The sequence below is a fragment of the Pipistrellus kuhlii genome, unplaced genomic scaffold, assembly GCF_014108245.1.
Source record: "Pipistrellus kuhlii isolate mPipKuh1 unplaced genomic scaffold, mPipKuh1.p scaffold_m20_p_14, whole genome shotgun sequence".
NCBI classification, from domain to species: Eukaryota; Metazoa; Chordata; class Mammalia; order Chiroptera; family Vespertilionidae; genus Pipistrellus; species Pipistrellus kuhlii.
In genome coordinates, this window is record NW_023425449.1 from 35,328,891 (window position 1) to 35,473,069 (window position 144,179).

At 41.2% G+C, this 144,179-nt stretch overlaps 4 protein-coding genes, 1 long non-coding RNA gene, 1 other non-coding gene and 1 pseudogene across 7 annotated transcripts; 2 read left to right on the forward strand and 5 right to left on the reverse strand.

The window, feature by feature from the left end:
* Window positions 1–11,355: 11,355 nt before the first annotated feature.
* UBE2W (ubiquitin conjugating enzyme E2 W) lies at window positions 11,356–63,214 on the reverse strand. The gene is made up of 6 exons (XM_036437154.1): window positions 63,107–63,214; window positions 49,090–49,181; window positions 42,632–42,734; window positions 30,944–31,099; window positions 26,519–26,594; window positions 11,356–16,458 (listed from the first exon to the last, which is right to left on the reverse strand). The coding sequence occupies exons 1-6, from the start codon at window positions 63,119–63,121 to the stop codon at window positions 16,445–16,447; spliced, it is 456 nt and encodes a 151-aa protein (XP_036293047.1). The 5' UTR covers window positions 63,122–63,214; the 3' UTR covers window positions 11,356–16,444.
* A 15,648-nt stretch (window positions 63,215–78,862) lies between these two features.
* LOC118718370 lies at window positions 78,863–88,535 on the reverse strand. Its single transcript, XR_004987784.2, has 3 exons — window positions 88,526–88,535; window positions 88,026–88,028; window positions 78,863–80,242 (listed from the first exon to the last, which is right to left on the reverse strand). It is a non-coding gene; the product is annotated as an uncharacterized LOC118718370 (long non-coding RNA).
* ELOC (elongin C) lies at window positions 80,419–93,320 on the reverse strand. The gene is made up of 4 exons (XM_036437155.2): window positions 93,247–93,320; window positions 83,983–84,036; window positions 82,567–82,710; window positions 80,419–80,653 (listed from the first exon to the last, which is right to left on the reverse strand). Exons 2-4 carry the CDS (start codon window positions 83,984–83,986, stop codon window positions 80,463–80,465), a joined length of 339 nt encoding a protein of 112 aa, XP_036293048.1. The 5' UTR covers window positions 83,987–84,036; window positions 93,247–93,320; the 3' UTR covers window positions 80,419–80,462.
* LOC118718724 lies at window positions 80,810–80,904 on the reverse strand (annotated as a pseudogene).
* A 5,380-nt stretch (window positions 93,321–98,700) lies between the features above and the next one.
* On the forward strand, window positions 98,701–102,514 carry TMEM70 (transmembrane protein 70). The gene is made up of 3 exons (XM_036437151.2): window positions 98,701–99,005; window positions 100,839–100,944; window positions 101,982–102,514. The coding sequence occupies exons 1-3, from the start codon at window positions 98,808–98,810 to the stop codon at window positions 102,437–102,439; spliced, it is 762 nt and encodes a 253-aa protein (XP_036293044.1). The 5' UTR covers window positions 98,701–98,807; the 3' UTR covers window positions 102,440–102,514.
* Window positions 102,515–105,405: 2,891 nt separating this feature from the next.
* Window positions 105,406–113,236, forward strand: LY96 (lymphocyte antigen 96). 2 transcript variants are annotated; one of them, XM_036437152.2, is made up of 5 exons: window positions 105,410–105,687; window positions 108,018–108,107; window positions 110,467–110,595; window positions 112,368–112,420; window positions 113,113–113,236. In XM_036437152.2, exons 1-5 carry the CDS (start codon window positions 105,576–105,578, stop codon window positions 113,209–113,211), a joined length of 483 nt encoding a protein of 160 aa, XP_036293045.1. In that variant the 5' UTR covers window positions 105,410–105,575; the 3' UTR covers window positions 113,212–113,236. The 2 variants fall into 2 exon arrangements, with proteins under 2 accessions (XP_036293046.1, XP_036293045.1); XM_036437153.2 differs by lacking the exon at window positions 108,018–108,107 and having other exon boundaries at window positions 105,406–105,687.
* A 4,378-nt stretch (window positions 113,237–117,614) lies between these two features.
* On the reverse strand, window positions 117,615–117,744 carry LOC118718733. The gene has a single exon (XR_004987910.1). It is a non-coding gene; the product is annotated as a small nucleolar RNA SNORA65 (small nucleolar RNA).
* Between the last annotated feature and the right edge of the window lie 26,435 nt (window positions 117,745–144,179).

A 144,179-nucleotide genomic window follows, 5' to 3' on the forward strand; every position in this document is an offset into this window, starting at 1 on the left:
GCCAAGGGTGCCGTGAGTGGCCACTGGTAGTTCAGCCAACCTCTGGCCCCTCTCCTTCCCAGAGGTGGGGGTTGGCAGTGTGAGGCTGAGAGTGCAACCCTCAGGCCATGTCTTGGCTTTTTCTGTGAACAGCCTCCACCCGAAGCTATCTATGGGCCCCAGCTACCAGCCATCTCCTCATCCCCCCAAAGACACTCATCGCTCTGGAGTTTCTAAGGGTCTTAGAAGCTTGCGTGTAAATGTTAGAACAAAAGCCCTAGCTGGTTTGGTTCAGTGGATTGCGTGTCGGCCTGTGGACTGAAGGGTCCCATGTTGTAGACTCAATCCCCAGCAGGGAGCATGCAGGAGGCAGCCAGTCAATGATTCCCTTTCGTCATTGATGTTTCTATCTCTCTCTTTCTCCCTCTCTCTTCCACTCTTAAATCAATAAAAACATATTTAAAAATTTTAGAATAACCCTGGTTGGTTTGGCTCAGCGGCTAGACGCAGGCGTCTTCAAACTACGGCCCACGGGCCACATGCGGCCCGCAGAGGAGTCTGATCCGGCCCGCCAGGTTTTTTGGGCAGTGAGCGCAGCCGAGGTGTTACAGTAGGAATTAGTAGTTCATATAGTCCGGCCCTCCAGCTCTCTGAGGGACCATGATCTGGCCCCCACTTTAAAAAGTTTGAGGACCCCTGCTAGAGCATCAACCTATAGACGAAGGGTCCCAGGTTCGATTTCAGTCAAGGGCACATCCCCAGTAGGGGCATGCAGGAGGCAGCCAATCAATGATTCTTTCTTATCATTGATGTTTCTATCTTTCTCTCCCTTCCCCTTCCTCTCTGATATCAACAAAAATATCTTAAAAAAACAAACACACACGCTCATCACTAGACCCTGACAGGTTGCAATTTCCCAATGCTTCCTTTAGCAGCAGTTTCAGTCAATATTGCCAGAACGACCCCTAAATTCAGAACACAAAGCCAGAAGCCATCAGAAACAGGATTACCAGTTATCAAGGATGGAAACCTTGACCGATGGATTCTCAAATTCCAGACCAGAAAGAGAACCGATTCAGAATATCCTGTGCTGTAACCCCATGGAGTTATTTCAACTGACATTAATAGATGTGAAGTGAGGAATGGGTTATTTTGTCAGATACGGTTAAGAAGCTGTGAGTTCCACCAACTTCCTTCACTGCCGAATCCCGCAGACCCTTTCTCTGCCACCACAGATGGAGTTTTCAAGAAGGGATCCGGTATGCTCTGGTTCCCACACTCATTTGGCCACCGGAACTTTTGGGCAGGGAGCACGCCCAGGAGAACATTTGGGGAAACGGTAAGGCACCATGGGAGATCCTGCAGAGGGACTCCGCCTGCAGATGGAGCTAAAGGCTCCCTTAGAGCCGCAGCTGGGAGCTGGAACAGAACGTCCCTCCCTCCCCCATCTCTACTCATCCCCTGATCATTTCTTTTAATAAACTATTTTTTAGAGTAGTTTTAGGTTCACAGCAACATTGCATGAAAAGTACAGAGATTTCTGCCCTAGCTGGTTTGGCTCAGTGGATAGACCGTCCGCCTGCGAACTGAAGGGCCCCAGGTTCGATTCAGGTCAAGGGCACAGGCCTGGGTTGTGGGCTCAATCCCCAATGGGGGACTTGCAGGAGGCAGCCGATCCATGATTCTCTCTCATCGTGGATGTTTCTCTCTTCCTCTTCCTTCCTCTCTGAAATCAATAAAAATATATATTTTTTAAAAGTACAGAGATTTCTTAGACACACTCTGCCCCCACACAAGCATGGCCTCCCTCCTCCCAACAGAGTGGCACATTTGTGACAACTGATAGACCTACCCTGACAAGGGACACATTAGGGCTCACGGTTTGTGTTGATCTTTGTATGGGTTTGGCCAAATGTGTGACGACATGTATTTGTCACCAACTGATAACATTTTTTTTTTTTTTATTTTTTTATTTTATTGATTTTGTACAGAGAGGAAGGGAGAGAGATAGAGAGTTAGAAACATCGATGAGAGAGAGTCATCGATCAGCTGCCTCTTGCACACCCCCTACTGGGGATATGCCCGCAACCAAGGTACATGCCCTTGACCGGAATCGAACCCGGGACCCCCCAGTCCCCAAGCCGACGCTCTATCCATTGAGCCAAACCGGTCCCGGCTGAGCCAAACCGGTCCCGGCTGATAACATTTTTATAGGTCTTGATCTCATTCTCTAATAGTTAAATTTCCTAAATCTAAGATCTAAAATGTCATTTTGAAAAAACCACTGGTGGCCCAATGTCTAAAAGGATAGATTTCAATGCTTTAAAGCACTGATCAGCAAATTACGGCTCACGAGCCACATGCGGCTCTTTGGCCCCTTGAGTGTGGCTCTTCCACAAAATACCACGGCCTGGGCGAGTCTATTTCGAAAAAGTGGTGTTAGAAGTTTCAGTTTAAAATATTTGACTCTCAAAAGAAATTTCAATCTCTGTACTGTTGATATTTGGCTCTGTTGACTCATGAGTTTACCGACCACTGCTTTAAAGAATTAGCAAACTACAGTCTAGGGGTCAAAAATGACCTGCCGCCTGTTTTCGTAAATAAGTGTATAGTGAATGCAGCCACGCCCTTTCATTAGGGATTGTCCACGGCTGCTTCTATTACCCATCTGCTGAGTTGAGACTGTAGGGTCCTCCCCAAACCCCCAAATCTGGCTTTTTATAGAAATAGTTTGCCAGTGGCTATTAGTTAAAAGAGAAATGAACGGTTATGTTAGCTCAGCACTCAAATACTATATGTATATGCCTTTTTCAAAGACAGATTTCAATGAATTTTGCTAATCTTTTTGAAACAAAGCAATTAGCTATATTTTGTGTCTTTTAACCATCTCTGTGTACAGGCATGCCTTTTCTATTGCACTTTGCCTTACTTCACTTCACAGACACGGTGTGTTTAAACAATTGAATGTTTGTGGCAACCCTGCAATCCGGCAAGTCTATTGGCGCCGTTTTTCCAACGTAATTTGTTCACTTTGCGTCTCTGTGTCACATTTTGGAAGTTCCTGGCTATTTGTCAAACTTTTTCATCATCATTATTTTATATATATACATATATATACATATGTATACATATATATATATATTTCATTTGTGTCATATATATATATATATATATATATATATATATATTTCATTGGCCTTTTACAGAGAGGAAGGGAGAGGGATAGAGAGTTAGAAACATCCATCAGCTGCCTCCTGCACACTCCCTACTAGGGATGCATCCACAACCAAGGTACATGCCTTTGACTGGAATCCAACCTGGTACCCTGCAGTCTGCAGGCTGACGCTCTATCCACTGAGCCAAACGGGTCAGGGCTCATCATCATCATTATTATTATACTTGCCTGACAACCAGGAAAGAAACGAAAGATTTTTTGGGAGGACCTGGTAACCTGACCGCCTGCAAGAGAAACAATATGTAGACCCTGTTGGAGTCACCAGACAACAGCAACGACAATCAGGCTCCCCTATGACTCTACAGAATGTCCTGGCGGAGAAGCACGTCCAGGCCTGGAGACCAGTCAGCTACTAGTGCCCCAGGCGAAGAGAAAGCCTCTGAGGTGGAAGACAGAGACCAAAAATGCTGTAAATTTAAAGAGGACAAAAGTGAAAGGAAAAGGAAGTAGCGATAAGAGAGAGACAATGCCGGACCCAGCAGAGTCTGCTCTGAGAAGGCCAGCCAGACACTGCACTGGTGGGGCTGGGAAGCCAGAGCTGTCAGGACCCTCCCAGGCCCACCATTAGGAGAGAATCTGCTGGTAAAATAAAGCCAAGCAGAGCAGAGAGGGTCTCAACTACCCTTTGAACCCTGCCTCCTGCTAACCCGAAGCCAGTGCCAACCTTAACTCTCCAGTTCCATAAAACAACACGCCTTCAGCTTTAGGTAGTTTACGTGCAAACAAACAAACATAACCCTAATGCAAGACCAAGGCCAGTGTGCAACGTGCAGAAGGGAGAGTGTCTACAAACATTAAAAGGTCTCCAATCTGAAAAATACGCAAACTCTAATCTGAAGCTCCTTGTGGATGACTGGGGAGATCTGACACTGGTCTTAAAACAGTTCTCTCAATTAAAATCCTGTTTCAAGCTGAAACAGAAATTGTATTTCCTCTTAATTTTCAGTTAGTGGTGTACATTATTTCTCCTTTTTTTGCAAGAGAATTAAAATGTAGAGTCGTAAGCCGGTTTTGCTCAGTGGATAGAACATCAACCCTCACACTGAAGGGTGTCAGGTTGGATTCCAGTCAATGGCACATACCTAGGTTATAGGCTTGATCCCCAGCTCCCACTGGGGCGTCTGTGGGAGGCAGCCAATCCATGTGTCTCTCTCACATTGATGTTTCTCTCTCTGTCTCTACCCCTCTCTCTAAAAGTCAATGGAAAAATATCCTCAGGTGAGGATTAACAACAAAAACAATTTTTTTTTGTTTTTGGTACATTTTGCTCTCATTCCCTGGCTGCATTCTCCCCTCCGAGTATTTTCACTCCTGATGCTGAGTTGAAGCTGAAAATTACTTTGTCTTCCACCCTAGATTGATCGGTGAAAGGAAAGTCACACTGCTTGTGACCGAAGGAACTTGGAAGCGAGTTAAAACTGTCATCCTTGAAGCTGTCTTGGTGTCAGAATCATCTGGGGGAGCATTAGTCCCCCCAAATATAATTCTGGCTCCATTCCAAATCGTACCACCAGGAGATTGAGTTGACTTAACACTCAACAATGCTACACTCCCTTTTTTTTTTTTTTTTTTTTTTTTCTTGACAAGACAGGATATAAAACATTATCTCTTCACTCTCTGGCACTGGCAGGCATGGATGAGCTCATGAGAGTCTCTTTAGCTCTGTGAACAGAGGAACACTTTGGCCAGGTCCACGTTTGCTCTAAGATGTGATTTCAAGAACATCAAGATGGGAATGATGGGAAATTCTGTTTGAAAAGTGCAGGACTTTTGTTAGTCATGAACGTTTGTTGAATTTCTGATCTACAGCAGGCAATATGCAGGCAAGTGGGATAAAGAAATAAAAAGAGCCGAAACCGGTTTGGCTCAGTGGTAGAGCGTCGGTCTGAGGACTGAGGGGTCCCAGGTTCGATTCCGGTCAAGGGCATGTATGTTGGTTGCGGGCACATCCCCGGTAGGGGGTGTGCAAGAGGCAGCTGGTCGATGTTTCTCTCTCATCGATATTTCTGGCTCTCTATCTCTCTCCCTTCCTCTCTGTAGAAAATCAATAAAGTATATTAAAAAAAAGAAAAAAAGAAAAAGAAGTAAAAAGAGCCCTGGCTGGTGTGGCTCAGTGGTTGAGCATCATTCCCTGCACTAAGGGGTCACTGGTTTGATTCCCAGTCAGGGCACATGCCCAGGTTTTGGGTTCAATTCCCAGTAAGATGTGTGCAGGAGGCAACTGACCCATGTTTCTTTCTTATTATCCTTCTCTCTCTCTCCCCCTTTCTCTCTCTCTAAAAATCAATAAAATCTTTTTTAAAAAAGAAGTAAAAACTCATTATTTTTTACGTCAAGTTCAAAGCAAATAAATTTCCATGACTTAAGTCAAATTTCCAGGGGTACTGTTATTTTTATTCCTATTAAATTGTATGTATCGATACTCAATTCTTAGGTACTACAGAAGGCTATGTTCTCCAAAAATTCTCTTCTGATATAGAAACTACATTAAGATCTACAAACTGTCACTATAGAACTTTAATAGTACTTCTTGGGAAAAATTATGCTCAAGCAAAGTTACAATGTCTTCTCCCAGTCTAAATCTGTAAGAGATTGCCTTGCGTCTATTCAGATTCCTGAGCTGGCCATCAGGGACAATGACCCATGTCAAACTGGCCTTATCGCTGCCTGCCCCCAGACACAAGAAATCCAAAGTGGCCCGGCAGGTGGGCGTGGCTCAGAGGTTGAGTATGGACCTCTGAACCAGGAGGTCCGGGTTCGATGCCCAATTGGGGCACATGTCTGGGTTGTGGGCTCCATCTCCAGTGTGGGGCATGCAAGAGGCAGCCAATCGATGATTCTCTCTCATCAATGATGTTTCTCTCTCTACTTCTCTGAAATCAATAAAAATATATTAAAAAGAAAAAGAAATCCAAAGTGCTAAAACAGTAGCTATAACTTGGACTTACATAAAACAATGGGACTGGTGCTATGTCTTCTGGCAGGAATGGGTATGTAGTGTTCAGGACCCATCTATTCTTCCTACTGGAGACGAAGCCCCATAGAGAGGTCTCGGATTCCAGTGCATGTACAGCGACCTGGAAGATGGCATGCACCTTCGAAAACGATTGCCTGCAAGCTGACACACCATTGTCCCTCAGCAGGCTATTCTAAAGATCTCTCAGGCCCATCACTTCCTGATGATGCATATATGGTAAGGCCAGCTGACCCCATGGCCACGAGCCCACTCCCGCACCTCCTCTGCTGTGAAGTGAGGCTCCTGGTCAGACGGCACGTTGTGGGGACTCCATGCCTGTGGATCAGGCACTCCCATGAGAGGCCCCGGACAGTGATGCTGGCTGACTCACTCGACTGGCAGAAAAGGGAAACCGTTACCCTTTGCATTAGATTGCTAGTAAACATGTTCACAAACTGGGAAGCCTGAACATCAGAAATGTATCCTCAGAGTTCTGGAGCTGAAAGTCCACGTTCAGGTGTTAGCACAGCCGTGTTCTCCAAGGGCTCTGAGCAAGGATCCTTCCTTGACTTTCCCACAGTCCTCGGTGTTCCTTCGCTTGTAGATGATACATCACTCATTGTTCCATGGTGTTCTCCCCTCAGGTGTCTGTGTCTTCTCCAGTTCTTTTATTAAAATTTTTTTAAAATATATTTTGAGTTTTTTCAGGGAGGAATAGAAATCTAGAAACATCGATGAGAGAGAAACATCGATTAGCTGCCTCCTGCACACCTCCTACTGGGGATGTGCCTGCAACCAAGGTACAAGCCCTTGACCGGAATCGAACCTGGGACCTTTCAGTCCGTAGACCAATGCTCTATCCACTGAGCCAAACTGGTTTCGGCTCTTCTCCAGTTCTTAAAAGGACTCCACTCTATTAAGGTCCACCCTATTCCACTGTGACCTCACCTTAACTAACCACATCTTCAATGACCCCGTTTCCAATTACATTCTGAGGCAATGGGTGTTAGGGCCTCAACAGACCTCGGTAAGGGACACAAGTTAACCCACGACAGATGGTAATAGTTGGGAGGCAGATTGCAGTTTGGAAGAAGTAACTTTCTAGGAATAAGATTTATTCAGAAGTGTAATAACTTTCTGAGGTTAATTCTCATCAGAGAAGGTAGTCAGCGGTGACCCTTCAAAGATGTTGAAGAATGACTAATTCAATGTTAGGCTACTGAACTAGAAGCTATTAAATTTCTTTCCAGCTGTTAGTCAATAAGCTCATGAACTGAGTAAAATTACAGCACACTACATGTTTCGTTGGCACTGCCACCTAAAAACTTCAGTTCACATCTCCACTAACTGACTAGATAAGCTACTATACTTGGTGCTATGGGGAATACCAACGTATCTCCTCCACCAAATTGGTTTCTCCTTTTGTGGAAGTCATCATTTCTTACTCAGTTGTCCAACTAAAAAGTATAGCGTCCTACTAAGTATAAAACTATTGACTTAGAGCATGGATTTTGGAATAAGTCAGACTCGGACTGAAATTTCAGCACCATCACTTTCAAGCAAGTTGTTCATTTTCTCATTCTCCACTTCAGGTCATCATCATCATCATCATCATCGTCTGCTGTTTTTATTGCTGAAAGCCCAATTCTGCTCAATTTAAGCACAATGTTCAATAAATTACAAATAGTTAAAGTAGGCAATTTAATAAGTTCTGATATGTATCTGTGAAACCAAGATAATCAAGACGAAGAATATGTCCATCAAGTTAATTCATGCCCCTTCCCACCACCCCTATCCTCACACAAACTCTTACCTAATTTTTGTGTCTGTAAGTTTTGCATTTTCTAAAATTTTAGACCATATAATATGTACTCTTTTCACCTGGGTGTTTTCACTCAGAATAATAGAAAGTTATCAATGTTGCATGCTTCAAGTTTGTTCCTTTTTTGGCGGGGGGGAGGAGGATGATTCCTTTTTATTTTATTGCTGAGCAGTACTCCATTGTATAGATATATCAGGATGCCACAATTCAATCACCTATTGAGATTGACATTTGGGATAAACTTGAGATTTGTAATTAAGTCTTTGTGTGGACATGTGCTTTCTTTTCTCTTGGGTAAGTACATGGGTGAAATGGCTGATTTGTATAGTAGGTACATGTTTTACTTTTTCCCAACTGGTTGTACAATTCTATGTTCCATTCTCATTGCTCCCCATCCTTGCCAAAACTTGGTATGGTCAATGCAGTGGGTCTCTCATGTTATTAATACGTATCCCCTAATGACTAATGATGTTGGGTAGCTTTTCATGTACTTATTTGCAATCCCTGTTTGTTTGTTTTTTCAGTTAAGTAGCAGTTCAAGTCAAAATATTAAATTTGCCCATAAACTGGGTTTTCTTCGTTATTAAGCTTTGTTTTAAAATATAGCCTAAATATAAGTCCTTTATTAGATATATTTTACAAATATATTGCCTTGCCTTTTCAGACTCTTTTGAAAAGTCTAAGTTTTTTTGTTTTTTTTTAAATATATTTTATTGATTTTTTTACAGAGAGGAAGGGAGAGAGATAGAGAGCTAGAAACATCGATGAGATAAATATCGACCAGCTGCCTCTTGCACACCCCCTACTGGGGATGTGCCCGCAACCAATGTACATGTCCCTGACCGGAATCGAACCTGGGACCATTCAGTATGCAGACCGACGCTCTACCACTGAGCCAAACCGGTTTCGACGAAAAGTCTAAGTTTTAAATTTTGATGAGCCAATTTAGCAATTGATTTTTTAAAAAATATATTTCATTGATTGATTACAGAGATAAAGGGAAGATAGAGTTAGAAACATCGATCAGCTGCCTCCTGCACATCCCTTACTGGGGATATGCCTGCAACCAAGGTACATGCCCTTCACCGGAATCAAATGCGGGACCTTTCAGTCCACAAGCCAACCCTCTATCCGCTGAGCCAAACCGGCTAGGACAGCAATTGTTTTTGTATCACAAAGCACATCCTGGGCTTTTATGGGCAACCTTCCCTGTGCTATTGCCCACACCGTGGCTCAGCTTCCTAATTTCCTCCCTATTGATAAATGTCTGAGGACAACAGGAACTCTGCTAGTTCATCTGTTGAGTGGAAACTGAAAGCCCAAAGTTGGTTTTTACTGAATGTGTATCACTTTCACACCATTAAGTTGAAAAATTGTAAGTTGGGAACTCTCTGTACCTATTTAATGTCCATTTTTAACCTTGAGTGTGAGGTTTACCTTTATGATCTCAGGGCTCCTCAGATGTACTCAGTTTATTGCAAGTTCTTAACTTATTAATATATTAAAGACAACCAATTTATCTCAGAGATATGAGAAACATTTTTTTAAAAAATAAAAGAAAGCAAACCCAGTTTATTTACTTAAGAGTGATAATTTTCTGAAGAGTAATTTTTTTTCTAACTCTGGGATGGGAAAGGTAGCATGTTCCATGTAACATTTCATAGATAGTGATTTAGATGTATGTATGTTTCGAAACTGCTGGTGCTTGCCTAAGTTTCTTGGAAACAACTATGATAAAAGACCAAGTACAATCAAGTGAATACAAAAAACATTTATTAAAAGCTTGTATGATAGGATATGTGCTGGGGACACACACCCAGTTGGGACATTGTTCCTATAGAGTTCGGGACAGAAGACCGGCAGGTGGAGCGAGAAGGACAGAGGGAACATTTTAACTGGTGCTTTCAGGTAGGAAAGCAGATGAACACGCCAGGGACTGCAGAGACCATCAGCAAAGGACAGGCACTCATGCTGTTCCTAAGGAACGAGGTGTGTGGGCAGCTGCAGAGCAGCCTAGGACACCAGGACCAGTAGTGAAAGGCCAAGGGGACTGCGAAAAGGGAGAAATGTCAGTGATGTCTTAAAGACAGGCTCACCAGAGCTTACTGATGTCAGAGGTAACTAGCGAGTAGCATTAAACTCCCCGGTTGGATAACTAGGTTGGACAGAATGCTATTATGACAGGAAAGATAAATGTTGTGGGGTGTGAGGGTAAAAAAAATTTTCATGTCAAGTTGAATACCTTTTCTGTAGGACATAGACATCCATATTAGGTTCTCGCCCGATATGAATCTACCCACATTATGTCCTTGAAGGCAAACACATATAAAAGATATTTTCTACCTTAGTTTATTTTACTTTCCTATTAAAATACCCCACTGGACTGGAAAGGGCACACAAGTATTCCCACTTGTACACTCTGCCTCAAGCAAACATTAAAAGAAATCTCATATGCGATTTAAAAGACTTGTTGACAGGGATTACCAAAAGGACAGAGACACTGTGGCCTTGGGCCATGTTCTTAGCTGTGTCACCTGACCCTTCAATTCAGCTCAGTCTGATTGTGCTGTGCTATATGAGTGTGAAAGTACTAAAGAATACAGGAAGGGCTTTAGCAACTTACACTGGTGGAAATTAATTCTGAAGATGACAGTAAAAGGAAGAGAGTGGCATCAGAGTCCAGAGGAGACGGATCTTGGGTTTATCTAAGGAGCTGCTCATCGAGCTGTTAGGGCTGCAGACGCTGCCGGCTGAGATGACATCCCACAGGATGGCCGCCCCGGGTAGGAGTGAGGTGCTCCTCGGGCCATAGATGCCGGTGAAAAGAAAAACACTCAGACACCAGCAGAGCACACGGAGTTTCCTCCTGCAAGGAGGAGCTGAGGTGCAGAGACGGCCTTCTGCTGCTTGCTTCCTTCTCTCTTCTCAGCTTCAGGAGGCCCTCATTTAACTTAGGTGATGGGTCTGTATACTCAGGAAAATATCCAGAAGTTCTTTAGAGTATGCCCTTATTAATCACTCAACTTGAAGTTCAACAGCACCAGTCTCCTGTTAACTCTTAAGTGCCCAGGTCTCTATTTCCATCTTTTCTGAAAACGCCCAGCCTTTCACCAGGACTTACTTAAAGCACAAAGAAGCAATAAGAGGCACCAGGCTACCCTGCCGGGTAAAGGCGACCTGTGACAGATACAAACAAGCCGCTTCAGTGGCTGTCTTCTCTGTTGCCCTCATTTGGAAACGGACATTACTGTTTCCATAATCTTTTAAAGATCAGTCTTTGTAAAGAAGAGCTACCATAGAAATAAATTTTTACATTATTATCTATAAAGAGTTTTAATGTCTCTGCAATTTAGTATTCAAGTCTACAGGAAAATAACAATGACAACTGCTTTATTATTAAAAGTTACTGAATTCCATGAAGCACACAATGTAACTTATATTCAACTAACAAAAGTTTGATACATGTATTTAAAAATATATAATATATAGGCTTTATCTGTCTTTTAACATTTATATTCTATTTAAAAAGCAATAGCTTTACATATTTTACAACTTGGATTTATAAAATATACACATTCACCCTCTTCAAATCTTCAAGCACAAGTTTCCATTCCTATTAATAAAATGCACAATGTGTATTTCTGAATATTGAGAGGAACTTGATACCAAGTAAGAACAAAAAATCCATTTTGACTTATAAACATGCAATCAACTCTAGATAATTTAATAATCTATTCAAATAATTATTTTACTTCAAGTGTGACAATCCATTCCATTCATGTGAACAATCTGTGACTAATTATGAAGAGGTTTGTATTTTCATGGTAACTGACACAATACCAAACTGCTCAGCAGTCTTGCTTCAGGCTTTATAATTAAAGAGGCAGGATTATTTCATCTTTCCCTTTACCAGGAAATGTGACAAGTGATGTCATGTTGAACAAGCCAAAGCCCATGCTTCTGCCTTTGAGCTTGGAAGTAATGTAGGAACAGTTTCCTCAAGAACCTGCCAGCGTCTGCGCCAAGACTCAGACCGAGAACCGTTTCCTTTTCTCATTACCTGCACTCGGCTCACAAAGCTGGTGTTCCTTTGGTGTGTTAGACAGGCCAGCTTCTAGTCCGGCATTCCTTCCACACATTCAAATGACTTCAGATGTTGTTATTTTTTAACCAACAAAGTACCTTTCATAAAAAAATATATTCTTGTAAACATTCTGAGGATTCATCCCCAAATCTATGTTCCAATACTAACATTTTAGAATTAAATCACAGTCAGTACCATAGAACCAGAACTTTTGACTTCGGGGAAGAGATTTAGTTTCAAAACGTGTTTAAATTCTGTGGGCCTCTAATGATGATAAACAACTGCACAGTTCATGCTGAGAAAGCAAAGGGCTCCCACAAATTATTGTTTAAAAAAAGTTCCAAATCTCTAATTGACTTAGAAACTTAAACAGAAATATACTTTTACCAAAACAAGTAATTTAAAAGAAAGGAAAAAGGAAGTAAAGAAAAAAAGGAAAGGAGGAAGGAAGGAAGGAGGAGGGAGAAAACATATAAGTCAGAAAGAGAAACTGAAGAACAAAACACTACACACACATCTGCAAGGATATAGTGAGGAAAAAAAGAGAAATAAAAAACAACAAAACAAAAAACAACCAACTGCGAAGAGGACTGGGGCCAGTTGGTGCAGATGGAAAGACACCTCTTCACAGATCTTACTCATGCACAGGGATTAGCCCAACACAGAATACCAGGGCAGCTGATTCTGGTAACAAGGAAGCCTCAGAAGAGAAACATATGGTTAAGGCTGAGTAATTTATAAAAATTAACTCACACCATTATAAACCTAAAGCACTCAGCAAAATATGCACACACAAAAACTTAAAAGAAGTGAGAGTGAGAAATATAAGCAGGAGTAATCATAAAGCCTTAGAACTAGTGACACTGAATTCTTTATTTTAAAAAGTTAACACACAATACCTCCTCTTCTATTTTTAGGGAGAAGCTTTAACAAGGCTTAAATATCTCAATTCTCGAAAACAATGGTTTTTTTAAAAAAAATAAGACTTGATTATTAGAAACAAGTCATATGTGGTTACATACCATTTTCACATCACTACTCATTTCCATTATCTGTCAACTCATCTTTGATGCAATCTGGGAATGATCAAGCAGCCATTAGATACCTGTTTTAGAATCTGACAAAATTATTATTCACCACAGGAATCTAATGATATGTTGCAAATATTTAAAATTTCAGAAGGGATAAAATAATAAACTATTCTAGTAATTTTATAGCAAATATAGGTATACCTCGTCAAAACAATAAAGATTAAGATCTTTCTCCAGGTCAACTGTTTAGAAAAGCGATTTTTAGCATTTGCCCCTGGAAATTAAAAAAAAGTTTTATTTCCCTGCTAGCTAAAAGGAAGAATTTACACATTATAAGTAAAGTCCTTATAGAGGTGAGTATCGAATTCCTTGAGAGACATCCATAAAATTTACTTTTAAAAAATGTATCTTAAAAAACTGAAATCCGTTTCTCTCTTTAAAGTCTACGGCAAATACCTATAATAATAGTATTTTTTTTTTTTTTTAAAGGGCCATGTTCCAGACCTAAGCATGCAAAATAGGAATTGAATGCATCACTGTCTTAACAGAATTTGGCAAACCAGAAGAATGGCCTTCAAATAAATAAATAAAGAAAGAAAGAAGAAAGTGCACATTGTCTGGATATGAGAGTAGGATCTGTAGGCCTCCGCAGCAGACAATGCCCCAGAGGGAAGCAGGGAGGAGGGAAGACGCAGGTTCCTATGTACATTTTCTTGGCATTGTGGTTGTCTTTCAACAACGTATCAAAGAGAAATAGTCATTTAATTATTACAAAGCCATTAATTGCCCTTTCCAGAGCAATGACTCGGTAAACATCTTATGTCTTTCAATAATGTAACTTACATTTAAAATTAACCCATTAAATCTAAGTGCAAAGGACTTTTCAATGATTCCTAAGTTCAAGGGAGAAATAAAGTGTCATCTGATTGCAAATTTTGAATGGTTGTTGTTTGTTTCTATATTTAAGGATATTGCATCTTCATTTCTTCTCTTTAAGCCATAAAATGTACTGAAATTATTTGGTTTCCCTTTACTTTCCTCTGCTTCACTTTAAATTTTATGGTGTCTCCATGTAGAGAGAGAGGTATGTTAAAACACTACTATTCATATTTTAAAAACTGAACTGAGGTTATATATATTGTATAATATGGCATTGTTAACCTTTGACCTGGTATATCAATTCTTTTGGTAAATAAATGTCACAGGTCATTTTTTTTTTTAACAAAGGGATTTTAGGAAGAGGACCACAGAATAAAGAGAATTTCCCCCATCCTTACCCCCGAAAATGATCAGGTTAATCAGTTTATGTAAAATATGAAAAATATATAATTTACAGCTGTGATTTTCATGTTAAAAAGCAATTAAAAACTAAAAGTAGTTCAAAGCATCCCCAAAAACAATTTCTGTCTTGGTTAAATAGGCCATCTAATAAGACAGATAAAGACTACTGTGGGAACTTATTTATGCCTAGTCAAGAGAGAACAAAAATGTTTTTAATTTTAGAAAGTGGTAGTTGCTAACTAGCAGTATAAACAGTGTCCACAATTTGGTGGCTGGCTATAGTTTTAATTTTTTTTTTCAAGTTATTTCTAAAGCAGACGTATTTTTGAAGTCTACCCACCCCTGAGTTCAGCAATTATACTTTAGAGTGTAAAATTATATGCCCTTACTTAACAACATGTACAAAGCTACAAAATGTTGTCTATACAGAGATTAAAAACAAATTTTAAAATATTATTTGCCAATTATTGATTGGACAGTTTTGCTGGGGTATATATTTCAAATCTTTCAGCCAATTGGCTTTTATTTTTAAGCCCAAATTGATTCATAAATTCAATGCAGGATATGTTAAAAGAGTGCAACAATATGCATTAGTAAAAAATAACATTGTAGTAGAAAGAGATTTTGCATATGTGAAAAGGTAATTTATAAAATACATTAATCACTTTTTAAAAAGAGAACCTAGCTGCAGTATCATTAACTTACACAGTACTACTGAGAACTGGACCTTTCAACAATTTTTTTCCTATAGAAAATTTTTTACTGTAAAGCAAAGACTGTAAGCAAGTCTTTTAAAAAGAAAACAAAAGAAATCTCTCTGGGAATTACTGTATGGTTGTGTGAGATAAATAAAATAAGTAAACATACCATTGTATAGTGTACTTCTGCCTAAATTTTAAAATAAAAATGTCCACACTCTTTTGATAAAACATTAAGCCTCTGTCAAAAATGTATTTCTTATTTTAGGGTACAGGATTGAAGGACAAGATGATAGTTACAAGTAAAGAAAATTTACAAGAAAAAAATTGACAAAAGTTTTTCAATTAAAATATTGTAACATTCAAACTTGACTTGAAACATAACAAAAGAAACAAAATGGCAAACAAAAAATGTTTTGGGGTTTTCCAAACAAATAAATGAAATAGTGTTTAGGCAGTAGGGCTCATGCTGATGGCTAGCAGGAAGTAACAGAGTGTACTCTACTTGGAAAAATCATTAATGTACAAACAAGCCCACATTACGGACTGCAGTAATTTAATCATCACTGCCATTTATCTTCCAAAATAAAGCCTTGATTAAACCATTCATACCCTATTATTACTCATACCCTTTACTTCAAAGATAAGGAACTATATACAACAAATGAATTTATTTTCACCATAGGGATAACATATTGTACCTCTCTGCCAATGTTACTTGAAACCTTCCATGTCAAAACAACTTGACAGTAGATATAAACAATTCAATAAATACGCAATGATCTTTCATTACAGTCCTTTGAAGATGCATGTTAATTCATGCTGTTAACCTTAGAATCACAGTGCATAGAATCCAAACAGAAACAAGTTGGGGTGACTTTCAAAGTAATGTTGGATCCCTCACTTTATTTAGAACCGTTAACGTTAATTTCATAGGCCCTATCATGCATTAATCACTGGGTGGCAGGAGCTAATGAAGATTTTTCCTGTTATGACGTCCATTGCCGGCAATGAACGTCCCAAAACCGTCAAGGAAGTCATTGTTATTGCACAATACATGAGGACCTGGAACTTTTCCAAAAGCTTAAAAAAATAAAAATAAAAAATGGAATTATATTTGACATTTCCTGACACCTGCATTAATACTGTATGACTAATAAAAGCATGTCAGTTGCCTGGACTGAACCAGCGATCAACATGCGCCCAGAATGCACACGAGTAAAAATGCAGTAAAAGGAAGTAGTCTTCATTGCCTATAGGTCACTTCCAGTCAAAGGTTAAAGTTCAAAGACTGAATGATCAAAGTGCTCATTTTCTCAGTAGGACTATCTTCTGCTAGGAGGATGATAATAGTGGCATCAACAAGTATCATCTTGAAGAAAAGGAGAAAAAATATAATTAAAAAAGTCAAGCATGTGTTAGTAAAATCTATAAGTTAGTCTAACATAGAAATAATTTCAAGTATCAAGAACACTTAGGTTTACATGTCTGACTTGCTTCCCCCAATCCCTGCAAATAAAAAAGTCCAACTTGTGTTCATTTATATAGTGACAAAGTCCTATTTTTTCAGGGAAATGGTAGTTCATACAATTTTTTTTTTTTTTTTTAGTTCATACAAATCTTAAAAGGATGTATATTAGCACATATTCAGAATTTATTAGTCTTAATAGAATTTCTTTATGGTAACAATTTAAAACGGTAACGAGTTAAGAAGTACACCCCTGAGCAATACTGCCATGCTGTTTAACACAGAACAAACAAGTCATGTCTTCAGTCTGTTAAAGGAAATAACTTCATAAATCTCCACATCAATCAAATAATGTCATTTAAAAAAAACACGCAGAATTATTTAGTAACGCCTTCTCGTAGCCTCAACACATATTTCTGTAATACGTAGCATTCTGGGTTCATGACTTGTTTTACAAGATTTATTTCACAAAACATTTCTGAAGAATTTATTTTGAGGACTGGTTATTCTTCAGAAAGAAGCTAGACTAGTAGCAACTACTAAAGTTGTTAAAGCTTTCTAACAGAAAATCCTGAAAAATTGGCCAAAATATTTTACAAACCATTCCATATTCGGATCAATATATTGTTATTAACATTCCTATTCATAAAGATTCAATGAGAGCCGAAACCGGTTTGGCTCAGTGGATAGAGCGTCTGCCTGCGGACTGAAGGGTCCCAGGTTCGATTCAGGTCAGGGGCATGTATCTTGGTTGCGGGCACATGCCCAGTAGGGAGTGTGCAGGAGGCGGCTAATTGATGATTCTCTCTCATCGGTGTTTCTAACTCTCTATCACTCTCCCTTCCTCTCTGTAAAAAAAATCAATAAAATATATATTTTTTTAAAAAGATTCAACGAGAACTAAAAACCAGTAAACTGACTTCTATCCTAGACAAACTAATGGAATAATCTGTGATTCTACAATTTCTTTTAGAAAATATTTTTATTGTTTTCAGAGAGGAAGGGAGAGGGAGAGTAAAATAGAAATATCAATAATGAGAAACATTGATAGGCTGCTTCCTGCACACCCACGAACGGGGATTGAGCCTGCACCTCAGGCATATACACTTGACTGGAATTGAACCTGGGACCAGTAAGTCCGCAGGCCAACGCTCTATCCACTGAGCCAAACCAGCTATGGCTGTATTCCTACACCTTAAGGGTAATCAAAAAGGTGAAATAGACTAGATTTAAAAAATAAATCACATCTAATTTATTAGAATCCTTTAAAAAAATAACATCTTTAAGAAGCTGATGTGGCTCAATGGTTGAGTGTCCACCTAAGAACCAGGTGGTCAAGGTTCAATTCTCAATCAGGGCACATGCCTGGGTTGCAGGACCAATCCATCATGTGGGTTGTTCACGAGGCAGCCAATCAATGATTCTCTCTCATTGTTGATGTTTCTACCTCACTCTCTCTTCCATCCTCTCAGAAATCAATCAATATATATATGACAAGTGGATAGTTTATAGCCTCTCAGTGTCACAACTTGGAACTATCTGTTTCTTAAATTACTGTGGAAATGGGGAAAAGAGGACACATTAGTGTACAAACTTAAGAATATGAGTAAGTTCTTTAAAATATCACTTCTCCAGTAGTGCATTTTATACTACTAGAAATTAATACTAAAACTAATCACACTTAAATCTCTAAGCTAAGAGATAGCACTAAACTCTAATATGTCAAACTACTGAGGATATAACTTTAGCATCATGTCATGTGACAAAGTATGCATTAAGTGACAGACAAAATCAACTCAAAGTTACCCAGCAATAAGTTTTTATCTCCAAAGACATGTCATCTTTGATAGGTGGTACCATAAATGTACCTTCATCAGGTTGTTCATTCTGGAAGTTTTCCAGGACAATAGGCTGATGTAGAATGTGCTACCAACATCCAAAATGACTGGGAGAACCATGTGAAGCTATTATTCCTATCTTGATTCCAATGTTGGGTCAGATGTTAAAAGAAATTTAAAATTAATACGACGTTATCTGCTTGAATACTGTATCCCTGGAGGAATAAACTTCCTAAATAAGTTCTGAAAATGGAGTTGATTAAACATTACAACTCCACGATGACTGTATGGCATCAAGAGCCTATGAGCAAACACTGAAGTATAGAGACAGGTACAAGCCAAAGCCATGGCCACCGTCTCTTTTAAAAAGAAGGCCGGCGGAAACTGGTTTCGCTCAGTAGATAGAGCATCAGCCTACAGACTGAAAGGTCCCAGGTTCAATTCAGGTCAGGGGCAAGTACCTTGGTTGCGGGCACATGCCCAGTAGGCAGTGTGCAAGAGGCAGCTGATCGATGATTCTCTCTCATTGATGTTTCTAACTCTCAATCCCTCTCTCTTCCTCTCTGTAAAAAATCAATAAAATTTATTTATTTTTTTTTAAAAAGAAGAAGAAGAAGAAGAAGACTGGCAGCTAAGAAGCAAAAAACTCATTGTTATAAGGAACCCTGACTAAATGAAAGGGTTCTGGTACACCATAACTGGCTTACAAAAAATAGTTGTTATAGTGAACCCATCTTGGATCAAAACAAATATAGGGCCGAAGCCAGTTTGGCTCAATGGATAGAGCGTCGGCTTGGGAACTGAAGGGTCTCGGGTTCGATTCTGGCAAGGGCATGTACATTGGTTGCAGGCACATCCCCAGTAGGGGGTGTGCAAGAGGCAGCTGATCGATGATTCTCTCTCATCGATGTTTCTCTCTATCCCTCTCTCTTCCTCTCTGTAAAAAATCAATAAAATATATTTTAAAATAAATAAATAAAATAAAACAAACAAAAAAACAAATATAGGTACTGAAAGAACATAATGTATTTAACCTCCTGACTAATGCATTAGAGGCAAGATGATGTCCTAAAAAAAAAAATAATAATCTATTAATCATTTCATTTTTTTTTGGAACTGCAGAAGCCCCTGCTAAAATTATATTCTCAAATAGAATATACAAATTACCAGTTCCAAACAGGGGACACCTACCATGGCTAACTTCATCGGATTCTGGGAAACATGACTGAGAGAGAACTATATTAGAAGAAGGTCATTTGGTTTCCCCCAGAGTACAATTACCATCACATTATACTGGAAACCGTCTCCCTGAATATTTCCAGGAACTGAAGATTAGAAGAAAGGGGACACAGGATAAGATCAGTGGATATAAAGTGGTATGCTATCTCCAAGAAAGACAAAAATCAATCTTTACAGTTAGAGTCTCTCAACAGTTTAGGGAAATGAAGTTTTCCTTTGATAAACCAATTCAAGAAAGATTTCAGATTAGTCAATAAAACTGTTATAAAGGGCAAAAGACTGTTAAAATTAGTATAAAGTTTAGACTCATCAATTTAGAGTTCAAAAAGGTAGCACAAATAAAAAGCTTCCCTACTAATGTAGATAAATCTATGAAGTTATAAGGCAAAGAAAAGAGTTTGTTATACTAGTTTGAGATTAATTTTATGTTCTTATTCCCTTATAATCCTGCAGGAAATGTTTCAGCTGAATGGAACCAGAATGTAGTCTATAGTTTTGCAAAAGACATTCTTCTGTTCCTTATTAGTTTACTGAATAAAACATATAAACATTATGCCAATTTATTTCCTATAAGCCTAGTTTTCTGGAGCCAATTCAAAAGCAGTCTTAAGCTATTTTGTTCAATAATCTACAACTTTAAGAAAAATGCTTCAGTAACCACACATCAGTACTGCTATCTATAGAAAGCAGTAATTTAAGAAACTAAGTTGTAAATGTTTTATATTAATTCCAGAAAGCAAATGTATATTATTAATGGATTCTAGTTGAATGCTAGCTCACTGAAAGTTTTTATAACTCATAAAAATATTCTTATCTTTTTCAAGAACATTTGTGTCTGCTTTATAATATAAAAAGTTGAGGCTCAATCATTCGTTCTCTTGTACACTGAACTGGATACAGACTTGTCATTTAAGAAGATTCTAGCTCTGAACCACAGGTAAATCCCAGAGATTCAGTATGCTAAGATAAACGTCCATTCTAATACATATTTTTGTTAGGTCCCTTTTTTTTTTTTTAACCCTATTCTCTCAACTCAATTGATTTTTCAAAGCATATGGATCCCAGCTTTAATTAGCAACACAGAATATTTGCATCCCAATGCAGATATGACCTTAGTCAACTTCAAGTAAGCAATAATAAAGGATATGTATTCACATATTAATGACTTTTATAATACATATATATACCTAGGCCATTGGTATAGCCTACTGCCTCAGCTACCAACCAGTACAGCATGCTATTGTACTGAATACTTTAGCAACTGTAATGCAGTGGTAAATATCTAAACATATCTAAACATAGAAAAGGGGGGGGGGGGAGGAGAATCCAAGATGGCTGCACAGGTAAACACCTAGCCGCAGCCGCACACAACAATTTCAATAAAATACAACTAAAATATATTATAAAATGGACATTACCCAGAACTACAGGAAAGTCGACTGACTGGAAATTCTACAACAAGAAGCAAGGAGAAAACCAGAAGGAAGAGCAGAGGAGCTGGAAAAGCCTAAGGTATGGTGACACGCGGCGCGCGCGGAGAGGACAGAGCCGGAGAGGAGGGGCGGCTGAGTGCCTGGCTGGTGTTCCCTAGCGGGAAGGAGATAAAAGCTCTGACTGTGCTGGGCCCCAGTTCCCACTGCTCTGTACCCTAGTTCTAGGCCAGACCCCAGGGACCCAGGCTCATTCCGGCTGTAAGGCGGAACCCTGGGGGAGCGGCAAAAGGAGGTCCCGAAGGCGCACACATTGCGCACAGAGACGGGACGGTTGGCTGTGCTGTGGGATTACCCTGGCAGGAAGGAGACAAAAGCTCCGGTCTGCTCTGAACGCCACCTCCAACTCCACTTCCACTGAACTGAACCTGTTTCAGGCTCATTGGGGGAGAGCCTAGACTGGTAGCAGAGGAAAATCAAGGGCACCTTTCTCTCAGAGGTGCTTGCAGCGAGTACTGAAGGACCCGCATAGGGCAGGACTGACGGAAGCCAAGCCTGTAGGCTCCACCCTGAAACCCCGCCCCAACAGGGAAGCTGGGAAAATGCCGAGACAATGAAATAGATCACAAACGAAAGAAATGGAGGACAAAAAGCGACTGGATATAGAGTTCAAATCTACACTTATAAGGTTTTTCAAGAATTTCCTAGAATAGGTCGATAAGACCTATGAGGAAATGAAAAGGGATCAACTAGAATTAATAAGGAATCAACAAGAAATGATAAGGGATCAACAAGAAATAAAGAATACATTGTCTGGAAAAAAAAATATTATACAGAGTCCTAAACACAGAATGGAAGATTGCAAGAATCAAGTAAAAGATTGGGAACATAAAAGAGCCAGAAGACACTCCTCCTCAGAAGATAGAAGGCAAGAGAATCCAGAAAGTTGAAGATAATGTAAGAAATCTCTGGGACAACTTCAAGCCAACCAACATCAGAATTATGGGGGTCCCAGAAGAAGAGAGAGAGCAAGATACTGAAAACATACTGGAAGAAATAGTGACAGAAAACTTCCCCCACCTGGTGAAAGAATTAGACTTACAAGTCCAGGAAGCGCATAGAACTCCAAACAAGAGGAATCCAAAGAAGACCACACCACGACAAATCATAATTAAAATTCCAAGAGCAAAAGACAAAGAGAGAATATTAAAAGCAGCAAGAGAAAAGCAGGTAGTTACCTATAAAGGAGCACCCATATGATTGTCAGCTGATTTCTCAACAGAAACCATGCAGGCCAGACCGGAATGGCAAGAAATATTCAAGGTGATGAATAGTAAGAACCTACAGCCAAAGATAATCTACCCAGCAAAGCTATCACTCAGAATTGAAGGCCAGATAAAGAGTTTCACTAATAAAAAAAAAGCTAAAGGAGTTCATCACCACCAAACCAGAATTATATGAATTGCTGAAGGGTGTTCTTTCGGAAGAGAAAGTAAATAAAGATAAAAATTATGAACAACAAATACATAACCATCAACAAGTGAATCTAAAAACCAAGGAAATTTAAAAAAAAAAATCTGATGAACAATATTAACTGTTCAGAGGTATGGAAGGGGAGTGGACTGATGATTCTTGGGGAAAAGGGGAGAGGGGGATGTGGGAAGAGACTGAACATAAACTGTGCACCTATGGATGAGGACAATGAGGGGTGGGGTGGGAACCTGGTAGAGGAGAGCAGTGGGGGGGAAAGGGGGGGAGGGAACATTTGTAATAATATGAACAATAAAAATTTATTTAAAAAATAAGGGATAGTAAAAATATGGTATTAAAGATTATGAGATTATATTTTTATGAAAACACTGTGGACAGAAACATCGTTCCGATTATATAAGATATAATGTATATAAAGACAATTAATAGTAGGATAGCAGTGACTAGGTTAATTTTCAAGGTATGCTAACTAATAATGCAGAAGATGACAAATTTAAGCTGAGAGGCTTTTTTGTTTTTTTCAAGAACCCAACATTGGTAATATCTGGCAGCTCAATTTTGGTGTCAGCTGAGTCCTCCTCCTCTAAAACCAGGAGATAAACTAAATTTCAGATTTTTTTCCCCATTAATTAGTGCCTTCATCCCGCATCCAGAAGCCCCTCTGAAGTACACATAAATCACCAGTCTAAATCCAAAACCTCTCCTGTCTCTTTGGCTACACTGGACACATATTCTGACCCATGCTGATCCAAGGACTGGAGAGCTCCATACCTGAGGCCTACCATTCTGCATGTTTTTAGAAACTGAAATGTTAAAGCTCACCCAATTCCAACCAAATCTTTGTTTAGTCTGATGTTTTTCTTTAGCTTTGCTGGCACACTTTGTAATCCTTTCAGAATTAGATGCTGCTAAGAAGTAACAAAAGACCATCTGTCTTGGTAACTTGGTTATAAAGAAAACATGGTCAATGAAGATCTTTTGGAACTAAAACAGCTAAGCAAAAACAAACATCTAAAACTTGATGTATTCTGCTTTATAAGTGAATAGGATTACCTTTTTTATAAGATTTTCCAAATTCAACTACAATGTCAAGGTAGGCTATTTTTACATCGTCCATAATTGTTAATTATTCTTAAGTGTAAAAAGAAGACATTACACGGTACCCAGTTGACACACTATCTTTTTAAAGATGAAGAAATGTTCATAGAAGATTCTCTGCACATATCCATCCACATTTATAACAGAGCAGCTGCTCTACCATCACAAAATATATACTAATATTACTCTTCCCTGATTTCACATCAGGCTCACTCCTGGAGAAAAATTGTTGATTTAAGAGTAATTGTGGGAAGGGAATGATTTAAACTTACAGGGTTCAAGAAAACACATTGAGGTAAGAATGGTCGATATAAGTTAATAAACTAAGGATGTTTGAAATAATTACCTGTGAATGAAAAAAGAACATGTGTTCTAGGGCTAGGATACTATCCCAGGACTGAAACTGGTCTAGAGTAGTCATGATTTGGTTGAATTAGAACCCAATGCCTTTAAAAAATGGCTTATTATTTGTATTTCAGGAGGAGGGATAGGAAGAGGAGATACTTTTAATCTGTTTATTGAGAAAATTAATTCTGATACAAACCCTGGACTATTTTACATTAAGAAGTAAATTTTGCTTAAAAAGTCTTGCTTGGCCTCGCTGAGATGGTTCAGTAGTTGAGCGTCAATCTATGGACCAGGAGTTCATAAATCCATTCCCGGACAGGGCACATGCCCAGGTTGCAGGCTGAACCCCCAGTAGGGGGCATGCAGGAGGTTGCCAATTGATGATTCTCTAATTCTCTAATATCTCTCTCCCTCTCTCTTCCTTTCTGAAATCAATAAAAAATATATTTAAAAAAAAAACAAACAACTCTGTCTTTTCTTGGCACTTTTTGGCTAACTTATAAATGATCCATCTCAAAATATTAAAAGACTTTTCTAGTTTAGTTATGGAAGTACAGATTTCTCAGAAAGTAATAGATAAAAACTATATAGAAATAACTTCTATTATAAGTGTATTTTATTTTAAAGAACTGATTTTTATATTTTTAGTATCACTGTGTGACTTTTCTCCATTTCTTATTAAAAAACAGGTAATAAGAAATTCTGGAAGTATCTATATATATAAAAGCCCAACAATCAGAATGGTGGAATGGCCAGAACGACTGGTGGCTGTGACACGCACTGCAGCAGCCAACCAGCCTGATGTGGGCCCTAATCAGCCCCACTCCTCCACCGGCCCAGCCCGATGGGTCCCCACTGGGGTGGGCTTGCTGGACCCCCACCTGTGCATGCATTCATGTACTAGGCCTCTAGTTCTTAAATAAAAGGCTTCTCATAAGTCCTTTCAACTATACAAAGGCAGCACTGGAAATCTTGAAATATGATTAAGTGGTAGAGAGGGTTATACTTTTTATTAATCCTCACCCAAGGACATATTTAGAAAGAGGAAGGGGGGGGGGGAGAAGAAGAGACAAGGAGGGAGAAGAGAGGAAAGGAGGGAGAGGGGGAGGGAGAAAGAGAAAGAAAAGGAGAGAAACATCAATGTGAGAAAAACTAATCAGTTGCTTTATGTTAGCACCCTGACTGGGATGAAGCCCACCACCCAGGTTATGTACAACCAGCAACAGACTGAGCCACTCCAGCAAGGCAAAGAGGGTTATACTATAAAAATAGATGTATTTTTAAAATTCACCACTGTAGGACGATTTCCTCTCACAAATACATACTTGGTTAAAAGCATTATAAAAGACAATGGAATTTTCCTATTATTAGTGAGGCTGAATCTGAAATAAAATGACCACTATCTTATTTAGAGGCACTTTGACACTTTAAAGGCACAGAAGAAAGCAGCAGCAAAGTGTTTGGTTGCAACAAGGCAAGAGGAAGTGAAAGAATGAATAGTCAGCACTGTGAATTGAAGTAAAGGGCCATTTAATTAAAGTAGGGTCTTTATGTTAAAGTTTAGTGGAACTTCAGTGCTCAGAAAGAATTCCTGAAATCTGACTCTTAATGCATCTTTTTTTTTTTTATAATATATATTTTATTGATTTTCTTACAGAGAGGAAGGGAGAGAGATAGAGAGCTAGAAACAGTGATGAGAGAGAAACATAGACCAGTTGCCTCTTGCACACCCCCTACCGAGGATGTGCCCGCAACCAAGGTACATGCCCTTGACCGGAATTGAACCTGGGACCTTTCAGTCCACACACCGACGCTCTACCACTGAGCCAAACCGGTTTCAGCTATTAATGCATTTTATTTGGAACGTTGTCCTTTATAGCTAAGAATCCCTGAATAACTATTAGAGGAGGAAGCATTTTCTTTAAATTGATGGGTCAGCTGGGACCAGTTTGGCTCAGTGGATAGAGCGTCGGCCTGCGGACTGAAAGGTCCTGGGTTCGATTCCGGTCAAGGGCATGTACCTTGGTTGCAGGCACTGGTCGGTGTTTCTCTCTCATAGACGTTTCTAACTCTCTCTCCCTCTCAGTTCCTCTCTGTGTAAAATCAATAAAATATATTTTAAAAAATAAAAAAATAAAAATAAATAAATCGATGGGTCAGCTCTAACAACATGGTTTCCCCTCCCAGAGAACAGCACCAAAACTGAAGGCGTACACAGGCATCAAACATCAGGTTTCTCAGTAACTAGCTCTAATTTGATCTAAACATTATTAAGGACTTTCTTTTTGTAATATAATGATAGTTTTCAAAATGTTAAAGCAATTTTAGATTTTACTTGTATAATGGTCATGATTTTACGTGCCCCATTAAGAAGCTAATTTAACTTACCCATAAAATATCTTTAAGTATTTTTAAAAATTTTCTCCATATTAGAAAAATTCAACATCTTTTTCTCAAGCAAAGAGGTATTTTTCAAATCAAAATGCCAAAAAGTTATTATTCTAAAATAAAACTGCTTACCATGATACCACCATTTTGTTTTCTTTGGATTCTTGTTACATGTTCGAACATAAAAAGAATTATCTGGTGGTCGTCTCTGAAACGAAAAAGTTTAAATAGATAAAAAGTTGTAAAATAGAAAAGCATAAGGGAGAGACAGATTTAATAAAAGCTTTAGAAAAACTATTATAGAATGCATAAAAAAACAATATAACTGCTGATGGCATAAATGAAAGAAAACCTAGGGAATGTAGATATTTGACACTAAAATTGCTTTAAAAAACCTAAAAGTGTGTGGTTTAGTTTGAGCTAGGCTCCTGTGGGATTACTAGAGAATGAATACCAACTAGTAGTGGCATCATTAGGTTGTAAAAAATTTTGATTTCATTTACCTTATCTCCCTAGAAATAAGTTAATAATTACTTTTGTGAGCTAATTAAAACAAAAGTCTACCTAATTAGATTTGAGAAAACTAACGCAACTTATACACCTCCACAAAGGATTTTACTTTTCTTTAAGATCACCAAGGAGAGACCACAGGATTCAGTTTCCAAATAACATGAGAAAAAAGGGGAAAAGATATATTGGCATTTCTGCTGTACATATACGTGCCTTACTAGAACGATACTATAAACATATGGCAGCTTTGCAAAGAATATACATCAGAAACAGTGATGTCAACAATGAAGATAGATTATAGAAGAGGGCTGCCCTGCAAACTTTTGTATATTGATCAGACACAAGGAATATGTGACACTAAAGATTTGGAAACAGAGCAAACTTGTACTAAAGTCACAGAGGATAGGTTTGTAGCTAATAGGATAGGCTCAAGCAAAATGCAATGGAGAGCAGGACTACCTAGAGATAGCAGGCAGGAAAATATCTAAAACTCACATATATGACTCTAATCTTAGTCGAGCCTCATAATGCCCCTAGGAGTTAATATTACTTTAACAAAAGGGAAGAGTAGAGCATAAGACGTACAACTATCCCAAGATTACCCTGTTAATACAGTCTGGGGAAATTCCTGAAAAATTAATATTATGACATTAGATGCCTGACTACTTCAAAGACTAGATGATCTGCTGTTGCTTGTCCTGCAAAGTCATAACCAGTGCTTACATGGAATAAATTGCTACTACTATGGCAAATAATTTCACAAATTACTTTTATGTATATTTATTAGAACCCAATTAAAAAAACACTCTATTTGTTTAAGTCAAGAATATAACCTAACTGGTATGTAACCAAGGAGATTGTGTTCTTGGAAAAATAAACTATTTATAAAGATGGATTACCAAATTGTTTTAGAAATGGAACATAGGCTGGGAAGTTTGGACTATCAGTATTATTAGGGCCGTGAGAAAAAAGGGTTGACTAGAATCTCAAATCTACTAAAAACTCCTGACATAACAGATTTACTAGTAAATGCCTCAGTTTAGGAAACCATTCTTGTCTATGAAAAGGGAAACTGGAACAAAACAATTATGACTAAATCTAAATTCTTAAAAGCCTATAGTAAATATTAAAATTTGTATTGAAAAAGAATCAACTAATAAAGTGAAACTTAGACAACCATGTCCACCACAGAATACAATTCACCTGCTTTACTAGAAGAGTTTTCGGTGGTTATTTAAAAGACATTTTAAAGCTTACTTGAAGCTAGAGCACCTCAATGACAAAGCAAGTTTCCTCTTTGTAATCTACTACTTAGCACAGTAAAAATAGCATAAAGTAGGTAACTAGTAAATGTTTGCTGAATTTCATTACAGAGTTAATGCTGCCAGAATGCTGACTTCCAGATTACCATTTTGTTGTTGAATACATTATAGTTTATACAATATTATATAGCTTAACAATAATTCAAATGGAGTGGCTAGTCTTATATACGAAATATCAAAGATATGGTAGCAAACAACTAAATATGAGGGGAATGGTAAAGCTTGGGAAAAGATGAAGAGGGTAAAGAATATAGTAATTTTCTAGTTTATAATAGTAAATCAATAAATTTAAATGAAAACAAAAGTTAATCATCAGGTATATCAAGAGCTATGTGCAGATATCAGCCAAAACCGGTTTGGCTCAGTGGATAGAGTGTCTGTCTGTGGACTGAAGGGTCCCGGATTCGATTCTGGTCAAGGGCAGGAACATTGGTTGCGGGCACATCCCCGGTAGGGGGTGTGCAGGAGGCAGCTGGTCGATATTTCTCTCAGCGATGTTTCTAGCTCTCTTTCCCTTACCCTTCCTCTCTGTAAAAATACAATAAATTAATTTATTTAAAGTAAAAATAAAAAAGCTATGTGCAGATATCACTAGTACCCATCTCTTAGCTTTTCTTATTCAATCCTGTTACTGCCTCACCTTTCTATAGACATTAAACATTAGCAAGGAAATAGAAACCCTAGTCATTGCAAACTGCTCTGTACTACTAAAAGCTTAAAATTGGTATGTGTCCCGGGGAAGAAAATATGGAATAAATGAGTAAGACGTATTTCCAAAGCCTCTGGGAGTTTACTAAAGCTCAAATATAGTGTTAAAATGCAGCTTAGAAAAGCCAACAGCAAAGAGGAAACTTGAGTTAAAAAGTGATACTAACATATGTACCCTACTTCATCTCTTCTAAGATGTAAATTTTCCCCTTACAGTCTAATATTTTTTTAAAAGTACTATTATCATCATCTTCAGAGAAGAAGGAAGAGGGAGAGAGAGATGGACACATCAACGATGAGAATCACTGATCGGCTGCCTCTTGCGCACCCCGTTGGGGATCGGATCCACAACCAGGCGTGTGCCCCGATCGGAATCGAGCCTGGGACCCTTCAGTCCGCAGGCCAACGCTCCATCTACCACGCCAAACCGGCCAGGGCTAATATTCTTAACTAATGGTGCGTCATAAGTTTAACTGCCCGAGTTAATTTTCTTTTTTTTAAAAATATATTTGATTGATTTTTTACAGAGAGGAAAGGAGAGGGAGAGAGAGCTAGAAACGTCGATGAGAGAGAAACATCGACCAGCTGTCTCCTGCACACCCCCCACCAGGGATGTGCCCGCAACCAATGCACATGCCCTTGACCGGAATTGAATCTGGGACCCTTTAGTCCACAGACCGACGCTCTATCCACTGAGCCAAACCGGTTTCGGCTAATTTCCTTTCTTATACGCTATTTAAAAGTGCATTTTAAGGGCTCTTAATGGTATAATTTGAAAAAACACAATTTTACCCATTATTTAACCATGCCCAGTTGAACAAACCCTTCTTTTATTCCTTTTTAAACCTAACATCAAAAAACTTGTTTTGGAACTAACATCCCAAGAAACTTACTTTGCAAACAGTGACTTAAATTGTTTTAGTCTAGATAACCTACTGTTTAAAAAAAAAGTGCCCTGCTAGCCAGTTTGGTTCAGTGAATAGAGCGATGGCCTCAGTGGACCAAAGGGTCCCGAATTCCATTCCGGTCAAGAGCATGTACCTCGGTTGCAGGCTCCTCCCTTGCTTGGGCCTTGTCAGGGACCATGCAGGAGGCAGCCAATTGATGTGTTTCTCTCACATTGATATTTCTCTCTGTTTTTCCCTCTCCCACTCTTTCTCTAAAAATCAATGGACAAATATCCTTGGGTGAGGATAAAAAAATTTTTAAATTAAGTACTATCTTAAAAGTTCTCTAAATACAAATTTAATAAAAACGACAGTTCATTTTGGAAACAGAAAAATAACCTCTCAGCTCTCTGATCTCAAGGAGAAGCTTGTTTCTTCTGTAAACAGAATACAAAGGGAAGCCCCATGGTAAGTAAGGCTTCAAAACCGTAGCACTTTATGAATATTGTGCCGCACTAACCCTCAAGTAGGAATGACAAAAGGACCAGAAGTGCAGAGGATTTAGGGTCTTTAAAAGGATATCTTAAATATTAACTCATGTGACTTTTGTTTTTTGTCTTATTCTCCTCAGCATCAGACAAAGAACCTGTGGATTTGTAGAGGAGAGTAAAAGTCCTAAAAATTCTCCTGATATCTAGTCTGCCACCTTCAACCTAATCATTATGATAGCTAAGCTCCGGTTCTTGGGAAATGCCTTCAAAGAGGCTGATCTGGTGAGAGCCAGCCCAGGGAAGAAAGCAAGGAGTAGGGAACTCCCTCATGATGTTTGTTCTTGGGGCTTTTCACTCTGGAATCTAGAAACAAGAACTTCTTGGACACATTTGCCCTGTGCATGTTTATGGAAATAAAATGCAGACTATTTAGAATATCTGCAAGTATTTTCTGTTTAAGAAATAAAAAACAATATCTAACTTCTATTTGGGATGGAAGATTATCAAAATATGCATTTCCTATTAACTTTATAATAAAAAACATTAAGTCCTTCCTTCAAGTAAGATGTATATTAAAATAGTTTCTCTACCTAAACTGAAAGGAGAGACATTACCGGGAATAATTCTGAAAAGTCCTACCTTTTCTTTGCAGCTGGAAAGCATGCTAATAATGCTAAGACAAACTGATTGGACTGAGAGCGCTGGGGACCAGTCTTCTGTTAGAATGGATAAACAGATATGACCATTGCTATAAACATGAGGATGAACAGGAATATTTTCACCAGTAAACATGACCTAAGAAAGAATAAAATTCCATTAACATGCAAATATTCTATATGACCAAAAAAATTAAAAAAAAATTAAAAAATCCCCCCACCCCCCTGCACAATATTTTTAAAACCAAATTAAAAACAAAAACAGTGCCAGGAATAAGATAAATAACTACTTTTTTATTCCCATGAATTCAGTAAATACTGGTTTCACTGTATGAATGCCCATGTCATTGGGAGAGGGAACCCCAAATAATCTATTTTGTATTTCAGCTATTTTTCAAATCCCCTATAAGAATTTCAAACTACCATGTATTTTTAGACTAGGAAAAGTCAACTCTCCATTTGTAAGAATGGTTTTTCATCTATTCATTGCTTTCCGCATATAGAAATCAAATACAATAAAATTCCGAACAGAAAGTATTCAGCTTTGAGACCACATGAGTTATAGTTGGGAGGAACACCCCTTCCACCTGTAACAATGTTACCACCTCAGGTGTGGATGGGATATGCAAAAGGAAATGGCTGCAATGTATTCCACCTCCTCTACACTCACACATCCATCATGATGGGCACAAATTGTTACTTATTAATCAGTAAATAACTATGTGCCTAGACCAAAATAAAAAACACAAAACTGGGGGTTGAATGAGTCTCCCAATTACTTGGTGTTTTTCTCCACCTTTTCTTTTACTCAATTCTTATAATAGTTTTTCCTTTCTTCATTTTGCTTATCCACTATTTTGAAAGGTAATAAATCTATTATTTCCTTCCTTTGCCCTAATAATTAAATAAATATCCTAACAGTAGAGTTTCTTTTACATATCTACCTAAGCATCTGAAAAGGAAGGAGAGTAGATTCATGTATCCTGAGGAATTTATAAGCATAGCCCAAAGGAGGTCAAAAGCAATAAAAGTTATTTTTAAGAATGTTTTATATCTTACTTTATATTAACTTATTTATTTTAACATATAAGTTAATTCACCAATCTTTAAATGAAGATTAATGTTTATATATTACTTTAAATTAAATTATTTATTTTAACGTATAAGTTAATTCATCAATCTTTAACTGATTTTTATTCTGCTGTTTAGTATTCATTCCTAATTCCTGAAATGGCCTTTAAAAAATTACCTGAAGATGTGGCTAAAAATACAAATTCAAGGACCCACTTTCACAGATTTTGAGTCAGTAGGTATAATGGGACTATTATAAAGTTCATCAAATATAAACCAGTAGTTTCCAAACAAGATTTACAGTATTTTTTTCAGTCCTGCAAACTGCCTCACACTTGAATATAGCAGAATCTTAGTATGGAGAAACTTTACCTTAACTTATGACAGAAACTGATGATGAAACATATATTGCTCTAGGCATACCTTTCCTTCCCTTTAGAGAGAAAAGAGAGCCAGTGAAATAAATGTGGCCAGCGTAATGTATATCATTATTTAATATAGGACACGTTGTAGAAGATTATCATAAGCTAGGCTTTTTCTTTTATTTTTACACAGCTAGCTACAAATCTAATTTTATAACAATCTCACAAATACTTACATTTAACAACGCACTCTTTCATACAAGTAGGAGTTCTCCAATATTTCAAATACTACTAACATATGGGACTCATTTCCTTGGCTAAAGCTAATATAAGACAGCAAATGGATTTTTTTCTCAAAGGAATGACTTTTCAAACATTATTCTTTTTTTCTCTCTTTAAAATCTGGCCATCCACCCTCCATTCACACTAAAGAGAGCTAAAATAAAGCTGAAAAATAAAAGTAAAGTCTCAAAATAAGAGACATCAAGTTACTTTCCCTGCCCAATTGCAGAAAACCCCTGAAAGACTGGCTCAGCCTGGTTAGAAGTATACCATTTACCTCAATTATATCTACCAATGCTAATGACTTTTTTGCTTAAAGAAAGTACTACTCTGTAAAAGGAAATGACTGCTTACATGGTCTTGCAATTCTTAAGTTAATCCTTGTTTCCACAGGCTATTTTAATTTAAATTTTTTAAATTAAATTTTCTTTTCTACCAATACAAATTATAGTTTATTATTACATGCATTTGATATTCCCACAACCTGTTGTAGATGTCTACAGTGGGTATTAATGAATCTCACAGAATATGCATCTGCTTTGGGGTACTATTCCTTTTGCCAGAAAATACCATTGGACCAGTAGGATATATTTATTAAGAATGCAAGCAATGCCCAAGAGCTTATTCCCTGACCACAACTATTATTTTTTTACAGGATATTTTTCAGAAACAAGTCTTTTTAAAGAAGTCAAGTAGAACAGTGCTTTGAAAGTGCCAATAAATGAATAACCACCAAGTTATCTTCTTTGGCAAAAAAAGAATCACTGTATCAGCAAACATCAAAGGAAAATACATAGACAAATACAAAGGTCAACACTGCATGCTGACTAGCCAATTCACAGGGCAGAAGAAAAGCAGCATTCTTGGGTAGAAATGATGGTATACTAAACCATTTGGCCTGGGAGCCAAGAAATATGCACGGCCAAAAGGAAACAAGGAGAAGCGAGGGGAAAGGGACACCTGCAGCACAGTCTGGAAGCAGGGAAGAACCAGAAATCAAGAGATCAGCTCTGAAGTATGAGGGGACTGAAATAAAAATCAAGTCTCAGTAAGCCTTAAAAATCAAACAAACAAACCGGGGCTTTTTAACATGCTGCATGCAGGGCAAATGCAGACAGTCCAAAACTTTTAGCCACGTTGCCGAAACCGGTTTAGCTCAATGGATAGAGCGTCGGCTTGGGGACTGAAGGGACCCGGGTTCGATTCCGGTCAAGGGCATGTACCTTGGTTGCGGGCCTATCCCCAGTAGGGGGTGTGCAAGAGGCAACTGATCGATGACTCTCTCTCATCGATGTTTCTAACTCTCTATCTCTCTCCCTTCTCTCTGTACAAAATCAATAAAATATATTTAAAAAAACAAACAAAACAAAAAACTTTTAGCCACCTAAAAACAGGGGAATGAATCAGCTGTACATAGCACAGGAACCCCTGAGGCCTAACCTGAGAAACAGATACAGAATTTACAAGTTCCAGGTCTAATCATGGAAAGGCTGAGTTTACATGCCATAGATGAATTGCTAAAATAAAAGGAAAAACTTTTGAGGAGTTTATCATGTAAAAAATTGGTCAGTGGTTTCCACAGGCTGTTTTTTTTAAAGTAAACTTTACTATTCTAGTCCTCTGAATGTGGTTGGGAGAGTAACCAAGGCTGAATTTCTTCAAGATCACTCTCTTAATCATCCTCATTTACTTAACACCAGTAGAAGCCAAAGGAGAAAATGTACATTTCAGTTATTTTAATGCAGCCAAGTAAGTTCTAAAACCTTAAGAGATAATTAAGCTATTTTCAGAGTTCAAAACTTTTTATTTGAAGTCCCAAGTAGTTGATAAAACTATCTAAAACAAATCTGGCAAGACAACTGAATACACATGAAATTGAAACCAAAGGAAATAAATAAGAATGTTGCTAATTTATTTATTTTTAAAATAATTTATTCATGCCTGGCTGGTGTGGCTCAACAGTTGAGCATTGACCCAGGAACCAGGAGATTGCTGGTTCAATTCCCAGTCAGGACACATGCCCAGGTTGCAGGCTTGATCCCCAATAGGGACCATGCATAAAGCAGCCAATAGATGGCTTTCTCTCTCAATGATTCTTCTATCTCTCTCTTTCCCTTCTTCTCTCTCTAAAAATCAATTAAGATATTTTTTAAGCCAAAACCGGTTTAGCTCAGTGGATAGAGTGTCAGTCTGCGGACTGAAAGGTCCCAGGTTCAATTCCGGTCAAGGGCATGTACATGGGTTGCGGGCACATCCCCGGTAGGGGGTGTGCAGGAGGCAGCTGGTCGATGTATCTCTCTCATTGATGTTTCTAGCTCTCTCTCCCTCTCCCTCCCTCTCTGTAAAATCAATAAAATATATTTTAAAAAAGGTATTTTTTAAAAAAGTAATAATTTATTCAGATACAAACATATAGATCCATGCATGTAAACCACACCTGAAGTTCTCAGTCTGCATTAGAAGCAGTCCTCAAATGTCTCTAAACTTCCAAACATCTCCCTATCAGTGTGGCTCATTTTCAAGAGCGGTGAGATCTGAGAAAGAACTGTGCTCAGGGTTCATATAATTTTATAAGTGTGCATATTACACACCCAACCTAAAATTTAAAACAAGCCAACCTCTGGGTACTTAATGTACGGTCATAAAAAACTACTAAAATTTGCCAAGACTGGTTTGGTTCAATGGATAGAGCGTCGGCTTGGGGACTGAAGGGCCCCGGGTTCGATTCCGTTCAAGGGCATGTACCTTGGTTGTGGGCACATCCCCAGTAGGGGGTGTGCAAGAGGCAGCTGATCGATGATTCTCTCTCATCAATGTTTCTAACTCTCTATCTCTCTCCCTTCCTCTTTGTATAAAAATCAATAAAATATATTTAAAAAAAAAAAAAACTACTAAAATTTAAACTGAAAGCCACCAATAGTGACAAAATAAAGGCTGGAGCTTAGCTGTTCCTAATTTGAAATTAATGGTACTCATATACAAGATTTTCAAGCATCAAGCTGAGGTCTTACCACAAGGAAGGCATACTACTGTGTTCAGACTAGTGCGCTAGAAGTAATTATAAAGTCAGATACCTAATCTGGCATTAGGTTACGTCAAAACACAGCATACACAGAATGAGTAGTAGAAAACAGGCTATAATTATAAAGGCCAATTGATAATATGGATACCAAGATTTCTTCAGGGACAATGCAAGAGAATACTTTCTTTCCTGATGAAAATTGTAAATAGATGAAATAATGTGTAACCATAAAACTGAACAAACAAGCAGAGAATTTACTGTAACAAACTAAATTGAGCCGTGACCGGTTTGGCTCAATGGATAGAGCGTCGGCTTGGGGACTGAAGGGTCCCGGGTTCGATTCCGGTCAAGGGCATGTGCCTTGGTTGCGGGCATATCCCCATTGGGGGGTGTGCAGGAGGCAGCTGATTGATGACTCTCTCTCATCGATGTTTCTAACTCTCTATCTCTCTCCCTTTCTCTCTGTACAAAATCAATAAAATATATTTTTTAAAAATAAATAAAAATAAATAAACTAAATTGAGTATTGAATTATGAATAATACATGATTATAGTGTAAATGGTGAATCTTTGACAAAAGTGACTGGGGATTAGATTTTAACATAGTTTTCAACTCAATTCCTCCCTTTGGTCATCTACTATGAATTGGCAGCATCAGCATTAACCGTTTTCCCGGTGTTTCAGAATTACATGACCATACAGCTATCACTTGTATTGCAAAGAGAAAATTGCTGGTTACAATTAAACTAAGATTGGGTTCCCTTGGATGGTAACCATTCTCTCCTTTATGCCCTGTGATCTTCTAGCCTACCAGTCTTTTCCTATGCCTTCCCTCCGATTTACTTCCAAGGCTTCAATGAACAGGGTTTATTGTCAGATATCCTAGGTAGTAGACAATTTAAGGCAATAAATTTTTTTTAATTGATTTTTTACAGAGAGGAAGAGAGAGGGATAGAGAGTTAGAAACATCGATGAGAGAAATATCGATCAGCTGCCTCCTGCACACCCCCTACTGGGGATGTGCCCACAACCAAGATACATGCCCCCGACCAGAATCGAACCCGGGACCCTGCAGTCCATAGGCTGATGCTCTATCCACTGAGCCAAACCGGTTTTGGCAAAGGCAATAGATATTGTTAGTAAGACTTTGGGAAGCTTTCCTGCCATCACATGACAGAGCAAGGGAAATCAGAGCACAGATAACAGGACGAGGACACTATGAAGACAGACTTGTGATCTCCACAGTTAGGGAGTTCTCAGCAACCAAATGAAAGGTCTATGTTTGGGGCATGCAAAGGAGGGGAATAAGGGTGAGGGGAAAATGACTACTCTTTTGCCCCAATGTTTCAAAAGCTTTGTAGCCAAGGCAAGTATATTTTTAGCACTGCTCTTAGCATTAATATGGTTTCAAAACAAAACAGTGTCCTCTTTCTCCTAAAAAAATATTTCCCCTCCTATTTCTAATATGCCTAAAATTTCTCTAACAAATACTGGTTGAAAGCTTAACATCTATAACTGGGACATTTATAACCTAATATAGGTGTGCTTCACATTTGTTTTATTTAAATAGGATGCTTTGCCTTAGCTGGTTTGGCTCAGTGGACAGAGTGTCAGCCTGAGGACTGAAGGGTCCCAGGTTCGATTCTGGTAAAAGGCACATACCCGGGTTGCAGTCTTGATCCCCAGTAAGGGGCATGCAGGAGGCAGCCCATCAATGATTCTCTCTCATCATTGATGTTTCAATCTCTGTCTCCCTCTCCCTTCCTCTCTGAAATCAATAAACAAACAAACATAAATCAACTAGGATGCTCAGGCAGGGGAATGGGGTCTAAGATAGTGGATATTTTCAGGAAGGAAGAGTTGTGAACGTGAAGGAGGTAGAAAAGAAAAGAAGCAAAACAAAGACATAAGCTTGAAGACTTCATAGTTTTGATGGAGACTGACCATACTTCCCAAGACCTTTGAGATAAACTTCAAACTCCTTCACTTTATTATTTTGACAGATTCCCAAATATCCATTCACTTTAATCTCTTGTTGTAGCCCTCCATGATCTACACACAAAACCACAACAACATAAGCTCACAGAACTCAGAAGAGGCCACATTTTCTCATGCCTTGCCTATTTGACATAAACTCTTCTTGTTCTTAAGTCCCAGTGAAAACAGGTTTTTCAACAAAAATTAGTTAAAAGCTTAAAGACATTCTACTCTAAATTAGGCACTGCTTTCTCTTTGCTCCCAAGCATACAATCACACTTCCAGTTGCGAGCCCAAAACTTGAGTTCTCCTCTACTCCCTTCATTCACATTCCACACTGATCCATCAGCAAATTCTGTTAGCTCAACTTTTAACATAGGTACAGCCCAGCTGGCATGGCATAGTGGCTGAGTATCAACTCAGGAACCAAGAGATCAGGGTTTGATTCCCAGTCAGGGCACATACCCAGGTTACCGGCTTGATCCCCAGTGGAGGCTGTGCAGGAGGCAGTGATTTGCCCTCATCACTGATACATGTTTCTCCCTCCCTCCCTCCCTCCCTCCCTTCTTTCCTTCCTTTCCTTTCCTTTCCTTTCCTTTCCTTCTTTCCTTCCCTCCCTCCCTCCCTCCCTCCTTCCTTCCCTCCCTCCCTCCCTCCCTCATTTCTTTCAGATTTCTGCTCCCTCCCTCTCCCTCCCTTTCTGAAATCAATAAAACATATATTTAAAAATAAAATAAGTACAAAATATGGCACCTTCCATGACCTCCATTGCTACCCTTCCTGAATTATTTCAACAGCTTATCTGACCCTAGCTAATTTGGCTCAGTGGATAGAGTGTTGGTCTATGGACTGAAAGGTCCCAGGTTCGATTCTGGTCAAGGGCATGTACCTGGGTTGCAGGCTCCATCCCCAGTAGTGGGTGTGCAGGAGGCAGCCGATCAATGATTCTCTCTCATCATTGATGTTTCTCTCTCTCCCTCTCCCTTCCTCACTGAAATCAATAATACACACACACACACACACACACACACACATATTTTTTAAAGCTTATCTGGTATCCCTGCACCCATGTCCCCAGTCAATTTGCTATGTAATAGCCAGCTTTTACCTTTTAATTTTAAGTAGGATCACGTCATTTCTCTACTCAAAATCTTCAAAGGTTTTCCATTTCATTCAGAGTTAAAGTTAGAATTCTTATCATGGGCTTTAAATGTCCTATCAGCCCAAATTACCTCTGCCCTATGCCCTACACTTCCCACCTTGTTTATATAGCACTCTAGAGACTACTACAGGCGCACTGGAGTCACCTGCTCTTCCCCTCACCTCTGTCACAGGGTTCGCTCACTCATTTCTTTCAGATTTCTGCTCCAATGCCACCTTTTCAGTGAAATCTTCCTTATTAACTCCTTCCAAAACCATAACACTCTCATTCCTCTTTTCTGTTTCCCCCGCATCATTTTCCATACTACCGGTATATGTGTTTTATTTACTGTCTGTCTCTTTCCACAAAAATACAAACTACATGTAAGCAGGATATTTTTTTCTTCTGTAGTTTTGTCTTTCACTGAATCACCAATACCTAGTCCAGGATCTGTCCTATGCTATGTGCTATATAAATACTTACAAAATTAATGAATAAATGTCTACCTATCCAAATATTTAACAGATTATAAGGCGGGACCAATGCCAATGCTTTTTAATTTCTGTACTCCTATCTCTAAAATACACAGGAGAGTATTTGGCGTACAATTCATGCTCAATACAAGGTAAATTAGCCATTTACCTGCATGCTAATACAGAAAAGTAGTATATTAAAAAATATTATATTTTCTGTATGCCTGGTTGTAAATGCACATTCGTAGAAACCAGTGATGAAAAGATGGCTCATCTTGGTTCTCACATTAACTGAAAAGGTTTTTTGTCACTGTTATTATTTTCTTTAAAGCAAATGGCTGGGCCAAACAGCATTATTTTAGATAGGTAGTCTTTTCACTATAAAGTGAAATAATGTGAGATAAATTATAACTAGTAGGGGGAAAAGCAAACTGTCATGTTTATGTATGGTCTTACAGATCTCACTCACAGATACAAAAGTAATAATTTCTCAATGAGATTGGTCTATTCTAGTGATATTTCCCCAAATTCTACTCTTGTAAATAGTGGTAAATTTAGTGTTGTTCATTGCACAGGAGAATGAGTGAATGATTAGCCAACCAGTGCCAGTGCTGCCAGGTCTCATCAAATATAATCTTTGCTTTGGAGAAATTTACTGCGTCAGAGCAATGGTCTTCTACAAAATCTTTTATTGCAAGCATCTTTATATCTATATGTATATCAAGTGTTTATTGTTTAGATTAGATCCATTATAATTACATTATAACCATACAGATAATGTGATTAAAATAATTTTAAACTATTACTGGACTCAGAGTAGCTCTGTCATGTTCTAAATCCTGGATATTAGAATATGCAACTTCTATGACATGGAAGAGACCACAGGATGAACTGATGTTAAAAACAGAATCCTCATATTATTCCAAAAGATTGGGAACAAGTGCCCAGGAGCTTACAAAGGTATCATTCTACAAATGATCTTTCTCTTCCAGATATAACATTACTGAATGGATAAATAGGCCTTTTCCCCCCATGCTGGTACTCACTCCTAATTGGCAGTATAAGGGAGAAGTAACTTGGGTTTAAGTTATGACTATTCTACTAGCTAGCTTTTGAACCATGAACAAGACATTTTACTCTATAAGTTTCAATTTCTTCAATAAAATGAGGATGAACCCATCTCCCCCTAAACTCTTCATTAAGAGCTATTACAATACAAAATGAGAATGGATGTTCATTACAAAGTATAATATAAATATTACTATATATTAGGATGCATGAAGGTAATGTGTAGCTAAAATGATTCAATTCAGACTTGACCATGAAGGGACCTAAGCTAAAGAGTTTTTAGACCTGATAGGAAATAATGAACCATTAGAGGTTTTATTGAGGAAGGTGAGGAAGGTGGTTCTGTGTGTACTTGTACATGTAAAATCCAATGAGATAACTGTGGCTTCAAAGAAATCTAGTGGCACTGTAAAAGGATGGCTAGGGATGAAAAGAACTAGGATGCAGCACTGACAGTAAAGTAAGAGCAGAATGACTGCAAAAGGATCTGAAAAACTGCATTTAGAGTGTGGGAAACAGAAAAACTTTAACACAAGCAGATAAGTGGATAGCAACCCAAGGGGGGAAAATATCCCCTTATTTTGTAATTGGAAAAGACTGAGTTTAGATGTGTTATGTTTGAGTTGTTTGGAGTTAAGTAGAGATGTCCAAGAATGGAGTGAAATTAAACCTCAGAAGGAAAAGCTTATACACAGAGCTGTAGACCTGGGACCAGCTGCTTAGGATGGTTGAACTCAGAGAAGAGTAAGAAGAGTAAGGGAGAGCTGAATAAAGAACTCCAAAATCAGAAGGGTGGGCAGAGTACAACTGAAGAAAAAGAATTTAAAAAATATGAGATAAGATGATAAAGGGAATTTATTACAAATAACCATATGGTAAAAATGAAATTCAAATGATGCTCAAGTTTGATATCTGATTTAGAAATAAATACTAAGAATTAGAGGAAACTTTTTCCCCCGCATTTACAAAAATAGTATTTTCCTGATGAAAAATGTGTGAGATCCCACAGTAAGCTTCCAGTAGTTGGTTAGTTGAATTCTCCTTCCATATATTCAAGACCCTGCTGCCTTCAAGCATTAATAGTCAGCAATGATGCTAATAAACCAAAGGCAACAATAGAAAGTGAAGCTCATTTTCTGGAGAGAAGACATTTATTTTTGTTTTTTTATTATAGTCTATTTCTATTAGAGTATGGTATATCCTCTCTAAAGTAGCAATGCGCCCTGACCGGTTTGGATCAGTGGCTAGAGTGTCGGCCTGTGAACTGATGGGTCCTGGATTCGATTCCAGTCAAGGGCATGTGCCTTGGTTGTGGTGGGGTGTGTGCAGGAGGCAGCTGATCAGTGTTTCTAACTCTATCCGTCTCCCTTCCTCTCTGTTAAAAAATCAATAAACTATATTTTATTTTATTTTTTTGAGGGCTTATTTTATTTTTTAATAAAATATATTTTAAAATAAAGTAGCAATGCAGTATGACTTTCCTTAAAAATAGCATATTTTAGTACCAAATAGGTTGAATTTCAGGTATTTGGGAAATTTCATCATCCAGAACACCTCATTACCTAGCAACACTAGACAGAGTTGGCATTAAGTTTTTTCACTTTGCCACTATGAGTAACTCATTTACCCTTACCAAGCCAGAAATCTGAAGTCATCTTATAGTCTTTCCCTTTCTCTAACCTCCGCCAATTAATTATTCACCCCGTTAAACAGCTCTCAAAAATGCTCCTCCACCACTATTTCCCCTATCCAAGTATTAAGCCATTAACTGACAGCACTTCGAATTATAATGATAAGATTTGGGGCTCATGTCTAGATGTTTAACATCTCATAATATATTCTGCTCTTGCAGTGCTAACATGTTGCAAAGATAGCATGTCAATGCAAAATCAAAGAAGTGCTCCTTTGAACAAATCACTTGCCTCTTTACAATAGCATTCTATCATCTTATTTAGGAACAAACGCCTAGCTATTCCAGAATATTAAGTTCTCTCTCCAATAATCCATAGATCTAGGTCAGATTTCCACCCCTTTTTATTAACATCTATGATTAAGAAAGTTTTAAGTTCTTGGAAGTACAAAAGCAGCAAATCCCTAATCTCAATAATATAAAATGTTCAAAAGATTCTGGTTTACATTATGGTAAGATAAAGGAAGAAATCTATCTACATAATTAAAATAAATTTATTTTATAAAGTTTTCCTTGGTCAAAAATCACCAATTTAGCATTTTGCTATAAAAAATACAATGAATTTTTAAAAAGCAAGACAGTTACCTGAGGAGAGTCAAAAGGATATCGACTACTAAACTTAAATAGAAGTTGAAATTTTTCCCCTTCATATAAGGTACCTGGTGCACCTTCCATGTCTACAATCCACCTAGAATAGAAAAAAAGAAATTAAAAACTTCAGATAAAAGGGATTGGGGCAAGAAGGAGAAAAGATAACACCAACAACTTCCTCTATGCTAGGTATTGGGATAGGAGTCATTTGTGTATAATAGCATACTTCATCCTCCCAATAATTACAGAATCAGCCATTCACATTCCTGGAATGCCTATTCAAGGGTTAAATAACTAGATCAAATTCAGATAGCTAGCAAAAGAAAAATACAAATTTTATCGAAGGTCTCAAAAAACAAACATAATAAATAATGAATGAATAAATCAAAAACAAAATAAAAGCCTAAACTCAGGGTGATAACAGCAAAGCCTATGCTATTTCTACTCAATTTATCCTATCTTATTATCTCAAGATTATTTCTACAATGACTAAAAAGATTTTATAAATAATATCAAACTAATTAACTTCCATTCTGGTATCAATTATTTTAGAAGCAATGGGGGAAGGACATTAGTCCACTTACTCTGATGGGCAAAGTTCTATATGGCCTTTCCTTAGTCTCTCATTACTTCTGAACTGTTTAATAAAACACAGAACAGATTTCTATATTATCTCTGCAAGCTTACTTTGTTTCCACATATAAAAACCATGAATATAAAATAGAGACATAATTAATAACTCATTCTTATGACTTTGGTCCACTTTGCTTCTAAAATACTGCCCATCATCTTTCTCATCAAAATCTCTATTTCACTAACTTCCCCTCCTCCATTTGATTTAAAAGAAAAGAATAAGCTGAAGCCGGTTTGGCTCAGTGGTAGAGCATCGGTCTGCGGACTGAAAGGTCCCGGGCTCGATTCCAGTCAGGGGCATGTACATTGGTTGCGGGAACATTCCCGGTAGGGGGTGTGCAGGAGGCAGCTGGTTGGTGTTTCTCTCTCATCGACGTCTCTAGCTCTCTATCTCTCTCCCTTCCTCTCTGTAAAAAATCAATAAAAATATATTTTTTTTAAAAAGAAAGAGGTAATGTATCCTATTTCTCTAACTTCCCTTCCTCTATTTCTCTAACTTCCCCTCCTCCATTTTATTTTATTTATTTTTTTAAATGTATTTTTTATTGATTTATCACAGAGAAGAAGGGAGAGGGACAGAGTATGCCCGCAACCAAGGTACATGCCCTTGACCGGAATCAAATCTGGGACCATTCAGTCAGCAGGCCAACGCTCTTCTATCCACTGAGCCAAACCGGTTTTGGCCTCCATTTGATTTTATTAGCACCACGCTCTAACCAACTGAGTTAACCGGCCCCACCTCCATTTGATTTTAAAATAAAAGAATAAGAGGTAATATATCCTATCTAATAAAAAGGAAATATGCTCATTGAACCTCATGCTGTCGCAAAGATGGCGGCACCCACAGCCAATGAGGAGGGAATATGCTAATTGATGCCACACCTTCAAAGATGGTGGTGCCCACAGCCACAAGATGAAGGCACCCAGCAGCCCAGGCAGCAGCAGAGGTGTGATGGGGGCATTGCCTTCCCCTGATCACCTGGTCGCCTCCCGCCCCTAAGGGCTCCCGGACTGTGAGAGGGGGCCGGCTGGGGTGAGGCCTTCCCTCCCTCCCCCCCTCCTGCCCCGCATGAATTTTTATGCACCGGGCCTCTACTAGAATATACTTATATCTCTGCTACTTATAGTAATTATAGTACACTTGGCCAATTTCTTCAATCTTATGCTTTTCAGGTATAAAAATTTATTATCTTAAATACAGGGAAATAAAAGAAAAAAAATGAGAATAGTTTGAGGTTCTATTCATCACATCATATATGATAGATTTAAGAGTATGTAGAATAGAAATGTGCCTATTATCTAGAAGCAACCAGCGAATGTGAACTGACTCATAAGAGCACAGCTATTCATTTTCAGAATCCACACTGAATACCATTATGTGGTAAAAAAGATATGACCACAGATTCAAGAGACAATATTTTACAGTGAAATCAGATAGATCTGCCCCTTAGCTAGCTGTGTGGCCATGAGTAAGCTATTTTATCTCTTCCATTTTAACTATTTCAATTGTAAACAGATTTTTTTAAAAAAAGGTATTCACTTCAAAGTGTTGTTGGATACATAACATTACATATGCAAGAAACCCCCTCACATGTTCCTGACATCCGAGTCAGAACAAAGTAAATTAAATACAATGCAAAAGCTGCACTAAAAACAAAATCTAAAACTATTCTCTTTTCCAACTAGATAGGTCCTTCCTAGCCATCAAAATCCCCTTTTACCCACCTCCCTAATCCAGACACCCATTGCAAAGCCATAATTCAGGACTTCCTGGTGGCCTTTCATTCTGTTTTATAAGGTAATTTTTAGGACAATGTACCATAAATTTATGTGATCTACTCAAGCACAGCCTTTTGTGCTTTTTTTTAAATCCTTGCCCAATGATTTTTTTTGTTTTGTTTTGTTTTATTAAATATATTTTATTGATTTTTCTTACAGAGAGGGAAGGAGAGAGATAGAGAGCTAGAAACGTCGATGAGAGAGAAACATCGACCAGCTGCCTCTTGCACACCCCCTACTGGGGATGTGCCCGCAACCAATGTACATGCCCTTGACCGGAATCGAACCTGGGATCTTTCAGTCTGCAGGCCGACGCTCTACCGCTGAGCCAAACCGGTTTCGGCCCAATGATGTTTTTAATGTGGTTTTTTTTTTTTAAAGGAAGAGGGGGACGGGGGGGGGGGGGGGGTTGGACGGGGGGAAGAGATACAAACAGACAGAGAAACATCAATGGGTTGTCTCCTGTACACCTCCAAGCCTGGGGATTGAACCCTAACCTGGGTATGTGCCCTGACCAGGAATCAATCACACCTGCATCCTTTTGGTGTACAGGAAAATGCTCCAACTGAGATACTCAGCCAGGGCTACAGCTTTTAAACAGCTAAGTAAATACCTCAGTAATCCCTTCAATAACTGGGTGACAGGTCAAAAAAGGCATAATTTTCTATTGTACAGTATACTGTATTTTTAAATAACATTTTATTAATTAAAAAGTAAAATATGATCACCACAGAAAATTTAGAAAAAGTATCAATAAAACAAAAATCATGCATAGTTACTATTAAAAGTTTTTTGGGTACATCTCATTCTAGTCACTTTGTGTTGTAGTTTCTTTATCGATGGTATCGAAGACTAGAAGTTGCATTATTTGCACACTTAATTACATAAATTCAAATCATCAGTGTTTGACTTCAATCACAGCACCCCCCCCCCCCCCCCCAGGGTAAGGATGAGATAGGAGCAATCTCAGTTCTTAACTTGTGAGTAGCTGAGATTCTAATGTTTAAATATGGGTTTGAACTGCGCAGTCCACTTCTACGTGAATATTTTTTCAATTAACATGTACAGTATTGTAAATGTATGTTCTTTCTACTCAATCTTTCTATATCTCTATTCCTTCCTTAAGACAGCATAGGGGTTTATTAGGTTAAAGGATATGATACTCGTGTTTTTAAAGTTCTTAATATATGCTACCATAATGTCTTCTACAAAGCTTAATGTGCTTTCATCAACTTCCTTATCCATATCCATATCCCATATAATCCCATTAAATAAACTTTTACGATTCCTTTACAATGTTATTTTAAAAGAAAAATTACTGCCAGACAAAAATCTCTAAATGCATTATTCAAAGATAATGCATGCTGCTTTCAAAAACAAAATGGCAACCAGTCAAATGGGAGAAGATATTTGCAAACAATACTTCTGACAAGGGATTAATATAGAAAATATATAATGAACTCGTACAACTCAACAAAAGAACAATCCAATTAAAAAATAGGCAGAGCCGAAACAGGTTTGGCTCAGAAGATAGAGCGTCAGTCTGTGGATTGAGGGGTCCCAGGTTCAATTCCTGTCAGGGGCATGTACATTGGTTACGGGCACATCTCCAGTAGGGGGTGCGCAGGAGGCAGCTGGTCTGTGTTTCTCTCTCATCGATGTTTCTAGCTCTTTATCCCTCTCCTTTCCTCTCGGTAAAAATCAGTAAAATATATTTTTTTATAAATAGGCAGAGGACCTGAACACTTCACAAGAACACAATCAAATGGCCAACAGATATACGAAAAGATGCTCAACTTCACTAACAATAAGGAAAAAGCAAATCAAAACCACAATTATATACCACCTCGAGTTAGAATGGCTATTATCAATAAGACAAGAAATAACAAGTATTAGAGAAGATATAGAGAAAAAGGGTCCATTATACACTGCTGACGGAAATGTAAATTGGAGCAGCCTCTATGGAAAATAGTATGGAGATTCCTCAAAAAACTAAGAATAAAGCTACCATATGACCCAGCAACCCCTCTTTTGAGTATCTACCCAAAATATTTGTAAAGATATAGGCATCTCTATGTTCACTGCAACATTATTCAGTGGCCAAGATCTGGAAACAATTTAAAGTCCTTTGACTGATGATTGGATAAAGATGTGTTATGAATATACAAGTAAATACTATACTCAGCCATAAAAGAAGATGGAATATTGCCATTTGAGACAACATGGGTGGATCTTGAAAGCATCATGCTAAGTGAAATAAGTCACATAGAAAAGGCCAAGATGACATGATTTTATTCATATGTGAGATGTAAAACAAAAAGCAACAAAAGAACAAAAAAAAAACAACTCACAGACCACAGTATGGCAGTTACCAGCAGGGAAGGGGGGAGAGGTTGAAGACGGTAAAGGGGGAAGAATACTAGATTTTGGGTGGTAAGTACACAAAGAAATTTAGAGATGTTATGTTAAGATGTTATATTATAAAGTTGTATCCCTGAAACATATATAGTGTTATTAACCAAAGTTACCCCAATAAAATTAAATTTTTTAAAAAAGTAACGCTGGCTCAGCTGGTGTGGCTCAGTGGTTGAGCATCAACCTGTGAACCAGGAGATCACAGTTCCATTCCCAGTCAGAGCATATGCCTGGGTTGTGGGCTTGGTCCCAGTGTGGGGCATGCAGGAGGCAGCCAATCAAGGATTCTCCCTCATCATTGATGTTTCTCTCTCTTTCTCCCTCTCCCTGCCTCTCTGAAATCAATAAATTTTTTTTTAAAAAGATATTGTTATAGAACTAGAGATGTACACTGCATTTCCAAACATCAATTCACCCACTTAAATATCAACATATTAATTTCCTATATTCCTGTTCTTAATGTTTGACTCCTGTCTTAACTCAAATGTCAAAGTGAAAGGTAACCAAAATTTTTTCCTGCGTATGTCCCCCTACCCTCCATTGTGTGAATTTTGATCACTTTTGCTCTCTGAACCTAACATAGCCTATATAATAAAAGCTTAATATACTAAGTGTCCTGTTGACTGGTCATCCATTCAACCAATCAAAGCATAATATGCTAAGGCCACTCAACCGCTTGCTATGACATGCACTGACCACCAGTGAGTAGAGAGTTGATCAGTTGAACAGCTGCCAGGACATGCACTGACCACCAGGGGGCAGACAGGTGACTGGTCGACCAGTTACTATGATGTGCACTGACCAATAGGGGACAGACAACCAACCAATAGATTAGCTTGCTGGTGGGGTCCAACCGATCTGGACTGAGTTAGATGGGCCAGACACACTCTGGCGCCCTCCCACATATCTCCCAGGCCCCAATTGTGCACCAGTGGAGTCCCTCGGCCCTGCCTGCACTCTCTCACAATCCAGGGCCGTCAGGGGAAGTTGGAGAGCTGGTTTCAGCCTCATCCTGCAGGTTAGGCCGAGGGACCCCAGTGGTGCATGAATTCATGCACTGGGCCTCTCATCACAATTCAATATTTGAATTGTCCTTATTTGTCCTACAAGATGGTCTATAATAAACTTTTATCTTGTAGGCTCCTATCCTTATTATGTTTTTCTGGAGATTTTTTTTTTAAAGGAAAGGAGCAATTATTTTTTATTTCTCCTCTCTTTTAGAAAATTCACCCTTACCTAACAGAATTATTAAGCCAAAGGAACAGTAAGAATAGACCATACTAGGTTGTGAGATCTTAAAAAGATACTCATGAAAATATTCTAAACTAATTCAAATTCATCTTTAAGGGAGGGGACGCATCTTCTCTACTCTTTTTGGTATCGTATCTGGAAAGACACTTCTGCTTCACTCCCAAGGAAGCAGCTGAGTTAGAGAGAATACTTGTGTCCCCTTCCACCCTTCACTATTTCATGCAGAGTAAGTCTGTAAACTGTATTTACCACTTGCTGAAAGACAATGTGATGAAATATGAAAACAAATATATATTTAATAAAATAAGTATACATTCATATATTACACTGATAATAAAGAAACAAATTAAGTACTTTAAAAATTAAATACTTACTGTGTAATTGAATTTTGAACACTCTTTTCATTTAAAGTCATCCCAGGAGGTGGGTCATTTTGCAAAGCCAACAGTTCTTTCTGCAGTCGTTTCTAGAAAAAAAACAAACGAATAATAATTTGTACCTTTTTGTCATATGTCTAAAAATTGATGTTGTGAAGGGTTATGAAGAGAGGCCAGCTATCTACAAAACTTCATAACTACTCCACAGAGGTTTTTAAGGTCTCAGCCTAGGTTATAAGTGCTGAGTGTTAGTAGTGCTTTTTTAAAAATATATATATTTTATTGATTTTTTTTTTTTTTTTTTTTTTTACAGAGAGGAAGAGAGAGGGATAGAGTTAGAAACATCGTTGAGAGAGAATCATCGATCAGCTGCCTCTTGCACACCCCCTATTGGGGATGTGCCCGCAACCAAGGTACATGCCCTTGACCAGAATCGAACCTGGGACCTTTCACTCCATAGGCCAACACTCTATCCACTGAGGCAAACCGGTTTCAGCAGTAGTGCTTCTTTTACTGCTTACAACTATAAATATAATCCTTAAAGAATATGTCATTTTAGAAATTGATGTTTTAAATAGTTTTCATTTGTAATTTACAACCCAGGTTTTTGTTCTCTTAAATATGACCATTCGCACATAATTTAATCTTTCAACACCAGAATATAACATCAGGGCCCAAGATATGTAAACTTATTTTCCAACATAACAGATGCCCCAAATGGCTATGTATTTTGCCTTGTTTGTACAGTTTTTACTGTCCAACTCTTCAGTTATTATCACTAATGTACATTAACTTATAGTACACAACAAAAAACTCACAGAAGCTTGTAGTTTTATGGGTTTAAAACCTAAATTATTAGAATTGTATGCAACATTATAAAGAATATACTAATAAATGTCTTTTCTTGGATTAAAGAAGTCAAACATAAATATCTGTTCAGAACTCAAGAATTTGCTGCTTAAAGGCTAGTATAAAAAAAAGCTATAATCTGCTTTTTCTGGACTAATATTACTATTAATATAGTAATATTTCTATACCTTTTCAATATATGACACTTATTTTTATTTTTTTAAATATATTTTATTGTTTACAAAGAGGAAGGGAGAAAGATAGAGGGCTAGAAACATCGATGAGAGAGAAACTTCTATCAGCTGCCTCCTGCACACTCCCTACTGGGGGTGTGCCTGCAACCAAGGTATATGCCCTTGACCAGAATCGAACCTGGGATCCCTGAGTCCGCAGGCCAACGCTCCATCCTCTGAACCAAACCAACTAGGGTAATATATGACACTTTTAAATAAGCTTAACATCACTCAGCACCAATACAGTGTAGAAAACAACTCCCTTTCTTTGTTGAGAAGCACTGTAATAGAACTTATAAATGGCTCCTTAGTTGCTTAAGAATTAAAAGTTTTCCTCAGACCTTGCAATATCATAATTGAAAGTAATGATGAAAATCAGGTATCAACTACATATAATTCCCCCAATCCCATTCTGACCCCACCCTACATTATCCAGCAAAAGGGTTTGTCTTGGCACCTATATCATATTATTTTGGTGTAACAAACTTGACTTCAGTACTGACACTACATTGACTAACATTTACTGCTTCATGTGCTCTTTTTAAGTTATTTATTTATTATTACTAGAGGCCCGGCCTGCACCCTCTCCCAATCCGGGAGCTCTTGGGGGATGCCTGACTGATGTCTTAGGCCCGATCTCAGACTTAAGCCATCAGAGGGACATGCACTGCCACGGAGGCAGTTGAGGCTTCCCACCACCACTGCTGTGCTTGCCAACCGTGAGCCTGGCTACTGGCACACTGACCACCAGGGGGCAGCTCCTGTGCTTAGCATCTACTCCCTAGTGGTCAGTCCACATCATAGCAACCAGTCGTTCTACCATTTGGTCATTTTGCATATTAGTATTTTATTTTATAGAATTGATGGATTTTAGAAGAGAGATGGAGGAGAGGGAGAAATATCAACTTCCTGTTCCACTTATTGATGTATTCATTGAATGATTCTTATATGTGCCCTGCCTGGAGATCAAACCTGCAACCTTGCCAAAACCAGTTTGGCTCGGTAGATAGAGCGTCAGTCTGAGGACTGAAAGGTCCCAGGTTCGATTCCGGTCAAGGACATGTACCTTGATTGCAGGCACATCCCCCATAGGGGGTGTGCAGAAGGCAGCTGGTCGATGATACTCTCTCATCGATGTTTCTACCTATCTATCCCTCTTTCTTCCTGTGAAAAATCAAAAAAATATATTAAAAAAACAACAACAAAAAAAAACCTACAACCTTGGCATATTGGGATTATGCTCTAACCAAATGAGCTACTTGGCCAGAACCTACTTCATGTGCTCTTAACTATATTACGTACCACCTCATAGAAACTAACTAGAGAAATTAGGAATAACTTTTCCAAGTCCTCATAAAATAAAAGCATGACCCAGCAACAGGTCCACATTGTGTAGCACAATGCTAAATGATGGCATTTCATCCCAATGCTATTTTTGCCTCTACGCTCCTGATCATTTCCTTTTTCAGACCACTGAAGATAAAGAGTATGACAGTATAAATATGTACTAAGATGTTTGTTTTATAGTGTACATTACTGTTTAAGTTGAAGAATACCATATCAAACAAAATGCTCCTAGTAAAAAAAAAAAGTGCCCTGGCCAGTGTTGCTCACTTGGTTGCAATGTCATCCCATGTACCGAAAGGTTACAGGTTTGATCCCTGGTTGGAGGCAACGAACTGATATTTCCCTTAACTCCAAAATCAATTTTAAAAATATTTTTAAGTAGCAACCTAAAAAGGCCACTAATATTAAAGCAGTTCAGCTTATAAACAAATGCATTTCTGTAGGTATTATCCCCAATTGTGATTCTCTCTCAGTATTGATGTTTCTCTCTCTCCTCTCTCCCTTCCTCTCTGAAATCAATAAAAATATATTTAAAAAAACAGAACAGCCGAAACCGGTTTGGCTCAGTGGACAGAGTGTCGGACTGTGGACTGAGAGGTCCCGAGTTCGATTCCGGTCAAGGTATTGGGTCTAGTAATAATTAATGTCGTTTTTAAACATTCATTTAAAATCTTGCTTGGCGTTGACTTGTATTGACATAACCTTCAAACACGTGGTATCTACAGAACGTGTTAAGTGCAATTAACAAGTTTTGCTTGAAAAAGTTTGTGTTTGGTTTGGTTTTTGTTGCAAACCTAAGGCTAAGAAGATGGCGGATGAAGAGCATATTCGGCACTGCATGCTTTACGAGTTCCAATTAGGAAGAAAAGCAAGTGAGGCTGCAAAAACCATCTGTAGTGCTCTTGGTCAAGATGCAGTTAGCGCCAGAAAATGCCAGCGTTGGTTTGAGAAATTTCGCGAGGGAAATTTTTCGTTAGATGACAAGAGTGGTCGAGGCCGTGTGTCCAATTTTGATCAAGAAGCTCTTCAAGCTCTTTTGGTGCAAAATCCTCAAATTACCCAACAAGAGCTTGCGACAACTTTAAATTGTTCACAAAAAAACAATTTCCAATCAATTGCGTGCACTTGGCAAAGTCCAAAAGTTTGGAAAATGGGTTCCTCATGAGTTGACCGACAACAACCGTAATCAAAGAGTCACAATTTGCAGTTCGCTCCTCTCTCGTCAAAACCCTTTGCCGTTTTTAGAGCAAATTGTTACCGCAGATGAAGAATGGGTGCTGTATGTTAATTTGAAAAGGCAGCCTCAATGGTTGGACAAAAATGAGGCTCCGCAGCCCACGCCAAAACCTGACTTGCATGCGAAAAAAGTGATGTTGTGTGTTTGGTGGAATTTTAAAGGAATTCTTCATTATGAACTTTTACCATCTAACCAAACCATTACAAGTGCAGTGTATATTGTCCAATTGGAAAGGTTAGCCCAAGCTTTAAGAGAAAAAGAACCCGCGCTGATTAATCGGAAGGGCGTAATTCTTTACCACGATAACGCACGACCGCATACTACAAGAATCACTGCTGAAAAACTGCGCCAGTTGGAATGGGAAGTTCTCCCTCAACCTGCATATTCTCCTGATACCCCTTCCGATTACCATTTGTTTCATTCTTTGCAAAACTTTCTTCTTGGAAAAAAATTTAATAATGAAGAATGCCTCAAAAATGCATTGACCAAATTTTTTGCATCAAAATCAACAAGAATTTTACAACAGAGGGATTAAAATGCTTCCTGAGCGTTGGGCACAAGTAGTAGAAAACAACGGCAACTATATTGTTGATTAAATTTTGTTGTATTGTTTAAATAAATTCAATTTAAAAAAGTATTAGAAAACGACATTAATTATTACTAGACCTAATAGAATGGAGGCCTAGGCTGGCCAGGGTGTGTGGAAAGCTTGGCTTCCTCTATTGCTGGGGAAAAGCCTCTCAACTGCTCTCTGTGGCTGCAGCCATCTTGATTGGGGTTAATTTGCATGCTTGCTCTGATTGGCTGATGGGTGTTGCTGATGGGCATGGCTTGTAGCAGAGTGATGGTTAATTTGCATATCACTCTATTATTAGGCAGGATTGATTTCAGAGAGGAAGGGAGAGGGAGATAGATAGAAACATCAATGATCAGAGAGAATCACTCACTGGCTGCCTCCTGCATGCCCCCTATTGGGTATCGAACCCGCAACCCAGGCATGTACCCTTGCCTGAAATCAAATCTAGGACCCTTCAGTCCACAGGCCAATACTCTATCTACTGAGCCAAACTAGCTAAGGCTCACATTTGATTCTTAAAGCTCTCCCCAAATGTATCAAGTTTCATATGTCTACCATCTGCTAAACTCTAAATCTGAGGGGGAAAAAACCAAACAAAACAAAAACAACTCTAAATCTGCTCCCCCTCCCCCCACCCGCATTGTAGTAAAGATAAACTCTAAACTTGGGTGTGCATTAGCTGAGAAAAAATCCAATGCCCAAAATGCATGCCAGATTGCTCTCAGGGGATAGTTTTGTTTTGTTTAAAGCTTCCCAGGTAACTTAAAATATAATTGTCAAAACTGAAAACCAGTAACTCAAATTGTGCTGGCAACTCTAGGAAAAAAACTAGGGGGAAGTATTGAGTACTGATCTATAGTAGAAAATGGAAAAAGGCAAAAAAAATGTAGCAACATTACAATTTTCTAAAATATGGTGATTTTTTAAAAAGACTTTTTTAAAATATATTTTATTGATTTTTTACAGAGAGGAAGGGAGAGGGAGAGAGAGTTAGGTACATCGATGAGAGAGAAACACTGATCAGCTGCCTCTTGCACACCCTCCACTGGGGATGTGCCCACAACCAAGACACATGCCCTTGACCGGAATCGAACCTGGGACCCCTCAGTCCGCAGGCCGACGCTCTATCCTAGGGGTGTCGAACTCAATCAGAGAAGGGGCCAAAATCTAAAATCCAGCCTAAATCGCGGGCCAAATGGTTTACTGAACAGTCATAAACTGTCATTGTGATGGAAACGCAGCGGAGTGCAGTGATGACAGCGCGGTGCGGGCCACATTGCAAGGCCTGGCGGGACGGATTTGGCCTGCGAGCCTTGTGTTTGACACATGTGCTCTATCCACTGAGCCAAACCGGTTTTGACATGGTGTGTTTTTTTAACTGATTTTAGAGAGAGGATGGGAGACGGAGAGAAACATCCATATGCAGAAAGAGAGAGAAACATGGATCTGTTGCCTTCTGTGCACATGACCAGGAATGGGACTCACAACCTGGTATGAGCTCTGACACCGGGAATAAAAACCTTCATCCTTTTGGTGTGCGGGACATCACTCCAACTGAACCACATTTGCCATGGCACAATGTTACTTTTTACCAGTTTTAACCAGGCTTCAAACATTTAAAATTAAAGGTGAACTGGTAATTTAAATCAAAATAGTCAACTCTCATTAAATTCACAGTAGTTATGTTTTATAAAGTCAGAGCAAATATTGAACCAGGGTTCCCAAGGGAAATACAGGGTTAGGTTCCTACGATCCTTTGGTCACATTAGACCAAAAATAATAATGGTTTCTGTTTAAAGGCACCTTAATATAGACTGTTGGTTCTTTAACAATGAACCCAAAGCCAACAGCACATGCCTGAACTAAGGTTACCGAACATGCACAGTCTTCTTGCAATTAGGAGCACTAGGCTGCACTTGAGCCCTCCCTTGGGAGCCATTTTAAAGACAGAAATGTGGGGGGAAATGGCATTAAATAGGCTGAAAAAAGGACATTTGTTTACAGTACAACAGCTGAAACAAGGCAGAGCATCACCTTGTTTGACCTCAGCTGGGAACATAAGTTTCCAGAGACTGAATTTTTTGGTCTTTTTGCCAATCGTTGTATAAATCACCACCAAAGCACCATATATATATCCATTTTTAGTGTTACAAATGAATTTTACTGAATGGAAGGATTCAAAAAATACAGAATCCATGAATAAGGATGGACTATAGCAGTATCAAATCAAGGTAGTTCAAACTAACTGTCATAAAGACATGAATTCTATAAGGTTTCTACTAAGGAACATCAAGAGCAAAGATGGCACCAATAATGCACTATGTAGTTTTTTCTACTGGGATCCTTAAACTAAGTTTCTTAAGAATGTAACAATTTTTCTCATATCAAAATTTTCATACTAAAAAAATCTATATTTCAAATTTGCTCAATATAGCTTCCTTTCATCTAGTAAAAAAGTAAACAAATTATATTTTAATTAGTATTTCAACCACCTCTAATTACAAAATGCAGCAATAATTTTAAAGAAAAGATATGGCCCTAGCCAGTTTGGCTCAGTGGATAGAGCATTGACCCTCAGGCTGAAGAGTCCCAAGTTCAATTCTGGTCAAGGTCATGTACTTCCATTGCAGACTTGACCCCAGCCCCCATCGATGTATCTATTTCACATCAATGTTTCCGTTTCTCTCTTCCTCCCTCCTTTCCACTCTCTAAAAATCAATGGAAAAATATCTTCAGGTAAGGATTAACAAAACGAAATGGGGGGGGGGGGGGGTGGGCGTGTGTGTGTGTGTGTATGTTAATTGGACTACACCCATGTTTCTATCATTGATGTTTCCCCTCTCCCCCTCTCCCTTTCTCTCTCTAAAGTCAATGTAACAATATGTTGTTGTTTTTTTTTAAGACACAAACACACTTTGGGTCAAAAATAGAAGGCATCTCATTAATTGCAAAACAGAGTAGCACAAGGACTGCGAAGATGCTTACCTAGCTTAATGCTTTTGTTCACTTAAACTGACTCTACTATCCACCGATGTTTATCATTCAAATGGAAACACCTTTAATTCTACTGTTCCCACTTTCTCTGGGCACTTGGTCCAACAGCTCCTGAACAGCCCTATTCCCTGCCAGAACATCCAGCCAAGCTTCTCAAATACCATAACTCTAGCTATATTCCCCAAGTTTCCAGTGCTCAGTAAGCCTCCGTATTCAAGATGACAGTCAATTTTCTAACTTTTGATTATCCTGTAACCCTTCATGAGATCAACAAATAGTCATATGGAATTTAGTTGACAAAGCAGCATGACTACAATAGTAATGTTGGTAAGAACCCATATTCCACCTGTCTCAATCACTACATACACTTACTTGAGTAAAGAGCAATTAAATTATGAATAATCCAAAATAATTTACCTCTAAGACACCTGAAAATTAGCACACATGTATAGTCCATCTTCTGTTACTAAATTGCAAACTCCTTTCATCTAGACAAATCAACAGTCAATAGTCTTAAGATTAAAAAAAAAGTAGTCTAAGATCCAATTAGGTAAGATAGGAAGAAAATATAGAAAACCCACAAGAGTAATTCAATGGACCATGTCTCTCAATTATATCATTGTTTTTAGATTTGACAAAAATCAACTATTATGCACTGACCTTTTTAAGACCTTAGACATAACATAAGAGGAGTCCACACCTAAAGTTAATATATAAATCTGGATGGTCAAATTAGAAAAGTATACCAAGTATACCTAAAACTTCCAATGTAAGAGAAGTCTGAATGAAACGGGTGTATTCTAAGATCAGAAAATACACTGAGTGGCCAGATTATTGATCTCTGAATGCAGTGTATATCCTGTATAAAAAAAGCTAATATGCAAATTGTCCCGTCGAGCAGGAGTTCGACCAGCCGGCAGGATGGCCAACTGCCCAGGTCCCCACCCCCGGCCAGGCTGGCCAGCCCCCCACCATGCACGAATTCATGCACCAGGCCTCTAATACACACACACACACACACACACACACAGAGTGGCCAGATTATTATGATCTCTGAACGCATAATAATCTGGCCACTCTGTGTATATTCAGTAGGCTAAATTAAATACTTTATAATACATATTTGTGAATGAAATGAGCTGATGGGGGGGGGGGGAAAGATTAAATACAAAAGAAAATAAAACAACACACAAAATACAATCTTATGGTTTAGCTGAATACAGAATATCCCCATACTGCTATACTCTTATGAACGTTTAGAATTGTAGAGGGCCCCTTGGGAATGCACACAGATGACCTTTAATTACCATCAGCTGAACTCAAGGCGTAGGCAGTGCCACACCCTGGGAACAAGTTTCCCCAAAATGTCAGAGACTGTCCATCAGTACAGTGCTTGGAATGAGGAATGAATAGGATCTTGACTTATCCAGGTCTACATATGCTAAATCCCAGGAATGAGGGAATGAATAGGACCTGGGCACACCCATAACTCCTTTGATTCTAAGTTTTTCAGGGAAACCTCCCTTTATTCTTTGGGAAATAAATAAGTGTGATGTGTTGTCTGTGGTGGGTATGACTGTCTCTCCATCAGAGTGGCAGCCCCCCACCGGGTCCCAGCTTGAATCTCTTTCTGTGTCTTGTTCTCTCTTTTTTTCTTTAATTTCTTAATCCCCAGCTCCTCCTCTCAAGAACCTGTCGTTTTTCGTGTGGGTCTCGGAAAACAGAGAAACAGCCCCCCCCCCCACATAGGATCACATAAAAATTCTCTTTAATAGTGCTTTTGTAGTTTGGAGACAGAAAGTTTGTAGCAAAAAATCAAAATTCCTAAAATGTAATGTCTAATAATGTGCTACAAATAACTTTCAGCTAGTATTTTAAGATTTCTGGAATTACCAAAATTAAATGTAAATCTACATCTTTAATCTAACTCCTACCAATTCAAAGTACCATCACAAGCCCACCATTCTCTAAGAATAGTTTCTTTTTAAAAATATATATATTTTTTTGCTTTTTTAGAGGAAGAGAGAGGGAAAGAGAGTCAAAAACATCAATGAGAGAGAAACATCAATCAGCTGCCTCCTGCACGCCCCCTACTGGGAATGTTCCCACAACCAAGGTACATGCTCTTGACAGGAATCGAACCTGGGACCCTTGAGTCCACAGGCTGACCCTCTATCCACTGAGCCAAATAAGTTAGGGCTCTAAGAATGGTTTCTTAAAACATAAACTGGCTATTTCCCAATAGCTCAGTTGGTTAGAGTGTCATCCCAATACTTCAAAGTTGTGGGTTCAATCTGCAGACAGGGCACATACAAGAATCAACCAATGAATACATAAATAAGAGGAACAAATGGTTGTTTCTCTTTCTCTCCTCCCCACACCCGCTCCCTAAAAGAAAAAGGAAAGAAAAACAAACAAAACATAACTGAGCCATTATCTCCTTAGTGATTTGTGACTGCTCCAAAAAGAAAAAACTGGGAAACCATAACCTTGAGGAGTAAAGAACAACTCCAGCAATATGATAGATAGAGCAGAGCTTCCCCAGCACTACAGGTATGTCAGGATACTGATCCCCATCCTCAACGTTTCACACACCTAGCTTTCAGCCTCCAGCTACCTCAACCATCTTAATGCGCTATTCAAAAATTACTTTCTGCTGTGGAGAAAAGCATGGCGTTTCCTCAAAAAACTAAAAATGGAACTCCCATTTGAACCAGTGACCCCACTTCTAGGAATATATCTAGTTTCTAAAAGAAACTAGAAACACAAATCAGAAAGGATATATGCACCCCTAGGTTTATAGCAGAACAATTTACAATAGCTAAGATTTGTAAACAGCTTAAGTGCCCATCAGCAAATGAGTGGATTAAAAAACTGTGGTACAGCCGAAACCAGTTTGACTCAATGGTAGAGCGTCAGTCTGCAGACTGAAAGGTCCCAGGTTCAATTCTGGTCAAGGGCATGTACACTGGTTGCGGGCACATCCCCGGTAGGGGGTGTGCAAGAGGCAGCTGGTCGATGTTTCTCTCTCATCGACGTTTCTAGCTCTCTATCCCTCTCTCCTCCTCTCTGTAAAAAAATCAATAAAATATATTAAATAAATAAATAAATAATAAACTGTGGTACATCTAGACAATGGGATACTACACTGTGGTTAAAAAAAAAAAAAAAAAAAAAAAGGGAGTTCTTTCTATTTGCATCAGCATGGATGGACCTGGAGAGCATTATGCTAAGTGAAATAAGCCAGTCAGAGAAAGATAAATACCACATGACCTCACTCATTTGTGGAATATAATTAACAACATAAACTGATGGACAGGGACAGATCCAGAGACAGAGAAGCATTGCTCAGACTGCCAAACTTCAGAGGGAAGGTAAGGGAGGGGAGGGGAAAGGAGGAGAGATCAACCAAAGGATTTGTATGCTTGCATATAAGCCTAACCAATGGACACAGACACCAGGGGGGTAAGTGCATGGGGGGAGGGGGGTTTGCGGGATTAATGGAGGGATGAGGACACATATGTAATACCTTAATCAATATATTTTTTTTTTTAATTTTCTGCATGTGCCACAACATGAAAAAATGTTGGGAGGCATGATTTAAGGTGATACTAAAGCAGTTACAACTTCAACTTTTAGATAGATATTCTCCAAGGAGAAATGCAAAGTCTACCCTTAGTTATGGATCATAAAGAATATTTAATTTTTTATCAATTTGAGTAATCAAATTCTATGTTAATTTGTATAATATCTAAAATACAGCTCCTCTTACGGTTTAAGTAACCTCTTCAGCAGCAGTAATAACCTGCTGTGGTTAAGATAAAGAAATCTGGCCTGGCCAGCGTGGCTTAGTGGTTAAGCGTAGACCTATGAACCAGGAGGTCATGGTTTGATTCCCGGTTGCAGGCTTGATCCCCAGTGGAGGGCCTACAGGAGGTAGTAAATCAGTGATTCGCTCTTATCATTGATGCTGCTCTCTCCCTCTTCTTTCCTCTCTAAAATCAATATTTTAAAAAATCTGAAAACTTTTTAAGTAAGGACTTGGTCAGACACAGAATTCGTGCATTCTATACTTCCTAAGCATTCTAATGGAAATCCTCCAAATATACATTTCCTAACTTCCTTCCATGCTTTTTCTCCACAACACGATCACCTTCTATATGCAGTTACCGTAACTTAAATATTTTGTTCCTGTCTCTCCCAATTAGACTTTTTATATCCAAAAAGGCAGAAATCTTGTCTACTTTTTGTTCACCTTAGATGAGTAGGCCCTCAAAAAATTATTAATGAGTAAATGAACAAATTTGGTTGTAGTTTTATGTGTAATTTGTTTTGAAAAAAGTTAACCTTTTCTATTAAGATGGCCAAGTAAAAAATTGTTCACCAAAGACCGAATAATAACAGAAAGTTGTGTTGTGTTTGAAAAATCTTGATTTATGTATATGAAAGTATTTATCAAGATACTACCAGAGCCAAAACCGGTTTGACTCAGTGGATAGAGCTTCGGTCTGTGGACTGAAAGGTCCCAGGTTAGATTCTGGTCAAAGGCATGTACCTTGGTTGCGGCAGCTGGTCGATGTTTCTCTCTCATCAATATTTCTAGCTATCTATCCCTCTCTCTTCCCTGTAAAAAATCAATAAAATCTATTTTTTTAAAAAGATACTACCAGAATATCTGAGATGTTTTAAAAATATAAATAAAAGGAAAGACTTAGTTTTATTTTAGTTAAATGAGGGAACATCAGTTCCCCATTTCTCTCATCAGAAAACACAAAGGAATAAAGGGTGATAAGACAGTTAAATGTAGTACTTGGAACACAAAAAGCATTATACTGGTAAGTTTCTTTTCCCTCCATTGCTTAAGTCGCCATGTAAAATTCATAATTATCAATATTAAGTTCTTTACTGACTCGTTTTTGTCTTAAAAACAAACCTGCCCTTTTCAGACACTTGAAGCCTAAATCTAACCAGCAAATTAGTCATCCCCATACTTCTCTTGTGAAAAATCATCACAAATATTGTGGATTTTAATCTTAATTCTCATTTAAAACAAACCCTTTTTATCTTCATAATCTTAAATCGGTCATATAGCCTCGCTACGGTTCAACTAGTGTTCCAGTTCCTTTTGGGGCCTCAAATGACGGAACTTCTCTCACATCTCTGGGGAGATTAGTGTAAAGTATAATGTTTCCTGAAATTGTTCTTCTTTCCCCCTGCACCATTTCATGACATCTCTTCAGCTAGGGGTGTTCTATACTTTATTTTTTTCGTATTCTGCAGGAAAGTCCAAAGGGAGAAGCAACGGTAAAACACACACACACAAGCAAAACTGTATGAAAAACAGGTTCAAAGGGAATAATACCAAAGCACAGAAGTCAACGCGAACCCAAATATGTGCACAAAAGAGGAAGATGATGAAAAAAAAAAAAAAAAAAAAAAAAGAGAAGAAAACCACTGTTCTGGCCTACAAAGGAGAGAGATCCAGAGAGGGAAGACTTGCTTATTATTCAAGAAACAAAAGCACAAAAATCCTTCTAAGAAAAAAAACGTGGTCTCTTTCTCTACTGGAGGAGTTTCCTTGTTAAAAATCTAAAAAAGCGCTCGGCGGCCACTCCCACGAGGGAGTTCTCCCTTCTCTTCCTACGTGTTTTGATACAGGTCGCCTTCGCTGGTAAATGAAGTGCGGGCTATAGATACATGTGCAGTCACAATCTCTACAGAAACTCCACCAGCGGATGCCATCTTTGCCAGAAAAACACATGCAAACCCCTTGGATTCGGAGGGGAAATAAGGGTTCTATGAAGTTGGAAAGCCAGCAAAAGCACGCATTGCCCGGCCGGGTAGTAGCTGGGGCACCGGGTTAAACCAACAGCTCCTTCCAAACTCGGGTCCCCCCTGACGATCGGGGGGGGGGGGGGGGGGGGGGGGGGGGCAAAGGGCTGCAGCCGGACCGACCGCTGCCACCACCAGGGCGGGGCGCCGCCGGGGAGGGGAACCGACGCCCCGCGGTCCCGGGAGGGCTCCGGGGTCGTGGCTGGGCTCTCGGGGGACATGGCATAGTCGGCGGCAAGTAATGTCGATGGACGAGGGGCAGCTTTCGGGGCCAGGGAGAAGGCGGGCTGCTGTCCGCTGAGAGCGGAGGCTCCCAGAGAAAGGTCCCCAAGAGGCAAAAAAATATATATAAACAAATAAAAACGTAAGGGGCAAAAGGAGAGCCGCCGGGGAGGCCGGCGTGGGAGGCCCGGGCGGAGAGGCCGCCAGCCGCCCTCCCCGGGAACGCCTTCCCAGCTCCCCCGCACGCAGCCCCTCTCGGGGCCGCTCCTGCCCGGCGACGGCGGCCGGAGCAGCTGTTTCCGCCGGGCCGGGCCGGGGGCCGGGGGCGAAGGCATCGCTGCGGCGGGCGGGCGGGCGAGGGGCAGGCCGGCAGCGGCCAACCGTGCGAGCGAGCGGGAGGCGACTCCGAGACGACAGCCGCCGAGCCCCCGCCAAACTTCGCCCGCCCCTGCCCTTCGCCTTCTTTCTCCCCCAACTTTCCGGCCGGCTGGTGTCCGCTTCGACCGACCGAGCCCGCCGCCGCCGCCTCCCCGCCACCCTCCCCCCGCCCTTCTACCGCCGCCTCTCACTCCTCCCCGGTGCCCGGAGCCTGGGGAGCCCTGGCCGCCAGGCCCGCTCCCGAGCCCGCGCGGCGCCCCCGAGTCCCAGACACCGCCCCCGGCGAGACGCTCGCATCCTCCCGGAGGCTCCCTCGCCCGCCCAGATGCTGCAAACCCCTCTCACCTGCATTGACGCCATGATGGAACCATGCCCCCTCCCCCCCTCCGAGGCCGGCGAGGCCAGAGACGCAGGGGGCGGGGCCGCCGTGCTTGCGTCACGCCGCGGGGGCCCAGCATCCCGGGCGCGGGGGGCGGGGCTTCCGAGGGAAGGGAATGGCTCGACGGGATTGGCTGGTGCCCGCGGGAGGGGAGGGGCGGGGTGGGAGGGGCGGAGGGGAGCGGTGCTGTCAGGGGCCTCGGTCCCAGCCTGCTGTCCGGTCCGCGGCGAGCTCGCTGGCCGCTCGGATCGCTTGGGACAAGCTTCTCCGGGTCTGAGCTGGACACTGTTGCTTTTTTTTTTTTTTTCCCCTGTCCGTTCTCCGAGATTCTGATGATGTCCGGACTCGTGGGGGTTTTTTTTGTGTTTTTTTTTCTGGCTTGTTTTGTTTTTCCAACCACAGGGCTAGAGTGTACAGATTTCCCCTTCAGATGGCTTTCCCCACCTCGGTGCCCCCTGTCACACCCTTGGGGATGGAAAAAACTTTCCGCGGGGCTGCGTGCTGGTCTCTTCGAACAGGGAAGGCTTCTCGTAGCCCTAATTTGGGAAGAGAGACACGAGTTTGCTTGTGCAACGCCGTGTGAGAATGGAAAGCAGAACAACGCTTTGCTTTAGAGGCAAGCGTCGGTTTCTGGAGAGCTGAAACTTGCCCGAAGGGGAAGGGAAATCTTTAAATTTTTTCCCCTCTGTGTGTGTGATTATAACACCTTCATCCCAGCCCCTCAGTTTAAAACTTTACGTGTATCAGTAAGAGTTACGGTTGTTTCAGCACTGACATTTGGTTAGACACTTGGCCCTAGACATGAATTTCTTTGTTTCATTGTATCAGTGTCACGTTGTAACCTACACGTATCTTCTGTCACATCCATACTTTCAACCGGTTTCGTGGTAGACAGTTATGTGGCCATTCGACATAGGCATGTATCTGAATGGGGAAAGCTGAGCATACAAAATGTATTCTGGGAATGCACCAGTTCTGCCAAAATCTATCAGAAGTCACGTTTAAAAAAGCGATTCCAAAACTGAAGATGTCATTGGGTTATAAGGGGAAAATGGAAACCAAAGCCTTCCACCTCGTGTTCTATCTCTAAAAACTGAAGGGGTGTGATATACTGAGTTGAAGGGTTTTACTTAACCAGAATGAAAGGTTAAAACCTCTCATTCACTTGGAGACCTTTTAGAAATTTCTATAAGATTTAAGTACAAGAGCAATGTAGGAGATTATTTCCACACTTAAGTCATGTTCTCTGGGAAATTCCCTAATGTAGAATGTGTTCAAAATGAAAGAGATCTTTAAAATACACCAAGTATTCTATGATATAGAGAGGAAGTTACTATATTGGTATACTTTTTTTTTCCCTCTCTCAGACTTCCACCCTAATTGCCAGAAATGGGCTGGTTTTCCTTTTTTGTGCAAAATGACTTTGTCCTTAAGGAATGTTTGGAAGCTCTTGGCAACCAAGAATAATCCAGAAGCACATCAGGTGTTAGCCCAGTGTGTTGTCAACATCTCACCTGCGAGTAATGAAAGAGAAAAGCTTTTCCAGATTCATTTTGGAGATTTTTTTTTAACCCATCATCTCAGAAAATTGCTCCAGAGGACCACATTTTATCATCTAAGGTTCTCTTGTTTAAAAGCTGATTCTCCCTAAAGTGTGACACCAGATGACCGCACAAACAAAGCATTATGACATCATCAGAGACAACCACCTGCTGTGACAAATACGGGAAAATAGGTTATGGGAATCTTGACATGGCCTCACGGTGAAGTCAACATCTGGTCCCTTGTGTTTTATATGTTAAAAAGGATCTTCAGCCGAAACCGGTTTGGCTCAGTGGATAGAGCATCGGTCTGCGGACTGAAGGGTCCCAGGTTCGATTCCGGTCAAGGTCATGTACCTTGGTTGCAGGCACATCCCCAGTGGGAAGAGGCAGCTGAATCAGTGTCTCTCTCTTCATTGATGTTTCTCTCTATCCCTCTCCCTTCCTCTCTTCAAAAAATCAATAAAAATATATATTTATTATTATTATTATTTTTTAAAATATATTTTATTTTTTTAATATATATTTTATTGATTTTGTACAGAGAGGAAGGGAGAGAGATAGAGAGTTTTAGAAACATCGGTGAGAGAGAGTCATCAATCAGCTGCCTCTTGCACACCCCCTACTGAGGATGTACCCGCAACCAAGGTACATGCCCTTGACCAGAATCGAATCCGGGACCCTTCAGTCCCCAAGCCGACGCTCTATCCATTGAGCCAAACCGGTTTCGGCTTAAATATATTTTATTGACATTTTACAGAGAGGAAGGGAGAGAGATAGAGAGCTAGAAACGTCGATGAGAGAGAAACATCGACCAGCTGCCTCTTGCACCCCCCCTCCCCCTTACTGGGGATGTGCCCGCAACCAAGGTACATGCCCTTGATCGGAATCGAACCCGGGACCCTTCAGTTCGCAGACCGACGCTCTACCACTGAGCCAAACCGATTTCGGCTAAAAATATATATTTTTTTAAAAAAGGATATTCATAGGAGGGAAAAGTCAGTACCGCGCATGCTTATGGAATTTTGTATTTCGGGGAGTTACCTGACCCCACAAGTCCATCCGTTAGCAGAGGTGTGTAAGCCTCAAGATGGGAACACTTTTACTAAAGAGGTGGCAGTGGAGGTCACTCACGCTCTTGTCCTTCAAAACCCACCTTTTACAGAGACATAGTTGCAAGCACTTCCTTTCATTGGTTTATGTTCCAGTACTCCTGAAAAGCAGGGTGCAGTTTGGAAAGCCCTGGATTGGGAGCCAGGAGAGCTGAGCGCTTGCCTTGACCCTTCCCAGGGGGGATGGCAAGCACAGCTAACAGATGTGGCACAGGGACCAACCGTGCAGCACAGAAGCTGCTCACGCTGGGGCAGGGATCTGGATGCTCCCTGCCTGGTGGGCCGGGTCAGGGGGAGCTCTGTGGGTATTCAGAAGCCACCGAAGGGAGGTCCTTTGTGTGTGGAGGGGCAAGTGTTGAGGGCACTGGCTCTTTCCTAATAACCTCTACAGAAGTATTTCAGTGTTTCTTTTGGGGATGACAGAAATGTTCTAAAAGTAGATTGTGGTGATGATTGCTCAACTGTACAAATTCACTCAGAATGACTGAGTTATTGTCATGGGTGAAGTTTATGGTATGCAAATTACACCATAATAAAGCTGTTCAAAAAAAGAGAAAGCCATTTCAATGTGTTAACACAGCCAACACCAATAAGGCCTAGATGGCCTTCAGACTGGCTCTCCCACGTAATGGTATGAGACAACGGTACGGTCAGCTGTCTCCCTCGGCCTGCACTTCTCTAAAGCTTTCCCCATAAGTTATTTCCATTGTGAAAAAAATTCCATGATGGTGTCATCACAATTCCTGTTGCTCTCTTTCACCTGCTCGTCAGGCTCATAGTCATCTTTGCCATGTTGCTTAGGACAGCTGCCCTAGTGTTTCTGTCCCTGCCAGACACTTCTTTCTCAGCCTATGACGTATCCTGCCTAACTTACTCATCCATTTTTTTTGTGAGCATTTTTGCTTAACATGTGTTAGGAAAGGCACTAGATTTGAAGTCAAAAGGCACTAGATTTGAATCCTAACTCAGCTTCTTCTTAGTTCGGTGACCTGGAGTTGGTCACTTAGATATCTCTGGACTTAGTTTTGTCCTCTGTAAAATGGGGGTAAAAATGCCCGCATGCAGTTTGTGGTAGAGTCTGGATGAGATAATGAGATGATGTAGCAGCACATGGGTGAGAGACCATACCTGGTGTTTCTCCTATAGTACTCTGTTCTCTCTCCAGTCGGCAGATGAAGATGTTGGCTAGAGATAAGAAGTGAGGTACACAGCCATGATGGAGAAATACCCATGCCAAGATCCCCAGGTTTCATATCACTGTGAACACAGGCACGTCTGGGCAGGCACTCTCTCTGACCTGAACTCTTCACAGAAAACTTTCGAAGCTGAGATGATGCCTCGCCCTACCCCACCCAATGTCCTTGCCCGAACGTGGCACTCTCCCACGCCTGCCCTCATTAGTGACAGCCTTGAGAACACCTACCTTGGGTTGAATATTTCCATGTGCCACCCAGGCACTGTGAGAGTTACTTGCATTTCCTGTATTATTTAAGGTTTGAAACAGCATTATGAGACACGGAAGCCAATTCCCCTTTCCAGGTTAGGAAGAGGCTTAGAGAGACAGCTTATGAACAGCAGAACCGGGCTTCTACTTTGGGAACACTAACGCCGTGACTTGCAGACTGAATTACTAGACTGGTATGCATGCAGTGTTGTCCTTCCAATGCCAAGTAACTAATAATCAAATGGAGTCATTTTAAACTTGAACTTAATAGACTAGGTGGATTTTACATTTCACCAAGAATATCTGATGCCCCCAAATACATCTAATTGGTGGATTTTCACACAGTTTGACAAAGTAAAAATATAAAATTAAAAAGTGGCAATTTTGACCAAAAAGCACTGCAGATATAAAGGTGAGTAAGACACAATTCCCATAGTCGCAATGCTTACGATCAGGAAAACAGGTGAAAGAAAGGTTTAGATAGAATAGGGGAAAGCTACTTGCTGCCTATGATGGGATGCTAAGTGAGGTTCACGTGGTCTTGCCTAGGAGCTGAAGACGGCTTCCTGGAAGAGCCAAGGCCTGAGCAGAGGTGAAAGGGGGTAGGAGAGAGGCGTTCCTGAGTGGGAGATGCATGTCATTGGTGTCTGCAGGGGATGTCCAATGGAAACTGATGGGAGGAGCTGGGAGACAAGAGGAAGGAGAGATTTGGTCACGGAAGGCTTTGTTGGCTGACGTGGAAGTTGGACTTTATCTTAGAAACCATTTGGCAAATTTGAGGTATTATCAAATGGAAAGTGATGAGGCCAGATTTGTGTTTTGGAATGACTGCTCTGGTGGCTGAACTGATTTATCACAGAAGATCAAACAAAAACCAGAGAAGGAATCTATTGTAAGAGTCGAACAAAAATCAGACACAGATGACGAGGGCTTGGTCAAGGGCATATTGAGGAAGGAAATGAAAGACTCTAGAGATATTTAGGGAGGGGACATTCAGGTCTGGGATTGTTAGTATGTAGGGACAAGGAAAGAGCTGAGCACCAGGTTTCTGATTTGCAAATACAGGAGTTGTCAGAATGGCTATCTTCAGCAAATCAACAAACTACAAGTGCTAGCAAGGATGTGGAGAAAAAGGAACTCTTGTACACTGCTGGTGGGAATGCAAACTGGTGCAGCCACTGTGGAGAACAGTATGGAGTTTCTTCAAAAAATTAAAAATAGCCCTAGCCAGTTTGGCTCAGTGGACAGAAAATCGGCCTCCAACTGAAAGGTCTCAGGTTCGATTCCAGTCAAGGGCACATGCCCGGGTTGTAGGTTTGATTCCTGTGGTAAAGAACTTGCAGGAAGCAGCTGATCCATGATTCTCTCTCAACTCAACATGGATGTTTCTATCTCTCTCTCCCTCTTCCTTCCTCTTTGAAATCAATAAAATATATATTTTTTAAAAATGGAACTCCCACTGAAATTGGAGTTTGTGGATAGAGTGTCGGTCTGCGGACTGGGGGGGTCCCAGGTTCGATTCCGGTCAAGGGCATGTACCGTGGTTGTGGGCACATCCCCAGTGGGGATTGTGCAGGAGGCAGCTGGTCGATGTTTCTCTCATCATCAATGTTTCTAGCTCTCTATCTCTCTCCGTTCCTCTCTGTAAAAAATAATTTATATTGAACTCCCAATGAACCCAGTAATCCCACTTCTAGGAATATATCCCAAGAAATCAGAAACACCAATCAGAATATATGCACCCCTATATTCATAGCAGCACAATTTACAATAGCTAAGATTTGGAAATAGCCTAAGTGCCCATCAGCAGATGAGTGGTTTAAAAACCTGTGGTACAACTACACAATGGAATACTATGCTGCTATAAAAAAGAACTTTCACCATTTGCAACAGCATGGATGGATCTGGAGAGCTTTATGTAAAGTAAAATAAGCCAGTAGGAGGAAGATAAATATCACATGATTGCACTCATTTGTGGAATATAATGATAATAAACTGATGAACAAAAATAGAGTCATAAAAGCATCGAACAGACTGACCAATATCAGAGGGAAGGCAGAGGAGGGGAAGAGTAAGACATCAACCAAAGGACTTGCATGCATGCATGTAAGCATATATAATACAATGGACACAGATAGTAGGGGGGTGAGAGCATGTGCTGGGGGGTGGGAGCAGATGGGGAGAAGTTAATAGAGGAAAGAGACATGTAATAATTTAAACAATAAAGGAATTTTTAAAAAGAAGCCCTAGGTGGTTTGGCTCAGTGGATAGAGCACATGTGTCAAACACAAGGCCCGCGGGCCAAATCCGTCCCGCCAGGCCTTGCAATGTGGCCCGCACCGCGCTTTCATCACTGCACTCCGCTGCGTTTCCATCACAATGACAGTTTATGACTGTTCAGTAAACCATTCGGCCCGCAATTTAGGCTGGATTTTAGATTTTGGCCCCTTCTCTGATTGAGTTCGACACCCCTAGGATAGAGCATCAGCCTGGGTTCCATCCCCAGTGGGGGTGGGAGGGTGAGTGTGCAGGAGGCAGCCGATCACTGATGTTTCTCTCTCTCCCTCTCCCTCTTTGAAATCAATAAAAATATAAAAAATAATAAAAAGAAAAAAAATACAAGAGTTGATAGAAATAAAAGGAATGATAGTAAAGTGGAAAATATAATTCTATTTTGGACATGTATGATTTTAAGCTTCATATAAGACATCCTACCTTTTTCAAGTGGAAGTTGTAAAATCTATCTCAAATGAATTTGCTAGGAAATCCTGGGGACAGAGGTTCAACTGATATGGAGGATCCTTTCTGTCCCTCTCTGTGGAGACCAGGGTGGCCTCTAGTCCCAGGCTCTCATCCATCTGACTCATATCCAGTTCAGTAACCCCAGGATAGTTCCAGATGCAAAGATCTGGGAGGGGCTCTAATTGGCTTAGTTTTAATCAACGCCATCTCTCCACCAATCAGTGATGAAAGAGGTGAGATACTCTGATTGGTAGGGCCTGGCTTGCAGCAGGGGTGGGCCAGGGGTCAGCCCCAATCCAATCACATGTAAAGAAAGAACTGCTTATTCTACAGTGAGGGGAGACAAGAGGAGAGATGCCAGAGAAACAAAAAGCATAGTCCACTACTACATCTGAAGGGAGTATATTCAGCAGGTAATTCTGCATCACAGGCCTGAAGCTGGAGAGGGTGGGAAGAAGCTTTCATTTGGGTGTAGTATGGGATTGATTTTAACATTAGATGGCCTGAATAATTATTCTTCTTCTTCTTCTTCTTCTTCTTCTTCTTCTTCTTCTTCTTCTTCTTCTTCTTCTTCTTCCTCCTCCTCCTCCTCCTCCTCCTCCTCCTCCTCCTCCTCCTCCTCCTCTTTTTCTTCTTTTAGAGGAAGGGAGGGAGGAGAGAAAGATAATGTGAGGATGAAACATTTATCAGTTGCCTCCTACACACACCCTGACGGGGATTAAACCCAAAACCTGGGTAAGAACCCTGACTGGGAATTGAACCTTCCACCTCTGGTGTATGGAGGATGCTCCAACCAACGGGGCCAGCCCCAGGAGGAGCCCAGTTCACTTAGTAAAATGATTGCATGACAATAGAGAGATCATTTCAACAGAGACTTTGGGAGAAAGAAGAGTATGATCCTGAGGTCAGAAGCTAGGAGAATACCAACATTTATAAGGTATTATACAATAAATGGAGCAACCTAGCAGGGAGTAAGTTGTCAGTGATGTAAATTCATCTAAGAGGATTTGTTTTTTAAAAAACAACTGGTAAAAAAATGAATAGCCGAAACCGGTTTGGCTCAGTGGATAGAGCGTCCGCCTGCGGACTGAAAGGTCACAGGTTCGATTCCGGTCAAGGGCATGTACCTTGGTTGCGGGCACATCCCCAGTTGGGGGTGTGCAAGAGGCAGCTGATCGATGTCTCTCTCTCATCGATGTTTCTAACTCTCTATCCCTCTCTCTCTTCCTCTCTGTGAAAAATCAATAAAATAAATAAATAAATAAATAACATAAAATAAAAATTAAAAAAAAACAACTGGTAATGTGGAGTATATCAGTGATCTGCATCAGATTACTTTTTGAATTGTGGTGTCAACTGCCAAGTGAAGCCATAGAGACATCAAGAGGCTTAGCTGAGAGGAGAAACAGGGAGATCAGACTATACTAGAGACAAATACCAGATTGAGGGTGGGGGAAATTTTGTTTGTTTTGTTTGTTTTCGAAAAGATATTCAGCTATTTTCATATGCAAAAAGGAGTCACCAGAAAAAGAGAGAGAAGTTTGAAGAGAGAGGATCATATATATTTAGTTTGATGTTGAGCAAGTCTCCTAATAGCTTCTTAAATCATTCTATCATAGAACTGGGGGAAATAGAATCCAAGGATATGGCAGGGTAGATGAAACCACAGGATAAACACTGTACATGGTCCTAGAGCATGAGTTTTACTGTTTAGAAACTTATTTAAAATAGAATATTCTTCAGAATCTTTGATATTCAAGGGCACACTTAGGGTTACTTAAGTGGAAACTTAAAGAATCACTGAAGTATTAAATTTCAACCTGTTGCTTGTGTCTTTGCTTAGTGGCTTTGTCAAGTGCAATGAAAGGCAGCAAAGAGTTTAAAATTATTAGACAGCCCAACTTTGAAGGGACTCTTCTGGCCAAAGACAAGATGGTTTGAGCAACAAAACAAATAAGGACTGCAAAAACTGTAACACATCCACATGGAAATACATGGATATATATATGCATATCTATGTACACACATACACATTCATATTATGCCAGAAATTCATAATGATATAAGAAGAGAAGAAAAAGAAAATCCCGCACTGATCACCTTTTGAATTTGCTAGGTCACCAACTCCTCCTACCTTTCCTCTATGCAGTGTATTTCAAGATAACCAAATGGTTGATAAAGGGGAGTCCTTCCTTAAAGGAGAATTTCAGCTATTGCACATAAAAGCTATGAAGAAATAAGAAGAATTTTGCAAACTTTAGTGAAGTAATGGAGCCCAACATTCCCCATTAATTGGTGCTAAAGTGATCAGATGAAAAGCTGAGGGGGACTTTATCATGAATGGATCATGGTGACACACCTGAACCAACCTGGAAATGGTACAGTAGGAAATAACATGAAATGCTCTTGCCAAAAAGCCTAATTAAGACTATATCTCATGATCAGTTTATAGGAAATAAGAGCGAGAGAGGTGCAAAACAGAAAACTTTTGAAGCTGAATCATGAGGCTACAAACAGCTGAAGTCAGATAGGAAATTCAACAAGACCAATGATGCAGATTCTTCAATAGATGGCTACCTAAGGAGAAAAAAGAAAGAGGGTGGGAGAAGCTTTCATTTGGGTGTAGTATGGGATTGATTTTAACATTAAATGGCCTGAATTTTTCTTTTTTTTAAAATATATTTTGATTTTTTACAGAGAGGAAAGGAGAGGGATAGAGAGGCAGAAACATCAATAAGAGAGAAACATCGACCAGCTGTCTCCTGCACATCCCCTACTGGGGATGTGCCCGCAACCAATGCACATGCCCCTGACTAGAATCGAGCCCGGGACCCTCCAGTCTGCAGACCAGATGCTCTATCCACTGAACCAAACTGGTTTTGGCTCTTCTTCTTCTTCTTCTTCTTCTTCCTCTTCTTCTTCTTTTTTTTTTTTTTTTTTTTTTTTTTTTTTTTTTTAGAGGAAGGGAGGGAGGAGAGAAAGAAAGTGGATTAAAAAACTTGAATATTTTAAGTAATTAGTAATTAATTAGTAATTAATTGTTAATTAATTACTAATGCCAGAAACGAAAGGGAGAAATCCCATGGACATTAAAGGGATAAGGGAATATTATGAACAACACTATACTCACAAATTTTATAACCAAGATTAAATGGAACAATTTCTTTTATTTTTAAAAAATATATATTTTTTACACCAAAACCGGTTTAGCTCAATGGATAGAGCATCGGCTTGGGGACTGAAGGGACCCGGGTTCGATTTCGGTCAAGGGCATGTACCTTGGTTGCGGGCATATCCCCAGTAGATGTGCAAGAGGCAACTGATCGATGACTCACTCTCATTGATGTTTCTAACTCTCTCTCTCTCCGTTCCTCTCTGTACAAAATCAATAAAATATATTTTTTAAAATTTTATTGATTTTGTACAGAGGGGAGGGGAGAGAGATACAGAGAGAAACATCAATGAGAGTCATTGATCAGCTGCCTCTTGCACGCCCCCTGCTGGGGATGTGCCTGCAACCAAAGTACATGCCCTTGACTGGAATCGAACCCGGGACCTTTCAGTCCGCAGGCCAACGCTCTATCCACTGAGCCAAACCGGTTTCGGCTACAAATATATTTTATTGATTTTTTATAGAGAGAAAAAAAGAGGGATAGTTAGAAACATCGATAGAAACTCTCTATCCCTCTCTTACTCTCTGTAAAAAATCAATAAAATATATACTTACAAAAATAAAAAATAAAAATGAAACCACTGAGGCCAGTCCAATGCCTCGGGGAACTTCTCCCCGACAAGCAGAGCTCTATGCATTAACCAGAGCTTGCAATCTGGCCACAGGTCAGACAGCTAACATTCATACTGATAGCCTTGGGTTTCCCCATGACTTCGTATGCTTTGGAAACAGAGAAGAGTCTTGACTTCTGGACAAAAGATTAAAAAAAAACCAAAAAACCACAGTTTTTACATTTTCCAACTCTTAGAGGCTATCTAGTTACATAGATTTTTAGCCATCATAAAATTCTGGACATGCTATGGCAAACACAGAGGAAAATTGAGGTAATGACTTGGCTGACACTGCTATGAACTAAAACAACTCAGCCCTTAAAGGAAGCATCTGTGCTACTGTCTGAAGCTTTTGGGGATGTAAAAGATAACATTATGGAGGCACAGCATTTAGCTGTTCGACACAACATAAGTGATATTTGATTCAGTTGTCTCCTTCCCAAGGACACAAATATGTGCTGGTGACTTGTATGTTTCCTCATTTAGTGGAGGCTTTCCCATGCCCCAGAGCCACAACCTCTGCCATCAGTAATAATATGAGTGTAGATCCCAATGACTGTCCACCCTTCCCAGATTGCATAAATTGCAATTACCTTATTATTAATATATATTTTTTTATTGATTGATTTTTCACAGAGAGCAAGGGACAGGGACAGAGTTAGAAACATTAATGAGAAACATTGATCAGTTGCCTCCTGCACATCCCCTACGGGGGATGTGCCGGTAACCAAGGTACATGCCCTTGACCGGAATCGAACCTGGGTCCTTTCAGTCTGTAGGCCAACACTCTGTATCTACTGAGCCAAATCGGTTTCAGCTACATTATTTACTTGACTTAATTCTCCCGAACTGTGACAAAATGGTTTTTATCAGTAAGACAATACAACTGGAAGCCATCTCCGAGATAGCTTCCCAGGATGGGAGGGCAATCTGGCTACATCTTTCACCCCATTGGATGGCCAGGGTTGATTCAGCTGATCTAGCTGGTGAGGCGGGTGTCCCCCTCTTCCCTCACCGATTCTTGTGCATTCCTGCCAAAGAATGACCTTGTCCTCAGAGAGGACGGGTCTTTGTTCAAGGGTATATGAGTAGCTGGCTCCCCTGCTAGAACCTCCAAACAAGCTCTTAAAGAGAGCTTCCCCTCTATGCCAAATCTGCCCAAAGCACTAAGCTGAAAAGCCCAGACCTCCATGGGGCATTGTCCCTGGACTTTAGGACCTTTGAGTTTGGGCCAATGGATTTGATTCAGTTGTCGGCTTCCCAAGGACACAAATACCTGTGCGCTGGTGACTTGTATGTTTCCTCATTTAGTGGAGGCATTCCCCTTCCCCAGAGTCACAGCCTCTGCCACCAGTAATATACTCCTAGGAAGACCTTCCCAACTTGCGGAATCCCCTCAGAGTTCCATAGTGACCGGGGAATTCACTTCACATGCCAAATTATACAATCTGATTGATTTAGAAACATTTCCATTATGCTTATCATGTCCAGACCTCCTGTCTTGTATTGTAGAACTAATGCGGCAATTAAATATTACTCTGCTTTGGCCTAAGGCTCTTGCCTTGATATAGCTCAACCCAAGATCTCCCACAAACAGATTTTCTCCTTTTGAGAGTATTACTGACAGACCCATGAGTTTAGATCAAGGAATTTACACCTGCAGTGTGAATGGAGCCCTCCTCATTTAATGTAAATAACTTAAAAGGGCCCTTAGGACTAAGTTACAGTTCACAGAGCAATCATTCCATAGGCACTCCCTCCCATGAAAATCTACATCCTGGTCTTCATCCAGGAGACTCTCTATTGGAAATGCAATTTCCATAGATGCCCTTCTGCCCAATGGAAAGGGCCACGTGAGGTCTTCCTTACTAACCCTTGTGCAACTAAACAAGGGCATTGACTCATGCATTCGTGTTCCTCACACCTGAGCGATCATCTCAACCTATTGCAGACCTTAAGCTAAAAATCCCTGAACAACCCAAGACCACCTCTAGGATTCTCATTCTGGGATCAAATCAGATGGCATCTGATGTGCATGGCTCTCTCAAGACTCACATCAGACCAGTAATACCTGAATCCACTCAGCAACCCTTACATTTGGTCTTCCCTTTGACCACCTGTTCCATTTACTGATAATAAAAATGTGTATCTGTGGGGAAGCATGGGATTTGGTGGGAAGGTCTGTAAGAATTCTCCGAAAGGTCGGGGCCTCTGAGGGGACCTTGCCAAAGGTGGCAGTCCCTACCTTGACTTTTCCAAACAAGTTTGATCCCCCGGAGAGTTTTACTGGAATCTGTTTAAAGACCTGACCTGGAAGAAGCACATGTGCTTTCTCAAGGATAGTTACCCTGCTAACTGTATCTGAAGGCTAATTTGAGTTCAAGCTGTTGTTACAATAAAAAGCCAATGAGGCAGGTGAACAGGGCTGCTTTTACTTCTAAAGTAAAACAGTCCCTTAGCCTCTTCCACAGAAACTGTGTAAGAGCAACCTGTTCATCCGTTGCTCAGGGTCTGCTGGTCAGCCCTGGCATGTAACTATACTTTTTTGTATGATTCAGATTACAAGTTCACACTTTGATGGGTCTTAAGCAACTATAATGTTACTTCTTACAGTGTCTCTTTAATATGGGGAAATTGAGGGGATAACACCATTTAATCCTGAAAGCGGGTGTCCTTCCGCTCTCAAATACTGTTTGGGGTCTAGATAAAAAATCTGGTATTTGGTGGAAAACAAAATATTTCAAAGAATCTCAGCCCAAAACTTGAAAAAACCACATACATACATATAAAAACTTCAGGTGCTCCTTTAATCACTCATGATAAATTATGATGACTTTGTTTTCCATGTTGATGACTATTATGATCAACCAACAATTGGAGAACAAAGTCCCTGCTTCATAAACAGAATTTACTACTGTACTCAGGGTCTGGGTTGAGGGCCTAATCACAGGCCCTCATTTGAGGGCACTGAGTTTTTCTTCTTTCTAAAAAATTACATTTATTTTTACAGAGGGAGAGGAATAGTTAGAAACATTGATGAGAAACATCAATCAGTTGCCTCTTGCACAACCCCTACTGGGGATATGCCCACAACCAAGGTACATGCCCCCGACCGGAATAGAACCTGGGACCCTTCAGTCTGCAGGCCGATGCTCTATCCACTGAGCCAAACCAGTCAGAGCTGTTTTTTCTTTCTTCTTCTTTTCAAAAAATATATTTTATTGATTTTTCACAGAGAGGAAGGGAGAGAGATACAGAGTTAGAAATATCGATGAAAGAGTCATGGATCAGCTGCCTCTTGCACACCCCCTACTGGGGATGTGCCTGCAACCAAGGTACATGCCCTTGACCGGGATCCAACCTGGGACCTCTCAGTCTGCAGGCCAAGCCAAACTGGTTTCAGCTGTTTTTCTTCTTATGTGGGACCCAAACATGTTACTTTGTTGATATACCTGGTAGAGAAACTCTTCTTCCTTTGCCATTGTCCCTAACCTAGGCTCTTTTGTCTATAAATTTTGACCAAAATAAACCAAATTGGAATTTTGAATATTGTCTTTTTGGTCCTTTCCACCCCAAACTGCATAATAGATAAGCAAGGCTTTGGGCATGCCTTCCCTAGAGTTTTTTCCTTTGGTATGATATAGTTGAATTAGAAAGGTAGATCAGCAATCTATTCTTGGAGGACAATCATGAAACGTTACTCCCACTGCTCTTTTTAAAAAAAATATATATTTTATTGATTTTTTTACAGAGAGGAAGGTAGAGGGACAGAGAGCTAGAAACGTTGATGAGAGAGAAACATCGTCCAGCTGCCTGTTGCACACCCCCTACTGGGGATGTGCCCGCAACCAATGTACATGCCCTTGACCGGAATCGAACCTGGGGCCCTTCAGTCCACAGACCGACGCTCTACCGCTGAGCCAAACCAGTTTCGGCACTCCCACTGCTCTTGACTAAGATAGTTCTACAAAACCTTAGGATTCCACCCTAACTATTACAATCCTTGGACAGAACATTAGCCCCTATATAGGGATTGGACAGACTTATTTAGCTGGCTGCCTGCAGGAATAGGGAGCTGGCTTAGTTCTCTATTATAACTCCTTCATTATATTGGTGTTTGATTATACTGTTTGTCACATTAATCAAGTGTCTTAGCAGGTGCATGAAACAATCACTAATAGCCATTACCAGAATGGTAGCCCATTGCCTAAAGATGCTACAATAAATAAATCTGAGACCACCTCTACCAAAAAACTTTCAGACTTTCTTACTCTCAGTTGTTGCTCCAATATACCAAAATACTTCAGGGCAAAAGTATTTGTTTAAAACAACAAACCATTAGGTACAATATTTAAGAGTTGAGCCTAACAGGAATATAAAACTCACTAAGAGGACAGATCCTTGCCGAAACCGGCTCAGTAGTAGAGCATCGGTCTGCGGACTCAAAGGTCCCAGGTTTGATTCCGGTCAGGGGCATGTACATTGGTTGCAGGCACATCCCTGGTAGGGGGTGTGCAAGAGGCAGCTGGTCGATGTTTCTCTCTCATCGACGTTTCTAGCTCTCTATCTCTCTCCCTTCCTCTCTCTAAAATTCAATAAAATATATTTTTAAAAAAATAAAAAATGACAGGTCCATGAATAGCAAAATATCTGTCTCTCTTGTAACATGAGCTGAATTTGCTGCTTATAGTAAATTGTATTTCTCAATATCAACAAGATTCTTCAAAAGGTAACTGTTATCTGTGAATAATAATTACTTAAAAGATAAGCAATCTAGAAAGCATGATCTAGAATCTATTGATAGTACAAAATAGATTCTAGATAGTACAAAAATTAAATGTTAACCGAATAAACAGGATTTTGTGGGACTGTATGTGCAGAAAAAAGATATAAAGGAAACTTGCACATAATTTAAAATGTAAACTAATTACAAAGTGTCAGGAAGCTGATAGTTTCCATGCTATATCAAATTAATTTCTTAAATTTAACCAAATAAAAACCCTGCTGTTCAATAAAATGTCCTGAAGCAAATAGTTACATGAATCCTCAGGAAGACAAAATTAAGGCTAAAAAGATCAAACACCAAGTGTTCATTAAACCTTTCAGTCAACAGAGCCTTTATTACATGCAAGTACCATTTGCCACAAGATATACATGTTGTCCTAATCTTTCAGTTCTTTTTCAGTATTTTAATTTAAGGTTACTTGTGGATCTAACATAAAAAGTAACCTACTAAAATTGGTCAAAGTAAAACTTGATTCTAGCTATTACCTTAACCTTTAATTATTTAGGTTTATAATTGACATTGTCTCAAGTAGCAGAATATAATTCTTGTACTTGATAGTCTTCTATACTAAAATATGTACCAGAATATCTTAAGAAGTTACTAAGTATATGGAATTAACATATGTATTTAGCTGTTTTCCATATGCTGGAAAGTATAATGCTAAGTTTTTTAAGAGGAAAATTGTTTACAGATCGTGGTTATTTATGGTTTTTGCAGTTTCCATAAAAACTGGTCCATATTAAACAAGTCTTGAAGAACTAAGATGAAAACTTAAAAACCCTAATGACAGTCTTGATTTACTAAGATAGAAGTAATAAACCAAACCACAGTTCTTTTCTCCCAGGCCTCAGCAGAGATGCTCTGTCACACCTTTTTGTCTGCTTGGTATAAAAGTTGAATGACCTCTTCATAAATTAGATATCAGTAGAAGACCCACAAATGATGGGCATATTTATTGGGACACATTTTAATTACTAGAAGATAATTCATATACTGTATCAAAGTGCATTATGAGAATTGCACTGAATCTGTCCACATGTTTGTCATATTTTACAACATTTCAGTTGGATGCAGGAAGACTGGAATTGTTCAGAATATTCTAGATTTTAAGATGTGGGTAAAGTTCATAGTGAGTCTTTTAAGAAGTATAATCACAACAAGGGACTATGTAAGGAGAATGAATATTGCAAAGGAAGCTTTATAGTCAATGAAAATACAGTACTTTGGATTGGCCAAAATGCACAGAAAACATGAAATCAAGGTCATGTACTTTACTTATTGACCATGTGGCTACAGTTCCAACAGCCGTACCAAGTAATCTTCCAAATTGCTTTTAAATAAAGTTCTTAAATTGTAGCAATGAACAAAAAGACAAGATACACTTAAACAATACTGCATTTTATCAAAAGACACATAAGAAATTTCAACTCATGTCTTTGACAGTTATAAAAATCAACATTTGGCTAAGTTATAAACATGTTTATAATGCAATTATTTGCATAATTCTAATAATGGTAATGATGGCTATAAGATCAGAATAGGTTAAAAAAAAACATACCTAAAAACATAAAAATACATAGGCCAATATTTACCTGTAGAATATGTTCACATATGACTCAAGTTCAGCATTTACTGTATTGCCACCACTCTAATTTTAAAAATCACACCCAAAGGGTAAGGCAAAACTAGCTAGCCTATTTGTTAACTTCTCAATTTGTGAAAATGTCCTTAATCTGTTGATGTAGCAAACAAATTTCAACTGTGCTATGCAAAAGAAGAGACGATAGTCTGCTTTGCAATGAACTTTAGAGTTCAATCGCACACAGGCAACATGCTATATATGAAAAAATTACTAACTGAACTACAGGTATTAAATACTGAAAAAAGTTAACAGTTTATTATAATTTACTTTATTTAACAATCTAGGAAGTTTGCAGCCATCAGCAGTTCCAGTGCAATTTCAGGTGCAATTGGGAATTCAGGAATCTCTGTGGAGCTGTTAGTGTAGCGAACCTTGTAAGTAAAATACATGCACACTTTTGATAGCACATGTGAAGGGATCTCTCTAAAATTGACTTCATTCGTTTCGTTCTCAGCAAACTGACCTATAAAAGAAAAAAAAAAGGCGTGTTATGCGCTGACGTGTGTTCCTGCAAAATTCTTATGTGGAAGTCCTTACGCCCAGCACTTCAAATGTATTTGGGGAGGGGTGTCTTTTTCTCTCCCCCCTTCCACCCCCCCGGCCCTGTTCAGAAAGCATTTTAAATATGGAATGCTTCACAAATTAGCATGTCATCCTTGCACAGGAGCCATGCTATCATTCCAATTTTAGTGCACGTACTGCCAAAGTGAGCATGGAGACAGGGTCTTTAAAGAGGTAATTAAAGGAAAGTAGGATTTATTAGGATGGGCTCTAATCACGTGACTGGCAGCCTTAGAGGAGGGGATTAGGGCCCGGCCAGAGTGGCTCAGAGGTTGAGTGTTGACCTATGAACCAGGAGATCACAATGGATTCTTGGTCTGGACATATGCCCGGGTTGCAGGCTCGATCCCCAGTAAGGGGGTGTGCAGGAGGCTGTTTCTAACTCTCTATCCCTCACTCTTCCTCTTTGTAAAAAGCAATAAAATATATTAAAAGAAACAAAAACAGCAACGGGATAAGAGATAGATACAACTAGATAGATCAAAAGATACAACTAAGGACTGGCTAGCGTGGTTTAGGGGCTGAGTGTCAATCAATGAACCAGGAAGTCACAGTTGATTCCCAGTCAGGGCGCATGCCTGGGTTGCAGGCTAGATCCCTAGTGTGGGACGTGCAGGAGGCAGCCAATCAATGATTCTCTATCATCATTGATGATCCTTTATCTCTCTCCCTCTATGAAATCAACAAAAATATGCTTAAAGCCCTAGCTGGTTTGGCTTCATGTGGACTGATTTCAGGGCTAGGTTCGATTCCGGTCGGGGGTACGGGTTGCAGGCTTGTTTCCTGGTGGTGGTGGTGGTGCAAATGCAGGAGGCAGCCAATCAATGATTCTCATCATTAATGTCTCTCCCTCCCTCCCTCCCTCCCTCCCTCCCTCCCTCCCTCTCTCTCTCTCTCTCTCTCTCTCTCTCTCTCTCTCTCTCTCTCCTTCTGAAATCAATAAAAAATACATTAAAAAAAAGGTATTTCAAAGAAAATGTTTTTTTTTTTTAAAGAAAAGAATAAAAGATACTACTAAGAAAAAGAATGGAAGAAAATATTAAATCATGTATCTGATAAGAATCTAGTGTCCAAAATTTATAAAGAACTCTTACAACTCAACAACAGAAAAGATAAACAACCCAATTAAAAAGTCGACAAAAGACTTGAAGAGACATTTCTCCAGAGGATACACAAATAGCCAGCAAGCACATGAAGAGATAGTCAACATCATTAGTCACTAGGGAAATGCTAATCAAAACCACAATGACACACTACTGGTACCCATTAGGATGGCTAGAATAAAAAACTGCAAATGAAGTGTCAGTGAGGATGTGGATAAAACCACATAAGGAACCCTCATAGATGTTGGTAGGAATGTAAAAATGGTTCAGCCACTGTGCAAAGTTTGGCATTTCCTCCAAAAGTTAAACATAGAAGTCACCATATGTTCCAGAAATTACAATCCCCAAGAAAAATTACCGCAGAGAAAACGTTAAGAATAGATATTTGGAGGTGGTATCTTCTATGGATAACTTCTATAGAAGCAGGAGCACAAATCACCAGGCCTGTGTAGAGAAGCTGACCATGGACACTAACATAGGAAAACAAACCTTCCTGTTTCCAAGTAACCAACCGGCTCTTATTGAAACTAGGGTAACTAATTAAAAACAGGGTCTGGCAGAAACCAACTTTTCCCCAATGCAACATAATTATTCGATGTTCAAATAGTTACTGTCTCTTTTAAGTGTTATGAGTCATTTCACTCAACTTAAAACATTCATCAAACATTAGAAGTGAAGATATGTGAAGAGAAAATAAAGGAAATGTTCCTACCTGGGCCACTCAACATGGCTTTGATTGTTCCTGATGTTAATGCATGTTCTCTTTTTACAATAAATTCATGACCATCTGAAGATATCAATTTGACATACATGGCATCAGGGCCTTCACAGCCACCATAGGTTTTCTCTTCTCCATCTAAATGAAATAGTAAAATGACTTGAATCACAAAATTTATGAACAATAAAAGGTTTACCAAGTTAATATTTGGGGAACTCAGACCAGAAAGATTTCTCGTGGGTAATAGCTACCAAGATTTTACAGATTTTAAGCTTCTTGTTTATTATTCTCTAGACATTTTCCAATGTCACAATAACTCTACATTCTAGGATGTTACTTTGGGTGAAAATTTACCACTATTTTACAAGGAAGCATTAATAATATTTTTGTGAACACAGCAGCAAATTCAAATTTGAAGACTCAAACAAAATATTCATATAGTAATCTTTAGCCCTGGCCGTTGTGGCTCAGTTGGTTGTGTGTCGTCCCATGCACTGGGGATATCCCCAGTAGGAGGCAGCCGACAGATGTGCTCTCACACTGATGTTTCTCTTTCTCCCACCTCCCCTCCTCTATTCCTAAAAATCAATTTAAAAAAAGGCAAAACTTTAGCCGAAACCAGTTTAGCTCAATGGATAGAGCATCGGCCTGCGGACTGAAAGGTCCCAGGTTCGATTCCGGTTAAGGGCATGTAACATGGTTGTGGGCACATCCCCAGTTGGGGGTGTGGAAGAGGCAGCTAATCCATGATTCTCTCTCATTGATGTTTCTAACTCTATCCCTCTTCCTTCCTCTCTGTGAAAAATCAATAAAATAAATAAATAAATAAATAAGGGCAAGACTTTAATTCCATCACCTGAAATACTTATCTTTAAAAAATATATATATATCCTGTACACTTGCTTGACTGAACAGGTAATGCAAGAATTTTGGATGTTCAGAAAAATGTAATAAAATTTTAATGAAAGTAAAATATAAATATATATATATATATATATATATATATATATATATATATATATATGGCTGGGGGACTCATAAAGATGCAATAACTTCTAAGTTATTGACTATCCAAGCATACAGGTTCTCAGCAGTTTTGCCAATTTCTGAGAAAAAAAAAAATAATTACCAATTATTTAAATTTATACTTCTAGTATTTTTTTGCAAGCTAAACCATTTTATATATCTGTTGGAAAAGTTTCTAATATTTTAAGGTAAACTACTCACTAGGAATCACAAATTTTATAAAGGTACTGATGTGTCTTTTAAGATTATACTATAAACATAGGTTGTTGAATTAAACTACTTTGACCACTTTCTAATTCGCATTTGCATTCACTGACATTGAAGTGGAGTGGGAAAACCGGCTTCTACCAGTTGAAATACTCGTTATTTTCTTATGAAACTTACCCATTTTGTTCTTATGAAATTCTACTTCGCTTCCACAGGAAGTTCAGTAGTTTCCTGAAAATATAACAAAGCCATATTAAGACATGTTCTTCACCATTATTTAATATGTCCTTGGTGTTACAAGTTTAAGGCCTCTCTGCTAAGCAGGAATTTCCTAGTTCCCACACGGTAGAACAGTATCAAGTTTCTGAACATCTGACAAAAGATGATCACCTTCCGGACAATAAAGTCAAAATACGAACTTGTTTCTTTTCTTTCTTTTTTTAAAAAAAATATATTTTATTGATTTTGTACAGAGAGGAAGGGAGAGAGATAGAGAGTTAGAAACATGGATGAGAGAGTCATCAATCAGCTGCCTCTTGCACACCCCCTACTGGGGATATGCCCGCAACCAAGGTACATGCCCTTGACCGAAATCGAACCCGGGACCCTTCAGTCCCCACGCCAATGCTCTCTATCCATTGAGCCAAACCAGTCTTGGCTTTTTTTTTTCTTTTCCTTTTAGGCACCTATTCTGAAAGTCTTAAAAACACATGCTGTTCATTAGGACCTAAACTAAGCTTGAAAGAGATCCTTGGCCTTAATCATCTTCATATTTATACTACATCTGCTTGATTCTGGTAGACACTAAAATATTTGCTGAATGAATGACAACACGATAAATCCAAGGACATGAAGTACCTTTCATGAGAAGGAAAAAGGTAAAGCTTGCCCGCTTATGTAAATGTTCACATCAATATCTGTTTTATCCCTTCTGCATATAGGCTGCCAAAAATCTGTAATTTAACAGAAGAGTGGTAAAATTTTATACTTTTTTGAGAAATCTTAAATTTTACAAATGGTGATTACTAAATAAAAAAGGCTCATGTTTTCAGTAATTTGTATTTTAATAGCATTGCTTCAAAGAAGGATTTTATTAATATCACTATTATTTTTAGTGATTATCCTTTTCTCTAAGAAACTTCATTATCCTTTTCTCTAAGAAATTTCTGGCTAATACTTTAGGGGAGGGTGAAGAAAATAAGTCACATTTTAGGGCAAGAAAGAAACTTGGAGATAACTTATGTCATCCGCACCTTAAAAAAAAACGGTAACATCCCTGCTGTATAGAGAAGATAAATGCTTGTTCCGGGTAATGATGGAATAAAGCAGAAATCACCAGTTAGAACACTGGCTAAGCACAGAGAGAGATATTTAAAGTACAGTTTCTAATGGAGGCAGGGTAGCAATACTACTAAGAATTTGAGGGCCTGGTAAGTGGTAAATATTGCATTAAACATCATATATACATCGTCTTATTTTAAACCAACATTTCCACAGAAGAATTTTAAAGATGAGGAAACACTCAGAGGCTGGTACTTGCTCAAGGATTCTACAGCTTAAGTGGCAGCCTCAGGATTTAAACCTAGGGAGGCAGGCTCAATAGTGCACACTCCCTTCCACTACTCCATACTGCCATACTGGCTCCAGTTAAAACAGCCACTACTGCTGAGAGCTGTGCTGCATTCTCTAAAATTAAAATACATTACTATGTCATTTTATGATAATAATAGTAGACAATTAAAAATTAATCAGTCATTATTTTCTTCTGTTCATACTGCTTTGTAATCATTCTCTTAACAAACAAACAAACAAAAAATATTTAAAAAGGACAAAATGCGCCGAAACCGGTTTGGCTCAGTGGTGGAGCATCGGTCTGCGGACTGAAAGGTCCCAGGTTAGATTCCAATCAGCGGCATGTACACATCCGGGCACATCCCCAGTGGGGGGTGTGCAAGAGGCAGCTGGTCGATGTTTCTCTCTCACCCTCAATGACGTTTCTAGCGCGAGCGTGCTCTCGCTCTCGCGCGCACGCGCTCTCTCTCTCTCTCTCTCTCTCTCTCTCTCTCTCCCTTCCTCTCTGTAAAAAATCAATAATATATATATATTTTTAAAAAGACAAAATGCTAGGGAAGCTAAAACAAGAATTTCAAGTGCTAACTTTGCTATCTGGAAAATTTTCAGAGCAAAATATCTAGAATGTTTACTTAACTAGCAGCAGCTAGGTAACCATGTAAAGTGACATCATAGAAGCCCTTTGGGTAGCAACAGTTTCTCCAGACTTCTTAATATAGTAAATAAACTCCAGCATTTAAACAAGGGTTAAAGAGGGAGGAAGGCTCCTATCACTAACAAATAAAGGAGTATATCAACAAGAATTAAGAGCAAATCTTAATTCTTAGCTAGGAGCTAAAAATATTTGAAGTGTGAGGAAATTTGGACTTAGCCCACAAATTACCTAGAGAGATCTAAGTCTGGGGTGGCAGAAATCTGTTTGAACATTTGAGCATCTATTCCATAACTGAGCTTAGTTCTGCAAATTTGAAAAAGGCAAAAAGCAAGTGGTCAAGAAGCAGTGGGCTGAGTGTCTAGGCAGCGGACAGCTTGAGAACAAAGGCCCGACTGAGATATCATTGTGCTCTGAGTATTACATTTAACATTACTTTTATAATTTTGTAATATTTTGGTAACAAATAGAAATTCTAGTGAGCCTAGGGCCTACAATAAAATTAGTTTTAAATCTAGTACTCTTGAACACTGAAAAGCCCATCCTATTTCTGATTGGACATCTAGGTTATAATCTGTTCCATCAACCCTGTTTGTACCTGACCAATAACCCCCCTTTAAAATTATAATAGCCTAATAAACATGTTTTGCTCAATGGTTGGGCAATCCCCTTTTTGTTATTACACATTTATTGTTAGGTCTATTTTTTGGTACAGTTTCTATTATGAATGGGGTCCGTTTCCCTATTATACTTTAGGAAAGACTATTGCTGGTGTTTTATTTTTATTTATTTATTTTTTAAATATATTTTATTGATTTTTTACTGAGAGGAAGGGAGAGAGATAGAGAGCTAGAAACGTCGATGAGAAAAACATCGACCAGCTGCCTCCTGCACACCCCTTTTCTGGGGATGTGCCCGCAACCAACGTACATGCCCTTGACCGGAATCGAACCCGGGACCTTTCAGTCTGCAGACGAATGCTTTACCGCTGAGCCAAACCAGTTTTGGCTATTGCTGCTGTTTTAAAGAAAAGTTTCTAAATTCATTCAGTTGATCTTGTATCCATCTTTGCAGAACTGTCCTAATAGTTCTAATAGTTTTTCAGTTAATTTGCCTGGATTATTTAAGTAGTAATTTAAATATTATAGTGTAGAACCAAGCAGTGCATGAAGGGAACAATGGTCAGTCAACTTGATGATTATTAACTATGTGTAATATGGAAAACAAAATAACACTAACCAAAAATTACCTAATGTTCAGGCCTATTTGAAGAGGCTTGAAAAGGCATCAGAATATCCTGCCTAGAATGAGCTTATGGTGTTAATGAATTCATGTCTCTGAGGACGAGTTAAAATTTTCATTCTGGCCATTCAACTTATGACACTGCTTCTATATTTAAATCTTGGGCAAACAGTCTTAATACTTTAGCCAACAGTACCCTTTCCCATCTTCTCCTACACGGAGGAATGAATAGTTTTCTTCACTATTAGACACGAATGTTTCATGGCTGCTGCCTTTATTGGTGTCTTTTTAGATATATTTGTCCCCCTAACTAGCTATGCTTCCATAAGGCAGGGAGGCTCTCTGATTATGACCCACACGTCCAGCACACAATGGTAATTATGTGGTCATGTTAAGAGAGTAAAGCCATATACAACAACGTACTTGCCAGACATAGATAGTATTATCCTGAGTGTTCCAACAAGATAGTTATTCAATGGCACTATGCTTTTGACCAAATTCTTTTTGTTTTTCCTTGAAGTTGACCTTAAAAAACTTGGAACTTTCAGACAACCACAAAAAAAACAGTTCTTTCTGGGGACATCTATTTAAGTTTACTGAATTATTTTGATTTTTGCTGAGGGAAGCAAGTGACTAAGGTAGGAGACAGTATTCTATCTTTCACAATAGAATTAAGTCAATATGAATTCTAATTCTTTTATAAAATATATTTATATTGATTTCAGGCAGGTGCCCAGACAGGGAATCAAATCACAACCTCCTGGTTCATAGATCAACACTCAACCACTGAGCCACGCATGAATTCTAATTTTTAAAACAATTTAACTTTAAAGTCTTTAGGGTACAGACACATTTCATTAAATTACAATAACCAAAACATCAATCTCACATTTTGCACACTACCATAAATTGTTAATTATAATGCAAGTGTATGAAACATGTATTCCTCCTGTAAGTAAATGATTTCTGGAATTTCATGTTTCCTAGAACAAATTCAGTATCTTCGAATTTCTATCTTGAGATGCAAGTAGGTTAAGTGATAAAGACTTCTGTTTCTTCACTTTGTAAATGAAAAAAAGAAAGGGGGGAGGGGCTAAATTTCGTCTTTAAGACCCCTTCAGCTCTCCCATTTCATGACTGAACCCTTTCATCCTTTCTACCACAAATGCCTGGAACTCCCAATTTCCCATCTTTCTTTAGCAGAGAGGCTCGCACACAACACAGAACTCTCCGGCTCCAGCCTTGTGTTTCCACTGACCTATTTCACTACTGGAAACTACCTAATCTCCCTGACAGAATGAGCTCCAAATTCCTTTGTTTTGAGTTGAAAAATATGAGCAAGTATTCACACTGTATAGTATATACTTAAGTATAGAATCTTGCATTTTTAAAATATTTTTTATTATTTCAGCGAGGGAGGGAGAGTGAGAGATAGAAGCATCAATGAGAATCATTGATCAGCTGCCTCCTGCAGGGCTCCTACTGGGGCTCAAGCCTGCAACTGGGCATGTGGTCTTGACTGGAATCGAACCTGGGACCCTTCATTTCGCAGGCTGACACTCTATCCACTGAGCCAAACCCGCTAGGGCTGGACAAGGTCAATCTTAACCTTAACAGACCTTACTGTTTTTTAGCATCTCGGGGTAAGGTAATGTCAGGATAACTTCCTTTTTTCCTGAACCCCTCAGGGCACAACCAAATGCACTGGGCCCACGACAGATACCACAAGTCCCTTCACTGTTATTGTCATCATGTTAATTGTTTACTATTAACTATCCTGTACCCACCTAAGTAAAAGAAGTGTTTATCATTTTACTAGAGGCCTGGTGCACAAAATTCGTATGCTTGGGGAGGTTGCCCTCAGCCTGGCCTGTGCCCTCTCAGTCTGGGACCTGGGGGGATGTCCTACCTAGGGCTTACTGGGCCTAAGCTGTCGATAGGACATCCTTAGCATCGCCTCGGAGGCGGGAGAGGCTCTCACCACTGCGGCTGTGCTCACCAACTGTGAGCCCTGCTTCTGGCTGAGAGGTGCTCCCCCTGTGGGAGTGCACTGATCACCAGGGGCAGCTCCTGCGTTGAGTGTCTGTCCCCTGGTGGTCAGCATGCATCATAGTGATGTCATTCCATCATTAGGTCTCTGCATATTAGCCTTTTATTATGTAGGTTTCTTTATCCAGTTCCACAGGACCTCCCTCCCCTTCTCTCCCCATCACTAATCTATCACCAATGGATGTCATATAACCTACCATCTCCTCCTTTGATTGTAAGGTTTAACCATTTTGGTTGGTCTTAACTTTTAGCCCTGGTCTGTGTGGCTAAGTAGGTTGGAGTGTCATTCAGTGCACCGAAAGGTGGTGGGTTCAATTCCTGGTCAGGGCACATAGCCAGGTTGCATGTTCAATCCCAAATGGGGTGAGTGACGGAGGCAACCGATGTTTCTCTCTAACATTGATGTTTCTCTCTCCCTCTGTGGAAAAACAAAACAAAACAAAACAAAACCGGAAACAATCACTTCAATTGCCTGGTCTTTCCCCCTTCATCCTACCTGCATGTATACCCTATAAAGTCTGTCTACTCTTCTGTTTCAAAAAATTAAATAGAAACCATCCTTCTATCCAAGATTAATCTTTCCACTTGAACACATCTATCCAGGGTTTGTGGTTATCATTATTTCCATCAACACATGAAAATGCTGTACATCATCACTACCATCCACTTCTCCTTAACCTACCCTAATCACTTTTGGCCCACTTGACGTTGTTTCACTGAGTACGTTGTCATCTCCCACTTACAGTATTTAAAAAAAGAAAAAGTTCTGTCATTTTGATGTATGTTCATAGGTGCTTTATGTTTTTTATTTATTTACCACAAGTAAAAGTCAGGAATTGTTATCTTTAATTTTTTTTTTTACTGTTTCAGTGCATTACTGCCGTGTTTTCCATGTGAGTGATGTAGGTGCTTATGTGGGTGCTTCCGTACTTCATCGCACCTTGGGAATATAGGAACAAACGGATCTCGGATCTCCGATGTATCCCGAGGACCTGAGTATTTATTTGGTCACATGATCAATATCTAATCCTATCCTACTGGAGCAGGGTTTTACAGTCGACTGCTGCCTCCTTCCTGAAACATTTCCTTCCCTTAGTATAACAGATGCCACATTCTTTTCTGTTTCCATCACTGTTGGCTCTTCTGACTAGAGTGCTCGCACACATCTGCCCTCTTCACCACTCACACTCTCTACTCACTGTCCTCCAGTCAGTCCAAAGATTTAAATATCGCCTATAAAATTTGACTCCCAGATTATCTCCCTAGCCAGATATCCTTCCTGAGAAACAATTATGGAAATCCAACTTGGCTAGGGCGCATTTTCTGAGCTGTCTACTGGTTATCAAACTCAGTACATCCTTTACAGATCTCTTTATTCCTCAGAAACCATGCAAACGCCCCAACCCTCATTTCAGTAAATAGCACTACTGTTCAGCCAGATCCTTGGGCAAAACAGATTTCTAAATAAATAAATAAATAAATAGGAGTTCCTAGACACGAAGGCAAGACCCATTTGGCTCCATCTTAAAATTATATTTCAAATCAAACTACTTCTCATTAACTTACAATCTCTAGTTCAAGCCATCACTTCTCAACTGATCTACTGTAGGGGCAAAAATAGAAGATTGGGGACTAGCTAAGGTTATGGGAATTATTAACCATGCTCATGTTAACCAGGACTGCCTTGTGTTGGTTAGAGAAAGGACATTCTGACCTGGGAGCCAACCTTGGAACCATTCACATTCAAGAACTGCCTATTATCGATATCAAGGAAAAATTAACCTTGTTGCCCAAACAAGGAGTCCCACCCCAGCCCGTATAGTCTACTTCTCCACATAATCCTTGTTCCACCCTATATGAGTAGCTAGCTTATGGCGGGCTGCAGAGCAGATTTTTGTGAATGACCTGCTGCTCTCCCATACTGCAGGCAGTACTGGAATCAACACGCATATGTGATTCAACTCTGCCTCTGCTTAATTGACTCAAGTGTGACAGGCAGCACAGACCCACTGACTGTCCGATTACACTGCCACAAGCCTCCTTAGGAGTTGGTTTCCTCATTTTCCTCCAATCTGGTCTATTCTCCACCCTGCAACCAGTCATCAAAAGCATAAATCAGATGTTCCTTCCCTGTACAAAATCCTCTCACTGCTTCTCATTACAAACAAAAAATGTGGATCAAGTTTCATCTTTAGTCACTCTGATCTCATCTCCCATCACTCTTCCTTCACTATATACTAGCACACTGGCATCCTTAGAATTATAACAGGTCAAGTTCATTACTTTAAGGTCTTTGCTTTTGCAGTCACTGCTATCTTAAATTTCTTTTCTCACGTCCTCTTTATCACTGAGGTCTTCATGCAAAACATCAACTCCTCCCAGGGGTAGATCTTTGTTCACTTGCCTGTCAAAATCAGACACCCTCACCCTAGACACTCTTTATCTTGTTCTCTGATCTTCCTATATTTTCTTCACGTTTATTTATCACCACCTGAAACTATATTTGCTTACTTATAGTATATCCTCTTTCTTAAAAAACAAAATTGTTTTTTCTTGACTTCAGAGAGGAAGGGAGAGGGCAAGAGAGAAACAATGATGATAGAGGATCATGGATCAGCTGCTTCCTGCAGGCCCCAAGCCCACAAGCAAGGCATGTGCCCTGACTGGAAATCCAACCACTGAGCAACTACAGCGGACTGGGCTGGGCTTTTTCTGATCTTAGGAACAGTAAACATTTAGCACAGGTTAGCTAAAATTCTTTAGCACATATCAGTGGAACTGCAAAGACTTTCAGTTTACTTTTTAGTAATGAAAAATCTACCAAAAAAACCCCAAACACCATTTTATAAGACAAACTAATACTACCTTAGAACGTGATATATAAAGCTGATTCTAACTTGTGGCCACAAATTATTGCCTAATTATATTACAGAACTACCATAAAGTAACGAAACTGGCATACTCAATTTGCGATAAATGTATACACAATACACATTTTTGGAGTGGTATTTAAGTCTCATGCATACACTTAAAAATTAGGTATGAACCCCAAATCACTGACAATAAACGATAATGTCCCCGATGGCTGGATCATAATTGATGCCTTGCCATTGTTATCTCCAGAATGAATGAATTCACGTGTAAACTGTGATGTTTCAGGATCATGAATCAGACAAATGTAAAGGAGGTTAGAGATTTATCGTTTTAGTCCACTAAACAGAATAGGAAACATTGGGGGATTAAAAAGCAAATTTGGCAGTTTGAAAATAACTAGTTATTTCGGTAGTTTTCTACTCTGAAGGCGATGCAGAATAGAAATACCGGCACGAGTGACACCAACTCCACAGTTATGGGTTACTAACGAGGTTTTAGTTTCATGGGAGAAACTCATGGCCCCTGTACTTGACACTGGACACCTCCTTTCCGACAAGCCTGGGCGGTGGATGCTCCACGGTCTCGCCCCCCAGCCCCCGCCTCCGGGTCCGGCCCCGATCGCGCAGCCAGTCGCCCAGAAGGTAAACCTCCCGTAGCTGGGAAGAGCGAGGGGGCCCTTTCCCGGAGCGAAGGGACCGCCTGCCTCCGAACACAGGACGAGCCTCCGTGCACACGGGGAGCGCAAACACACAAAGCGGCGGAGCTCCGTGCTCCGGGTTCCACCCTCCGCGCGCGCAGCCCCGCGAAGGCCCCGGCTCCCCGGCCACCGCCTCCCCGAGCCCACCGAGCGGCGCCGCCGGAGGTCCCGCCGCCCTCCTCTCCCCTCCCCCAAACCGGGGGCAGCGGAGGCCCCGGGAGGTCGGCAGCTTCCGTTCCTTCCCCGCCCAAAGGGGGAGAGGCGGGCAGCGGGGCAGCGAGCGCGCCCCGTGCGAGCCTCCTCCGTTCCCCACGCGGACCGGGACCTCCCTTCCCGCCCCAGCCCCGCGACTCACTCGTCAGTCCCGCAGCCGCCGCGCCAGGTCCCCGCGCACCGACCGCCACAGCCCCCACTCCAGGGCCGCCCCCCCACCCCCACAAGCCCGCCGCCGTGGGTTCCGGGGCAGTTCGGGGAATCACTTCCGTCGACTCACCGACGCTCCGGACGACGCGCGGGAGATGGGTATCTGGCGAGGCGGGGAGTGTGCGGCCTATTTCCGTCCACAGGAAATGCACGGCGCTCCCTTCTCTTCTCCCTGGACCGCAGTACTCCAGGCTGGGGTAGCGGGGGAAACAGCAAGCACTGGCAGATCTCAACCCATTTAATACCAGGGCTTCGGATTCCCAGCATGCAGCGGGCGACCCTAATCCATTTCCCGCAGGATTAAGCGTTCTCAGAGGCCTGCACGTGGTCCGAGGCCGCGCGCTGCACCCTGGGATTCGTAGTTTCTCCGGCGAGTCCGTCGGTGTTTGGGTGCGGCCGCAGTGCGTCCTGGGATTTGTAGTTTCTCCAGCTGGCTCTTAAGACTTAAGTCAGATTTAGAAGTGGTCCTTGCCTCTCGTTTTGGGGGTACGCCTGGAGGCTGCAGAGGAAAGATGGAAAGGTGGGAGTGTGCGGTTTCTAAGCTAACAAAAACGTGTTCTTTGTGAAGCAACATCTGTCTTTTGTAAGTCCTTTGTTGAGAAGTTGCAGTGCGGAGTTGAAGAGCATCTCAAACTGCTCGCGCCATGGGCTGGCCTCATTTCCTCTCTTCCCGGTACGGTTCGATGTTTTCCGAAAACTAAGCACATTTCCTCCCACCCCCCCCCCCCCCCCCGTCCCCCCCTCCCCCGTCCCCACCCAGCCCGGGGGTTGCTCAGCGCGTCTAGATTCTGAGATCATTCACAGAAATTCCTGGCGGCTGCCACCCGTAGTCAATTCTGAGACCTTCTTTGTCACTCCACGCCCCCTTTGCCCCCACACCCCCTCTTGCTCTCAGGTTCGCTTGCTCTCTCTCGACGCGCCTATCCTTTTTATTTGCTTCCTTCGGTCAGCACCAGGCGCCCTTCCAGGAAGGCTGAAACTGCTCAATAGTCACCCTCTGTACAGGACCGTGGCACGTAGGGCCAAGAAGCTCACCATTGCAAGTTGCTCAACTAGGCGCTGTTGTGAAACCATGCCCATAAACGGAAAGGGACGAGGCAAAGTTTGTTGACCTAATTAGTGGCTTTTTCGGGAAGATATTTTTAGTTAATCTGGCGGACAAGATGTATTGCTTTTTTTTACAGAAAGGCTGTCCTGGGTTAACTGATCAAACAAAATCTTTGCAAACATTGTTTAAGTTCTTTGGTTGCATATTCAGAGTGAGAGGAGGAGGCTGTGGGCCCATTTCCAATCAGATCTTCCCTCCTTTTCCTTCGGAAGTGTCCTTTCCTCTCCTATCTTGCCTTTTCCCCTCACTGCATTATGGAATGATACGATTTTCCAGGTGAGGATACTGATTCAAAGCTAGAATCTAGTCCAGAACTTTTTTCTTCTTTTGTGCAAAATTAAACATTTATTTATGTAATCAATATTAACACATGCTTTTTATAAAAAATGCGGAAACCGCAGATATTTTCCCCCCCACGAACTTTTACATAGATCATGCACTTGATTTTTCTGAGGTGTAGCTTGTATTGTTGACAGGAAGCCACTGTCAAGATAGAATATAGAGAGACAGAAGTGTTTCCTGTAGGCAGAGGTGTCAGACATGGGTCCCTTTGGGTCTCCCTATTAGTTTAATTTGTATGCAGAACCTGTACAGAAAAGTTAGATAGATTCAGAGGAAGGAAGAGTGAGAATTGGTAAAAGGAATATCAATAACAAAATATGCACGTGACACCATCTTACTGGCAGAAAGTAGCAAAGATTTGAAATGATTTTTTATAAAAGTGAAAGAAGCAAGTGCCAAAGCTGGACTACATTTGAACATCAAGACAAAAATCGCTGAAACCGGTTTGGCACTGCGGTAGAGCGTCGGCCTGCAGACTGAAAGGTCCCGGGTTCGATTCTGGTCAAGGGCATGTACATTGGTTGCGGGCATATCCCCAGTAGGAGGTATGCAGGAGGCAGCTGGTCAGTGTTCCTCTTTTATCGATGTTTCTGACTCTTCCTTTCCTTTCCTCTCTGTAAAAAATCAATAAAAATATATTTAAAAAACGAAGTATTTAGGGTTCTTTTTTTTTTTTTTTAACATATTTTATTGATTTTTTTTACAGAGAGGAAGGGAGAGAGATAGAGAGTTACAAACATTGATCAGCTGCCTCCTGCACACTCCCCACTGGGCTTGTGCCCACAACCAAGGTACATACCCTTGACCGGAATCGAACCTGGGACCTTTCAGTCCGCAAGCCAACGCTCTGTCCGCTGAGCCAAACCAGTTTCAGTGTATTTAGGGTTCTTATATTAGCTTTACCAAATTTTTTTCCCCCATTTTTCCCATCATGCCATTCTGATCTTAAGCTCACCTTAAAGAATGGGAAAGGTATTGGTAAATGGGGAGGAAAGACAGTTAAATAAACAAAATTTCATACAATAATGATGACATTCTAAAAGTGATAGCCATTTTCAATATTTCCATCAGCCACTATTTTTTTTAAAATATATTTTATTGATTTTGTACAGAGAGGAAGGGAGTTAGAAACATCAATGAGAGAGAGTCATCGATCAGCTGCCTCTTGCACACCCCCTACTGGAGATATGCCCAAAACCAAGGTACATGCCCTTGACCGGAATCGAACCCGGGACCTCTCAGTCCCCAAGCTCTATCCATTGAGCCAAACCGGTTTCGGCAGCCACTATATTTTTAAATATATTTTATTGATTTTTTACAGAGAGGAAGGGAGAGGGATAGAGAGTTAGAAACATTGATGTGAGAGAATCATCAACCAGCTGTCTCTTGCACACCTCCTACTGGGGATGTGCCCGCAACCAATGTACATGCCCTTGACTGGAATCGAACCTGGGACTTTTCAGTCCGCAGGCTGAAGCTCTATCCACTGAGCCAAACCGGTTTCGGCTCAGCCTCTATTTTTAAAGGGAACCTCTCAGGTGATATGAACAAGGAATCAAAGCTTATTTTTTAAATAGCAAAACATTTTAAAAATGTCACTCAAGGCTGAAACCGGTTTGGCTCAGTGGTAGAGCGTTGGTCTGCGGACTGAAAGGTCCCAGGTTCGATTCCGGTCAAGGGCATGTAGGTTGGTTGCGGGCACATCCCCTATAGGGGGTGTTCAAGAGGCAGCTGGTCGATGTTTCTCTCTCATTGACGTTTCTAGCTCTCTATCTCTCTCCCTTCCTCTCTGTAAAAAATCAATAAAAATACATTAAAAAAAATGTCACTCAAGTAGTTTACATTCAACAAATGTCTCTAAATTACTAGACTTGGGAAATTTATTTTAACAATGCATAACAATTCCCTATAATTTTATAGCACAGTCTTCATAATATTTCATTTTAGCTATTTGGAAACCTTGAGAAGTAGACCAAATGCTTTACTTACTGACTATATTTGTAGGATGAAACTCAGTTTAACAAAAGATAAAAATGCAGGTTTTCTCAGCATATTGTTAAAATAATCGAAGAGAAGGCTATTAGAGTGAGGTAACTCTGGTACCTGGTAGCCTGGTAGGGAAACCAAAACCTAAGCCAGAGTCAATTCCTGTAAATGCTTCAAGGATAAGAACAACCACCAACTAAGTTTTCCCAAATAATGCAACTGCTTAACTTATAGCCAATCAAATAAGTCCTTTGCTTTGCCTGTGCACCTTGTCTTTAAAAGCTCTGGTCAGTAGAGTTTCCTAACTTCAATTTGGTACTACCCAATTTGAATACATTTTTGCTCGAATAAACTCAAAATTCTTAATATCCCTCAGTTTACATTTTTAACAATATTAAAGAAAAAGTTAAATATATATCAGTAAAATAATGAGTAAGCGATGATGTTTGTCTACTAATTACACTGTTTAGAAGAATTTTTAAAATGTAAGTGGGTAATTTTCAGAATGAAATTATTCATACACAAGTAGTATAATTGTATCCTTCTGGGTACTGAGAAAAAGTGGACAGGAGTTGCCATGGTGATATTATTTTAGACTATTAGCTTGTTCTCCTCGTATGCAAATAACATGTTGAATCAAAAACAGTTTCCAAATAGTAAACAAAAGTGTGATTTTACTGGTTGGAGGCTCATCTTTCAAGACCCAGCTGGACATGAAGCTTCTAGGCAGTGTGAGGCCAAATGATTTTGTTGTGGGCGACCCGCGAATGACGACCACCAGTCAGCCACACTGGAATTCAGGAAGCCTTTATTACGAACTCGAGTCCGGGCTCCCGTCTCAACTGACACAGCAGCGAGCAACGAGAGCCCCGACCCACTCTAAGCATGCTACTTTTATCCCCGTCTTAGGGATGCCTGGCAGATTAGGGTTGGCTAAAGTTTTAACAAAGAAACGTCAGTTATAAGTCATAGAAAAATTCCACTAGTACGGTAACATTTAAAGTTTATACAACACCTGGGGTGGGGGTTTATTTTCAGCTTAAGCAGTCTCTGTTTGACCTGGTTTGGTCTGTTTGTCCTGCCTTGTGGCTACTGGTAACAGGACGTGCCTGCCTGGGGGTTGAGCCTTGCAACAGAACTATTTTATGATTAACATTTATGCTACATTCTTTGTTGTGGGTCTGGTTGCTCGTTCCTTCCCTGGCCTGGAGTCCTGCCTGGACAGGGTCTTGCTGGCCATCTGGAGCCCTGCCTCCACCGGGTCTTGCTGGCCACAACAATTTATGATGTGATTTGCTATGGGCTTCTGTAGCCTTTTGAGAATTGGTCTATTTGATTATATTTTGGCATATTTATAAGTGTTTCCTTCGCTATGTGAGCACGCACTGTGGATTCTCAACTGTATCCAGTATCTTTGAATCCTCTGCTCCTAACAATCCCAATAGACGCTGAAGCACTTGAACAAGCAGGGGATGAGTGTTTACATGGATATGAATGATTCCACAAGACAAATTGGACAAGTAGGAACATTCTAGGAAACGAGTTCCGTTTACTTTCTAGCAACCCACTTGTTGCATTAAATTACCACTCATTTTCGTTCAAATCCTAAAATGTTGTTATTCTTGCGTCAACAGGCTAAGCATCACTTTCCGCAAAGAAAATACTTTTTGGGGGCCTAGAAAACGACGCCCACGAGAATGAAAGACTGAACCTTGGCTTCCAGGCTTTGTCCTTGGAGCACGGTTCTCCCCTCTGTCCTTGCACACAGACTCCGGGGCGGGGAAGCCCCGCGCGCCGCTGGGCGGCCGCGGGCGGTGGCAGCTAGGGGACCGGTGTCTCGGCGTCTTAGCTCCAAGGACCCGGAACGCGCGCGACCCGGAGGAAGGTTGCCGGCGGACCGCGTATTCGGCGCACGAGCGGTGGCCAATCCGGCCTGCAGGGCTCCGGGGGGGCGGGGCCAGCGTGACCCGTTCCCGGCCGCCCTCGCGTGAGGAGCCGGCCTTCGGGGTTCCCGGCGCGCGGCGCGGCGCGGCCCGTCGCCGTTTCTCACGCGCGCGATGCTGCTCTTGGCGCTGGGCGGCCCATTGGCGGCCGGACGGCGGCTCTGCAGGAAGAGGGCGACGCCGTGGGCGGCCATCGCGTTCCGAGGCCTCGGGGCGGCCGTCTCGCGGGGGTCCTCCTGCAGCTCCGCGGGGCCGGGCGGCGGCGGCAGGAGCGCCGGGCTGCAGGTTTTCCGGCGTCCCGGGCCGGCGCAGGTCGGCCAGCGGAGGGCTTGCGGGCCGGAGGAAGGGAGGGAGATGGGCCCGGCTTCCCCCACGGTGGTCCGGGGCTGGGGTGCGGAAGGAGCCGGCCGCGGGGGCTGCAGGAGAAGCCGGACTCGGCTGGGGAACAGCCCGTGAGCCTGGGGTCCTGGGGACCACGGCTCCCGCGAGTGTCGGAGCATCCTTTGGGAAGGGGTTATTGTTATTCTCTGGGTGGTTCCCAGCACTTTACAGCAAGTCCAGCGGGTTTGTGGGGACTTCTTTTCTTTTTTTTTGTCTTTTATTTATTTTTTATTAAGATATTATATGTCTACATACCTTACCAATCTCCCTCCCCCCCGAGACTTATTTTCTCGTTTGCCCTTTTTGCAGAAGCTCAGAAGGGTTAATTTGCAACATGCACATTATATCTCGAATTAAGAACACATTATATCCATACACATTATATCCCGAATTACGAACTTGGATAATCTGACTTTGAGTTGTGTTTTTAAAAATACATATTTTATTGATTTTAGAGAAAGGGAGAGGGATATATAGAGAGAAATATCGATGAGAAAGAAACATGGATTGGCTGCTTCCTGCAATCTGGGGCAGGTGCCCTGACCGGGAATTGAACCCTGACCTTCCAGCTCATAGGTCCGTGCACAACCACTGAGCCCGTGGGGCTGAGTTCGTTTTTTTAAATTTATTTTATTATGTGGTTCTATTTTTACGAATTCCTTTGCTCTCGAGAAAAAAGAGGATAGAGATGATAATCCTCTCGTTTTAATCTGGTTCAGTTGTCTTCTAATCCTGCCTAGTGAAATATCAGGATTAGCAGACACTGTTGAAATTGGGAACTAATTATATTTTAGCAGAAAGGAATTAGGCATGCCCTTTGAAGTTTGTGTGCCGTGAAGTTAATTTTCCCGTGTTCTGGGGACTCTTCCCATGAAATTGAATGTTAGATTTCAAGTAATATGGTTTCCTTAAAAGGAACAAGGAATGCCAGGGGATAGATACAAGGCCTTCAAGATTTACTCTTTTTTTTTTCTTTCTTTTTTTAATACATTTTTATTGCTCAGATTATTACAATTGTGTCTCCTTCCCTTCCCCCCCACCCCCATAGTTTCCTTCCACCGGGTTCCCGCCCCACCCTCTGCCCTTACTCCCCCCACCATTTTCCTCATCCGTAGGTGTACGATTTTAATCCAATCTCTTCCTGCACCCACCACACCCCTTTCCCCCTGATAATTACCAATCCACTCCCTTTCTTTGCCCCAGATTCTATTATATTCACCAGTTTATTCTGTTCCTCAGACTTTTAATTCACTTGATTTTTAGATTCACTTGTTGATGTATTTGTTGATCATAATTTTTATCTTTTTTTTTCTTTTTTTGTACTAGCTATAATATAAATATTTTAGAAGTAATAAAAACATTCTGGAACTTACACAATCTGATTTTTCAGTGTTTTACTTACATTAATAAATTTTTTGTCTTTGAAGAGCAAATGCATGTATCTTGGTCAAATGAGAGTGATGTTCTCATTAACAGTGGCATAGAAGAAACTATTCCAGTAAAGTCTTTATATAATATGTTCAAGGTCACACTATTTAAAAAGCTTGAAGCTGGGACGAAAACTTAGGCCTTCAAACTCTAACTCAACATGCATCTACTTATGACTGGAATTAAGGGAAGCCATTCTATTAGCAAATTTGGTTTCTTTAGCTCTAGATATTCCTTATATCTCATGTGAGAAGTTCTCTTTTCATTAATTTTTTTAAAATTTAAAAGTTCTAAATACAATTTATTATCTACTTATAAAGGTCTCTGTTTCAATAGGTACCCATTTGTTGGAAAAGATGTGTTCGAAGCTTACACAAACAAGTTGAAAAACCAGAAGATGGAAGACTGATTTATACTGGGAATTTGGCCCGAACAGTATTTGGTGGGTAATCAAATGATGGTATCATCTTTTCCTTTTAATTGTAAAAAAAACCCAAAACTCTTAGTATGTGCTACTTTTAACACCTCTTAATTGCAAGACATAAGGAAAAAGTAAACTATAATTTTTTTTTCTTGTAGTTTGTTGATACAAGATTTAGAGGTTGAGACCTTTGCATGTTTAGATTTAAATAGATTTTTGAAGCCTATTATGCCTTTGTTATCTTACAGTGAGGTATTAAAGCTTCCTTCCTTTGGTCACCTCTTGGGATGCTTAACACCAAAACAGCAAAAAATGTATATTCAGGTAACGTTTGAATATACAGAAAAAAAGGAAGAATACCACTGAAGAAGTTATTTTTGGGGAATGTTTATTTCATATATTTAAAAATTTGAGCATGTAATACTTTACATTTTTTTAGGTCATCTTAGAACTTTCAACAAACATGCTTATTATGGCTTTTCCAGGTGGTCGATAATTATGGAGAAGGAAAAGATGGAGCGCTAAATTGCTACAAATTTAAAACTTTTTCCTTGGATCATAATTTAGAATTTAGTATGGAATAATTTAGTAGGGAAGATCAGGAGAACTTAGGTATCTCATTATATAATCTCTAAAATAAGTATAACCTGAACTATATGGAGGATTGTTTTTATAACCAAGTTCGACATTAGATTTTGAATACTCACATTTGCATTTGTATTTTTGATCATGCTGGTATCAATTATTAAAATTTTCTCTGGAAATCTGTATGTTCTCTAGAGTTTGATATTAAAATAGAGTACATTTAAAGTACATTTTTAGCTATTTAAAACATTAGGAGTAAGGACAGGTTATTATCGCTATTGAGTGAAGCCCTGAAGTTATTCTAATAATTTAGAAATTTCTTAGAAGTCATTACGTGACTAGGCCACTGAGCCTGCGCTGTGTCACATCTCTGGCCTGGGAGACCTGGATTGACGCCACTGAGCTGTATTGGATAGATTGATTCTTTTATAAAATTTAAAATTATTAATCCTCTCCCTTTTTTTCCTATTTAGGTGTGAAATGTTTCTCTTATTCTACAAGTGCACTCAGCCTTGCATTTCTGCCATACATTTTTGCCCAAAGTAATGTTGTGTTTGGAAGTCTGCCTTTGCAAATCTTGTTTTACGGCATCTTAGGAAGCTTTACAGTGGTCACTCCGGTCCTGCTTCACTTGATTACCAAAGGCTATGTCATTCGGTTGTATCATGAGGCCACCACAGACACTTACAAAGCCGTCACTTACAGCGTTCTGCTTTCAGAAATCAGTACTGTGTTTCACCAGAATGACGTGAAGATTCCAAGCACCACACATCTGTTTACCACATTTTTTGCTAACACAAAATCACTGTTAGTTAATCCAGGTCTCTTTCCAAACCCCAAAGACTATGACCATCTAATGGGTTATGACAAACCATTCACTTTTGATATGGAAGAAACCAGTGAAAAGAAACAGCTTGAAGATGAGAAATGAGTCTATTGTTTTTATGTTTGTGCTTAAATGTGATTTATTTTCCCGTGTATAATAATAAAATTGCCTTTACTTGTGTTTTCTGTTAGTGACTGTTAAATTGAAACTGTAACAAACAACTTCTAATTTTCAGAGAATTATATTCCTTTATAATAAGCTATGCTTGAAAAACAAAACATAATACTCCACCATTTGTGTTTTAAAAAAGGTGTGAAAATACATGTACATGCTGGCATATGCATGGCTAATAAGTAAATGTGATTGCCTCTCAGCTGGGAATTGGATATCTGGCACATAATAACAATAATAAAAGTAAAGGGAGTTATCTTTCCTTTGTGTTTGGATTTTTCTAAAGGTAAAGATACAATCTTTTCTCACATTAAAAACTTAAAAATTTTATATATTCTGGAAAGCAGTGTTAATCTGCTTCCTTTGGTAACAGCTTGTTACCTCGGTTCTCAGCTGCCTGTAATAAGGCTCTCCCTGCGGTAAGCTGTGGGAAATGGCGACCTCAGCAGTGTCTTCTGTGGTCCTTCATGCACTGCTCTGGTGCATCCCATCAGTAGGAGAAGAACATGTACTAAGGTTGATAGTGTGTTTTATAGCGATCTCTGCTAACTCTTGGCATTTTAAGATTTTACCTCTAGTTGTAAAACAAAAGTTGTTTCCTGTGAAGGATTTTCAGCCAGGAGCAAAAGCTCAAACCATTTAGATCTGTAGTGCCTGGTGTACGCTAGGTACTGTCCTAATTGCCAGTCACAGTTAACACTCAGACTGCATGGAGCTACCTCATGTCTTGCTGCCTGCCAAGATGGTGAGTCTGATCTTCACACCTTGCCTCCATAAGGGAGGCCGATGGGGAAGCAGCAGAGCTATCACTAGTTCATAGGGAGGAGCATGCAAGTCTGAAACTGCTAGAAGCTTTAGCTTCAGGTAGAAAAGAGCTCATTTTTGTGACACCCAGAGCCTGCCTTCTGCTAGGATCTGCCAGCTTGCCTAGCAGCGGGCTCTGGGGTCTCAGAAAGATAAGCTGTTTACATCTCCATTCTCAGGTTGGGTCTCTGCCTGCCTGTTCTGACAGCTACTTAGGCATATACTTGTTGCTATCTTAACACTTAATGTGATGTATATCTTTTTTTAAATATATTTTATTGATTTTTTTACAGAGAGGAAGAGAGCTAGAAACGTCGATGAGAGAGAAACATCGATCAGCTGCCTCTTGCACACCCCCTACCAGGGATGTGCCCACAACCAACGTATATGCCCCTGATCGGAATCGAACCTGGGACCTTTCAGTCTGTAGACCGACGCTCTACCACTGAGCCAAACCGGTTTTGGCTATATCTTTTTGTTAATTCTCACACAAGGATATTTTCCCATTGCTTTTAGAGTGGAGGGGAGCAGCGAGAGGAGAGAGAAATATTAATAGGAGAAATATTGGCTGCCTCCTGCATGTCTCCTACTAGGGATCAAGCCTGCAACTCAGGCATGTATCCTGACCCAGGATATAACCAGAGACCTTTTAGTGTGTGGGACGCTGCTCAATCAACTGAGCCACACTGACCTTGGCTAAACACATTTAAAAAATATATATTTTATTGATTTTTAACAGAGAAAAGGAGAGAGATAGAGAGCTAGAAACGTCGATGAGAGAGAAACATCGACCAGCTGCCTCTTGCACACCCCCTACTGGGGATGTGCCCGCAACCAAGGTACATGCCCTTGACCGGAATCGAACCTGGGACCTTTCAGTCCGCAGACCGATGCTCTACCACTGAGCCAAACTGGCTTTGGCTAAACACATTTTTAAATTATGGTAAAATGTAAAACAAAAATTTACCATCTTAACCAATTTTAAGTGTGCAGTTTAGTACAATTCAGTATAGTGTTAACTATATTTACATTGCTATGCAACAGATCTCTAGAACGTTTTTATCTTGCAAACCTGAAAATATCTATTAGCTCCCCATATCTTCTTCTGTGGATTTGTGCCTTTTAAAAAATGGAAGCCCAGCTGGTGTGGCTCAATGGTTGAGCATTAACTTATCAACCAGGAGATCATGGTTCGATTCCCTGTCAGGGCACATGCCCAGGTTGTAGGCTTGATCCCTAGTAGGAGACATGCAGGAGGCAGCTGATCAATGATTCTCTCTCATTGATGTTTCTATTTCTCCCTCTTACTCTTTGAAATCAATAATAAAAAAAAAATTTAAAAACATTTTTAAAAAGGGAAAGTTACACACTTCTTGAAACCTTTTACCAACATGTGCTTATTTCCATCTAAACTTGTAGATTTTTAGGCCCCAACTCCATGCCATTGTAATCCCAAACTATATCCTATAAATGATTTCAAATAGCAAAGAATCTAAAGGGTCACCTTTTTCTGGAAGGGAATAAAGAGTTTTGAAATGAGATAAATTCATGCCATACATGAAATGGTGTTCATTTTATTATTAGGGCTCAAAATACTTCCTGGAGCTGCAGTTTGCTTAAGGAAGTTCATTCTCAAGCCTGGCAGGGCCCCAGCCCACAAGGCAGAACTACTGCTGATGGACTGTCTGGGGTTTTCTCCAGCCCGGCTCTGCCCCAGGGCTGACCTGCTGCTGAGCAGAAACAGTTTGCATAGGGCTGTTCGGTTGGGATCTATTTGCCCAGTCCTCTGGGCCATGAGAAATTGTGTCAAGAGCCTCTGGGGGAGAATGGAAAAGGGGTGTCCTCTGTTGGGATCCTAAAGGAAACCCACAGGCTGGCTTTGTTACTGTTGACTGGGAAATACCCTGTTTTGTGTGTACAGCTCTGTGCTCTAATTTGCATCAAGCATTGGAAAAGAGTACATATATTCTAAATCACTTTCTTTTCTCCCCTTGCAGGAAGTGCTCAAATCAATCTCTCTCTCTCTCTCTCTCTCTCTCTCTCTCTCTCTCTCTCTCTCTCTCTCTCTCTCTCTCTCTCTCTCTCTCTTTCTCTCTCTCTCTCTCACACACACACACACCAGAAAGAGGAAACAGTTGGATTGGAACTTAGAAGTCATGTGACTGATGACTAAGTTGACTCTTTCCTACTTACTGAAAGGGAAGAAGAACCTGAGGATGAGTTGCTGGTTCTCCTTGCATTTGTCAAGTTTGGGAGATATTAAATCATGTTCCTACTTATGCTTCTTTCCACCCTGTTTCCTTCCACGTTGCCTGAACCTGGGAAGCAGTACTGGGTCTGCAACTCCTCCGATGTGAGCCTTTGGTACACCTACTGCGGTAAGTGCACAGCAACGGGTAGTTGTAGTGCCAACTATTTCGAGGGTGTGTTTTCACAAGAACTCCTTCCTGCTGTGGCGAGAACTCAGGAAGCGGAGTGTGTTACAGCTGCTGCCGGCAGCAAGAGTGATGGCTGATGACCTCCCTGTGTGGGTTATCCCGATCCTTCACAGGCCTCCCCATCTCTAAACCTCCAAGGGCTTCTGTGGTTCCCTGTGTTAACTTTCCCCGCCTAGAGCCTAGCCTCAGATCCCTCCCAGCCTGCTTCTGAGCTTTTGCGTCCAGGCCCCTAGACTAGTTCCTCCTGACAAGGAAGCACAGTCCCAGGTGCCTCCTGGAACGGATTATTGTGGCCAGTGATTTTCAGCCGCTGCGCCACAATAGTTTTTAAAACATGCAACAGCTGGCTCTTTAGTCAGGGGCATGGGCCTCTTTTCCCTTAGACCAGTGTTTCCCAAACTTCTCTCATGATGAGAATCACCCGGTGGAGTTGTTAAACTACAGATTCCTGAATCCCAACTAAGAAGTGCTAAACTAGAATTTTTGGGAACATATAGGTAAAAGTGTATACTTAACTAATGCTCTAAGACAGAATGCTATAAGACAAAGCACTAAGTTAAGTATACACTGGGGCCTTTGTTTATATCCCACTTCATATTATAATTAGCTTTTAAGGTCCTAGTATCAATAATTTGATTTGTCTTTTAAAAAATATTTTTGCCCTGACTGGTTTGGCTCAGTGGATAGAGCATCAGCCTGCCAGGTTCGATTCCGGTCAGGGGCATGTGCCTTGGTTGCCGGCGCATCCCCAGTGTGTGTGTGTGTGTGTGTGTGTGTGTGTGTGTGTGCAGGAGGCAGCTGGTAGATGTTTCTCCCTCATCTGTGTTTCTGGCTCTCTATTGCTCTCCATTCTTCTCTGTAAAAAATCAATAAAAATATTTAAAAAATACTTTTATTACCCTAACCAGTTTGGTTCAGTGGATAGAGCATCGGCATGCAGCCTGAAGAGTCCCAGGTTCGATTCCAGTCAAGGGCATGTATTTTGGTTTCAGGCACATCCCTAGTAGGGGGTATGTAGGAGGCAGATGATGGATGCTTCTAACTCTATCCCTCTCCCTTCCTCTCTATAAAAAAATCAATAAAATATATTTAAAAATATTTTAATTAATTTTTAGAGAAAGGGAGAGGGAGAGAGAGAGAGAAAGAAACATCAATATAAGAGTGAATCAATGGGCTGTGTCCTGCACATCCCCTATAGGGAATCTAGCCAATAACCCAGACATATACTCTGACTGAAAATCAACTCACAACCTTTTGGTGCATGGATGACACCCAACCAATTGAGCTGATTTGTCTTTTGATTTTGATTTTGATTTTTTTTTTTTTTTTCAGAGAGGAAGGGAGAAGGAGGGGGCGAGGTAGACACATCAGTGATGAGAGAGAAGCATTGATTGGCTGCATCCTGCACATCCCCTACTGGGGATTGAGCCCACAACCCAGGCATGTACCCTTAACCGGAATTGAACCCTGAATCCTTCCATCTGATGCTCTATTCACTGAGCCAAACCAGGTAGGGCTGTCTTTTGATTAAAAAAAAAAAAGTTTGTATTGATTTTTAGAGCATGAGGAAGGGAGTGAGAGTTAGAAAGAAACATCGATTGAGGATCAAGCCTAAAATCTGGGCCGTGTGCTCTGATTGGCAATCAAACTGTGATCTCCTCGTTCATAGATGGACCGAAGCTCAACCTCTGAGCCACACCAGCTTGGCTCAGCAGATGATCGTACAAGTGATTCCTTATTCAAGTCCCATACTATTGTAGCTTTAGGTCTATTCCAACTTTCTATTTCTTCAGTCCTTTTGGGACTCCCCCTTGGAAAATTTGGGCGTCTGGATGCATGGATTAACCTCTGCCCTCCCGAGTGAAGCTGGAGGCTAGGGGATTCTTCTCCTGTCTTTGCTGTGCCAGGCTCAGGGTCTCTGTTGAGGGGGTGTCCCCAGTCTCCCTACCAACGTCAGTGAGTCTGGATTGGCATTCTCCTGGGTCACAGGAAACTTCTGATTCGTTTCTGATTTTTCACAAAGGGAATTTGTCCACGAACTGTTGCTGAATTCGAAGTATGTGGGGGAAAGAAGGGTCTTGGACTTCCTACTCTGCCATCTGGCGATGCCATTCCTCTGGAGAGGGAGATATTTTTAACCAACATTAGCTTTTCTCATTAGTATTTTAGTATCTCAATTTTAATACTGAAGGCATCATTTGGGGGGGTGAATTTCAGAAGATCTTACTTTATTGGAAATATTGTATTGACATTATCTTCATTCCATTTAGATAACGTGAACTATCCTATCTCAGTAAGAAATGAACCCTGTGTAGAATTGAAGGGAAGCAAAGGACATTTGCTTATTTCCTACATTCCAAGTAAGTCCAAAGTTTCACTAATGTACATCAATTAAAAGAATCCAAGCGATATCGATGACAAATGATTGTGTTCCAAATGTACATGTATTAGTTTTCTGTTATTATGCAACAAATGACCACAATCTTACTATCTCAGTGTGCAGAGTAAATATTGAGGAAAACTGAGGATAGAAACCTTAGGGAGGAGAGTCAATGAACTAGACTAAGGAGGAGTCAGAGGGGCTGAAGGACAGCCAGAAGAGAGTGGGAGCACTGACACCAAACCAAGGAGAGAGTTTTGAGGAGGATCCGGCAGCTCTGTTACCCACAGTCAAATTCAAGTTAAGGTTGGAAAACTTTTCCTTTGGTTATGGCTACAGTGAACCCTGGTGACCTTATTAGGGAGGAAAATATATATATATATATATATATATATATATATATATATATATATATAATATTTTATTGATTTTTTTTACAGAGAGGAAGGGAGAGAGATAGAGAGCTATATGAGACGTCTCTCTCAACGTCGATGAGAGAGAAACATCGACCAGCTGCCTCTTGCAAACCCCCTACCGGGGATATGCCCGCAACCAACGTACATGCCCCTGACCGGAATCGAACCCTGGACCTTTCAGTCCGCACACCGACGCTCTACCACTGAGCCAAAATGGTTTCAGCTAGGAAAATATTTTCATTGAGATGGTGGCTACAATAAACTATTTTCATTATAAAAAAATTGTACATCTTTTCCAGTTGGGCTAACTGAATAATATAAGAATTGAGCAAAATGCATTGTTTACTGGCTCTTCTCATGTTAATTATTATTAGGGAGACCATGAGGAAATAATGATTCATACACTTAATTTTTAATTAAAATGTTTAATTTTATCCTCCAAGAAATGTGTCATCAAAACTACTAAAAAGTGGGCATGAGTTAATTATCATTATTTCCTTTCTTTTCTTTGAACTTCTAGCAGAATTGTAATTACAACAGAAAATTTTATATCTTCATTTGATAGTTTTCTAAAAAATAATTTTCTCTAGTTTTAGGCATAGCATATAATTCTTACTGTGGAATATTCTATTTGATTATAATCCGCTAGTTACCCTCTCAAAACTCCAGTTTTCTCATCTACAGAATAAGGATCACAATACCCACATTATAGGTAGTTGTGATGATTAAATGAAATAATGTTGCAAAAGCATAGGACATATTTTAAGTATATAATAAATATTAATTACTAGATGCCTGGTACATGAAATCCAGGCACATTAAAAGGGGATTAATTAGAGAAAATAATTTAATATTGCTATTTGCTCTTTCTCTATAAATATATTTTATTGATCTTTTTACAGAGAGGAAGGGAGAGAGAGAGCTAGAAACGTCGATGAGAGAGTAACATCGACCAGCTGCCTCTTGCACACCCCCTACCGGGGATGTGCCCGCAACCAAGGTACATGCCCTTGACCGGAATCAAACCCGGGACCTTTCAGTCCGCAGACCGACGCTCTACCACTGAGCCAAACTGGTTTCGGCTGCACTTTCTCTATAATAGAAGTGTCAGAGATGAAAGAAAATTAGTAAATGGTATACGAAAAACTTCCCCCTGTCAGAGTCTAGGGCGCACCATGGGATCCACCACCCACTCATATGTGCCTCAAAATCGCGTGAGACCCATTGGGCTAGATCCAGACCTGGCCAGTCCCACCCTTGTCAAACCCTGCTGGACAGGGAGTGTAGCCTTAGGTCCCATGGCCCGGCGCCAGAATGGGGGGCATGGCCTGAGGTCCCCGAGCCTGGTGCTAAGGTGGGAGGTGCGGCCTGAGGCTCCCTGTCAAGCCAAGCCAGGCAGGGAGGTGCACCAAAGGTCCCCAGGCCCAGTGCTGGGGTGGGCATGGCAGCTTGAGGTTCCCCGTCCAGCCCTGCCGGGCAGGGGGTGCAGTGTGAGGTTACCTGACCTGGTGCTGGGGTGGGGGGCGCAGCCTGAAGTCCCCTGTCAAGTCCCACTTGGTGGAGGGGCGCAGCCTGAGGTCATCCGGCCTGGTGCTGGGGCAGAGGGAGCAGCCTGAAGTCCCCTAGTCCTGCACCAAAACAGGAAGCCCACCTTTTGGTCTCCCGTCAAGCCCCACTGGGCGTGGGGAACATGGCCTCAGGTCCCCTGGCCTGGTGCCTGGGTGGGGGGCGTGGCCTGAGTTCCCTGCTGATTGCTCGCTAAGGCTCCTTATAGTGATCTAGCCCAATGGGTCAGCTGTGGGTGCAGCCATCTTTGTGATGGAGTGATGGTCAATTAGCATATTCCCTCTTTATTAGATAGGATTATTTATAAAATAATCTCTTTATTTGAGGGGCTAATGGGATTTTTTTTTTCTTTTTAAGGAAGAGACATGAAAAATTTATATTTCAATCTGTATGTATCTTTTAACACCATGAATTTTCCAATGCGCAAACAAGTCATTTGTCAAGGATCTGATGATGATTATTCTTTCTGTAGAGCTCTAAAGGGAGGTAAGCATTTAATCTATATTACTCTCAGAATAAAATATAAGAGTTTATAAGAATGTTATGAAAATTTAATACACTGAAAATGTGAAGTTCCTTTTCTGATAATAACTCTTTATTCCCATTCAAAATTTTTACTTTTATGTTTTTTTTTTAAATATATTTTATTGATTTTGTACAGAGAGGAAGGGAGAGAGATATAGAGTTAGAAACATCGATGAGAGAGAGTCATCGATCAGCTGCCTCTTGCACACCCCCTACCAGGGATATGCCCGCAACCAAGGTACATGCCCTTGACCGGAATCGAACCCGGGACCTTTCAGTCCCTAAGCCGATGCTCTATCCACTGAGCCAAACCAGTCCCGGCTCAAAATTTTTACTTTTAGCAGTTTGAACAACTTAATTTTATAATTATGTTATTGAATTATTATTAAGATGACACTAGCATGTGTTTACAGGGATATTAGAATTTTTACTTTGTTCAGATAATATTTGTATATTTACCCTCGGTTATGGTTCTCTTTTTCTAAACATCACATTTATTATTTTTCATGGAATCTTAGTCAATTTTGCTGCAGAACTACCTTCAGTGTTCTTTATACTCTGCCTCAGAAGAAAGGAAGTGAAGACAAATTAGGAAGTTTGGTGGTATCTTAGGCTCACAGTAATGAAGGCCTGCGTTAATATTGTGGTAATGGGGATGAAATGGAGACTAGTAAGGTTTAATGGGACTGGGAATTTTAGTGCTAAAGAAGGGGCAAATTCTTAACGATAATGAGTTCTGATCTGGGTATGTTGAGCTTAAGGTGATTTTGGAACATTCAAATAAATATGTCCATTTGGCAGCTGATATATAGGCCCAGAATGAGGACATTCTGATTTAAGAAACACAGATGCTGCCTGACTGGTGTGGCTAAGTTGGTTGAGTGTCAACCCATGCACCAAGAGGCTGCCGGTTCAGTTCCCCATCAGAGCACATGACCAGGGTTACAGGCTTGATACCTAGCAGGGGGTGTGCGCAGGAGGCACATCATCAATGCTGGTTCTCTCATCAATGTTTCTATCTCTCTCTCCCTCTATCTTCCTCTCTCTTTAAAATCAATTAAAAATATTTTTAAAAATATTCATAAATTAAAAAAAAAAAGAAACACCATGAGATCCTTGAATGTTTGGGACTCAAATTAATATCAGATATATCTACTTTTAAAATAACTGTCCTTCTCTATTATACCCTGCTAAAGGAGCAGTAGTACTAAATATGCACATATATTACTAGGAATGAAGCATATTAGCACTCTCTTGTTCATCACTCATTCACCATTGAGACCAGTGGGCCTTAAAAGTTTGCATCTACCATACTAATGTTGGTCCTGAGAGAGGTTTGCAGTGGCAGAGGGGCCATGGGAGAAGGGGAGCCAGGGAATAAGACTTATTGTTTCTCTACAATTTTGTTTGGACTGCTGCTGCCAGTGGTCGAAGTGTCAAAGGAGAATGCTGTACTATCAAAAAAGTCACTTAGTGCTGAAACCGGTTTGGCTCAGTGGTAGAGCGTCGGTCTGTGGACTGAAAGGTCCCAGGTTCGATTCCGGTCAAGGGCATGTACCTTGGTTGCGGGCACATCCCCGGTAGGGGGTGTGCAAGAGGCAGCTGGTCGATGTTTCTCTCTCTTCGACGTTTCTAGTTCTCTATCCCTCTCTCCTCTCTGTAAAAAATCAATAAAATATATTAAAAAAAGAAAAATCACTTAGTGATGCCCGTTTTTTGTGTTTTGTTTGCAGAGACTGTGAATACATCAGTGCCATTCTCCTTCAGGGGCATCTTGTTCTCTAAGGTATTGTCTAAGTGTCATTTTGTCCTTTCTTCATCTTTGGCAGTAACAGATGTGTGAAGAATTTGAACAAGCAGTGTGCAACTTCTAAAAATTGATATTCAAGATTTTTCCTCTACTTTTACTTGCTGTTGGATATTTTGCCATTTCTTCTTTCTGAAGAATATGGAAATATATATTAAAAAAAAAAAACTTCCATGAAAGAAAGCTCGTTTTCACATCATGTTTTTCCCCCTCTAACATACAAGGCTAAACGTAATGCAAATGCTCGCTATTGTGACTTCTGGGTGAAAGCATTGTCAGAACTCTGTAGCTGCCTCTATGAATAATAACCATGTGCTTTTAGATGTTTGCATTAGATACCTAGCAATGAAAATTTTGCACATTTCACTTTGGGTGAATATTTAAAAATAAACTTTAACAATGCATATTCTTTACTGATTACAAATGACATTTAATGTTTGAAAATCTCATAGGTTAGTCTCAAAAGTTGTTAAAAACATTCTCATACTTGGGAAATAAATGAGTTTTATTTGAGTCTGCTGAATTCAAAAACATAAAATTTCATCTCATTAGAAAACTGAGAAAATGATAAGCAATTCAATTTAAATGACTTCCCCCTAGTAATAAAAAAGTCTTTCAAAATAGAGGCACATAATATTTATATTACTTGTGTTTCTTATTCTTCATTTTAGGGAAAATACAGATGCGTTGTGGAAGCCATCGCTGGGAATACTGAAGAAATGCTCTTTTGTTTGAATTTTACCATCATTCATTACTCTGCTTCCAATTAGAATAAATCTAATGTGTAAGGACTGACTGTAGACGCTGAGTGATGGGTGAATGGATTAGTCTGACACTCACTTCTGTGAAAGAGAGGCTAAGGGACTGCTTGGCTATTGGCACCAAACAGCCCCACTTGCGTGCCTTCTTAGGCTTTTATTATAATCACAGCTTGAACTCAAATTAACCTTTAGATACAATCAGCAGGGTAAATATCCTTGAGAAAGCACATACTTCTACAAGGTCGTTTCTAAAGACTAAACATAGAGATTCCAGGGGCTCCAATTTATTTGGAAAAGTCAAGGTAGGGGCTGCCATCTTCGGCAGGGCCCCCCTAGAGGCCCTCAACCTTTCCGAGATTCCTCCTTACAGACTTTCCAACAAAGTCTCGTGCTTTCCTACATAGTATATCTATTTTTTCCAAAGGTTTTATTCTTCATTTATTTATTTTTTTTTTTTTGCAAAGTGTACTAGTTTTCTAGGGCTGCCGTAACAAATACCACAGAGGGGGTAGCCTAAACAATAGAGATTGATTTTCTCATGATTCTGGAGGCCAGAAATCTGAGGTCCGTGTTGGTGAATTTGGTTCCTTCTGAGGCCTCTCTTTTTATTTTTTAAAATTATTTTTTAAAGTATAAATTCTTTATTGTTTAAAGTATTACATACTAGTGTGTCTCCTTTTTCCCCCATTGACCTCTCCTCAGCCCCTCCCCCCCCGAACATGTCCTCACCCCCCTACTTTCTGTGTCCATTTGTTATACTTATATGTACGCATACAAGTCCTCTGGTTGATCTATTACCTCACCCTTTTTTTTTTTTAAATTGATTTTTAACAGAGAGGAAGGGAGAGAGATAGATAGCCAGAAACATCGCTGAGAGAGAAACATCAGCAGCCGCCTCCTGCACACCCCACACTGGGGATGTGCCCGCAACCAATGCACATGCCCCTGACCGGAATCGAACCTGGGACCCCTCAGTCCGCAGACCGACGCTCTACCACTGAACCAAACTGGCTTCGGCTTACCCCACCCTTTTTAACCTCCCCTGCTTTTCCTCTGAGGTTTGACAGACTGTTCGATGCTTCTGTGTCTCTGGATCTATTTTTGTTCATTGGTTTATGTTATTTATTATATTCCAGAAATGAATGAGATCTTGTGATATTTATCTTTCTCCAGTTGGCTTATTTAGCTTAACATAATGCTCTCCAGGTCCATCCATGCTGTTGCAAATGGTAGTTGTTCCTTCCTTTTTCAGCAGCATAGAGTTCCATGGTATAGAAGTACCACAGTTTTTGTTTTGTTTTGTTTTGTTTTCGTATGTAAACATCTTTATTTTCAGCTTCAGACTCATGTATCTAAATACTGTTTGACTTCTTTATTTTTATGTTTAGTAAATGGGCATAAGACTTTCTTAACTAGCCTTTAAAAAAATAAATCTTTATTGTTCATATTATTACAAATGTTCCTCATTTCCTCCCCTCCCCTCCATTGCTCCCCTCCACCAGGTTCCCACCTCACCCTCTGCCCTTTCCTTACCTCCCATTGTCCTCATCCATAGGTGCACAGTTTTTGTTCAGTCTCTTCCCATACCCCCCATTCCCCTTTTCCCCGAGAATTGTCAGTTCACTCCCCTTCCATACCTCTGATTCTATTATATTCACCAGTTAATATTGTTCATCAGATTTTTTTAATTCCCTTGGTTTTTAGATTCACTTGTTGATGGTTACATATTTGTTGTTCATAATTTTTGTCTTTATTTTCTTCCTCTTCCTAAAGAACCCCCTTCAAAAATTCATATAATTTTGGTTTGATGGTGATGAACTCCTTTAGCTTTTTTTTATTTGTGAAGTTCTTTATTTGGCCTTCGATTCTGAATGATAGCTTTGCTGGGTAGAGTATTTTTGGCTGTAGGTTCTTGCTATTCATCACCTTAAATATTTCTTGCCATTCCCGTCTGGCAAGCATGGTTTCTGTTGAGAAATCAGCTGACAATCTTATGGGTGCTCCTTTATAGGTAACTACCTGCTTTTCTCTTGCTGCTTTTAATATTTTCTCTTTGTCTTTTGCTCTTGGGATTTTAATTATGATGTGTCTTGGTGTGGTCCTCTTTGGATTCCTTTTGTTTGGGGTTCTGTGCACTTCTTGGACTTGTATGTCTAATTCTTTCACCAGGTAGGGGACGTTTTCTGTCACTATTTCTTTCAGTATGTTTTTGGTATCTTGCTCTCTCTTCTTCTGGGACCCCCATAATTCTGATGTTGGTTCACTTGAAGTTGTCCCAAAGGTTTCTTACATTATCTTCAACTTTCTGGATTCTCTTGTCTTCTTGCTTCTGTGGAGGAGTGTCTATTGGCTCTTTATGTTCCAAATCTTTGACTTGATTCTTGCGATCTTCCATTCTGTTTTTAGGACTCTGTATAATATATTTTTTTCAAACAATGTATTCTTCATTTCTAGTTGATCCCTTATTATTTCTAGTTTTTCATATCCTCATAAGTCTCATATATTTTATTGGCCTTTTCTAGGAAATTCTTGAAAAACCTTATGCGTGGTTTTGAACTCTATATTCAGTTGCTTTTTGTCCTCCATTTCTTTCGTTTGTGATCTGTTTCCATGTCTTGGCTTTTTCGCAGCTTCCCTGAGTTGGTAGTCTTAAAAGTCTCTGTGTTAAGCTTGGATGGGGCATAGTTTCAGGGTGGAGCCTACAGCCTTGGCTTCCGTCAGCCCTGCCCTATGAGGCTCCTGAGTCTCAGTGTTCCTCAGTGTCCTTCTGTGCTCGCTGCAAGCACCTGTGAGAGAAAGGTACTCTAGAGTTTCGCCCGCTACCAAACAGTTTAGGCTCTCCCCCAATGAGCCTGGAACTGGGGTTCAGTTCAGTTGGAAGTAGGGTTCAGAGCAGTCTGGAGCTTTTGTCTCCTTCCTGCTAGGGCAATCCAGCGGCACAGTCAACAGTTTGTTCTCTGTGCACAATGTGCGCGCCTCCGGGACTGCCTTTCACCGCTTCCCTGAGGTTCCACCTTACAGCCCAGGCTCCCTCTGTATGAGCCTGGGTCCCCAGGGTCTTGCCCAGAACTGGGGTTCAGTGCTGTTGGAACTGGGGTTCAGCACAGTCCGGAGCCACTAGGGAACACCAGCCTCTCTCTTCTCTCTGGCTCCATCCTCTCTGCGCGCGTAATGTGTCTCTGTACCTTAGGCTTTTACAGCTCCTCTGATTTTCCTTCTGGTTTTCTCTTTCCTTCTCGTTGTAGAAATTCCAGTCAGTTGACTTTCCTGTAGTTCTGGGCAATGTCCATTTTGTATTTTATTGAAATTGTTGTGTGAGGCTGCAGTTAGGTGCTTTCCTATGCCGCCATCTTGGTTTCTCCCCTTAACTCATACCACAGTTTTTTAATCCACTCATCTGCTGATGGGCACTTAGGGTGTTTCCAAATTTTAGTTATTGTAAATTGTGTTGCTATGAACATAGGGGTGCATATATCCTTTCTGATTGGTGTTTCTGATTTCATTGGATATATTCCTAGAAGTGGGATTATTGGATCAAATGGCAGTTCTAAATGTTTGGGGAAATGCCATACTATTCTCCACAGTAGCTGCATCAGTGAGGCCTCTCTCTTCAGATTGTAGATAATCTTCTCCCTGTGTCTTTACACTGTGTCCCTCTGTGTGTGTCTTAATCTCCTTTTCTTTTAAGGACACCTATCATTAGATTAGGGCCCACCTATATGACCTTAGTCACTTTTTTAAGATCCTATCTCCAAATCCACATTTTGAGGTACTGGGAGATAGGGCTTCAGCATGATTTTGGGGGGTGGGAAGGGGCAGGATTCAGCCCATAAAACAAAGGTAATGAAATCTCTTGAATTGGCCAACCTTCCTCCATTTCCTGCCTCTGCTCTGGGGCAGGTGACAGCATTGCCCCCGGCTGATCTTCCTGCGGCTGGCCAGGGGCCACAGGCCAAGTATTCTCCACAAAGGCAGTTCCTGCTTTCAAAATACAGGCCCAGCCATGCCACAAGGCCAAAGGAAAAAAACAAAACAAGAACAAATAAGGGCCTTCCTGGGTCTTTTGATTCCTTTGGGATAATGCTGGAATCTTTGGATGGCCTGCTGGGCCTTATTCATCTTTTCCTTCTCTAGCTGCATCTCCCACCATCCTCTCCTTCCTGCCTGTGTTCCAGAATATGCCACTGTCCCTCTCACTCCAGAGTCTTCATCCACAATTTATTTTTATATTGATTTATTTTTATTAAACTCATTGGGGGTAACTGCTTAATAGGATCATACAGGTTTAAAGTGTGGATCTATGTTACAAGATCCACCACCCAAAGTCAAATCATCTTCAGAGATCATATAGTAGGCCTCCTTCACCCCCCGGACATCACTCTTTCAATTTTTATTATTATTTTTTATTTCCTTGTTGTTCCCATGCTATCAGCACAGAGTCACCCACATGAAGAATAATCCTGTTTCCTAAGCTGGGGCTTAGTTTCAGCTCACCACTGGATTGCACCAGCCAACAGGGAAGTGGTCAGATGCACAGGGAAGTGGTCAGGTGCACTCTTTCAATTCTTGTTTATTTCTGGTCTTTCATTGCTCAGGAAGGGTTAATGACTTAAAAAAAAAAGGGTTAATAACTTGTCAAAATATTTCTTAGATATTCGCCTGGTGTTCTCTCTGTTGGAGTCAATTAGAGCTTTTGGCACAATTGCTTTTTTAAAAATATATTTTACTGATTTGTTACAGAGAGGAAGGGAGAGATTCAGAGAGCTAGAAACATCGATGAGATGAGAGAGAAACATCGACCAGCTGCCTCTTGCACACCCCCTACTGGGGATGTGCCCGCAACTCAGGTACATGCCCTTGACCGGAATCCAACCTGGGACCCTTCAGTCCGCAGACCGACGCTCTACCACTGAGCCAAACCGGTTTCGGCGGCACAAATGCTTTTTGCATGTCTTCACTGTCCTAACCGGCTTTGTGGATCTCAGGTTTCAGTTCAGCCCCTGCGTTCCACTACTAAGAAAACAGAAGTATACGGAGCCAAACTCTTCCCTGCACCCAAACAATTTCATAATCTCATTTTCTCCTCTCGGCTCTCCCTGCCCTGTTCAAATAATTGGTTTCACCCTCCATTGAGCTTTACAGGAATTGTTCCTGGGGATTTCCATGCTGCCGGTGGAAGAGGAAATTTCATTTGTGAAGTTATCCATTAATCTGCAGCTATTACATTGTGCTGCCTCTCAGAAGTCATTTTAAAATGACACCCTTTGTTCTTTATAGTTCTCATCTCTCCTCTAGTAAGTAAATGTAATTGTTTTCAGGAACCTCTGGAGCTACAATTTAAAGAAGTCCGGAAAATATCACTTCTTTATCCTGAGTAGTTTGCAATGCCATCATAAGCCTATTATGGGAAACCTCACGGTTTATGGAAATGGCTGTTTGCCTCACATTGATTGTCTCAGGAATTAAGAAAAGGCATGACTGTAATGGCTCACTTGGTGGCCCTGTGCGGCTGAGGCTGAATCCCTGACTGCAGTGCTGCTGAGAGAGTGCAGGGGCCAGTTTTCGGATGAGCCCGAGGCCCCAATTCCCAAAAGCCAGGGCTGTTCTCCCTGAGACTGACCCCTGGAGGCCAGAGGTGCAGGTAAGCCTCCCACTTCCTCCCGCAGAGCTGTGTTAGCATACAATGTTCTGATATCACTTAGAGATAAACACAACTGGAAGCTTTTAGATGACTTATTTGCTTTTGCTATTTTTAACTTGAAATTGCTCTTCCTAGGGTGTCGACAAATTAAACAACAACAGGTGTAAGGTCCTGCTAGCAGTTCTCAATTAAAACTTCTTTTAAAAAAAAAAAATTAAAATGAGAATTTCTCCTTAGATTAATAAAAATCTTTGCTGGCCTGGCCAGCATAGCTCAGTGGTTGAACATCAACCTATGAACCAGGAGGTCAGGGTTTGATTCCAGGTCCGGGCACATGTCCAGATTGGGGGCTCCATCCTCAGTGTGGGGCGTGCAGGAGGCAGCCAATCAATGATTCTCTCTCATCATTGATGTTTCTATCTCTCTCTCTCTGAATCAATAAAAATATATATATTTAAAAAAAATCTTTGCTGGCCTCTTTAATAAAAATTAATGCATTTCATTGTATCAAGTTCACACAAGTGCATGGAATAACAAATAAAATTCCCCTTTTCATTTCTGTATACTGTTTCCCTAAACCATTTTAATAATTTGGTATATGAATTTTCAGATTTTTGCTTCATATGTATATCATACTATATATGCTATCTTTATATTCATGTATCTGCATATGTGTATTTCTAAATATGAAGTTACTATATACTGTTTTTAATTTGAATTTGGGAAATTCAAATCCATGTCACTATATATATATATATATATATATATATATATACATACATATATATGTGTGTGTGTATATATATATATATACACTTTATTTTAAAAATGGTTGCATAATTATTTTTTTTTTAGTATATTTTATTGATTTTTTACAGAGAGGGATAGAGAGCTAGAAACATTGATGAGAGAAACATCAACCAGCTGCCTCCTACTGGGGATGTGCCTGCAACCAATGTACATGCCCTTGACCGGAATCGAACCCGGGACCCTTCAGTCCGCAGGCCGATGCTCTATCCACTGAGCTACACCAGTTTCGGCTGGCTGCATAATTTTCTATTGTTTGGCTATACTGTAATTTAGTAACTAATTTTTTCTATAGAATCTATTCAGGGGTCCTCAAACTTTTTAAAGTGGGGGCCAGATCACAGTCCCTCAGAGAGCTGGAGGGCCGGACTATATGAACTACTAATTCCTACTGTAACACCTCGGCTGCGCTCACTGCCCAAAAAACCTGGCGGGCCGGATCAGACTCCTCTGCGGGCCGCATGTGGCCCGCGGGCCATAGTTTGAAGACGCCTGGATAGGTTATAGTACAGATGTAGAATATAGACTGATACAGGAACCAGTGAGCAGGAATTTTTCCCAGGGTCTTGTCTAACGGAACCTAAGAAAGAAGCCACAGACCAGAGGCCTTCAAACAAGGCAGGAGTTTATTACCAACAAACACAGGATTCCTGCTGTTGGGGGGACATGCAATGGGTTGCCCCCTAGTATTCTGCTCTTCCCCTTATATCAGCAAAAGGCCTACTCTTTGTCTGTCTGTGCCACTCTCTGATTGGTTCCTGACCTTTTTTGCAACATTGTTCTCTTTCATGTCCAAGAAAAAACATCCTGTTTCCTGCAAAACACATTCTTTGTTTCAGCTGGCTCCACAATTCCTCATTCTTCCACCCCTCACTCTAACTACCTAATCTACTTTAACTCCTTTCAGTACTAAGCACTAGCTGTGATAAGATAGATGTTTCATTTTTGCTCACAGTACAGCGTGTGCCTAAGCAGCCCAGGGCTTGTCTGGAAGCTGTGATGTTGGAAGCCCAGAGTCCCTTTATCTTGGTCTCCCCCCTCCCCCATGCTGAGATGACCCTCTGCCATAGTCACCTTCCAGCCAGTGGGAAGGAGGGAGAGGAAAAGTGGCACACTCACTCCTTTTAAGGGCATGATAGGAATTGCACTTAGTACTTTTACTAACCCTCTGACCAACCAGAACTTTTCACATGGCCACTCCTCCCTGTAAGGGAGCTGGGAAAAGTAGCCTTTGTCTTGACCGCCATATACTTAGCAATGAACCTGAAGATGTTACCATAGATAGAGTGAAGGACACAGGGACCCCTAGTGGTCTATAGCAGAACACCAAGCCTGGTTTGCAACAATGCACTAAGGCAGCGTTTTTCAACCGCTGTTCCGCGGCACATGATGTTGCCTGGTGTGCCGTAGGTGCAGACAAGACAAGAATTTTATAATTTTTCACTATTTTGTTTACTTAATATTTCATAATAAAGTAATTATAAAATACTTTCTTTGTGTTTATTTGATTCCTATTCAAGAGAATTACTTTATATATAGTCAATATAGGCACAGAGTTAAATTTTTTAACATTTTCTAATGGTGGTGTGCCTCGTGATTTTTTTCATGAAACAAGTGTGCCTTTGCCCAAAAAAGGTTGAAAAACACTGCACTAAGGAGTGGTATTATTTGATTAGTATCTATCTACCCCACTACATGGTAATCTCTACAAGAGTAGGGACCATATCTGGTTTTGCTCACCATTGTATCTTCATCATCTATCCCTGTGCATGGTACATAGTAGGACCTTAATACAGGGATGGGAAAAGTAGGTTAATAATAAATAATAATAAGTGAATAAATCACAATAATATAAGAATAAATTGTGATTTGTGTACTCAAAACTAAACCTACTTTTGCCAACCCCTGGAATACATATACTGGGTCTCTAATTTCCTTGTCTCACACTTGACACTCCGGCTAGACCAAATCACTTGTGCTTGCCTACTAATGTATTAATTATCCATTAAAAAACATCTTGGCCGAAACCGGTTTGGCTCAATGGTAGAGTGTCGGTCTGCGGACTGGGAGGTCCCAGGTTCGATTCCGGTCAGGGGCATGTATGTTGGTTGCGGGCACATCCCCGGTAGGGGGTGTGCAAGAGGCAGCTGGTCGATGTTTCTCATCGACCTTTCTAACTCTCTATCTCTCTCCCTTTCTCTCTGTGAAAAATCAATAAAATGTATTAAAAAAACACACAAAACACCATCTTGGTTAATATGGTAAGCAAACACAGTCCTCGCACTGTTTTAATTTTCTGATGACTTTGGAGATGATACGTATTTTCAAATATTTCCATTTGTATTTCTTGTTTTGAGATTTGATGTGACCAATTCTATCAGCATCCCTTGAGGCGCATGAACAGTCCCGTGGCTGCCGTTGGTGGGAGGCAGGGGCCTCACGCAGGGCCTCTCTTGATGAGGAGTAGGAAGGAGAGCGATGGAGGGCATCCGTGGATTCTGCCTGAGCAGTTTCTCACCCCTGAGTTTGCCGCAGGGGTTGGGAACACAGTGTTAACGGTTACATTCTTTGTGTAGAATCTGTAGGGATGGAGTGATATTGTGACTTATAATAAGAAACACATATTTGTTTATTGATTTTTTACAGAGAGGAAGGGAGAGAGATAGAGAGCTAGAAATGTCGATGAGAGAGAAACATCAACCAGTTGCCTCTTGCACACTCCCTACCGGGGATGTGCCCGCAACCAATGTACATGCCCTTGACTGGAATCGAACCTGGGACCTTTCAGTCCACAGACTGCCGCTCTACCAATGAGCCAAACCGGCTTCGGCTGTTCCTCATCATCCTTTCTGGCACCCTTTTAGAGCTTCTGAAATCCTCGGCACTTCTTAAATGGTAAGAGCTATGATGATGTCTTGATTCTCATAACAAACCCTTTTCGACGGAAAGGGTTGAAGAGAATAAAACGGGGCAGAGGAAACGTACTGTGCTTAGCAGAAAGCTTGCAGCCTTGAGCTCGGCATCGCCTAGGTAACCACTAGACATCTGGCGCCGGGAGGAACCAAGGGCGGGCTGGACAAGTCAAGCTGTGTCCGTCAGCAGAGCTGTGTGCAGCCAGCAGAGCTGTGTCTGTCAGCAGAGCTGTGTGCAGTCAGCTGTGTGCCTCCCGCTTCATCACCGCTGATTCCTTTCTCCGACTCAGCCCACCTGTGCCCCGGTGCCTGCAATAAAAGTTCTTTTGGTACATTGTGGCCTCATGTCATATGTGTGTGACCCTGCCCACTCTGAGCCTTTTATCACCACACTTGAGTTTATGTTAGTGTGGTGGCTTTTGGAAAGCCCCCAAGTCCAGCAAAGCAGTCATGTGATTAGATTGGAACTTAAAATTTTTTTTTATTTAAATTTACTTTATTAATTTCAGAGAGGAAGGCGGGGGTGGGGGGAAAGAAACATCAATGATGAGAGAGAATCACTGATTGGCTGCCTCCTTCAAACTCCCCACTGGGGATTGAGCCCACAACCTAGACATGTGCTCTGACTGGGAATCGGACCATGACCTCCTGGGTCATAGGTTGACGCTCAACCAACGGAGAAGGTCTGGAGGTTGAACTGATCACTGAAGGCCAATGATTTAATCAATTGTGCCTACGTAATGAAGCCTCTATAAAGCCACCAAAAGACAGGGACCGGAGGGCTTCCAGGTTGGTAAGCCAGCATGTGCCACCTGCTGGGCCTCCGATTCCATGGGACAGAAGGAGCTCCTTTGCTTACCCCCCTGCCCCTTGTATCTCAGTTGGCTGTTGATTCGTATCCTTTCATTTTTACTTTATTATTATTTTTAATCCTCATCCAAGGATATTTTCCAGTTGGTTCTCAGAGAGTGGAAGGGAGAGCCAAAGACAGAGAGAGACATTGATGTGAGAGAAACACATCGATTGGTTGCCTCCTGCACGTGCCCTGACTAGGGCCTGGGCCTGGGAGGACCCAATTTGTACCCTTTTATGTCCTTTGTGATAAACTGGTCATGTAGCAAGAAAACTGGTTTCCTGAGTTTTGTGAACCACTCTAACAAATAAATTGAACCTAAGGAAGGGGTCATGGGAACTCTGATTTTTAGGCAGTGCGTCAGAAGCACCTGAACTTGTAACTGGCTTCTGCTGAAGGGGCAGTCTTGGGGACTGAGCCCTTAATCTGTGGAATCTAATGCTATCTCTAGGTGGATAGTGTCAGGTTTGAGTTAGATTTGTGGGGCACTGAGTCCATGCCCTCAGAAAATTGAGTTAATTGCTTGGTTGTATAAGAAAACACTCTTATCTTAGGTGGTATTTTACATTTCTATTTACAGAAATATCTAAGAGTTCTAGCACTCAGTAAAGATTAGTGTTGTATTGATAAATGAATTAGTTTAATTAAGATGGTGTTGCCGAAACTGGTTTGGCTCAGTGGTAGAGCGTCGGTCTGCAGACTGAGGGGTCCCGGGTTCGATTCCGGTCAAGGGCATGTACATTGGTTGCGGGCACATCTCCGGTAGGGGGTGTGCAAGAGGCAACTGGTCAATGTTTCTCTCTCATTGACGTTTCTAGCTCTCTATCTCTCTCCCTTCCTCTCTGTAAAATATCAATAAAATATATATATATATATATAAAAGATGATGTTAATGATAATCACCCAACCACACCAACTACCAATGGGTACAGATGTTTTGCTTATCATATGTTAAGTGATAATAAGAACATAGAAATATAAGATATATTAAATAAGGATGCACTGAATGAAGCTATATGAAAAAAATTAAAATATGTGAGGGTAGTGAAATTTAGATATACTCTTTTTAACATTATTATTTTAAAAATATGTTTCATTGATTTTTTTAGAGAGAGAAGGGAGGAGGAGAGATAGAAACATTGATGCCAGAGAAACATTGATCAGCTGCATACTCCCTACGGGGTATCAAGCCTGCAACCAGAGTATGTGCTCCAACTGGGAATCGAACCGGTGACATCTTGGTTCAAAGGTTGATGCTCAACCACTGAGCCACGCTGTCCGGGCTTAACATTATTTTCTTAATATTGTTGTCGTATTATTGCTAATGAAGCTAAATCATATATATTTAAAAAATATATTTTATTGATTCTTTTACAGAGAGGAAGGAAGAGGGATAGAAGTTAGAAACATCAATCAGCTGCCTCCTGCACCCCCCCCACTGGGGATATGCCCGCAACCAATGTACATGCCCTTGACCAGAATCAAACCTGGGACCTTCCAGTCCGTAGGTCATCGCTCTATCCACTGAGCCAAACCAGTTTTGGAAAAGCTAAACCATATTACCATTACTTTCACCAAACCTAACTACCAAAACCAATCCTGTTAGCAATGACCTTTTATAACTACATACGCCCTACAAGATATTATTGGTAGAAGAGAAAAGAAGAGGAGGCTGTTCTAATAAATATAAGCAAGTATGTGGCCACTGTGCGGAAGACACCCTTTCCTGTATAAGACTCACTTGTAATTCTGAAAGCCAAGAGCGGAAGCAATAATTCAAGGCAAAGGAAGTGAAGAGCTGCTATTTCCTCGGCGTTCAGGAGCAGGCCCGGTAGGGACATTAGTGCTGATGAGAACAGCATGCTCCCAGACAAAAGGTGCACGCCAGCCTTCCGCGTGAGATGACCTGGGGGAACTCGTGTTTTTGTTTTGTTTTTAATAGTATTTTTTAATATATATTTTATTGATTTTTCACAGAGAGGAAGGGAGAGGGACAGATGGTTAGAAATATTGATGAGAGAGAATCATCAATCAGTTGCCTCCTGCAACACCCCTTACTGGGGACGTGCCTGCAACCAAGGCACATGCCCTTGACCGGAATTGAACCCCGGACCCCTCAGTTCGCAAGCCGACGCCCTATCCACTGAGCCAAACCAGTTTTGGCGGGACCTCATGGTTTTGTGCTGGGTGTAAGTTGGGTTTGGGGGAGTAGCCTGCTGACAAATGGTTCAGTGGCTGCTCAGAAATGCCTTTGACTGCAGACGCCCCAATGGGCACTCAGTCCCTGTTAATCCAGTCTGGGGAGCCTCTCTCTCACAGTGACAAAGTCCTCAGCAGGGTTCAATGGGACCCTCTGCTCAATGTAAATGACTGAGTTTTCAAGTTCAAGAACTCTCTGAGTAAAGTGAGGGCTAGAAAATCCTTTTAGCTGTACAATGAAGATGCGTGCCCTTTATGATACCTACGTTAGAACAGTAAAGCATTACAAACAATTCTACGTTACTCATCTGTGCATTCTTAACGGGACTGGTGCCTGTGTTTTTTATTAGGTTCCTCTGAGACTGAGCAGATGCAACCTACTAAGGCGCAGTCACATGCGGGTTTATGTGTAAATAATTATAATAAAATTACCTTTCCAGGCTTACCTCCAACTTCCCAGCATACGCTGGACACTCCTGCCAAATTGGATTACTCATTCTTCTTCAAACACCCGATCCTTCTCACTTCTTTGTCCTTACTCATGCTCTCTGTATATTAACTTTTCCTAAGTTAAATCACATTTTAAATGGACCCAAAGAGTTTTCTTTGCAAAGAAATCAGACCTTATTAAGACTGTTTGTAAAATGAAGGATCTCGAAATCTTACTATAGCATTAATTTTTTTAGTAAAACCCAGATCTTCATATGTTGAGCTTGCATAAAATGAAATGTCATGTGATCTAAAATATTCGCTAATAATAGATAATAAAAATAGCATTAATAAAAACAACTGAGAATAATAATTCTGAGAGGCAGTAAAGCAGAGAAAAGAACATTGACTTTCATGTCAGAGGGACATGATTTTGATTTGTTTTCATCACTTATCAGATGTGAATTCCCCTGGGTTAATTATGTTCTTTTTGAATAAATAGCAAAAATTACAGATGAGTGGATAAACAAGATGTGGTATACACATACAATAAAATATTATTCCACTATGAAGGAGAATTAAGTTCTGATACATGATATGACATAAACGAACCTTAAATATATTGTGCTAAGTGAAATAAAGCAGACACAAAAAGACAAATATTTTGTCTTGATTTCACTTACACGAGGTACCTACAGCTATCAAATTTATAGAGAGAAAGTAGAACAGAGGTTTGCAGAGGCTGGGGGAGGGGGAGAGAGAATCATTGTTTAACAGTTATTGTTTAAGAGTTTCTGTTAGGGGTGATAAAAGTAGTTTTGGAAATAGTGATGATGGTTGCACAACATTGTGAGTGTAATAAATGCTGCTGAACTGTACACTTAAAAAATAGTTAAAATGGCAAATTTTATTTATATATATTTTACCACAATAATATATATATATTTAAATATATTTTATTGATTTTTTACAGAGAGGAAGGGAAAGGGATAGAGTTAGAAACATCGATGGGAGAGAAACATTGATCAGCTGCCTCCTGCACATTCCCTACTGGGGATGTGCCCACAACCAAGGTACATGCCCTGGACCGGAATCAAATCTGGGGCCCTTCAGTCCGCAGGCCGATGCTCTATCCACTGGACCAAACCGGACAGGGCATAATAAAATATTTTTTAAAAGTACTGGATTAATTATAAGACAGTTTCCTCTTCCATTCTCTGTGCTGCCCCTAATGTAACTCAGTCTTAGCTCCTGTTCAGGTTTTGAGGCCTTCTGCTTTCCTCCAAGTCCTAATGACCGTTTTATTTGGGAATCTCCTTTTCAGAGGAACAGAGTGCTCAGTATGCCAGCATGCTGTACACGCTGTCTCAGAGGCTGTAACAGAACCATCATTCCTGTCTGTTATGTTAGACTTTCCAAGAACATAAAGGTGTCCAGGGTCACAGTTTTAGAGCTGTCATTGAATGCTTCCCTTCTTTCCACCTCAACATCTTACTAGCAACGAGAGTTTAAGGAGGTATAGAAAAATGGGTAGTGCAAGTCTGTGCCTTTAAAATAAAAAAAGTTTTTATTGACTTCAGAGAGAGGAAGGGAGAGGGAGAGAGAGATAGAAACATTAATGATAAGAAAGAATCATCAGTCAACTGCTTCCTGCATGCCCCACACTGGAAATCGAGCCCACAACCTGGGCATATGCCCTGACTGGGAATCGAACCCATTGACCTCCTGATTCATAGGTTGATGCTCAACCACTGAGCCATGCCAGCTGGATCTTGCAGAAGCTGAGAGTCTCCCATAAAGTCTAACAGTGTGGGAGGGGGTCATAAGACAGGAGAGTTTTGTCATAAGACAGCAGTGAATTCTTTTTTTTTTTTTAAATATATTTTATTGATTTTTCACAAAGAGGAAGGGAGAGAGAATCATTGATCAGCTGCCTGTTGCACACCCCCCTACTGGGGATGTGCCTGCAACCAAAGTACATGCCATTGACCAGAATCAAACCCGGGACCTTTCAGTCCACAGGCCGACGCTCTATCCACTGAGCCAAACTGGCCTCGGCAGCCGTGAATTCCGAAAGGTAGAGCCTAAAGACTGTGTTATGGGGATGGAGTGGGAGCAGACCCTTCCCCACATCCAGGCTGTGGGACGCGGCCAGAGAGAAGGCAGGGAGGGTGCGTCTCTTCCTCAGGTTCACACATTTGCAGTGAGGAGGGGGTGAGAGGCGGGGAGTGGGTGAGGTGGGGGGAGGAGAGCCATGCATCCGAGCACATCTCTGAAGATGGAAGGGGAAGCACATCTCTGAAGATGACGTTAGACCTGGTGTTCAACAAACAGACTGACTGAAAGAAACAGCCTCACAGACACAGAACAGACTGAGTTGCCAGAGGGGGGGAGGGGTCAGGGATGGGGTAGGGTGGGGTCTGGGTGAAGAGGTGAAGGATTAACAAGTACTAATGGGTAGTTACAGAATAGCCATGGGCATGTGAAGCACAGCATAGGGAATCTAGTCAACAATATTGTAATAACTACGAGTGACCCTGGGTGGGTCCTGGAAATATTGGAGGGTACGCTTCGCAAAGTATGTGATTGCCTAACCGCTATGCGTACACCTGAAACTAATACACTGTCATGTTGAATGCAAAAAAAAAAAAAAAAAAAAAAAAAAAAGACTGGGAAAGAAAACATAAACACACACCTCAAACATGTTGTTCAAGACCCCTTTGCCTGTGTGAACACAGACCTCTGGAAGGCAGCCAAGCTTCTCCCCAGCTAAAGGTGGCCGAGCCAAAACCGGTTTGGCTCAGTCGCAGGGGTCCTCAAACTTTTTAATGTGGGGGCCAGATCACGGTCCCTCAGAGAGCTGGAGGGCCGGACTATATGAACTACTAATTCCTACTGTAACACCTCGGCTGCGCTCACTGCCCAAAAAACCTGGCGGGCCGGATCAGACTCCTCTGCGGGCCGCATGTGGCCTGCGGGCCGTAGTTTGAAGACGCCTGGAGCGTTGGCCTGCGGACTGAAAGGTCCCTGGTTCGCTTCCTGTCAAGGGCATGTACGTTGGTTGCGGGCACATCCCCAGTAGGGGGTGTGCAGGAGGCAGCTGATCGATGATTCTCTCCCATCAATGTCTCTAACTCTCTATCCCTCTATCTTCCTCTCTATAAAAAATCAATTATATATCTATATCTATCTATCTATCTATCATCTATCTATCTATATTTATAATATATATATGTATATATCTCTATCTATCTATCTATCTATAGTGATTTATTAAAAAAAAAATAAAAGGTGACTGAGGTGAAAGGGATCCCTGGGTTGTCTGCCTTTTTGCTATAACGCCAGGCCTCCTGAGCAGCCGGGGAGGGGCTGGGGGAGAGGATGGCTTCCCAAGCTTGGAGTCATCTGCCTGAAGATGCATTGTGGGTGCAGAAGGCGGAGCCTGGTGACTGCCCACCAAACCCTGCTCTGCCACCAGGAGCATGCATTGTTCTCGGCCACGGTAGCTATGGCGATGGCTTTGCCGGTCAGGATGCTGTTCACTTTTCCAACTCCTCCCTGTTGTTCAGCAGCGACAGCCACACTGGCCTGTTCCCCTCTCCTCAGACATGCCAGGCTCCCGTCTCAGGGCTGCGCACCTGCTGCTCTTCCATGCCTGGCTTCTCCTGGCCGTGCAGGCCTCTGCTGAAGTGTCCCTCTCCAGAGACATTCTGCCGGCCACCTCAAACAGCCACTCCCTACCTCCTCTCACTCTGACCTAGTTCTCATGTTCTAGCTTTTTACCATCCTGAAGTATGCCCTCTCTCCCTGCTGGAATGTGGGGGGACCCCGCCAGTGTGGCTCAGGGCTGGGTTGCAGGAGCCTGGTACCTGGTAGGCACTTGTTGACTGAGTGGGCACTTGGTAGGTACTCGTTGGCTGGGTGGGCACCTGGTAGGCACTCGCTGGCTGAGTGGGGCCGTTCAGGCGTCTTTTGCTCACGGCCCTCTCCACGGAGGCCTATCTCCATCCCACGCCCATCCCTGCTCGTTCCAATGAGCCCCAGAACCTACCACAGCTGGAGGCAATCTGCACTTCCATGAAAATCAAGGCTCCCCCCTGGTGTATTTATAAAGCAAAACCTAACAAACACAGTCAGGTTTAGGCCCAGTTACGAATGCGGCAGAGGGCCAATATGATTCATGCTTTAAGGAAAACCTGTTTGCTCGAGCTTCCTGTGTTTCCTCTGATGTACGATTTGTTGTGATGGGAGAGGGGAGGGGTGGGGGACATGTGTTCCCGCCGCGTTCACATCAGCGCCAGGTGAGGCCCTCAGGTGTGGTGCGGCACCGGTGTACGGCGGCGTGGGCTGCTGCAGCCAATACCGCCGGCACATGGATTGAATTACAGACGTTCACGCCTCACTGTTCAGTAGGCCGAGAAGTCCAAGGTCAAGGTGCTGGCAGATTTGGCTCTTGGCGTTCGGTCATCTTGCTGATGACTGCCACCTTGCTGTGTCCTTACCTGGCAAAGAGAGAGAGAGAGAGAGAGAGAGAGAGAGAGAGAGAGAGAGAGAGAGAGAGAGAGAGAGAGAGAGAGGGAGAGAGGGAGAGAGAGAGAGAGAGAGCGCGAACGCGTGAGTGTTCTGCACTGTGTTCTTCTTTTAAAAAAATTTATAACATGTTCTTATTGATTTCAGAGGGAGAAAGGGAGGGGAAGAGACAGAAACATCACTGGTGAGAAAGAATCATTGATCGGTTGCCTCCTGCAGCTCCACACGAGGGATGGAGCCCACAATCTAAGCACGTGCCCTGACCAGGAATCAAACTGGGACCTCCTGGTTCATCGGTCGACGCTCAAGAACAGTGTCACCCCAGCCGGGCTATCTTCCTCTTTTATAAGGTAAGTCATCCCATCACGGGGACCTGCCTTCACGCCCCTATCACAAGCGAATCGCCTCTAAACACCATCACATTCGGGGTGAGGGCTTCACCATATGCGTTGGCGAGGGCACACGCTGTTTGTAAGAGTGCCTCTCGGACAGTTGTATATATTGTTTGGTATTGTTCTCGCCCTGGTATACCTTTGAAGCCAAATAGCCTGGCTGCTGCTTTTGCTGAGTACCTGTTGCGTATCTGACAAGTTCAAATGATTGATTGTTGGTGGGATTGTGGGTGAGCCCAGCAGAAGAATTGGGGCGAATCCAGCTGATTACAATCCCTACAGCTCACCCAGGCAAAGGCGTTACAAGGGTCCCAGTGTCTGTCTGTTGGTGGGAAGGTGGATATTGGGCAGCAGGAGCCTTGTTAGTCTACCCAGTATTCAAAACCAGACATGGACATTGTCCCAGCCACATCCATCTTTATGCCTTTTTGTCCTCGAGTTTTGCCGTGAGGCAATACTAGTCTGAATTTACGAAACTGTCTTTTAGATACTAAAGGAAACATGAGAAACATTCTTCTAAGCTTCTTGGGAAACTTTAGGAAGGAAATCACAATGGACTCCTGTATCATCAACAAGGAGTTTTAAGGCATTTAAACACCTTTGTGCAAAATTCTGTCCAGATAAATTGCTTTGGATCTAATGAAAATGAAATCTAGTTTTCACCCGTGTGTAATGCTGCTGAGAAATTGGCGGGTAATGACTTGGAATGGAAAAAGGGGCCTTTTGTCTGCCTGCTCTCAGGGAGACAGGAAGAGCAAACAGAGAGGCGGAGTAAACAGCGAACCCGTCTCATGTGTTTCTGTCTCACGATTGCAGCCTTCTGGCCCCTCCTCAAGGTCTCGGTGTTGCTGCTGTCTGAGGGAGGGCCTTCCAGCCCCTCTCTGGACATGTGACCTGCTCTGTTCCCGTGGCTTCCCCATGGGTCACCAAATATTTACTCGGTTAAAAGAAACAGATTTGAGAGTGTTCCACACCCACGTCCTGCCACTTCCCCACTCCCAGGAATCTTGCCTGTTTGGTGTGTATTGATCGTTCTGCAAAACCCCCAGAGGAAAACCTCCAGCGCGGAGCACAGGGGCATTTCCTTCAAGAGCCAGCAGGGGTCAGCCAGGTACACCCTCTGCTCCGGGCTCTCAGGCAGCACAAGGAGCCATTTGCTGGTTCCCTCAGCTGGGCCAAGCAGTGGCTAAGCCCTCAGAGGTGTTTGTGTTCCCTCCTCCCCTTTTGGCTCCGCTCCCTGCTTTACACTCCCCCTCCCCTGGGCTCCTCCCTCCCCTCTCCCATCAACATCTCAGCCAGAACCACAAACCATCTTTTTCCTACTGAAATGGAGCTCTAGTGTCTATTTTTTAAAAAAAATTATTGATTTCAGCTGAAACCGGTTTGGCTCAGTGGATAGAGCGTCGGCTTGGGGACTGAAGGGACCCGGGTTCGATTCCGGTCAAGGGCATGTACCTTGGTTGCGGGCATATCCCCATTCCTTGGTGTGCAGGAGGCGGCTGATCGATGACTCTCTCTCATCGATGTTTCTAACTCTCTATCTCTCTCCCTTCCTCTCTGTGTAAAGTCAATAAAATATATTTTTAAAAAAATTATTGATTTCAAAGAAGAAGGGAGAGGGAGAGAGACAGAAACATCAATGATGAGAGAGAGTCATTGATTGGCTGCCTCCTGCACGCCCCCTACTTGGGATTGAGCCTGCAACCTGGGCATATGGCCTGACCATGGAATTGAACTGTGACCTCCTGGTTCATAGGTCAATGCTCAACCCCTGAGGCTCACCGGCCAGGCCTCTAGTGTCCATTTTATTTTATTTATTTATTTTTTAAATGTACGATCTCATTATTCTTTAAAAAAATATATTTTATTGATATTTTACAGAGAGGAAGGGAGAGAGATAGAGAGCTAGAAAAATGCCGATGAGAGAGAAACATCCAACAGCTGCCTCTTGCACACCCCCTACCGGGGATGTGCCCGCAACCGATGTACATGCCCTTGACCAGAATTGAACCTGGGACCTTTCAGTCCGCAGACTGACGCTCTACCACTGAGCCAAACCGGTTTTGGCTCTAGAGTCTATTTTAAATTGAAGCTCTACAGTAGTTAATGCTACAGTTTTATCATGTTAATATGTCCTCTTGCCATTCATTGACATGGACCCCGGTTAGGGAATTCCTGCTGAGGGGGCGGGGGCGGGGGTTGGGGGTGAGAAAGGTGCAGAGGAGAGAGTTGCTGAGAACAGTTCCATGGCTCACAGAAAGGTTGGCTGTTTTAGTCTGAGAGTGAAAATGCCATCTGCTCAGAGGCCACGCTCTCCCCCCGGATTAGTAGCGATGCGCTAGCTGGTGGCTCTGACTGGCCAAACGGTGCACGCACTGTGCGAACTCTTCAGCTTCCGGAGGTTCTCCGTGGGCTCTCTTATCCACCCATCTCTGACCCCCAATCCTCAAAACAGGACCAGCTGCATGATAGGTGGGGTCTAGTGCGAGATGAAAAATGCAGTTCTCCTTATTCAGAAACCGTGAAGAGCTCCCAGGCAGTGACGACAGAGCATTCAGCCAAGCACGGGCCCTCTGAGCGTGGAGCCCTGTGCACACCCAGGAAGCCCACCGCCCCCCCCCCACATGGGACGAGCTCTTCGTCCTGGACCGGGGGATAGTGTGAGGGCCTCCCGTTCCTGGCTCCTGTCCTGTCCTCAGGAACCTGGAGAGTGAGAAAGGTACTCGGGGAGTGAGTGAGATTTTATCCAACGAACGTACAGGCTACACTGTTGTGGGCTCTGGGGTTCCTGTCATCCACAAAACCAAGTCCCTGCCCTCACCGATCTCAAAATCTGGTTGGGGAAGACAACAACAGACACAACACCTCAACCCTCACTCTAGCACACTAGAAGTGCCTAGCGAGTGTGTACTTCAAGGGCCCGTGAGGGAATCAAATGTTTAATAAGATTTCTGTAATGAAGATGGAACATAAAAAGAAGGAAGCGAGGCAGAATGCTTTGCCAGCGTTATACAGTTTATTTCTACGTTGCTTCTATTAAATCTGCAAGAAATGTTAGAGACCAGTTCACAGGAAATAGGTGATGTGCTTCAGAGCCACGGAGCTATCAGCCTGAATCTGCTCCGATGGGCCTTAAGACTGTATTTTCAGTGTGTGGTCAGTAGGTGGTGCTGTACCTTGTTAGGGCTCCATCTCCACCAGGTCCTGCGTTTGGAAACGGAAGCCTGTGCATACAGATCCAAGTGTTAAATGCGGTTTAACTGGATTATGCACTTGTCTATCATTGGCAATTAGACTCGCTTCTCCAGTAATATGGTAAGACACTCTTGGAATTATATGTATAAAACTCAACATTTAAAATGTCATTCCTCCTTAAGTGGAACATTTAGATGTCATGTAAATGATATTAAGTATATCTCAGTACTGGAAACGGAGCAGGGCCCACGTGCTGCAGAGATCTGCCTTCAACGCTTGATGAGAATTGAACTTGGTTTCCTTCTCCATGTGATTCCGACATGTGTATGCATTTTGTGTAATTTGCATAATGTTACATATACTGCGCTTTGGAGGAAGACCACATAAGGTGTCATTAGACTTACTTTCCTTATGGAACTTGTTCAGGGAGGTAAAAGAGAGGGAGGGAGTAATGCAGGGAGGGGTATTGACAGGGAGAAGAGGCTGCAGTAAAATCCAGAAGGCTGGGCGGTCTTGTGGGAATTCCACGAACACTTTTCAGATGGCAAGTTTCCTCCGGGCCTTCTCCGGCTGCCTGGGCCTTCTCTGTCTTTCTCCAGCCAGAATGCTTGCTGAAGCAGCAGCACCTCGCCAGGTTGCTTCCCCTGGCACTGGCAGGTGGCTGATGCTTGTCCAACGCCCGCCTTCCTGCCATTGGGATTGATCCGCCTGATGCAATCTAGCTATTATCAGGCATCCTGAGGCGCTAGTATGGTCAGGCCTAAAGAATCAGATGATCCACCAAAACCAGTTTGGCTCAGTGGATAGAGGGTCCCGGATTCGATTCCTCTTAAGGGCATGTGCCTTGGTTGCGGGCACATCCCCAGTGCGGGGGTGTGCAGGAGGCAGCTGATAGATATTTCTAACTCTCTATCCCCCTCCCTTCCTCTCTGTAAAAAAAATCAATAAAATATATTAAAAAAAAAAAAAGAATCAGAAGATCTGAAATTCTGGTGGACCCCTGGCTTTGCTCTGAGGCAGGTGTCTGACTAACCATCACTTCCAGATGACCTGTGTCCCCTGGAGAGTCCCCGGCAGATGAGAGCTGTGGGCTCCTGGGGTGAGACTGTTCACCGCGCCAAGAACATAAGCTCCCGAAAGGGAAGGCCTTCAGAGCGCCTTTGCCGGAGGGTGGGCCGGTCACAGTGCCCATGTCAGCATAGTGCCTCAGATTACTTTCACCCCAAGGCCCGCCCCTGCCTTCCTGGGAATCGGGGCCCGAAACTGCAGAGAGCAGTTAGGCCCTCCGCCTCTCAGCCAGCACCTCCTCTCCTCGCTGTCATCAGAGACCCCTGTCCAAGGGACAAAGGAGGTGACCGGTCTACCAGGTCCCCATCTTGCTCAGCTCTTTGCTTTTATTTATTTGAGAAATACTTTTATTGAGTTCAGAGAGGAAGGGAGAGGGAGAGAGATACAGAAACATTAATGATGACAGAGAATCATCAATCGACTGCTTCCTGCACACTCTACACTGGGGATCGAGCCTGCAACCCGGGCATGTGCCCTGATTGGGAACTGAACATTCGCCTCCTGGTTCATAGGTTGATGCTCAACCACTGAGCCACACCGGCCTGGCTAGCATTCAGCTCTTTGCTGTTAGGGACCCCCTGGCTCTGCTGGCTCTTTTTACGACTTCCACTCGGCCATCCGCTCACTGCTCAGCGAGTCAGCTAACGTGTGGCGTGTGCCCACTGAGCCCAGGCGCTGGGCTGGGGAGGCTGCGGGCACAGTTCCTGCCTCAGCTTCTCCTTAGGACGCAGTTCCCGTCTCCGTGGAAACTGGGTTTCCTCCGATGACACAGCTTTTCTTTGGCCCTTGATGGAAAGTTCTCTACAGCCCTCCGGACATGGGAGCTTGCTATTTTTTTTTTTTTGCTCGCTATCTTTTTATCATCACTCATGTATTGGCTTTTTGTCACCTCACGGGGACACAGCTGGCTCTGAGAATCTCTAGGCATCAATTTCTCATTCCAGGCAGACCAATCATGTCTGTTTCTTTCTTTCTTCCTTCCTTCCTTCCTTCCTTCCTTCCTTCCTTCCTTCCTTCCTTCCTTCCTTCCTTCCTTTCTTTCTTTCTTTCTTTCTTTCTTTCTTTCTTTCTTTCTTTCTTTCTTTCTTTCTTTAAAAAATATATTTTATTGATTTTCCACAGAGAGGAAGGGAGAGGGACAGAGAGTAGAGACATTGAGGAGAAACATTGACCAGCTGCCTCCTGCACGCCCCCTACTGGGGATGTGCCTGCAACCAAGGTACATGCCCTTGACCGGAATCAAACTTGGGACCCTACAGTCCGCAGACTAACACTCTATCCACTGAGCCAAACTATGTCTGTGTTTCTTAGTCAGAAAAGGGAGAGTTTTCATAGGCTCTCAGCTGAGTCCCTCTCGCTGAGACGCTGGGAAAGGAGTGTCTGCCTTTAGGAAGAAGGGGCTGGAGATTGGTGCCTGAGTCATCCGATGGGAGCATCGCCCCGAAGCCTCCTCAATCCAGCTTCCTACGCGTTGCCATCACACATCAACGTCCAGGCCGCTCCGTCACATGCATTCGCTTCTGGGCCACCACTTCTTCGCTGCTGGCTGCTGTCTCATCCCGGCCGGCTTTACCATCAGCATTGATGTCTCTTGGCCTCCGAGCTCCTTGCCATACCCGCCCTGCCCCTCTCCTCACTACGCTAAAGCTGCCCCCTCACCAGCCAGTGCTGGATTCACTTCTGCATCCAGACTCATCCCCCTGCTGCATTGGAATCATGGAGGCCCGTCACCATCACTGTAATGAGGGTCCTGGATTCATCTGTACTCCTCTCTCGACCTCCCTCCAAAGCCCTGAGACCTGTTCATCTTATCTTGATCCTGAGACAGTCCTCACCTAATCATCCACCCTCCAAACTGCCCCAATTGTCTTCTGGAACTTGGTTTTATTGTTCTTTCTTGACTGACAACCTCATTGTCTCAGCATAAAATAAAAGCATGGCATCCAAAGTCTGTCCTGCCCTTGTGTCACTTGGCTCCGTCTCCTCTTCGCTCTCTCCTTTCTAGGTTTTCAGATTCCCAAAGAGGTGTCCGGGCTTTGTGATGTCGGGGCCCCTCTTTCTGTCCTTCTCCCTCAGCGAACTCTCCTCATCCTTAAGCAGCCAGCTCACATATAACCTCCGTGGCCTGTGTCCCTCAGCCTCCCCGGCAGAACAGATCACGCTGCCTCCTCTCTCCCCCTGCATGGCCTCTCTCGTGGTGGTGACACTGTGTCCACACACACCCCCGTATCCTTCAAGAACCGGCCTCCGAGCCAAAACCGGTTTGGCTCAGCGGTAGAGCGTCGGTCTGCGGACTGAAAGGTCCCAGGTTCAATTCTGGTCAAGGGCATGTACGTTGGTTGCGGCCACATCCCCAATGGGGGGTGTGCAGCAGGCAGCTGGTCGATGTTTCTCATCGATGTTTCTAACTGTCTATCCCTCTCTCTTCCTCTCTGTAAAAAATCAATAAAATACATTTGGAAAAAAAAAAAAAAAATGAACCAGCCTCCGGATTCGCTGCACATCTTCATCTGTTGCTGCAGTGCCTGGCTCAGAGCAGGCGCCCGGGGCTGTTTGTTGAACAGATGTGTTTGAACTATTGTGGCTAGCAGGGGAGGACATTTTCTGAACAGTGTGCATTTGGTACACTCTCAGCCCTGCGGTAAATACGAATCCTAAAAGTTTGGTTGAGGAAACTTCGGAGAACACATGTTTACTGCCGTGGAGAGATCTTCAGTTCCCAGGATCGGAGGTGGGGTGTGTGTGTGGTTGGTGTTTTTAGAACAAGGCAGTGGCTCAGCCCCGTGGGAGCAGATTGCATGAGACGAGCACCCAGAGCGGGGAGGGGAACGCCAGCCAATCTGTCAGATTTCATCATCTGCAGGTCTGGGGCTGGTGAGATTCTTAATATATGCCTCTCACACTTAGGCCGTGTGAGGAGCCGCCCTCTACTTCCATCCTCTGCAGGTTGCTTATACAACCCCTGTGAAAGGAATGTTTGAAAAAACCATCTTGTTTATTATTTACAAATGCATCTTGGTGTATTGTGTTTATTTATTTATTTATGTATTTTTAAAAATATATATTTTTCTTTTAAAAATATATTTTGTTGATTTTTTACAGAGAGGAAGGGAGAGGGACAGAGAGCTAGAAACATCAATGAGAGAGAAAGATCGACCAGCTGCCTCCTGCACACCCCCTACCAGAGTTGTGCCCGCAACCAATGTATATACCCTTGACTGGAATCGAACCCTTCAGTCTGCAGACCTACGCTCTATCCACTGAGCCAAACCGGTCTCTACTTAAAATATATTTTTTATTGATTTCAGAACAGGTAGGAAGAGGGTGAGAGAGATAGAAACATTAACGATGAGAGAATCATTGATCTGTTGCCTCCTGCATGTCCCCTACTGGGGATGGAGCCCACAACCCGGGCATGAGTCTTGACTGGAATCAAACCCTGGAGCCTTCAGTCTGCAGGTGGACGCTCTATCCCCCGAGCCAAACCGGTGAGGGCTATTTTATGTTTATTAAACATGGGTTCTGATCCTTTCTGCTCTGTGATAAGCTAGCAGTCATGGAGAGAGGCACATCTCTTTTGTGGGTGATTTCTTAGTCAACTAAGAAAGGACATATTTTTCTTTTTCTTTTACACTGCTAAAATTGCAATTATGTAATTATGAAAAGGTTTGGGGAGTAGTCTACTTAAGACTAGAGTATAGAGGGGCCATTGCTGTGGACAAAAAGAGGATCAGTGATTTTATTTCATTTATTAATCTGGGAAACCTACTTACTGGTGGGCTATGGGCACTGGCAAATAAAATGTGCGGTTTGGGCCTGGCCGGTGTAGTTCAGTGGTTGAATGTTGACCCATGAACCAGGAGGTCACAGTTTGCATCCCCGTCAGGGCACATGCCCAGGTTGTGGGCTCGTTCCGCAGTAGGTCCCTCTCAACTGCCCTCCCATGCAGGCCTGGTGCCTCCCAACTGCCCTCCCCTCCTGGCCATCTTGTGGTGGCCATCTTGTGTCCACATGGGGGCAGGATCTTTAACCACATGGGGGCAGCTATTGTGTGTTGGAGTGATGGTCAATCTGCATATTACTCTTTTATTAGATAGGATAGAGGCCTGGTGCATGGGTGGTGGCCAGTTGGTTTGCCTTGAAGGGTGTCCTGGATCAGGGTGGGGGTTCTCTTGGGGTATTGGGTGGCCTGGGTGAGGGGCCTGTGGTGGTTTGCAGGCCAGCCACACCCCCTGGTGACCTAAGCAGAGGCCCTGGTATCTGGAATTTATTTACCTTCTACAATTGAAACTTTGTAACCTGGAGTGGAGCCAAGCCTCCTTCTCGCTCCATGGCCAGCAGCCATTTCTGTTTGGATTTGTTTACTTTCTATAATTGAAACTTTGTGGCCTTGAGTGGAGGCTTAGGTTGGCAAGGGCAGGCGGAAAGCTTGGCTTCTTTCCTTGCCTGGGAAACCCAAGCCTCCCTCCTGGTCTCTGTAGGGTTTATTTGCATACTCACTCTGATTGGCTGGTGGGCATGGCTTGTGGCTGTAGCAGAGTGATGATTAATTTGCATATTAACTATATTTTAGTAGGTAGGATGTTTCTGCCTCTTCCTCTCTCTGAATCAATAAAAACATATTTTTAAAAAATGTGTGGGTTGCTAGGTTGTATATACTTGCCTGTCTGTAGGTGTGTGTGTATGTAGATCAGTAAAAAGCAGTGGAATGATACCATGAACACATACATATTTCTCATAACACATACACAATGCCTTTCTGTACTAATAGTATATAGATAGCTCTTCTTTAACAAATGGATAATATCTGAAGCACTTTGTTTTAAGGGGGCTAAATATCTTTACTGAAAACTAGTAATGTTTTAATTTTCTTTGCAATAATACCTTTCTCAAATAGGCCACACAAAAGTAATCTTCCATCAGGATTGAATTACTGTTATTTTCAAACTCCTAGCATCTGAAATAATGAGGTTTTACTACAACCTTTCCATTCTTTATAGTAATTAAATATATTTCTCTTCATCAAACTGAAACAAAGCAGAGGGTAAGCAGTGTAAATATAATGTCTTAGGTCCCTTCCTAGAAATGTATTTCACTTTCTGTGTGTGTGTGTTTTTAAAAAAAATATATTTTATTGATTTTGTACAGAGAGGAAGGGAGAGAGATAGAGAGTTAGAAACATCGATGAGAGAGAGTCATCGATCAGTTGCCTCTTGCACACCCCCTACTGGGAATGTGCCTGCAACCAAGGTACATGTCCTTGACCGGAATCGAACCTGGGACCCTTCAGTCCCCAAGCTGTCGCTCTATCCATTGAGCCAAACTGGTCTTGGCTCACTTTCTGTTTTAACTGGAGAAATAAACAATTGATAATTTCTAATGAGTTAGAAGGTTCTGTTCAGGAATTTTCGAGGCAGATCTTCCATGTCTGAAATAAAGAAAAATTTCTGATAGGTTTAGTATATCCCTTCTTCTGCATTCTGCATATGACTGTGTGTGAAGAGAAAGCGACAGTTCTAAATGGGTAACTTGGCAGGAATTCTGGTGATAGGAGATGATTTTACAGAGACGGAGTGTGCGATGATAGAAACAGCGAGCTTGGCCTTGAACGTGGATTGAACATTGAGAAAGGACAATGTGTATTCCCCAGTATTGTTGTTCCAAAGGCGTGGCGACAACATTAAAAGCAAAAACCCATTGTTGGAGAGATGACTTTCAAGTTGAAGAAGGGTGTTGCCAGCATCCCTTTCATGTGATGAATTAAGTTCAGGTTTCGCATGAGTGATGTCTTAATTGCCGGTAGTGACCTTTACTTTCCCCCTCTCCACTTAAAAGATTAAGCTTTAGTCAGGACAGAGTTGAAGAGAGAATAAAAAGTCAGTGCGTTAGCATCATCATCTGTGGAGTCACGGGAAAAGGCTTATATACACAGAACATCTCTGCTTGGCTCACACACAAGCCTGTCCCTTAAATGCCAAAGACACTGTCATTCCTTTCCACTCCCCTTCCTAAAAGTTTAGTGCCAGGCACTACACCTTTTTGTTAATCACTGAGATTTTTCCAGCCTTTCTGTAGATAAAATCCCTCTTCTTATTCTCTGAAACTCTGAGGTCGCCCCAACCTTGCTAAATCCAAAGCTCAGTCCCATCTTCCTTTGATATGACTTTGACATGAGTTGGCACAGGAAACACTTTCTCTCTCTCTTGACGTTTAAGACATCATGAGTTTTTGGTTTTCCTATCTCACTGGCCACTTCTTTCCAGAAGCTTGCTGCTTCCTTTGCTTTTTCATGGACCATCCAGGGCTCAGAGCTTAGATCTTGTGTTTTTCTCCACTTGTTTCTCTTCCTTGGCAATCTCACTGGTATTATGGCTTTCTATGCTAACACCTTGCAAAAGTACATCGCCAGCCCAGAGCTGTCCCTGAGTTCCAGACTCATCGTCAACCGACTATTCTGTGTCTCTCTCTGCATTTGCACTTTCATGTATCTGAAAGCAAAATCCAGGTCTTCCCTTCAAGCTGACCTCCCTAAGAGTCTCGTGCATTTCAGTGAAGGACAACCCCATCCTTCCAGGTGCATCCCTGACTCCTCTCTTCTACATCCAACCCTTCAAAGAATCACAACATCTGGGCTTCTCACCACCTCACTGTTACCATCTTAGTCTGACCCACCAATATCCCTTGAATAGATGATTTCAATTGCCTTTTAACTGGTCTCCAAGCTTCTATCCATGTTGTTCTTAGTTTTCCATAGAGCAGCCAGTAGGTTGTCTAATACACCAGTCAGAGCATGTTACTTCTCTGCTCAGTGACTCCCTGTTTCCTTCAGAGTCAAGGCCAAAGCCCTTACCAAGGCCTGTAAGTGCTGCAGGATCTGCCCCTCCCCCCACCAGCTACTGTCTCACTTCCTCCCCTCTTGCTCATTTACTGCAGGTTCAGTGTGGCCTCTACTGGTTTTTAAACACTCCAGGTGTGTTTTCATTTTAGGGCCTTTGCACCGGGTGTTCCATCTGCCTGGAATGTTCTTCCCTAGACGGGTGTACTTAACTCCCTCATTTCAAGTTCTTCCAATGTCATCTGCTTCCTGATGACCCTAATAGCCACTGCAATCTGCACCCCACCTTAGCACTATTGGTCCCCCTGCTCTCTCTATTTTTTAATCACATGTATTATTTAGTAAGACACTATATAACACGTTTATTTATTATGCTTATTTTTAAAGTCAGCCTCTTCTACTAAAATGTCATCCTCATGAGGGCAGGGGCTTTTGTTTCAATCCCAACATCTGGCATGGTATATAACACAAGTTCTCAGTAAATGTGTAAAAGCAGAAACACATAAATAGAGACTAAAAAGACTGGAAAAGATTAATGAGACTAAGAGCTTGTTCTTTGAAAATATACAAAACTGACAAACCTCTATCTAGACTCACGAAAAAAAAAAAAAAAGAAAAAAGAAAAAGAAAAAGTGAGAGGACACAAGTAAAATGAAAAATGAAAGAGGAGACATTACAACTTATACTACAGAAATACAGTGGATCATAAGAGACTACCATGAACAATTACATGCCAACAAACTTGACAATCTAGAACACATGTGTCAAACACAAGACCCGCGGGCCAAATCCGTCCCGCCAGGCCTTGCAATGTGGCCCGCAACTCTGCTGCGTTTCCATCACAATGACAGTTTATGACTGTTCAGTAAACCATTCGGCCCGTGATTTAGGCTGGATTTTAGATTTTGGCCCCTTCTCTGATTGAGTTCGACACCCCTAAGAAATGGACAAATTCTTAGAAATAGACAACCTACCAAAATTGAATCATGAAGAAATAGAAAATATAAACAGATTGATTACTATTAAGGATATTGAATCAATAATAAAAAACCTCCCAACAAACAAAACTCCAGGACCAGATGGCCTCACTGAATTTTACCAAACACTCAAAGAACAATTAATACCAATTGTTCTTCCAAAAAATAGAAGAGGAGGGAACACTTCTATACTCATTTTATGAACCCAGCGTTACCTTGATACCATTCCTGGCAAAAATACCACAAGAAAAGAAGTTACAGTCCAATAACCCCGATGAAAATAGATTAAAAAAAAATACTCAACAAAATACTGGTAAAACAAAATTCAACAATACATTAAAAGGATTATACATCATGATCAAATAAGGATTTGTTACAGGGATGCAAGGATGGTTCAACATCTGCAAATCAATCAGTGTGATAAAAAAATGTTAAATAAAAATTATATGATCATCTCAATAGGTGCAGGAAAGGATTTGAGAAATTCAACATCCATTTACGATAAAAAAATCTTAACAAAGTGAGTAGAGGGAGAATGGATTTCAACATAATAAAGGCCATATATGACAAACACATAGCTAACATCATACCCAGCTATGAAAAGCTAAAAGCTTTTCCTCTAGGATAAGAATAAGACAAGGATGCCCTTTTATTTAACACTAGTGACCCAGTGCACAGATTCATGCACATTGAAAGGAAATTAATTAGAAGGTGGCTGGCAGAGCCGGAGCGGGCAAGATGGGCCAGACATGCCCTGGAGCCAACTTCCCCTGGCCTGTCCCTGGCCGGTCGCACCTGGGGCCACACCATGGTGGAGTGAGCAGGGTCTCTCCAGCAGGTGTGTGTGTGGGGGGTCTTTTGATCTGGCCTGTGGGGACTGGGCCAAAACTGTTTCTTCAATATTCCCTGAGGAGTCCTGGAGTACAAGAGAGCACTCTGCAAAGTTGCTGTTGTACAGGGAGTGGAATGCAAATGCAAGTGTGGAGTCAACCAGATTCGGGGAGACAGTGCCCCAGCAATAACATAACCCATGGCCAAAGGTGGAATTGTGTGGCCCCTCAAGGAATCGAGCTCCCTCCTCTCTGGTTTTGAGGTGTGTTACCTGAGAATCGCTGCTGCCAAGTCACTACAGCTCCTGC

Bases quoted from the DNA above. Each gene is read 5' to 3' on its own strand.
- UBE2W (XM_036437154.1), bottom strand. The intron at 31,100-42,631 runs GTAACTGTCTTG...ATTCTTTCTTAG, and splicing joins ATCCTTTTGACTCTCCTCAG to GTCATGTTTACTGGTGAAAA. The intron at 26,595-30,943 runs GTAGGACTTTTC...TTTTCGTTTCAG, and splicing joins TTTCCAGCTGCAAAGAAAAG to AGACGACCACCAGATAATTC.
- ELOC (XM_036437155.2), bottom strand. The intron at 80,654-82,566 runs GTAGGAACATTT...TTTCTTTTATAG, and splicing joins AGCCATGTTGAGTGGCCCAG to GTCAGTTTGCTGAGAACGAA.
- TMEM70 (XM_036437151.2), top strand. From the start codon at position 98,808: ATGCTGCTCTTGGCGCTGGGCGGCCCATTGGCGGCCGGACGGCGGCTC. The intron at 99,006-100,838 runs GTCGGCCAGCGG...CTGTTTCAATAG, and splicing joins GGCGTCCCGGGCCGGCGCAG to GTACCCATTTGTTGGAAAAG. The intron at 100,945-101,981 runs GTGGGTAATCAA...TTTCCTATTTAG, and splicing joins TTTGGCCCGAACAGTATTTG to GTGTGAAATGTTTCTCTTAT.
- LY96 (XM_036437152.2), top strand. From the start codon at position 105,576: ATGTTCCTACTTATGCTTCTTTCCACCCTGTTTCCTTCCACGTTGCCT. The intron at 110,596-112,367 runs GTAAGCATTTAA...TTTTGTTTGCAG, and splicing joins CTGTAGAGCTCTAAAGGGAG to AGACTGTGAATACATCAGTG. The intron at 112,421-113,112 runs GTATTGTCTAAG...TCTTCATTTTAG, and splicing joins GGGGCATCTTGTTCTCTAAG to GGAAAATACAGATGCGTTGT.